At 39.5% G+C, this 144,179-nt stretch overlaps 3 protein-coding genes and 1 long non-coding RNA gene across 8 annotated transcripts; 2 read left to right on the forward strand and 2 right to left on the reverse strand.

Moving 5' to 3' along the window:
- Nucleotides 1–8,237: 8,237 nt before the first annotated feature.
- Nucleotides 8,238–69,622, reverse strand: CDC42SE2 (CDC42 small effector 2). Of its 4 annotated transcripts, XM_015849396.2 has the most exons (7): nucleotides 69,193–69,622; nucleotides 68,689–68,745; nucleotides 61,340–61,412; nucleotides 34,260–34,577; nucleotides 13,997–14,098; nucleotides 10,533–10,650; nucleotides 8,238–10,135 (listed from the first exon to the last, which is right to left on the reverse strand). In XM_015849396.2, the coding sequence occupies exons 4-6, from the start codon at nucleotides 34,311–34,313 to the stop codon at nucleotides 10,552–10,554; spliced, it is 255 nt and encodes an 84-aa protein (XP_015704882.1). In that variant the 5' UTR covers nucleotides 34,314–34,577; nucleotides 61,340–61,412; nucleotides 68,689–68,745; nucleotides 69,193–69,622; the 3' UTR covers nucleotides 8,238–10,135; nucleotides 10,533–10,551. The 4 variants fall into 4 exon arrangements, with proteins under 4 accessions (XP_015704882.1, XP_015704883.1, XP_015704884.1 ...); XM_015849397.2 differs by lacking the exon at nucleotides 61,340–61,412; XM_015849398.2 differs by lacking the exons at nucleotides 61,340–61,412; nucleotides 68,689–68,745; nucleotides 69,193–69,622 and adding an exon at nucleotides 58,113–58,258.
- A 24,336-nt stretch (nucleotides 69,623–93,958) lies between these two features.
- On the reverse strand, nucleotides 93,959–101,945 carry LYRM7 (LYR motif containing 7). The gene is made up of 5 exons (XM_015849405.2): nucleotides 101,851–101,945; nucleotides 99,795–99,867; nucleotides 98,720–98,790; nucleotides 96,936–97,017; nucleotides 93,959–94,564 (listed from the first exon to the last, which is right to left on the reverse strand). The coding sequence occupies exons 1-5, from the start codon at nucleotides 101,866–101,868 to the stop codon at nucleotides 94,488–94,490; spliced, it is 321 nt and encodes a 106-aa protein (XP_015704891.1). The 5' UTR covers nucleotides 101,869–101,945; the 3' UTR covers nucleotides 93,959–94,487.
- Nucleotides 101,946–103,042: 1,097 nt separating this feature from the next.
- HINT1 (histidine triad nucleotide binding protein 1) lies at nucleotides 103,043–105,934 on the forward strand. The gene is made up of 3 exons (XM_015849406.1): nucleotides 103,043–103,246; nucleotides 104,792–104,896; nucleotides 105,622–105,934. Exons 1-3 carry the CDS (start codon nucleotides 103,136–103,138, stop codon nucleotides 105,784–105,786), a joined length of 381 nt encoding a protein of 126 aa, XP_015704892.1. The 5' UTR covers nucleotides 103,043–103,135; the 3' UTR covers nucleotides 105,787–105,934.
- Nucleotides 105,935–115,162: 9,228 nt separating this feature from the next.
- On the forward strand, nucleotides 115,163–140,003 carry LOC107306321. Of its 2 annotated transcripts, XR_004305587.1 has the most exons (3): nucleotides 115,163–115,347; nucleotides 119,665–119,727; nucleotides 137,870–140,003. It is a non-coding gene; the product is annotated as an uncharacterized LOC107306321 (long non-coding RNA). The 2 variants fall into 2 exon arrangements; XR_001552076.2 differs by lacking the exon at nucleotides 119,665–119,727 and having other exon boundaries at nucleotides 115,165–115,347.
- The last annotated feature ends 4,176 nt before the right edge of the window (nucleotides 140,004–144,179 follow it).

Here is a 144,179-nt window from a genome sequence, read left to right on the forward strand (position 1 = left end):
GCTGGAGTGACTGAAATGTGCATGCTCCTGGAAAGGCATCTGTAAATACAGTCCAGGAGTCCCTCTGTCATCTGCCCCTCCCAGGGCAACTTTAGTCACCGTGACTAATATCATACCACATTCCATCACCTTGCTATGCCTCAGAACACAGTAATTCTTCCTAATTTTAGTGCCTTTTCCATTACACAGAAGTATTTTAATTGCATTTGCAAGCTATTAGGATGTTAATGTTAAGCCATTTTCTTTAAATATATCTTCCCCATTCCCTATGGGCTAACTTGCTTGTTTTTATCACTATGAAAGAGATAACAAAAATTGTTCAAGAGAATGAACACATCCATGTTGAGGCACACGGTTCTGCTTTCTGCTACCATGCTCTCCTACATAGCAAAACAGATTCTTTATTCAAGAAGTACAAAGAAGCAACTAAGTACTATATAGTGCCTGCAAAGACAAATTTTAAGTCAGATGCTTTCTATATCCTCATATTGCCCTGCTCAGGGCTACTCAAATAATTTGCTGTCAGAATTTATATCTCAGTTCTAGAAAGATGGTATATGCTGGATGACAAGAATGAATGAATCAGAATCACTGAATCCTTTGAGTTTAAAGACGCCTCCAAAGGCCAGCTGGTGCAACTACACCACAATGTACAGCATGTATCTCAAGCAGCTTTCTGGATTTTGGTAAAAAGCATATTTTGCACTAGTTTCTGAATTATACTTAATAAGACTTGGAAAAGTTATTATCATACCCATACAAACTTGCGTGCAGTCAAGAACATAGCTGAGAACACAGAGAAGCTTGTGTTTCAGCACCCTGCTCCATGTACATTCATAAAGCTTTTTTTTTTTTTTGGCGTGCTTGGGAACTGCCCAACTGCATCCAAGGGACTTGTTAAATGTACTGTGTCACAGCTTAGTCAGGCGTAGAGGTTCAAGCTTGCTCCATCCAGTGACGAACTTGCCTATTGTCTGGACAGTTGCGTTTACGTGTGTGATGAATAAACGAAACCTCTGCAAGTGAAAGCTTTCCTGCCTTTCTGATTAAAATCTCTATTATTCAAGTAAGGTCTACATGTGAAAATTTGCTAGCTCTTCTTCAGCCTCAGGACACAACTCATTACATGTCTCAGATATCCTCATCAGGTCTTCTTAGCAGAAATTTCTCACTGGTGCCATTTCTATGTGGATGGATATATCCAAGTTGGGCAAAACCCGGACAATTTTCCTTCCAACAGAGAGGTGTCAGAATGATCAAATTGCTTTGGTGCCTCTGACCAAAAGGAAAGTGACACCCTGGAACTCTTTGTATGGTAGGGAGTCACAGAATAGGAAGGTGAAGTAGGTCTGGTTTATTTACTATGAAGAAAGTCCAGTGCCACTGTGCAACAACATAAGGAAAATAAACATGAAGTAACAGTGCATAGAGTGAATGCATGAAACATCTTTTATAATCAAGTTCTACCAGATGCAAGCAGATGATACACTTCTGATTGTAGTGGCTATTTTAATTCAAGAAAGAATCCTGTCATGGAATTTCTCACCCAATTCCTGTTTGTTTTTTTTTTTTCAGTAGCTATCCTCTGATAAATATTTTTTTCTTCAAAGAAGTTCCATAAGAGCTATTTCCAGGAGGAATGACTAAGAAATCATTGTGGCTTTTAGTTAAACCAACTTTTTAATTACATCAGATGCCACCCACAACGTACTATGTCCCCTCTAGCTTACATTCATTTCATTACTGTAAGTTGGTTATTGGAAACAAAATACCCAAATCAACACCAGTTTAAAGCTTGGACTGGCATACCTCTGCTCTTGAAAAAAAAAACAATGATGCATTTAATTATCCAGTTGTTGTTTATTGTACGCCAGGTAGATTCTATGACAGACTGGAAAAAAAAGGATGAAGCGGAAAACACGACGTGTTCTTAGAACTGATGAAAGGAAATTACAAACTACTTCTGCAGAAGTAGCTCTCCATTTGGCCTATTGCTCCTGAAAAGGAGATTCAACCACAACCTGAATGCTTTCAAGATTTATTTTTTTTAATGAGAAAAAAAAGTGGCGTATGTTTGTGGTTTTGTTTCTATCTAACACCTAGAATTAATACTAGTAATATTTTATCATTGTTGATTCAGATTTCCCTTGGCAGCCTGTAGTGACTGTCTCTGACTGTGTAGAGCCTATCCACTGGATGGGGTCCTCAATCTCAGATGGAGTGCATTAGATATAATACAAAAAATAGTCCAAGGGGCCACATGAGTGATTTTGCAGACACCCTAAAATCCTTCTCTTCCACCGAGAGGCATTTTAAAGCACATTTCCTTAGCAAGAATGACATTATTGATGTGGTTTGAAGACTGCTGCAGATATATTTCTCTGTTCCGTGCGCTGACTGTCCCTCAGGTAATCCATTGTTTGTGCACACAGACAAGTCAGGACAGCAGCCTACTCTTCTGGCAGCATTTGAAAGCTCAGTTGGTTTAAGCAGTTAGGGAAGATTTACATAGGAGCTGAGCTTTCAGAAGCATACCAAACCCATTATGAGCTTTTGATACTAAGCTCTTGTATTTTGTCCCAGTTTTTAAAAGGAAAGGAAAAGTAACCAAGTCTCGTAAATGTGAGAATAGTCTGCCCTGGCTCAGAGTTGTGTGCAATTGGTCAGACAAACCCTCTGTTCCTCTCTCAGATTTCTCCTTCTCTTCTTCCTCCAGTCTCTGGAACCGTTAGCAAGAAGCAGATTCCAAGTTTCACTTCAAACTATCTGTCCCTTACCAGTTTCCTGTCATTTTGGAGCCAGCACTATAGTGATCATGCTTCCACACTGCAGTGATTCTCTTAATTCTGCAAGATGAATACAGATACTTGTCAGCACAAGAAAATGAAAGTGTAAGTAAAGAACAACCAAGGAAAGGAAAAAAAGAACAAACCCAAGATGACAGTCCTCTCGTGAGGTATTTTTCTGGCCCTGTGGCTCCTTGTTTGATACTGCTAAGGGTGTACATGTCGGTGAATTCGTGCTGTTCAGTCCGAGAAGTTCACAGACGCAATAGCTCTTCCAGAATTGTCTATTACTGGGATTATCTGGTATATGGTAATATTGGCAGCTCTCAGCCTCAGACTGTATGAGGATCATAGCACCACAAAATGGCTTGGGCTGGAAGGGATCTTAAAATCATCCAGTTCCAGCCCTTTGCCATGGGCAGGTCTGCCATCCACCAGTTCAGGCTGCCTAGGGCCCCATCCAGCCTGACCATTCCCAGAGATGGGGGCATCCACAGCTTCTCTGGGCACCCTGTCCCAGTGTCTTACCACCCTCAAGGTAAAGAACTTCCTCCTAACATTTTTATTTATGTGCTTTTCTTTTATTCTTTTGTTTAACAAGAATTGCATGCATCTGTTTTTTTCTGCATTCATTGCTGTGAGTCATGAAAAGAAATGAATGGGTGCTCCAGCATATTGTTCAAACTATAACATTCTAGTTCCGATTGGCAGTAATTGCTTGCTTGTATATACATATCACATGTAGCTTATTCTAACGTGTGAATACCTCAGCCCCAGAAGGTGTCCCAGATAGAACACCAAATGTTGTGGCTTAACCCAGCAGGCAGCAGAACACAATGTGGTTTTTTGCTCACTGCCCCACCTGCCAGTGGGATGGGTGGGAGAATCAGGATAAAGAACTCAAAGACTGAGAAGAAAGGGAAAAGAAAAATAATAATAGCAATGATTGATACATGTATATATTTACAAAACAAGTGATGCACAAAGCAATTGCTGACCATCCACCCACAGCCCAGACAGACCCAAGCAGTGGTATCCCCCTGGCAAATTCCCCTCAGTTTTATAGTTCTTTCACATGATGTCATATGGTATGGAATATCCCATTGGGCAGTTTAGGCTAGCTGTTCTGGTTCTGTTCCACTGGCAAATCCAAGCTGCAAGCTGCTTCCAGCTCCGATTTCCCCTTAGCTGTGATCAGGAGAAGTGTTTGATGCAACCCTGTGAGGACTGACTGCGTTGTGCCTTGTGTACTTCATGCGGTGTTCTGCTGCAGCACTGCTTCCACATCTCTACTGAAACTCTTACCTAAAGGGCCCAAACCACAAAAAGAAAAGAACTGATTGATTGCCATCTTTCTACCACTGCTGTCTGCAGGAGAATGCTTGAGGGAAAATAAAGGGTATTCTGCACAAATGCTCAAAGTGGTATCTCAAAGTGGTATATCTGCCAAACCCCGGAGGATATTACTGCTGATAGCTATGGTGTGAATCTGCACATGCAGGTAATCACACTTCAGGGGCCAGTCCTCGGTGATGGAGGGACATGGACTGATTTTATGGGTGCAGGAGGAGCATGGGAGTGAGTTTTATTTATTATATCCTATCTTTATTTTCCCTTTCATTCAGTGAGTAGAGGCCTCACCCCTGTGATAAATTAATGCTGTCTCATGTAATTTCTCTCACAGCAATTGAGAGCTGATTAACTTTTTCAGACGTAGCACCAGGAGCACAGGCTGAGAACTGGGCATGGGTGTGCACATGCTGTTTCATCTACACACAGTTGGACAGCATACACCAGTGACTATTCAGGGTCTAAGGGGATAAGCAGTGTTACATGCTTTTCTTTTTCGTGTATGATTTTTTTTTTTCTTTTTTCTTTTTTTCTTTTCACGGCTTTAGACTATCAAAGGACTGGCAGCCAAATAACTGGTGACAAATTAAGTTGTCTTAAATTTTACTTCTAAGATAACCCCCCTAAAGCCACAGTGCTCCGTAGTGGCAAGAAACCAAAGTCATGGGAGAATGAAAAAGCACAAAGTGTTGTTATTTTTGTCTAGATTCATGTGTTTCTGTTCTTCTTTTACTTGGAACAAGAAGCCTCCCCCCACATGCCAGCGTGATCACAGAATCACAGAATTATCAAGGTTGGAAAAGACCTAGAAGATCATCCAGTCCAACCATTACCAATACTTCCCAGCTAAATCATATCCCTCAACACAACATCCAAACGTTTCTTGAACACTGGCTTAACAAGGGGACCCCCAGCCCTGAAGCACACTCTTTTGTACACTTCCACCTACAGCGAGGCTGGTGTTTTGCCAGCAATAGGAGCTTGAGGCACAGAGCAGTGTCTGAAGGGTGGGCCCTGCAGTACAGAGCTATGTTGCAGCAGTGCTGGAGCTGCAGCCCCTGGGGAGCCCATGAAGGATCAGTGGATAAGGATGGCATCCCGTGGGAGGAACCCATGTGGAGCAAGGACTGAGCATGACCATGGTGGAGTGGCAGAAGTGAAATGTTATGGATTGTCAGAAGCTTGTGTTCCACATTCCCCTGTGCTGCTCAGGTGGAAGAGGCAGGAAAGGGCATATAAGGGGAAAGTGTTTTTAGTTTGCTTTTCGTTCTCACTGCTCTGGTATGTTATCAGAAACACTCAACACATCACACTAAACTCCTTATGCTGAGTCTGTTTTGCCCATAGAAGTAACTGATGAGCTATCTCCCTGTTTTTATCCCAACCCATCAGCCATTTTCACTGTATTTTCTCCTCCTCGTCTGTTGAAGAGGAGCAATGAGAAGTCAGTGCAGTGGAGCCACTCGCTGGTATGACACCAGCCCAGCCGCAAGGCCTGCAGTGTGTACACAAGGTACTGGGTTGTCCATCTCATGATCTGCGCTGTTGGTAGCAGCAGAAATATACAGGCTCGTTTCTGGCCTTCTCTACTCTTCCTCTGGAGGTGCTGTTCACAGGACCCACAAGAAGAACTATTATTTCCCTTGACTGGGCAAGGCCCTTGGTCTTTCTTCTTATGGTTTGGCATATCTTCTATCACGTTACTAACAGTGCCTGTCAGAATGCAGATTTCATTTCTGTGGTCTTTTTTAAAGTCAACATCCGTGCTAAAAGTGACTGAAGGCTGCATGTGAAGCAGGAGTTTAGAAGTGGAATGTTCTCTTTTCTCACTGGTTTCCTAAATACTCTTACTGACACAAATTAGCAATGTGAAAGCAACTTGCAAAGGGAGGTGACAACTGATGAGACAAGTTGTGCCCTACCCTGGTTTACTTATTGAAGTCTTTGCAAAAGCAGATTATTTCTTTCAAATTAATGAAGCTTTTTAACATCAGGGAGATGATCCTTTTTACTTGTCTCAGATCTTTTTTTTCTTATTTTGTGGTAATTGCTTGAAGGAATGGAGAACTCTCTTGTTACTCTGCTGACCCTGAGGCAGCCTTATCTTCCTGGGTACAGAACACTGGAAAGTGACAAGGCAATTAGTACATGAAAAGGATATTAGCTAGCTTAAAAATAAATAAATTGTTTTCTTATTTTTAAAGTGTTCTTGTGCTCCTCCCTAGCAGGCTCTGAAGTAGCCATTCAGTAAGTGCTAAGAGTGAGGTGAGGACATGTTCTGGGATGCCTATCACTTGATGTAATGCTGCAAAAGCATGAGGCTGCCCTGCTCCTGTCCTTCAGAGGATTTAAACTCTTGACCAAATATCAGAACACCGCAAATGCTACTTTAAGAGCCTTCTGTGAGACATTCAGGGGTAGTTTTCCTGTTTTCTTGTGTTCTTATTTCAAGCATTACTCGAATTCATTAGCTCCTTCTGCATATTCCTGATAACTCGTGAATCTGGCTATGGTGCCATTAGTATTGGGAGTGGAAATAGACTTCAGGGTATTTTTTAAGAGATGTGGAACTGCATGGCACCTGTTGTACCATCCTGCAATAATATTAGAATAATATTATATAATAATATAATCATACTGAGAAAAAGATTAATTTAATATGAACTCTGAAGCCTGCCAGAAATGTCCCAGCTCTGTTCATCATGCAGCCCTGCATCCTGGCCTGCTCCAACCCCTCTGCTATAATAGATCTTGCTAGGGCCAGCTGGAAACCAAAACGTCTGCTGTAGCTTGCAAAAAGAGTATCTGGCTTGACACTACTTAAACAGTAAAAAATGAAAAGCCTGGCTGCACTGGGCTCTGGTTTTGTGGTTGTTGCCAATAGCTCCTTCTTGAAAAGAGCACCACAGGGAAAGCAGTCTGAGTACAGTGCTTGGACATCTATCTATCCAAGTCCATCCCATTACCCACTCTTTATTCACCCACCTCCAGTATCGGCTCCCTCGTCTCCTCCATCAGTCCAACCCTGTAGTGTTGTTGGCTGTAATGTAGCTGTCAGTCCCCTAATTACACCTTCTGAAATATTTTTCTGCTTTATGAATGCGAGTAGAAATGTTGCACAATGTCGTAATGTTCCTATAGCCAAGCTTTCTCACTGCTGCTTAATGCATACACCATATACAGGAGATTGTTACTTCTCCAGGTTCAGTTGTGACGCGGCTACAGCTGGTGAGTGCCAAAATGTATGTTAGCATTAACCATCTGGGAAGTACACTCATCTCCTAGGATTATGATTCTTTGCAAGTCTTATTGCTGCCATACGTTTTATGGCTACTCTCCTAAGGAGAACAGTTTCAGAGTAGCCATCTCCCTAGTGCTGGCACACTGAATGAAATCTGAGGAACATCAAAGTCAATCTCAACACTCATCTCCCTCCTAGGTGCAATGTTCCAAGAACTGGCTGTGATAACAGCCTACCTAACGCATTCTGTGAGGGAATGTGCTGAGTGATTGACAGCTGGTGGAAAAGATAAGGAAGGCTGCTCACGCCATCAGTCCATCAACAGGAAAGACACGTTCAGGTGGGCATCTCACCTGGATGTACACCAGGTTTTTTCTCATATTTATGTGGAACCCCTTGTATTAAAGCTTGCACCCACTGCCCCTTGTCCTATCATTGGATGTCACTGAGAAGAGCCTCACTCCATCCTCATGACACCCACCCTTTACACATTTATAATTAATGAGATCACCTCTCAGCGTCCTCCAAGGACACCCAACTCCCTCAGCCTCTCCTCATAAGGGAGATGCTCCACTCCCTTAATCTGTACCTTACTGAAGAACCCCCTTTCCACGATCCTTGCAAAGTTATTTGGTGTACACACTAAGTAGGTGAAACAAAACTACTAATAAAGTAATGGATTAATCCACTTAACAACAGAACAGTCAAGAGACGTGGAAAAAAAAATGAACAGCCTTACCAACTGCTTATTACCCATATCAAGAAGTGACTTTCCTGAGAAATTTCACCACACATTTGCAATCTGAAGTTGCTTTTCTAATATAAATGTAACTCATGAAAAAAGGAAAAGGTAGGCCATCAACTGAAAGAAAACATTTATTGAGTCAAAGTCAATAATTTCCTCTTAGTATCTACAAGCCAACACTGAACTGACTTTTTTCAAGAATGAATGTGATGTACAAAAAAAGAGTATGTCTGTTATAAAAATATGTCAATTTCTTTTTTTTTTCTGGTGAGCTGAAAACATTTTGACAAGTGCAAGATCATTTTGGCAATGAAATTTAAGCTGCTGTTAATAACGTCAAAGTTCAGATCACTTTCTAATCATTGTGTATTTAAGACTCATTGATTACATGGCACTGGAAATGCTGATTCCTAAAACCACTGCACTGCCACGTGTTTATGCACCCAGAGGACTGAATGTCTTGATCTTCTGTCATCATGAATCAGTACCTTCATCAGTGAAGACTAAACAGCCTAATTGGAGCTATTCAACCAGATAACCAACATCTATCACAAAAATACCACCGAGGGGAAGCAAACCACCTCCACCCTGTACTTGGTGTGGTGTTTGTCAACTGAGAGAGGAGTAGGTAGGTTCATAACTTTTTAAATCAGTCTAAGAGTTGTTGCAATGTGAAATCAGGGAAAGCATGGAAAAAGAGTAAAGAATCACTCATGACAGCAGTCTGTATTTATGAGCACATGTGTGTTTATGCACAAAAATGGATCTGACTAGGCTCAGCAATGCCTTCTTGGAATAGTTTTGTTTTTTTTTTCACATAAAAAAATAACTCAAGCAGGACTAACATCACTGACTTTTTCCAAACCATCAGCAAGGAAGAAAAGAGACCATTTACAGAGATAATCAGAAAACAGTGCAATTAAAATACAAGTTTCACAACGTGTGAAAGAAACATGCTTTGGAACCTGAGCAAAAGGCTTTTTACCGACTTAGTAAAAAGTCACCCTGTATGTTGTTTTCACTGGCATCTGTTCTGCCAGATTAGTATGTTGCTCTTAGCAACTTCCATGGCCCCTAAATATTTAGTACACAGAAACTGCCAACTACTTAGAGAGGTCTACTAAAACTTTTTAGCTAATATTGCAGGCAGTCTGACATGCTGCTACTGGCAATGACCATACAGCCTAAAATTAAGAAAAATCATAAGAAGAAATTGAAGCAGTCAAACATAATGCTTTTTAAATAGACTGAAGTGCTTCCACAACACTTAGATACGGTACTACACTGGCTTACCAAACATTTACAACAAATGCCTTATGAATGCAAGCTTTCTCTTTATTATTTCAAGACCCGTTGGATTAAAATAAAGACATAACTCTGAAGCAGCCAAGTCACAAGTCCTCTTTCAGAAGCAGGCATGACTTGTGTCACAGCATAATTCTTCACCAGCAACAGTATCATCAGTCTGCGATACATAGTTTTATTTCTGGCACCAAACGGGCCACCATACAAAGCAACCTCACAAAGCATGCGGTCATCTACTCTGCTGATTTTGTAGGAAATAATCATTTGTGCTTTCAGGTCCCAGACCTTTCAGAAATTGATATGAACAGTGATGGATTAAAAACATTACTGGAAACTCAATCATTTCTAAGTTATGTGAGTGGAGAAAAAGCAACATAATGCTGTGCGTTAGTATTTGCGAGGGGTGAGGGAAGCTAAGGCTTCTTTTGATTTGCCTTAAAAAAAAAACAAAAAAAAAACCAACTAAAAACAACCCTGAAAATCTCTAAGTCCATGGTAGTGGTAGAGGCCAATGTGTGTATGCCACTGAAAGGCACGGTTGGACCAATCTGAAAAATGGCATCATCAGAGCAGAACAGCGACTTTTCACTGGAGTGATCACAAAGGGTGAACAATAAGCCATTACTTCTCTCTTGTCATGAACACAGAAAGCAGTCACCAAGGCAAAAGAGAGGACACAGGAAAGAAGATGTAGGAACTCACATAAACCTGGAACACAGAAAACATGTTAAACTTAAATTTTGAACGATTTGATTGACCGCTTTACCATAATGTTACTATTCAGTGATTTAACACCGCACATACTATGCTTAATTAAATTAATGAACCACTGTAAAAACGTTACCATAATCTAATTCCTCTTTGATATGTTACACAACTAACTTTACTTGCAAAGATCTGTAGACTTAAGGATACAGTCAGGACAGCCTCTTGTTCATTATATGAAAAAAAAAAAACCACGATTACACAATACTGCTTTTTTAAAACCAGAAATGCATTCTAAAGTTACACATCATATGGCACACAGTTATTTATGGGGAGCTAACTGTGCCATGTGGAAGAACGTTCCTCCTTACTACTCCAATAATGCCAAGAAAGTACTTACTGGAAATATATCCCCAAAGTTATCCAGCTTTTGTATCTACAAGTTGCATCTGAACATTTGCAGACAAGCCACCTCCATAGCCTCCCTTGGATTGCATTTGGTTCTGAATTGAGCTCACCTGGAGGAAAAGGGCAAAGAAAACAAGACAGTTAGAAGTGAACTGTGCTATCTTCTTGTATCCAGTTTTCTTTTTGGGTTGGTTTTCAAGTGTTCTTTTATATCATTAAAGCTACATTACTTTTTTTGTGAGGACATATGCAGTACAGGCTTGCTGGAATTTTCGGTTCTGCAGACAGCTCAGCAGGAGAGATAAAATAACTGGTTCTGATATAGAAGGTTTTCCTTGCTCACAAGGAAAACTGCATAATTCAGGTTTTCACTGAACCACTTGATTACTCAAGAAAATTTATCAAATCTTGTACAGGTATCCAGCCCCACTCCAGCTGACAAGCTGTAATATAGTTTGTTATATGAGAAACATTATTTGCCAAGTATGATAAACCTGTGAAGTTAGCACCACTACATTAAAAGTAGAATAGACAACTTATAACTTCTGGATGACACCTACAGTTTATAGGTAACTTCAGATAATAATAATAAAAACTGCTGTTAAAACCAAGCAAGAGCTCGTGGTGTTTAGAAAGTTTCTTATTCATTTATGTAAAAGCATGTCCCACTTAACATTATTCCTGTAACTGGCAAACCATTTAAATCATACTGAACCTACCTGTCTGGAAACAACTTATTTAAAGGTATGGTTTTCATTACTTTTATCAACATAAGAAGGAGAATCCATAGTTCTTTCCTGCTTTGAAAAAGGCAGACATCTCTCAACTGCAGGAAGACAACTTGAACCTTACAGTCCCTTTTCTGTGTGTACACCACAGCATATATAACAAATACACAATAAGTACAAGGTAACATATGCATTTAAGGCCATAGCCTCTGAAAATGAAGTTGCATCAAGGTACCCATGCCTGCAGGGTGCTACTTGCAATTATTTCATGCAAAGCTCCTTTGCAGAGACCTCAGAATAACACTGGAAAGACTTAGATTTGTCCAGCGTGGATTTAATACAGCTAAGTAGCATGCATGATATTTCTTCCATTCACAAAAGCACAAGTATATTCTTTTCCACAACAAATGCTTATGGAGTTGAAGCAGCTGCAGCAAAGCAATGTTATACTAAATTTCCTGCAGGGCTACACTGACACCAGTGTGTCAGTGAAAGAGAGCACAACAATATTCATATGGTGTTTGAAAAGTTCTGCATCTAACCAAGCTGATCATCTTCTTCATCTGGCATGTTCTATTTGTCACTGGAACAAAATTTGAATGTTATTTTCCCCAGAATATATCTGATCTATATGTCAGTGTATGCAGAACTTAAGGGCTGTATCCGTTTAATTCCTGAATCACTCTCCTTTTGAGGCAGCTGGAGCTACAAGAACATGCACAGTGAAATGTTTTTTTTCCCCCATCCTAAAAGGATGCCACTTAGATGACATAAAGCAATGGTGGTTTTTTTTTCTCTTCTTTCTTCCCTCTTTCATGTAATTAGGTATGTTAAGAATTTAAAGGTTTTGCAAGGAGAAGAGGATCACACCAATTAAATATCATCAAATCTGCTGTGCTGCTTTTCTATCTCATTATATTCTTTCTTCCTTTTTTCCCCATATGCCTACTTTCAGAATCAGGAAATAGCACAGATGGCCCTTGAGGAAAAAGGCAAGGAAAAATTACAAGAAGGAAGGAATATATGAAGTTAAGGGCTAAACGGAGGAATACAATGACAAAAAATAAAGTAGGAGACTTCACTGTGCAATATGAATATAAACAAAACAAAACAAAACAAAAACCAGCAGTAGGAGAGAGACATAAGAAAGTAAGAGTTTAAAAAATTTAAGGAAGATTAAGATTTTTTTTTCTTAAAATTTATGAAAAATGGATCACTGGCTTCATTATTTAAACTCACAGTGTATTTAATAAATCACATTAAATAGATTATTTATTTATTTATAACTAACTTAATTGAATTTTATCAAGTTGAAGCTATGTTTGCCCATTTACCTTTCTGATAATTCAGTACAGATAATTTCTGCTCCATTATCTTGTTTAAGGGAAAATTTAGCATACAGTTAGTTATGTCTTTTTTATGTCTTCTTTAGCTCTGCCTTTCCTTAACAGCTACAAAGTTAAAGTGCCTTTTTTTTTCTGATCACAGTAAGCTGCAAACTAGTTGAAACTGCCATTGACCTCATTTTGCTATATTTAAACTGACTTTTTTCATTCAACTCCTATATGGGAAACTGTTGATCACAGCATGAACCTCTGACTGACCACCTGAGGCAAGCAATGAGTCAGCTGCGGGAGCACAGGTGAAGTAGCTGTGCTACTGGAAGGGTGGAGCTTGGCTCCCAGATCTCATTTAAGGGCTGACTACCACTGAGGCAGGATCTCTTTCTCTGGAGATTGCTCCTTTGTGGAGTTCACTGCAAATCTTGAACACTGGTGAGCATTTTCAATTGATCCTAGATTATTTATTATAGATTATCTTTCTATTATGATAATCTTTCATATGAAACATCTGTTTAGCCTCTATTTACCTACTGTCTGTATAACTGCACAAACTCCACTTTCCATACTGATACCTCTGACAGCCATTCTTCCTCTTTCCTAAAATTCACCATCTCAAAAGTATTTTTCTTTTAGAAGAATTTCTTAGGTTGAGAAGTATTTTTATTCATTATCTAAGTATCACCCCTTTTTGTAATTATTGACCTTAAGAAATAGATATTTCACATAAAATATGTTTGCAAAGAAGAAATCTATCCTTGTAAGCTCATTTTCACTATCAATCTTAGCCTCTGTTTTTCACTTTAAGGGAGAAAAAGTATTAATTCCCTTAAGAATCTACATGAAGCCACAAAACCCTCTTTGTGAAATCACTACTTGCTCTGGAAATATTTCACATTACAAGTAGAATTACAAAACACAGACAACCTCAACAAAGAACACACAAAAATATGTGTACACCATAAAATATGGTGAACTGCAGTTTCGTGTATATTACATTTAAATTACTTTCAAACATTTAAGCCAGACATCTAACTTGAATTATGAGCTGTGTTTAGAAAGTTTACTTCTGAATAACTCTAGTACTGCTCAAAATATTTCTCCATATTAGTTTGCACATGGCATCAGAATGAATTTTTCAATGGCATTCTACACATAGCCTGCACAGAATATGCAACATTTGCTACATATTGTCAATAACTACTTGATTCCATAATCTAGAATGAAAGTGACTAAGGCTTAGAATTAAACACTAGTAGGTTATTCTTCAGTTTTACACAGAGCCTCTCTCACACAATTCAGTAGAGAATTATTCTTCATTGTTTTAGCCACTTACAGTGTTCCTGTACCCTGTCTAAGATGAAATATCTTCATCCACAGATGCTTACCGAATTCATTCCACTGAATAGGTCTCCTGATCCAACGTGAGCTGTGTGAACAAAGTTCGTAGGCTCCCCAATCATGTTTCGGTCTATGCGTCGTCGTCTTTTCTGAAAGGAAAGTAAAGAAACCATCTAGCTGAGATCCATTTAAAAGGCAGAACCAGTATGTGTCATAAACGTAAGCTATCCATAGGGTATTTCATACACCATAAGACATTTTCATAAAACAAAAAAGCAGTCTGAATTCCCAGGTTAATCTAAACATTGGTAATATGGTCCATTGTTTTCACTTAGGGGACCATTAGAAGACCATTAGACCAGCACTCAATTTGCTGTATGTTAAAATACAGTATAATAGCTAACAAATTACTTGAGCTCAATTAAAAGCTTCCCAATGACCTAAAGTCCACTAGGTTTCATTTCAGAGGGAATGTCCGCTCCTAATCTGTATGAAGATCATAAGACCACCCAGACTTAAGCCAGAAAAGTACATGCCTTATGTTATGAATGGGCTAACTGCTTTTGTAATGCTTCTACAGATTAAATCTTAATCAATCAGGTCCACACTATGAGAATACATCACAGGGTTAAGCCAGCAAGCACAAAACACTTTTAATCCTTATTAAAAAAAGCCTTAGGAGATTTCACTGTATCTCACTCCATAGTATTGTATTATTAAACCAAGAGGGGGTTGCAGGGGAAAGAAACACTTAACACATTCCAAGAGAAACAAAAATAAAAACCTGATCTATGCCAAATATGATGATGAATTCTCTACTTCCAGTGTACTGACAAAACTGACAAAATAAAATCAGCTACAATTTCATGTAGTTTAAGGGCTTTCAAGGAGATAGCGTTTATGGAAATGGAGATGTCTCAGCTACAGTATTATTATTATCATTAATATTATTTCATAGAGCCATGAGCAGTAGCAATAGGATCTATCAGCATGTATGATATATATGTATAAATGGCCAAACATGCATGTGCCCTAACTCTGGCAATGTAGCTGCAGTGACATGATATTTCTGTACTTCTGTGGATGGATGTTGTCTTGGGAAATCATATTATAATTAACTAACTTACTAAGTATCTGTTATCCTTTTGTTGAGTTTTGGTCAAATTACTGAAGGACTTTGTATCAAAAGACGAAGAAAATTTTATAACTGAATTTCTGTATTTGATTCTTGCCTTATCTGAAGTCATCTACTTCCCACTTTACTAAGGTGTTATGGCATGGCATGGATCACAAGAGAGGTGAGGTAAGAGAAAAAGACTTGTAGAAGGATCCTGAAAGTGGAGTATGAAAGTTCATAATTTAATAGCTTTAGTCAGTTTGTTCCCCTGAAAAAAATGTGCAGAATTTGCACTGCAAAGTACACACCTGCTAAGCTTTGCCCCACAAAAAGAATTATATCATACTTAGTAAGTAGAAGAGATGCAGGTTTTTGTGTTAAACGTTTGAGGGAAATGGGAACTGTCTGTAGGCCCACCACAGTGACTTTACTTTGAACATGTACACTACATGCGCTGTAATGAGATCACCTTTCAGCTACCATAGTAATGAAGTAAAAGAACTGATGTCTCTTCTAAAGCTGTGAGTGATGCTTTGCCCCCACACTATCTGTATGTGTGTATGTATATGATATATATAGGGCTTAAGTGACATTCAGATCTTTTCTGACCTAATCAAGACCCTGCACTACTTAGTCTGGATACCTTTTATGGTTTCATACACACAGGCACACACAAATATTTTGGAAACTATTATTCTTTGCACAGTTATGCATATCTCCCTACCCCTCATGACAGGCCTTCTCAAAAAAAGAACAGCCATCACCAAACAAACATACAAACAAAAAAAATAACACCACGGGTTGATAATTATATTCCTAGAAGTTGCTAAAAGTGAAAGTCACAAGTGAAGTCTAGCAGAATATCATTCAAAGAGAGTCCAATCACTGCACACAAAAGCTTAAGCTGATGTGACCTGCATAAGCCTCCATCGCAGTCCCTAGCAGGACCCACAGAGGTGGTACTGTGGGTACAGGTTTGCAATGTGAATTCTAAACGTACACAGCAGGAGCTGAAGAAATTAAAAGGAGATGCTAAGTTACTGCTGTGCTACAAACACGCAACATTCCTGCCAATATTCTGTTACACTTTGTTGCCATGTGATGGACTGCAGCTGAGGGGCAGTCTGACAAAACAGCATCTGATGTGGAAATGCAGATGAAGCAAAGATGTGTCACTGACTTCCTCCATGTGGAATAAATGGCTGTCACTGACATTCAGTGGTGCTGGCTGAACATCAGTGGAGACCAAAGAGTGGATGTGAGCACAGTGAGGGGTGGCTGGTGTGTTTCAGCAGTGGTGAGACAGTGTCACTTCTGCTGGTGCAGAGTGCTAAGAGGGCAACATGCAGGCTCTTGGTCATCACTGGCAAAAGTGCAGAGCTGATGGTGGTGACTACACTGAAAGAAAGTGTTTTGCAGCTGAGAATTTTTTAGTATTAGCACTATTAAGCAGTGTTATTGTGTTCTTTATATCTGTCATAGCTTCCACGGAAATTACTTTTGGAATGACTTACGTATAAACTTGTGTAACAAGACTCCAGCCAGATCTAAATTAACACAAAACGGCAAGTGATGCACTGTCATTTTTCTGACACGGTTCTTTGTTTCATTCTAATTATTAGCTGAAGAACAACTCTGGCTCAAATTCGTAATAATTTCTGCTTACTGCACAAGACTACCTCTATTGTTCTTCATGACAACCTGTTATTCTGGATTCTCTGTTAAGAAGTGACACTGTAGCACAAAGCCTGCACCTCACAGTCTCCTCTTCTGAATACACTGAGAAATGTCTATTAATTTTAACTTCAAAACAGCCTTGATATGTAATTGGGCAAAAGTAAAAATAATAAAAAACAAACAAATAAACAAAAAAAAACCCAACAAAATCAACAGTGAAACCCATCTTGCTTTGGTGCCTCATTTTATGCAAAGTAACAATATCATCTTCCTGAGATTCATTCTCCAGTGCTTTATCAGTCTCTACTCTGAATTTTGAAAAAATAATTCCTTAAAAGAAATGGAGGTTCTGGAAATCAAGGTGTTCATAACATTACACATTAAAGCAGATGCCAGTAACATTATTATCACGTCTCAGCGTCTGCAATGGCATCCTCTAGTACAGTAAGAAGCAAGTTAGTCTCCACTACAATTTTTTGCAAGCTTGGCTTTTAAGAAATGGGAGGGTAATTAGAACATATGGAATCATAATAATTCTAACCACGTTTAAATGTGTGCCATATTAGCAGATTTAGAAATAATGCATCTTGCCATACTAAAATAATCAAAATCTCAAACTCTACTAAAATAAAGTGAACTAAAATAAATCCCAGTACAGCCTCCACTACTGCCATTCTCATGCTATGTATGACAAACACAGCTCTCGATCTGTCTAGTGCATCATTTTTCTTGACTAAGATTTAGTCTGCACCTAAATCCTATACTGAATGGAGGGGCTACCAGGACAGCGACAAGGCAGGGGGTCAGGTCTATCATGCTTGGCCTTCTCCCACAAATAGCTCTCAAATGGTAATACCTTTTTTTGTTTGTTCATTTTTGTTTTGAGAACTTCTGTTACCATTCACTGAAGTGTTAATTTTAGCTAAACCAATGCAAAAAGCAAGCTCTTTCAATCTGCTTATTTGCTTTCTGGATTCTTCCACACCAATCTAGATATGCATTTCAAATATTCACCCTAAGGACAAAGTGATTTACTAAAGTTTTCAATGTCAAAATATTTTGAAGCAGCTGTTCACTGGCCTTGTAATCCAGAACTGCTAAAAGCAGTACTAGCCAAAGACAAAAACTGAGATATAAAACTAAGAAAAGGATTTAATCAAAGACAAGCAAGTCAATCATTTAAAGATGGGGAGTTTGGACTGTTAGAAGAGAAAGTGAAAGAGACACCATCCTTCATTTTCTGTTCCTTCTTTGACCTTTCTTGCACTGTACATCTGCTTTGAAGAGAACACCAACACCAAAAGCAAAAGTCCCTATACAGTGTCACTCAGCAGATCCTACACATACACATTCACAAGATGAGAAACTAGGTAATCTCTCAGAATAGTAAGTACTGTGAAGAGGTGTTTTTCTGTTCTCCCACATACACGCTGTTTTGCTCCCAAATAAAGTCTGATGTGTGCAGGACAGCTGCATCCACCAGTACAAACAACACAGCGCAACCTGACAAAACTAATAGGGTCACGCCTAAGAGCAGTATGGTGGCACTGCTTCTCAAAACAGGCTGTGGCCTGAGTGATGTGCCTGAGTTTCCAATATTGCTAAAATCGGCTATAAAGGTCTTTAAAGTATTTTTCATCAAATCCTATATAAAAAGGACTGCAGATGCATGGGTGTCCTTTGCATTTATTTATTTATTTATTGCACTATTCTTTAGGGTTCATTTGTCCATATTTTCTTAATCCATTATGAGGAAAACTAGAGATCAGTGCTTAAAAAAAACCAACAAATAACAAAACCACACACACACACAAAACTACACAGAACGAAAGCATTCAAAGCAGCAATGCTGATACAATCTCAGTTCTAGCAGCTGCATATACAGGAAAGTAGTCCCATGAAATTAACAGATGTGTAGTCATTATACAGCCAGCACATTATTTTTGAAGAAGTGAAGAATACACAGCTCCAAACATCCCTCAATTCCACAGCACTTTCCTTCTTTCTTTCAGCTTTTCAAACCCACAATCATACACAGCTAATTCCAATACTCCTTCAGCCTGTTACTAGTATACTTAGGCTGATGAAATTAAAGAGGCACTGTAAGCACCATAGCTGTTCCTATTACCAGCAGATTTTTCTCAGTCACTTTCACTGGCATTTTCTAGCAGACTGCTTCCACCTTGACTGCTTCCATATCTTACAAACTACATTTTTGATAGAATAGAAGCAAGAGGAAATCAGGACGGGTCTTCATGCAAGTTATTTATAAGCAGAGATGAGCAGCAGGCCTCCAGCACACTCAGCTTTCCTGCAGTTTTCCAAAAGGCCAGGATGCTGTCTGACTCCTCCAGCTATGAAACTGAGACAGAGGGTTGAAAAGAGAGAGGGTTTGAAATATCTTAAATAATTATAATCAGAACCTAAAAAATTAATATCAAGAGCACACTGCATCTAGGCAACATCATCTGGCATCTAACTGCCTCGAGAGACAAAAATCTAACAAATCTTACTTTGAGTAAGTGAATGAATTATCAGTTCTGTTTATATTTTGAATAAGACAGAAGTATGGGGCAAATTAAAACAGCAGAGTAGGTCAAATCTTCCAGCTTGATTTTATGTACAACTTTAAAGAAAAATTAAAGAACTAGTTCCATTCCAGAAGCTTAAACCAACTTTCAGTCATACAGAAGATCTGTATCTATGGAATAGTTAGCAATCACTTTTCTTTCCAGAATACCCACGAGCACAATTTTAAGATGATATATATTTCCCAGAATTTGGCCATCACATTTTACCACCAACTTCAATGTCTCTTTAATGTAATCAGTAAAAAGCTACAGTCATCTAATATTCTATTTCTAACATAGGAATCATTTTTCTACAAGATCTTCAGATAGACTGTGCTGTCTGATTGCAGAGTAGCAGGTCAATCACCAGCCCAATGAACAACAGGGCATAATGTAAGGAACAAATCTGTGATTCAGGCTCGTGGTTATCTCAATAAAATCAGATCTTAGCATTTAAAATACCTGCTTTGCATGCAGCTGCCAAACATTATAACTCGCCCTATTTCAGCTACTGCTTGGAATGTCTGCTTATTAGCAATCCACAGCTGGAAACAAATTTTAACACTGAAGCTTTTGGAATGAATCCAGAACTGCTGCATAGGGCACACAAAGAGAGACTAAAGAGTGCATTTGTTCAGCCTTCCAAAGAGGCACCTGCCTGTGACTTTACTGGTCTTCTACTACCTAAAAGACAGTAAGGGAAGAGAGGTCTGGAGGTACACAATAATACATTCAACAACCTTAAGCTGCAGCATACCAAATCCTGACTAAATTAGAAATGTCCACTTTTAGAGATCTCCAGAACCCAACCAGACCAGCCCTGAGAAAGCTGGTCTGGTTGACCCTGCATTGAGTGGAGGCTTGCACCAGGCAGCATTTCAGAGGTCTCTTCCCACCAAGTTTATTCTTCGAGTCTCTAAGTTCAGATGGGGATGAAGAGAAAAAAAAGAAAAAATACAGAACAGTAACATGGGCTGGAACTGACTTTGCTGAAACACAGATATGCTATTCTTCCCAGAGATCAAAATCAGAATGTTAAAAAGGAGAGGCATAGAGAGGATATAAATATTCATCACAATACAGGATTTCTGGGAATATTTAATAGCATCTTAAAAAAAATAAATCCTAGAGACACATAGATAACATAACACAGATAATAACATACTGAGATGTATAACAGGTTAAGCTCTTTCTTTTTACTTGCTGACCTTTTCCAAAAAGAACACAGGAAATACCTAAGAGGTGATCTGGCCTGATGAGAGCTACTGTTCTCTGGATGAAGAGGACTTGCTACATAAAGCCCCTCCTGTTCAGCCAAGTGAGTATCACCTTCATCAACAAACACAAATTCAAGTGTCCTTAAATATTCTGCACACTGAAATTCTTTTGTCAGTAAGTTAAATTTCATGCTTGCAAGTCCCCCAAGATTTAAAACTAGAGCTAGCTGACTAATTTAAGCAGACTTCTTATGTCCCCTATGATGCATTACACAAATTATACATAAGTTTTCAATACTCCCATGTACATTCCACTCTGATTCTCAAAATCAGAATTACGTGTATGTCCCAAACTCCACTACAGGAAAGCAAAAGAGCTAAGACAAACTAACATAAACAGATAACAGCCACTACCAGATACTGGATTTTCAGTCACATTCACATTGCAAAACCAAACACTGTCTAACACTAACTAGAACAGCTAGTTAGAACACCTGCATTTCTGAAGATAACAACTCTAAACAACGCTGCAGTTTATGCTACCAAGCAGCACTCGTTCACAGCACATTCTGATCTACCTTTAACTATTAACAACAAAATAGGATACATGATATTCTCAGAATGCTTCTGCACATGACTCCTGGTAATTCCATTATGAGAAGAAGTTGGATTTTCTGGTGTTACAGCACTGACGTTTTGTTTAGTAATAGGTCTTATGGGTGCTGAGGGAGCTGGTGGAAGTCACTGCTAGGCCACTTTCCATCATCTTTGGTAAGTCATGGGGAATGAGAGAGGTGCCTGAGGACTGGAGGAAAGCAAATGCCACCCCAGTCTTCAAAAAGGGCAAGAAGGAAGACCCTGGTGACCATAGATCAGTCAGCCTCACCTCCATCCCTGGAAAGATGGAACAGCTTATCCTTGGTGCCGTCACTAGGCATATCAAGGATAAGAGATTCATCAGAGGCAGTCAGCATGGCTTCACAAAAGAAATCATGCTTGACCAACCTGATAGCTTTTTATGAAGAAATAACCAGGTGGACAGATGATCCAACCGGTGAATGTGGTCTATCTTGATTTCAGTAAAGCATTTGACACCATCTCCCACAGCAGCCTTGCAGCTAAACCAAGGAACTGCAGTCTAGATGGGATAGTGGATAGTGAGGGTGGACTGTGAACTAGCTGGATGGAAGAAGACAGGGAGTTGTGGTCAATGGGTCGGAGAGTAGTTGGAGGCCTGTGTCTAGTGGAGTCCCTCAGGAATGGGTGCTATTCAATATATTCATCAATGACTCAGATGAGGGAACAGAGAACACAGTCAGCAAGTTTGCTCACTACACAAAACTGGGAGGAGTGGCTGACATGCCAGAAGGTTGTGTTGCTATCCAGAGAGATCTAGATAGGCTGGAGAGTTGAGTGGGGAGAAATGTAATGAAACACAACACAACAAGGGCAAGTGTACTTGCCCAGGTTGGGAATTGGCTTGTTGGAGAGTAGAATAGCAAAAGGGACCTTGGGGCCAGATGATATGCATCCCAGGGTTCTGAAACACATGTGGTTGCCAAGCCGTTCCCCATCATATTTGAAACATCATGGCTCTCCAATGAAATTCCTAGTGACAGGAAAAAGGGAAACATTACTCCCATTTTTAAGAAAGCGACAAAGGAAGACCCGAGGAACTACAGGCCGGTGAGCGCACCTCTGTGACTGGGAAAGATCATGGAGCAGATCATGGAGCTCCTGGTTATCATGTCAAGGCACATGCAAGACAAGGAGGTGATTCAAGACAGCCAGCATGGCTTCACCAAGGGCAGATCTTGCCTGACCAATCTGGTGGTCTTCTATGAAGAAGTGATGGCAACAGTGGACAGGGGAAGGACGATGGATGTCATCTACCTGGATTTTTGCAAAGCCTTTGACATGGTCCCTCACCATCCTTCTCTCTAAACTGCAGACACATGTAGCTGAAAGATGGTCTGTTCATGGGATTAAAAATTAGTTGGCTGGTTGCAGCCAAAGGGCTGTGATCACTGATTCAGTGTTTGGGTGGAGGATAGCCACAAGTGGTGCAGGATCCAAGGCTCAGCCTTGGGACCAGAGATCTCTAACATCTTTATCAATTACACAGAGGATGGAATAGAGTGCAGCCTCAGCAAGTTTGCAAATGACACCAAGTTGAGCTGTGCAGGTGACATACTGGAGGGAAGGGAAGCCATTCAGAGGGGTCTGGACAGACAGGAGAAGTGAGTCCATAAATACCTAATGAGGTTCAACAAGGCCAAGTGCAAGGTGCTGCACTTGGGCCAGGGCAATCCCAGGTATTTATACAGACTGGGGGAAGATTTCCACAAGAGCAGCCCTGTGGAGAAGGACTTGGGGGTCCTGGCAGATGAGAAGCTGGACATGAGATTACCATCTGAAAAAGCACATCCCACAACACATTAGAACATAGCCTGTCTTCAGTTGTTCTTATAAAGGCAGAGCAAAAAGGAGTTACAACTTACACAAAGCAGAAATAGCCTCGCACATTCTATCCATACAGTGAAAAATAGTTGTGCGTTTGAAAGCTGATCCCACTGATGCATGTGAAAATGATGGTATTAAACACAAAATAAAGGCAATAAAAAAGCATCCAAGGCAATTCAGCATAAAATGGTCTGGTAGGTATTTTAGGACTGCTTAGATGCTAAACCCACACACAAAACACTTTGCAAGACTACTGTGCCAGTAATTCTTATTAAGTATTTAAATCCACAGCTGCACTCAGATTTGAAACAGCGTTCTGTGCACCTTTCAACATGCAAAACAGTACCTGATACTGAACTGTAACATGAAAATTAGCACCCAAAGGTGCCTTCTCACTCAAAGAGTGCCAAAATTCCAAGGAAAATGAAAGGGTATTTGTTCAGTTGTTTGGGGATGTAATAACAGGAACAGCAGAATGGTGTGCCATGGCAGATCTGTGTGCCTGAAAGGGGGAGAATGAAGAAAAAAGCCTTTGTGAGGGAGTATTTCCAGTGTTTCTACCCACGTCACACAAATGACGTCCTTTCAACGAGTGTTCTTTCCCTAGCAAAGCTAAGGAGGTCTTGCTGCCTTGTCCAACTTCAAATCACAAGGAAAATACTAAGCATGTACAGGCACTTTTCTGTAGTCTAGATGAGGCAAACCACAATTCCACAGCTCTCGCAGTGTAAACAATCATTAAGTACTGTATGGGAAACTACTGATCACACCCCAAACCTCTGAATGACCACCTGAGATAAGCAATGTGTCAGCTGCGGAAGCACAAGTGAAGGTAATTCAGCTGTGCTACTGGAAGGGGTGGAGCTTGGCTCCAGCTCTCTCAGATTTCATTTAAGGGCTGACCACCACTAAGGCAGGATCTCTTTCTCTGGAGATTGCTCCTTTGTGGAGTTTACTGCAAACCTTCAACATTGGTGAGCATTTTCCATTTATCATAGATTATCTTTCTATCATGGTAGTCTTTCATATGAAACATCTGTTTAACCTGTTTACCTACTGACTGTATGACTGTACAAGTAGTTACATTTCACCAAGTTAGAAAGTGTTCCATATTACCAGCTTTCTTGTCAAATTCTACTCCTCCAAAAAAAATGTAAGTAATCAGAAGTAGCAGCAGTAGCTCCTTATTCCTCAAGAAGATGTGCAAAGTTTGTTAAGGACAGCCTTATCTACTTTCACTAGTCAGAATTTACTGCCAGACTCACTCTATTTGAGTGATTTTTATGTCTGTTCTGGTCCCCTAAAGACACCTGTAAACTTTATCATTGGACAGACATCCAGGTAGGAAATTCACCCAGGTGATGCTGGTAACTCTTACTGCAAAGAACAAATGTTTGACAAGTTACCTTTGTAAATGATCCCAAAGGCTGCATAAACTACAAGATGATGGAACAGTATTAAGAAATTGTCCCACTTACAGATTCTGGAAATTCCCTCACAGTCCTTAGTCCTAAATCATTTGTAAAAGACATGTTAAAATCCCTGCTGTAAAAAGGGAGCATATGTAGTTTTTCAGGAATTTAAAATGCTTATCTTTATAAAAACAATATATATCGTTAGTGTATGTGCAAGATGCTTTTATGCAAAACCAGAAATCATGGTCTCAAAAATTACCCTAGCTCTGTGACATAATTTTAGACAATTTTAAACAACCATGTCTTATTCTTTACGTGCCAATTTAACATATCACATGGGAAATCCAAGTAATTTTTAAAGTACTTGGAGTAAACACCTAAATGGTTATCCCACCTGAAATAATGAAAAAAAAAAAGTCAAAAAATGAAGAGACATGCATTATTTTCAAAGCTCTCAATATTCCTTCTTTGGAATCATTTAAGAAAAAAAACTGAAGAATCCAAACTTTTCTGCCTTTCCCAATTTTGTTTCTCAGGCTTCATCTTCAGACCACTATCCTGTATTCTGAGACTGTATAGTTACAGGACATGTTTACTTGTAATCCCTTAAGCAAACCTGCATAAGCACAAAATAAAACTTGGGTATGGCTGGGGAACAATTACAGCACAGAACTGCACCACATTTAGTGCATCCTGCAGCATTTCTAGTCTTACACACTGCAAACATAAATGTGCCAGCTGAGTTAGGTTATAAAAACAGTATCTGCCCTTGCAATGCCTGCAGGGCCAAAATAGCTAAGAGCCTAAGATGAATTCTATTCCTTCTTGGGCATGACCAAATTATTTACTAAATTCCAATGAGCTGAAGCAAAGGGATTACTTGCAGAAAACTTAACTGTGCCAGTGTGAGAAAAGTACTCAGACTGATTCAGAACTCTGACTGAGTTTCCAGACCTGGCAGCTGAAAGTTTTACCTATTTTCAAAAGTGTTTCTTTGTAAAATTTGATTACATGTGTATTTTATTAAGCAACAAGCCACTGTACAGTAAAAACAAGCTTTCGAGTTGTATTTCAGACTATGCTTGAAGGAGAAGCTTTTGTCTTCCATTAAAAAAACTACAAGGACACCAAAATCAAACCAACCCCCCTCATTCCATTTATCATTTTTCTTTCATTTTAACTGAGGAATAATGTGAACTGATGTATTTTGGAGCATAAAATTACATAAGTTATTATGCAACTGAAGGTAATAACTTAAACACTTTTACTATCATCCTAACGTAAGATAGTTCAGATCAAGCTATGACCTTCATTTTGAATTGACTAAATAGAAATACTTATTTACAGTGGAGTTAATTCAGAGTAAGATTTTAAAAAAATTACAGAATGTCATTTTGGTAAAATGAAACCTCATATAAATAGTATACCATTTCGTTGTCTTCAGAAGACAATACTCCTCACATTTGTATTTGTAAAATATTATGGCAAATGCTGCAAAGCAGTTCTTTCATATAAGCATTACATACTTCAGATACTATTTCAAATAAGCTCTTTAGATATGAAAAGTTGTCTGAAATGAACATCAAATGAAGTCAATAAAACAAGATTTATAATTAACATAATCCATTTTAAAATCTAGTGAGAATTAATGTTTGCCATAGCATTTAAGCTTTGCTACCTTTAAAGAGTCATGATGATCCTCAGACTCACTATTGATAACAGCCTAGCATTGGTTGTGTAATGTTTTACTTTAATTTCTAATTTACAGGAAATGTAATATCCACATGGCATAATGAGCTTAGATGCCTTCAAGAGATTTAAAATATGATGTTGAAAAGCAATAATCAGCACCCCAAAATCTTCTTTCTCATATAAGTTTCATTTCCTTATTTTCTTCTGTACATAGACTTCTTTTCCTTTGCATTACAAGTTCACAAGTTATTTCATTTTCAAAGCTTAATTCTGTTATTACAAAAAGAAAACATGCACCTGATACTTTCCCATGAAAAATTACTTTCCCATGAAGAATAAGTGGCACTGTTGCTTCCTTTATGTAGATCAGCACACATCTTATTGTTCTGGCATTAGAACAATAATTAGAACATTGTTCTGGTATCCTTTTCATAAACTCACCAAAGCCCAGCTAAGTACAACTATAACCATAAGCATGCTACATATATGTACACAAGTGCATGTAGTGGCATATTCTAATGGATTTATTCAGAATATATGTCTACTTGGGCTCACTGTCCCATTTTAAAACTAATCTACTATGTAATTGACACCCTAGTGCCTAGGCATTAGAGTATTTTTATGTTGCTGGCTTCCCACAAACTATTTTTAAAATATGTCCAAGCAGAGTTTAATAACATGCCCTTTATTAATCTTGCATTTAGTCATTTATATCTTTCAAGAAATTTACCTGGAATTGATTTGTCTTGGAAGCTCGCTAAGTTTACAGGAATGTTATGAACCATAAAAACTAACTTCTTTTTATAAATAACACACTCCACTGACATGCAACTGTGGTTCCCAGTTGAATTTCAACAAGTGTTCTTTCTGTAGGGAGTTTCATTTCTGAGAACATCAGCTTTTCAGTTCACAAAACTGATAAAGCACCCCAAAAGGCAAGATATATGCAAATATACATAATGAGGTAAAAATTAATAATTAGAGCTTATGTCACTCCAGGATTTTCAAAAAGATGATGTCTACAGCTGTAATAATTCTGATGTAATCTCCTGATTATCTACTTGCCAATCCTTTTGAAGTCTGTCCCTCCATTTTATTCTCTTCCAATTCATTTCTCTCTACTAACCTCCATGTCTTATGTTCCCTGACAGTTTTAGTCTTCTCTCCCCATTTAAGAGGAGAGAATTGGAAGCTACTGATTAACTACCATGCATACAGTTCCCCAAAGCAATTGGCCTTGTGCCTCCCCACTGAGTCAACCTCAGCTGCCAGAAAACAGTTTGAGATCAGAAATATCCTCCAGGCTCTCAGTGCTTAAAGCAGTCTGAGCCCGGGAGGGACCCTGATGCCAACTTCCAGAGCATTCACCTCAGCTCAGCTGCCATCACATTCATGGCTTGTTGGAAATGCTCTCAGAGTTTGAGCTGAGAGACTGATGAGACCACAGTATCTGAGATACTTCACAACTCCACCTCTTCTGCCCAACTTCCATTCTCACTCAGTGGCAGGATCTCAGTTCTGAACTATGCAAGTGAGCAGTTCAGAGCAACAAGCCAAGCAACCCTGATGTTGTAAGTGAGAAAAATCATTGCAAGTAGGTACGTGTTAAAGTCTCTGGCCTAAGGAGCACCTTATAAAACTCTGGGTACACATGAAGAACAGCTATAATACAATTAAGTGAGAACTTTGATACTGTGCATGGCTGATATAAACAAGAGTCATGACAGGAACTGCAGAAGGCTTCAGGAACAGTCTGCAAGGGGAAAACTTTCATGATTGTGGTAATGTTAGGAATTAAAAATGCAAGCTTACATGGAAATATTTATATTTTAAACAGCCAATAAAAATGCATTTTTTGTGAGTTATATTTCACGAGTTGCATATTGGTCTTAAGAATCAACTCTAATGAAGCACGTCAGGTCCATTGCAGGGAAGCTGCAGTAAAAATATGTTAAGGTACCAGCTGAAGCAATTTCTACTCTCTGTGCTCCCTTTCATATCATAAACAGTCAAAGGTAAAAGGCTGAACATTTAGTTGCAAGGCAACAACTGACCTCTCTGTTCATTAATACAAAGCATACTTCTATGTGGAGTCTGTGGAGGTATAAATATTTCAGGCTCTGAGCTAACGCTCACTGCTCCTAAAAATGTCACAGCTTTATTCATAATTAAGGACCATAAAATATTCAGTTAATTACAATGGCAGAATGATGCCTTTCCTTTTTGCTTTCTTTATATACATTTTTATACTCAAACAACATAACACATATTCCAAGACTGTGCAGAGGTTAATTTAAATTTAAAAGAAAAAAATCTAAAGCAGCCCAACCAGGCTAAAATCAGTACAAACATATCTGATTCAAGAAAAAAAAGCTAAGTATTTTGCTGCTTATTGGACTCTGACCCCTTTTAAAAGGTGTTCCTTCAGGCTAGCTCTACAACACCACTGAAGAGTAAAAAGAAGGAATCTCAAACATCTGAAACTGGTAGCTCAGTACATAATTCAACATGACAACTTTGAAAAGTGAGGTCTCTGTAGAGCTCTCACCTTTTACATTAGAAATATTCCACAGGCTTCCTGAATATGGGAAGCTGATCAGACTTTATGAATAGGGGATCCTAAACATTTTGGCAATTTTGACTCAGAATCTGAACTTGCAGAGCATGGCAGTACAAAACCTAGTGGTTCTCCAGCAGCAAACATCTGATTAATTCTGCATCTACTATGTGTACTGAAAGTTTAATTATACTTACTGTGCTCAAATTGGCGAGAATTATAATGGGATAGCTAGTTAGTCTATCTAGTTTTTTCTACCTCTTTTCAATCATGTTAACTTGCTCTACTTCTAATGATTTTTATTTTTTTTTTAACTTTATCACAATTGGGAGAAATAATAAAATTAAAAAATAATAAAAAAAAAAAATCACGGCTAGGTTTCCTGAACAGTGTACTTTTCAAAAATGTTAATGCAGGAACATCCAGAATGCCTTAATGGCCCAATTCAGCCTCCACAGAGGTACACAAAGTTTGAGGTGGGAAGGAACTGTTGGAGGTCAACAGGTTTAATCCCTGCTCAAGCAGGGACACCCACAGCAGGCTGCCCACAACAGTATCTAGGCAGTTTCCAACTGCTTCTAAGAAGGGAGACTCTACTGGAACAGGCTGTCCAGAGAGGCTGTGCAGATATCTCCTCCTCTGGAGATACTGAGAACCTGCCTGGATGCTCTCCTGCACAACTCACTCTAGGGAAACTGCTTTAGCAAGGGGGATTGGACTGAATGATCTCAGAAGATGCCTTCTAACCCATCCTTCTGTGATCCTACCGCTTCTCTGCACAACCTCTGCATGTGTTTGGTCACCCACACATCGCAGAAGTGCTTCCTGATGTTCATAGGGAACCTTTTACACTCCAGATGGTGTTCTTCCTGTTTTCCTATTTTTAGAGCCCCGAGCACCAAAAGTTAAATTCTTTTACAATCAAGTTTAAAATCATTTGCATAAAAACCCAGTTCTCACAGCTGCCCAACTTTCATTTTTGACCTCTAAACTGTAACTGTCATTCAACCAGAGATAACACAAGATAGATCGATGTGAAAACAAATTATTTTTTTCTTCTTTTATGTTATGTTGTGCTTCCTCACTGTAGGCTTGTCAATTCTGTTTCATATATAAAAAGAGACATTAAGGAAATGTCACTTTCTAAATTACTTTCAACATTTGTGGCACAGTGTGCAAAAAAACCCATAAAAATATTTAACAAAATGTGAAAATCTCTAAACAGGAGGCAAGCAACAAAGAAGGAACTAATTAACTGGAGAAGGAAGTTCAGAGCTAGACAGTTGAGCACAGTTTATTCCTTTATAACAGGGCAATAATTTCAATGCAAGGTCAAAAGAATATTAAGAGCTTAAACGTACTGAGTGGTAGCACAAACATGGAGAGAGGGCACCAGGTTGTGACCAAGGACTTCTCTGACTCTGCAAGATGAAAAAGGACAGGACAGAAACAAACCAGAGGAGGAAACTAACAGACTCCAGGTGTAGGCAATGAGCTCAGCCTAGGTAAGAAAACAGAAAAATGTTCTACAAAAATCTTCAAGACAGAAGGCTTACTAAGCGCCTAGCAAGCAGTGTAGCTGGTAGTGGAGATCTGGTAGAATTTAATGAAACACAGCAGTGGATGAAGTGATAGCCCATGTGATATTTGCAAAGAAGCACTTGTTAATGGAAAATGCAAGATCAGCTTACAAAACCTATAAAGTGCATTTATGGGAGTGTGAGAATGCTAATGCAATCAGAGAGTGCTACTTTTCTTAAGCCCCCCACCTGCACCCCCCCAAAAAAACAACAAAAAACCAACACACCCAAAAACCAACACACACACAAAAAAAAAACACCTCTAAAACTGCTGGTTAGAGCGCAAGAGATTAAATTTCAACTACGTATAGAATAGAGGAAAAAAAAAAGTGTCCATAGCTATTTCTTCAACAGATCAGCATCACCTCAGAGTCCTAAGCTGACTGGCTGATGTAGTTGCCAAGACACTCTCAATGGTACTTGAAAAGTCATGACAATCAGGTGAAATCCCCGGTGACTGGAAAAAAGGTAACATCATACCCATTGCTAAAAACAGTAAAAAGGATGCCCAGGGGAACTATTAACCTGTCAGTCTCACCTCTGTGCGGGGAAAGATCATGGGACAGATCACCCTGGAAGCTCTCCTAAGACACATGGAAGGCAAAAGGTCATATGGAAAAGTCAGTATGGCTTCACAAAGGGCAAATCCTGCTTGACTAATCCAGCGGCCTTCTACGATGTCACTGAAGGGTCTCCAGTGACAGAAGAAGGGAAAACAGTTTCAAGCTCAGAGAGGGTAGATTTAGGTTAGATATAAGTATTTTATGGTGAAGGTGGTGAGGCACTGGAACAAGTTGCCCAGTGATGTGATTGATGCCTCGTCCCTGGATACTTTCAAGGCAGAGATGGAGGAGACTCCACAACCTCCCTGAGCACCCTGCTCCAGTGCTCCATCACCCTCACCCTGAGGCAGTTCCTTCACGTATTGGTGAGGAACTTCCTATGCTCACGTTTATAGCTATTTACCACTGTCCTGTCCTCACAAACCACTGAAAAGTGGTTGGCCATGTCCCTTTGAGTCTCACACTTAAGATACTTAGAAACTTGCAAGAGAGAGATGTGCTTGTAAGAACCCATGCTCTTGTGCCTTTGTGACGGAGGAGGATGACTCTATGAAGGGGGAGGGGAGTAAAGCCAGGTCTTCTAGGGATAAGCCTGAGGAAGTGGTATTGGGATTAGGAGCAAGGCGAGGGGCTTGGCTGAAGTGCGCCTATACCAATGCACGCAGCATGGGCAACAAACAAGAAGAGCTGGAAGCCATTGTGCAGCAGGCAAACTATGACCTAGTTGCCATTACAGAAACATGGTGGGATTGCTCCCATGACTGGAGTGCTGCAATGGATGGCTACAAACTCTTCAGGAAGGATAGGCTTGGAAGGAGGGGTGGCGGCGTGGCTCTCTATGTCAGGGAATGCTTTCATGCTGCAGAGCTTACGACTGGGCATGATGTGGTTGATGGGTTATGCTATTAAAGGGATAATACCAGTGAAATTAGGTAAGTAACATGTTTTCCTAACCATAGTATTCGGATCTAATTGCAAAGGCATGGTTCAAAACCATGAAAAAACACTTGAAAGCACGAGTATGTAACTCTGGAAGGTCTGGAGAGCAATCAAAGTGACCTCGAAGATGTTCTAGTGAGCAGTCTGAACCAAACAGCTTTCTGCAAAACTGACTTATGTCTCAGTGCCTCTATGCAATTTTTCATTTTAAGTGCACTGCAGATGAAAAAAAACCAGAGATCTTGTACTGAAGATACCTGATATGATAAGCCACCATTTTGCTAGAATGAAGCAACAGTCTGTTCTTGCACCCTGACATTAAAGAGAGAAAGAAAACCCTGCAGTTCAGAGGAAGTCATGAATATCTCAGAAACACATACAGTTACTCAAATATGTTTTCTTTTCCCACCAGACAAGTGGCTTTAAACTTATGTTGATATCCACAAGATATCACAGATAGCAGCACCTGACAAAGATTATGAGAAAAAAAATCACATTTCAGAGAAGATAAATCTAAGAGCAAAAGGAACATTTTAAGCTTTGAGCAGTGAAAGTAGAAAATTAAGCAACATCCTGCTTTCAGGGTGTTTATTCTGAGATGCTGGTTGCTTTTAAAGTTTCTGCAAGATGAGACGAGGCCTTCCCGGAAGGAGCACACTTTATGGCTGAACATGAAAGTGAAAGCTGGAACATTGTTCATTGGGCTGTGAAAAAGCTGAGGTGTAGAAGGCACAATGAAAGAAGGTACATCAAAAAAACTGAATTGGCTACACAGTGCATTTCTCCTGAGAAACGGGACTGGATTACACTGACAGATACACAGTGGTGATGTACTGGAACAGGTTGTCCAAGGAGATTGTGGATGTGCCATCCCTGGAGGCATTCAGGGCCAATCTGGATGAGTCTCTGGATAGCCTGGTCTGGTGGTTGGCGACCCTGCCTACAGCAGAGGGGTTGAAACTAGATGACCCTCTTCAACCTTTTCAACCCAGGCCATTTTATGATTCTATGATGATTCTATGAACATCTGAAAGGCTGATTCCAAGCACAAGCTCAGCAAAGTGCCGTTTGTAATTTAGATAAAAAGGATGGCTTTAATTTTCTAAGCAAATGCACACCAGCCTAACAAAAATGTACAAAAATGGGTTCTTTCCCTTTTTTCCACTTTTAGAATACTTCTCCACCGTTTCCATGAGTAATGACCTACAGATCACTACATGCTGCATTAACATGCCATGTATTTTTCTGGGCAACAGCTTAACTGATTCAAAAAGCTTGAATCAAGATTTTAATAAGGAGCAAGGCAGGAGATTTTTGTAAGCACACAGAATATGCCATTTTACATCTCAGATTTTCAGAAGTTCTAATTTTTAATTGAAACATACAATCCAAAAACTATGCAAACAGCCTTCGCTACATATGGATGTGTTTCAAGGGACTTCCTGGCTGTGCTGGCATTTGAGATCTCATCTCCTACAATCCTACAGCACTAAGACTGTGATAATGTTGCATTCATTGGTTAGAAATGTTAATGGTCAAATTTCTAATATTTGCATTGGCACTTATGGACCAGCCTGGCACTCAAGCACTGAGAAATGCCAATTCCTACCCACTTTTTCTGAAGACATCAGATGTTAGATTTTTTTTAAAAATCCCTAAAGATTATCTGGGTGTATGAATGTGAGTTTGCTCCACTCACATTCCCTAGTACCGCTGTTATGCAGCTACAGTAGCTATATTTGCAAGATGGCTGTCCTTTCTATAAATTCATTTAACTTGACCTGGATGTCACAAAATGCAATGCTTTTTTCTTTAAGTACTAACCACAGTCTTGGTTAATTCCATCTTAGAGCAGGCAAACTTTCTCCAGCAGCACTAGACACAAGGTACATTCCAAAGAAACGCAAGAATATTTCTATCTTTCCCCCTTACATATACTTTTATAAATTCTAACAAATTGTTCATGATGTACCATTTCACAAAACAGTCATTTCAAATTCTTGAAAAAGCAACCTGCAGTATGAGTCCTTCACCCTTCAGAGATCTCATCTAAAAATTAACAAAGCAACTAAGGCTTAAATCCTGACTTCAGTTAATGTTTAAAAGGACTGGATTTCACCCTGCTTTTCCTAAGGAAACCTCTTTCACCATTGTCCAGCCACACCTCAAGACAGGCTGGGGACATTTAGTCTTGATGTCCAGATTTCCAGCAACTCTGTGGCAGTGACAGGTTAGGTTATCTACATGTTTCTCTCCCTTTTCCCCCTCTACTGAATTCAAAGATATACGAGCTTCCATTTCAAAGTCTTTGGACAAATCTGAGATTAAGGACAGGGAAAGTAAATGTGCAACATCCATCTAGAACAATCTTTCTTCTGTCCTCACTAAGCCAGTAGTTAACATTTCAACTCTCAATAAGCTTGGTTAAATTACATTAAGCTTAAAAATAGCATAACAAAACCACAAAATCTGCACAACAAAGTTGATTATACAGAAAGCAGTGCTAATATTCATACTTACAGGCTGAGGCTGTTCTGCAATACAGCAGTTGAAACACAACCAGAATTCACTCATTGTTTACGGTCTGAAGTGTGAGCACAGATGAGAACCAGGACTCAATCTTATAAAAGTATCCCCAGGTAGCAAGTTCTTTAAATATATTTATTTGTAATGGTTCTGATGCGAAAATTTTTCCTCTCTTGAGCTCTTCTCTCAAAACAGTCTCAGGACACACACGATGTTAGTTAAAAAGTTACTTTAGAATCTTCTCTCAACAGACTGGTCCCAGCACCATGGAAATGTGAGTTATGCTTCTTTGGTCCCTAGCGTTATATGAACCTGAAAACAGAAGAACATTATATTAGAAAGAAAAAGTATAACAAATTTCATACTCCCAGAGAGCCACCCATACCAGTGATTTTGTGGTAATATATTGACTACTGAATGAGGAGACGCTAGCAAGCAAGTCACATGCTAATTTCTTCAAAAACTTCACAAAATGTCATATATTAGAAATTCAAACGAGTCTTAGATGCTATTTTTTTAATATACAAATAATGAGGCAGTATAACATATTTATGTCCAATTTTTTGGCACTCACTGTTTGGTCTGTTTATAGCTTTCTAATGTCATTTTAGAAAATCACAGGTGACTATACATCCCTTTAAGTTAGGGAATTTAGCCTATTGGCGCTTAATTTGTTTTCATTGAAAATTTACCCGGTCCATTCAGTGAGCAAGGATGTAACACAGTTGTCAAGCAAAAAACAAGCAAAATCCAAACAAAAAAATCTGCAATAAGCACAAACTTGGTCAAAACAAGATTTTTTTTCTTTCTTTTTCTTCATTCTGTTTGTTCTACAGGTACATGTACAACTGACCTCAAAAACAGATGACTTGCAGAGCATTTCCTCACAGTGTGAAATAGTTTAGGACACCATAGGATTTACAAAGCGTATCTATGTGTATGTACATACACACAGTGAGGCAATTTTTAATGGACATGGATGAGTTGATTCTGTGGTACAACAGCCCCACTTAGCAGTTGTCTGTATCAGTTCTCTACATACAATACAAATAAATCACAAAGTCCCTAATTTACTGTACACAAGCCAAGGTTCTGTATTATGCTGCCACTATAAGAGAGGTACTTTCCAGTCTTGTTGGCTATCATGCACATGCAGAGAAGCAGCAGCACCTTTTCTGTACTAAGTCAAAAGCCTCCAGGTAGCCTTCCCACTTCTTACCATTTAAGAGACTAACGGAGGCTCTTCAAGAAATAAATAAATGTTGTGATTAAACCACCTAAATAAGAAAACACTAGCAAAATTATTTCTAGCTGTGAAAGAGATTCCCAGCAGTGTTTAAAACAAGTTTATATGTATTTGTTACCTAGTTGACAGAACAGAAAAAAGAAAGATATTTTACATGTTTCCTTAACATTAATACCATACAAAGCAAAGCAATATGAACAGTTAAAAAAAAAAAATCCTTTCACACAATCTTTATCTTGGCAATCTTACTTCAAAAAGAGGCCTTACTACAGTGCTAATTTGACCTATTTTCACTACTAAGATGATCTTCTCTACTTCCAAAATGACTATCTGAAAGCCCCAGGTGTCACAAAGCTGCAATAAAACATGGGAACAATCACCCAACAATATGATGTGTAATACTATAATACTTTAAGTAACTTTAAAAACTAAAGGTCTCTAAAGAAGTTTTAATGTCATAATTAGGTAAAGTCACATAATTTTCACAATTCTCCTAGTAACTAAAATTTTGTCTGACCTTAAATAGCAAGAGTGTAACATAAGGAGCAGGAAATAAGAAGAGGTTGGACATTCTCCCAGTTGAGCTTTTCAAAGTTACTACCAAAAAGGAATTAGAGAGAATTTACCTGAGCTGATCCAAACAGGGATACACTGCATACTGTGAAGAGTACAGTTGTAATAAAGCTACTTATTAATTATGTAGGTTAAGAACAGCCCACTGTTTTTACGAAACACCTATTAAGTTTCTTTTAAGGGTCAACCTTCTATATCCTCTTGCTGCATGCTGTTTGCTATAGCTTCAGACAGGAAGTGTGGTAACAAGGTTCTCACAATTACTTGAAGCAAATAAAACCACAGGAAGAGAAAGAAAATGAAGGCAGGTGTTAATGTCTGAATTTTAACTAACGCCCCAAAGCTCAGACTACCATTTAAGGAGAGGGGAAAAAAATACTGAAAAAAAAAAAGAAGTGAAGGGTACACCATGTTATGCCTAAGTATGCATACAGCCATGTAGGACTACATTTTTTCATGTAGTAGTTTATGAACTACTACATTGTTCATAAGAAAGAAATTTTAAATGTATACATACATATATATTTTCCTTTAGATGCTCCAAAAAGCCATTTTAGAGTGTTATTTTGTTTGTTTTTAAGACTTTTTTCATATTGTCCCATTAATCTCCATTATGGCTGTACCATTTCTTCTTTCTGCTTAGAGGATACATGCTCAAGTGGCAGCTAGGAATGAATGGGCAAGATGACATTAAGGTATGCCCAGACTAAGAAAGAGGTCAAGCTTGTGTACTGTTTCCATACTCCTTAAGCTGTAGCAACTGAGGGATGCGTTCCAGCTCACAAAGGAAGTTGGAAGTGTTTCCTTCCTAGCCAACCTGATTTTTAAACTACTTGTTGAAACAAAGCGATATGTAGGACAAGCAACACAAGCTTAAAAAAACCAACAACACTATCTGTTGACAAATTTGCACACATTTTATCAGTCTGCCTTGGCAGGGCAGGGCAGAGAGGCACCCTACCTCCTTTCCCCACAAACTAATAGCAATGGAGGCCTAATGAATGTGCTTTGCTTCCAATTGAAAAATTCCAGCGAATGTGGACTAAGATGAAGATTCACCTACAGCTTACCTGAAGGAGTTTTTTTTTGTTTGTTTTGTTTTTAAAATTCTTGTTATTGCTAATGCAACACTGTCAGTCTCGTATCGGCATGAAAATACCTCAAGTTTGTTTGTGTTCTCAGTTGGTAGGAAGCCAACAGTGATTTCCCTGCAACAAATGCACCCACTCAACAGAAGGGAAGGCAGCAAAAGATGCAGGAAGAGAGCTACAGCAAGTCAGTCTGGAGAAATACCTGGTATTTTTTACCAAGTCAATGACTTAAAAAAAAACACATTAAAATAGGTACAGGAAGGAAAGCATACTATGCAGTAAAAGAAAACAACTCACTTGGTACAAGCAGTAACACTGTGGATACTAGTAGGAAGCTTAAAGAATAGTGTCTTTAAGCATCTTTAAAACATACTGGTAACAGGAAGCTCAAACAATTGTTTTACCATTGTCTGATGTTTCACTCCCTGTAATCTACTCTCTAGTAACTACTAAATTTTGTTATGCACTTCAGTTAAGTGTACAAAATTAACAACTGAAATAAATTTGTTAGAAAAATTATAAAGGCAAATTCTAAGACACAGAAGACACATTCTGTCATTCTTAAGACCTTGTTTAGACATTATATGTTTTCTCCTACCTAAGACAATCTGTTAATAAAAAGTGAAAATCTTTAAGAATCTATGCTAAGCACATTGCTATGCACATAGGAAACCTAAGTTCAAGTTTCTTATCAATTTCCATTAACCAACAGGATTTTTTTTATCTAAATTTCCAGTTGATCAATAATATTATCTACTTAGCTGACAATTACTACTGAGGGTAACACACACACACAAAAAAAAACCCAACAACAACAACACACGAGTGAATGAAAAGAGACAAATTTGTTTATCTCAACAGGTAATACCAGTTAGAGGGAAAAACCAAGGAGTCAAACTAGTACTCTAAAGCAAGCTCTGAACAAGGCATGATTTCCACAATGAATGGAAACAGAGCATCTCTATGAGCACTCCCCCATTTTTACTTATAGATTGATTACAGGAATTGGTCAGCAATTGCGACCCTTGAGTTCACCATCAGAACAGAGTAGTTTTACAACAGTGGAACAACAGTCTACTGCAATAAATAAATAAATAAATAGATTTTTAAAAAATCCATGACAAATTTACTTTACAGGCCATATGAGATAACCAAGGGACACTTATCAAAGCCTGCCACCCTACCCAAAGATCTGGTAAGTCCTAGGAAACCACTGTTATCATGTCCTTGCCTCACACCTAAGAGCAAAGCAGTTCTGAGACCAACTACGTAGTCAAAGCAGAGTCAGGTTCTGTGGGATGGGACAGGAAAGTCTGTTTGGCAGTACAGCATGCCAGGAAAGCTTAATGTCACTGGTCTGAGGAGCCAGGTGCACAGACTCCATTCCCACCTTCCCTGGCACATGGTGTGAGAGGTCTCCCACAGGACCAAACTCATACAACTACCACACATACCTCAGTATAAATTAGGCCACTATAATGGAGCTAAAATGGATTTATTAGGACTTGACTGCCAAGGTAAGCATCCAGAGCTACACCAGTAGGCTAATGATGTAGCCTCAGCTGCACTAGCTGTGAGACATGAGCATATGAAAAACACCTGAAAAGCTGAATGACATTTTCCCTTCCTCCCATTAATACCTAGTGTCCTGCTAAGGCACCCAACATGAAACACGCAGCACAATGTAACACCCCGATGCCAGGGTCAGGTTTCATCTTTATAAAGAATTATATAGCAATAGCTGTCTCTCTTCTACCAGACATTTCTCGGCTCACTGGAGCAGAAAGAAAATATAAAAATAGCTGTAGAAATGAAGAGGTTGGGTCTGTGTAATGTAACCTGTATCTTCCATAATGCAGTGAAGTGTCCTAATTCTAGAATTCCTGAACAACTGACAAAACAAAACAGTAAACAATTTGTTCATGCTTTATGTTTACCTCACGATAAATTTAAACTAAACTACTAAGAAAGAAGCTCATGTGACTTAGTCAGTACAGGCAACCCCTCCTACCATTTTCTACACACCAAAATACTACGACAGCATGTGCTGTGTCTGTATGAAGCCACACACAAAACCTGTAATGCTGTAAATGTGATGGCCACAAAACACTTGATTCACTGGGCTAAGACCACCATATTACGTGCAGTAAATATGGCAATAGCCACAAAGCTAACAAACTCTTACCTCTGCAATCCTCAAACAGCTAACTTACATAAATGAGAATAATTACATACTGGAAAAAAGTTTCTGGGTCAGATGGTAAAGAAAATTCATCATGCAGCCAGTCTGAATTGAGGTTGTATAGGTCAACAGCACCTTTTCTTCTGCTGAAAGTAATGATCATGTTTCAAAACAGAGTGAGATTTAGGAAGGAGAGAAAGATGGAGAAAAAAGTTTTCAGGAGACAAATTTCTAACTCTAGAGAAATTTCAATACCAGAATTGATGACCTAGTTAAAAAACAAAAGCAGATTCAAAATGTTTCAGGAACATTATAACAAAGTATGTATTCTCAAGAGAACAACCACCCCTGTTCTGAAATCTGAAAGTACAGGAAGTTAAACTGTCTCCTCACAAATGACCTTCTTATCATGCCAAGAAACAGCAAACTGTATTCCCTACGTACCCACAAAAAGTTCAAGGCCACTGCAACCAAAGTGCTGATTTGGAAAATGCCCTGTGGGTCATATTTCAGCAGTGGTTAAGTCATCTCAAATTTTATTGCCAATGTAAAACCATCTGAAGCGATCTGTCTTTCCTTTCTCAACACAATGTATATAATGGAATTTGGCTTACCTGCGCTGGTAACAAACCGGTGAGCAGAAAAACTTGGATTAAAAGACTGTAAATTCTTCAGACTAGGAGTTGCTTCTCCAACTAGTTTTAATACAAGGTATACCTAACTGGAAATGCTCATCAAGGTCACTTAGGTTTTGTGATGTTAAAGTTGCTGACAAAACCATCAGCAATATGCAGCACTTGCCTGCTCAGTACTGAAGTAACTTTATGTATCTCAATTCCTAGTCAGTGTCTTGCTGTAGGGAAGTAAGCAGGCTATGTACTATGGTGCCAGTCTACTCTGACACCAGATAACCACAGAATGACATATTTGAACCCCAGCGTGAACTTTCTGCTACATTAATGTTGTTCTTATACAACAGTGAGAAGATGACACGTAGTTAGAATTTACATTATCATGTATACTCTTAAGAAATGGAGTATCACAAATAGGTTATATTAACAAATAGGTTACAGATTCTATAGGTTATAGGTTAAAGATGCAAACTCAGTCTGCCAACAATTTAAAGCATGTTTTGAATAAATTTTAATGATAATGTCACAAACTATTCTATTTTTTTCTAAGAAGACACCAATAGAACACATTTAAAAACACTTCACATAACTAAATGTTCTTGTACATTTTTAATTGTTTCTTTTGTTTGTTTCTTTTACTCTCTTTTTTTTTTTTTTAATGAAATGCTTGACTGTAATGAATTGTGATAAGCATAAGCATTTCTCAAACTGAGTAACTATCTGTTCCTCGTTATGCAAAGGAAATATTTTCTACATATTACATGAACATGCAAGAAGACTTGCCACTTCTTGCTGTGGTATGAATGGCTGCCTGGTATGAATAAGGTGTGCTGAATGGGACACCTGTGGTCATGCAGCCCTTCACAGCCTCTTGGCCCTGGGCACCACTGATGCTGTTGGCACCCACAGAGAGCAGCCAGAGCCACCCCACTGAATGCAGGAAACTGATCTGTATCTAAAAGCTAAAGGAGATAAGAGACAAACTCTCAGATTACTAAGGTTTTCTTTTTTTTTTCTTCACAGTAAAAACCTGATTTGCCTACAGCACATCTACCCATTTATTCTCACTGCACAATTGGTTCAGCCAGTTGGCTTCAATGTGCTGGTGCATCTGCTATTAATTCTTTTCCCCAAGAACACGTCTTTTTTCTTGCTCTCAAGCACATTCAGCACTAGTAACACCCTTCGTATTCTCTTCTTAATACATTCTAGAGTGAACTCATGTCACACAATAGAAGTTACAGTCACTACAGGAAGAATTACTACATGACATTTGTAAAACAGAGTCATGCTGGCTACTCAGTGTGACCTAGTTGAAAGTTAATCTAAACAATATTTCTTCCTTTTAAAAGCACAAGCCTGGAGGGGGGAGGGAAGAAGTACATCAGAGAATCATAAAACAGGAGACTGACTTTCATGCTCCAATCATAATCTAAAGAGTGGCTCTAACAGGGCAGGTACAGGTTGCTACATATCCTTCCAGCAACCCCAGGATTGTAGCTCTCAACGCAACCTCCATTACAACAAAAACTGCTTGACATCCAAGAACACTGCAGTGTGAAGAAATAAGCCACTTCAAAGCAAGAGGACACTCACTAGCTCTGTTTCTTCAAAGGAGAATTAAGAAAATCTAAACAGCATGACATTTTTCTCAATTTACTTTCACAGTCAATCATTTAATTGTTAACTTCCTTGTGAGTAGGAAATTTTTCTTGTACGCTAAACTGTAACCCCCAGAAGAACTACCTGCTTCTCAGATGTGATCTGAGAAACATATCTTCCACTATGCTACCAGGTGCTCAGAAACTGATGTTCCAAATCACACTCTCAATTGCAGACATTCAGGAGTCCTAACAAGGCTCTGGTTACATTGAAGAAGGATTATCACACCGTCCAGATCTTCCTTACAGTTGGTTCACGTGACTAAATGGGAAGTTCTGCTCTGGATTAAGAAGCATCTGCCATGACAGCATAAGACACTCCCCCCAAAAAATCCTAACTCCCTCAAGAATCTCCCCAAACCACACTACAGATCCTACCTATCCCTAAGCACAGGGCTGTAGGTGAGACAGATAGCTGCCACAGGCAGGCAGGCTGATTTCCAAACACCCCATGGGGTAGTCAGGAGGTGGCCCAAGCTCACCAGCTCACCAGCCTCAGAGCAGGACCCATCAAGCACCCACATGCCTTGCAAGCACTATGCCTCGTTTCTTGGCATGGGCAGCTGGTGTCAACAAGAGCTAGAGACACCACTGTTTTTGAGATACACTGCTGCATGTTGCTCTGTTTCACAATAGAACCAAAGCTGTATTGCATGAAAACCAAAATAACTATTCCCAGACTACCGCAACAACAAACAATTCTGCACTTAAAGGATCTGCTTTCTCCCTTTTCTACTGTGAGAGTTTCATGCATGAAGTACGCTTACAGTTACAGTGCTATTATAAAACATTTACTGCTTTCATTTTTATTTTTTTTAAACAGAGCTCAGAAACGCTCCTGCAATTTCAACATTCTTGTGTAACACTTTTGTTTCAGTTTCAAAGATGGGTTCTGTTGTGCTCAAAGGGGAAACAATGATGTCCATACATAATGCATATATGAATACCTTATTTAGTTGATGCTAACTAGAAAGTCCGCTGCATATTCAGAATTTTCAAACACCAGGAGCAACAAAGGAGAGTAACTAACACGTGAGTACAGATTTTTTTTTCACAGATGAATGAAGATCAAAATAAATTGCAAAGAATAAATCTTGCTTATTTATTGAATTCATCTCAAATACAATCTCCCTGTACAGGGATCATCCTAGGGTTTATACCTTTACACACATACATATATTGCAATTATTAATGATGTTTTCAAAAGTGTTTTCTTGTAAATAATCACATTTTTTCCCTTGTGTTACTCCCGAACAAATTCACCTGAACTTAGCTTACGTGGAAGTATTAATTCAGTGTGGAAGCAAATACTGCAGGGGCAATGTGATGGCAAAACATGATTTGCTTACAATGGGAAAAGAGCATTAGTTAAAACGAACAAACAAAAATTCGCATAATGGCAAAGAAATGAACAGATAAATGAACATTTCATTCTTAAACTATTCTGTGGGAAAGAAATCACAAGATCTCCAGTATAGAACAAAGCTGTATTAGCAAAAATTAAATAATGATTCAGTAATCATTGAAAGAGCTGATAAAAACTCTGAGAACCAATACCAAATAGGCAGAACTACAGCTCTGTTTTTGCAGCATTTTAACACAGGCATGTCTCTTGATCTTATCCCATGGTGGCTTTACAGAATTTCTGAAGTCAGGTTTTTGACTGGAGTGCCATAGCAAAGCCTGGTAATTGTTAAATTATTGAAAGAAATAATGTGTACAAACGACTGCATAATTGTTAATATCTTTGCTTATAATCCACCATCATGAATCATACTGCTAACTATTCAACAGGAGACTTATTGCTAAATATTTAACAGGAATTGGTTTAACATTTAAAAAACAAGACACAACTGTGAGGCAGGAAATACAGGTTCTATTCTTGGCTTTGCCATAAATACACTGACTTTGAGGAAGTCTCCTGACCTCTTCAACGTAGCATGTGTGTGGGAAACTAAGGCACAGTGATCATGTTATCTTATGAGTCAGCATAGCTAAGGACATTCTTAATTTTAAGTACAAGAGATTTCCACCAGTTCATTGATTTCAGTGTGTGCATTTTAGCTGAACATGGAACTTCATGATGATAACACAGCGAGGGCAATGCTTCCCCCAGCAAAGCAGGCCATAAGTAAACGTTAGTTTTAAGAATTCTGTACATTAACCACTGAACTATTAGAAGACACTGAAAGAGCAAGATAAATATATGGCAACCTTTCCTATTATGCAGGTATGTTTCTCTGAATTCTGCCTGAAGATCTATGAAGTTGCCAATAATAATCTGCTTTGAAAAACAAAAACAAAAAAGAAAACACCTGAATATACTGTGCTGGTAACTTAAAACAGTGATTTTTTATTTTTTTTTTTAAAGAAACCTTCACATCTGCCCTGATTTCTGCTTTATTTGTATTCTAGTAACACACCTATAAAGTCATGTACTCAGAATGTTTCCTGAGAAAATTGCATTACTTTTTCAAAATGAAATCCTGCCAGTTATTGGATTTTGTTGCTTGGAATTAATAAAATAAACAGGCTTTTGGAGGTAGGACAGCAATACAACATACTGCTTCTTAGCTAACACTACTGCGCTAAGACAGGTTTTAGTGCTTGTGCAGGTGGAAAAGATATAGAATGTAGTATCTATTACATATACATATATATGTAATAACTATATTAGACAGTGGCTGCAATATCCACTTATGCTACTTCTCTACCAATCTGAAATTCTAGTATCACATCAGTATTTGGCACCTGATATCCATCAAGTTTTATGGGCATTTACAAGTTTCCTTTCCTCCAAGACAATCCTTGCCTTCCATATTTACGTAAGCTTTGCTGTATGCTCACCAGCCCTTTGAGAACATAACAGTGCAAAACCTTCTTGATACACTAAGTCTTTTCTTAAGTTAATGTATTACTAAAACAGGTATGCAGTGTTTACACGTATTCAAGTTGACTTGTCAGGTATACCTCAACGAAAGATAATACTCCAAATAAGAAAAATAAAGAACATTTATCTTCTTTAGTACAATGAGTAAACAGCACAGGGCTACAATAATACCAGACAGCATTGCGCTTTTAAATGTATCAAATTCAATGTAGAGATTCGCAAAACCGAACAATTTTGTATTTTATTTATATATATTTTTCTAACACAGCCAGGACTTAAAAAGCCTAATCAGAATTCTTAAGATATTATAGTTTAGTTTAAACATGAGACTACAAACTAGAGGCAAATGCCATGCAGATGATAAATTATAGAGGAAAAAATAAGCTGAAGAAATGTAAATATGGCTTGGAAGGAATGCCGACCTACAGCAGTTACAACTTTAATGTTGTACAAGTTTAATGGAGGAAAAAAAGATATTTCATTTACTGGAGTATGAATTTGTCAGTATGTCACCAGGTCAGAAATCTGCATTTCTTTATTGTCTTTTGCAAAGCACTGCAAAACTACACTGTATTTTTAGTCAGTCAAAAAAAAACCACAATTAATAAAGTCGGTGATGTCAGTGGTTGACTTGTGACTAATCATATGCTTCACACATGTTTTGCATTCAATTTTTAGTTTTTGTTGTTATGTTTTTTTTTATATAACTGTAAGAGAATAAAAGGTCTTAAATATCAAAGTTGGCTGTGTGGACCAACACCAGCTAAGTCAATAAAGTACTGATTTAAACAAAAATAAGTTACATTAAGTGGGATGATATTTCTTCTAATCTGAAGAGATCTCTGTACTGTTGCTATCTTATATTCTACAGAAAAAGAAATTTAAGTCAGAACTGAATGAACAGTAAGAAATTCAACCTTTAGCCCGATCTGTGATTTTTAATTCATGTAGGCATTCAAATGTCATTAGAAGAAAATGAACTAACAGTAACCTATTATTTCCCATTTGAGAACTTCTTTGATGATTAATTACACTCAGTCTTAGCAGACTTTTAAGATCTTTATTTCAGTAACAGCTCAGAGTTAACAGGCCTCACACACAACCTTTTATTCTCTTTCTCAGACAACCTTTCCACAACCTTCTCATTGCTTCCAAAAGGCAAGATACAGCAGAAATGGCTCCTTTCCTCCTTATCATTCAGGAAAACACCTGTAAAGTGTGCATAACAGGTGACAGATCACACATTGCTTGCCTTTTATTATGTATGGCATTCTGAGTAAAGGGATTCAATGCGTTTTTTTAAAACAAGCTAATAAAGGCATAATAATTTTCTACATGGTGAAGATGACAAACAGTCTGACCTTCAAAGTGATTTCTTCAAGGTTATCTCTTGTTTGCGAATCCTTTCATTTTTGTATTCCTAGAAATTCTATTGAGGGAAGAGGCTCCTTTCTCCTGTCCTGTCCACATCTCCACACCAGACTGGCTCCATCCACATTGCTTCTACCTAATTTTACCCTTTCATCCTTTTATTCAAAAACCTCTCTGCCATGCACTTACAGCAAACTAAAAAGATCACCAAATATCACACTTTGTAATGGCCAACACAGAGCCTGCTTACAGCAGATAACAGCAGAATGAAAACTGTTATCACTGTATGCTAGCACAGCAACGAAGCTATGTTCCTTTTCCCACTATAAGCAAACCATGTTTTTCCATCACACTGCCCCTACAGTATTTGCTTCCACACTGAATTAATACTTCCACGTGAACTAAGTTCAGGTGAATTTGTTTGGGAGTAACAAAAGGGAAAAAATGTGATTATTTACAAGAAAACACTTTTGAAAACATCATTAATAATTGCAATATATGTGAGTAAAGGTATAAACCCTAGGGAGATTGTACAGGGTGGCTGTACAGGGGGCACCCTATACATATATTGAGGGGGTGGGGAGACCTCACTTCAATTCCATAGAAATTAAAGGGAGGAACCCTTACTTCAGAGACGGAGTTTGGGGGAGAAGGGTTTAGGCAGGACTTGGGGGAGTTTAGGCAGAGTTTGGGGAGGGGATTACTAGGAATAGGCAGGACTTGGGAGGAGTTTGGTAGAATGGGAGCAATGTGCTTATCAATAGCACATTGCAAAGGAAGAAGCTCCTGGAATTCCAGACCTGAAACCTTCAGATAAGAAACTGGACCAATCACCACAAAGGAAAACTTATTCAAACAGACTTGACTATACACTGCAAATGTCCAAGAAGTGAAAAACAAGGAAACATTCAAGGAATTAGTTAGCATAGTACAATCCACTGTATAGAATGAATTAGCAATACCTGCTTTGTGTAATTATGAGTGTGCATTTTGTGTGGTATAAATATGACTGCTTGAGAGACACTAGTTGCACAATTGGGGCGGTGCAAGCCCCCCAGTGTGCTGGTGTATGCACCTTAAATAAACTACCTTACATTCTGACTCTTCTGAGTCTGGGTGCTGTTCTGCAGGTCATACAGATCAAAGGCATACTATCTCCAAGCAAAATCTTTTGTACTATTTTGGCAGAATCTGTCTGCAAACAGGTAAAGAAGGGAAAGAAAAACCAAAACGTGAAAATATGGACGACTTCATTCCACCTTTTCAACCTTCTGACACAAACAAAAGCAGACAAAAACCCTAGGGAAGCCTGAAAAATAAACAGTACTTCTCATGCCAAGACAATCACTAGACATTCATCACTGCTGATAAACTTAGAAGGTCTTGAATAACTAATACACAAAATTTACACTTCCTTGCTATGAAAAGAATGTTGCTGCCAACCCAAATAAGATTCTCCACAAACAAGCATGAAAACTCAAGTGTTTCTCACATCAATCAGAACTGTTTGCACACTTGAAACAAGGAAATATTCAAGATCAGCTACAGATTTTTCCAGACAGCAACACAACAGGCAGACTTTTTGTAACACACATGACAAAGCCAGAAGGCAAACAGCAGCAGCAGACACTGTAGTTCTTTGTGTCAGGAAGAACTGCCAGGTTCCTCCAAGACCTCTTCTGTATGCTGCACTGATAAGACTACAGAACAAGACACATAAAATGACCAGAATTACAAGGTTTAGCTCATGATGGATTTACAGTCAGATGCTCCCAAATTTAAGCTTGAAAAATAAACAAACCAACAAACACTGCAAACACTAACGATTCCCTGCAGCCTGGTGTCTTACCTCTTCAGACTGGTAAATTTAGTTAACCAGTTATCTCTCTTGACAAATACTTAATTCCCTAGACCACAAGATTACCTACCTATTCAGAACAACCATCCTAGCTGCAAGTGCTGTTATGGAGAAACAGAACAGGTAATCAGAATTCCCTGTGTACAAAGCCATCACCTCTTCAGGTACTGCCAGGGCCAGGAAAGCCAATGGATACAGGCAGATGCTTCAAGTGAGATTGTGCTGTGTTTAAACACAGTTTCAACTTTAACATTTGCAGGGACTGTGACAATTTGGAAATACAAAACACTAAGTTGAACAACAGCTTCATTTTCTCTTAGAAACTGCTGTGGCAAATGACCAGGAAACAATAAGGAAACAGAAAAAGGGTTGGAAAATTCAAAAAAGTCCCAACTAGCAAACTAGCTTTAACAAAGGAGGTAAGAGTGCAGATTTTTGGATTGTGAGAGAAGATGCACTGTTTTCTATAGTCCTGTGGAAATTTCTGCCCCTTTTCACCGGTTACCTTGAATTCTTTTGCGATCACTTTATAAGAAGAGACTGTAATACCTTTGAAATACATACAGCTGGCAAATGCCTTCATACTGACCTTTACAATGTTTCTGGTGAGCATTATTTCTGCACACAACAGAACTGCTGGTAATCTCTATTACTACTACTAGAACCTTAAGCTGTAATATTCAGTACAATCCTCTCTACTAAAAAAAAACCAGATTCTTCCTGCATTCACATTTCTGGGTGGTGTTTTTTGTTTGGTTGTTTTTGGTTTTTTTTTAATTATGTAATAACATTATAATATTTCCTATGTGCAATCTCTCCCAATGGAAGATCTGGAACTGAGTCACTAAAATTATGCTGGAGGGCACAGTCAAATCTGTTTGTAGAAATAATTCAACTAAATACACTCAAATGAAAAGCAAGCAGCACCTAACTTGTCTGAATTGCCAAATTTCTGTAATTGTGATAATTCAGTTTGGCATGCAGAATTTCTCTATTCTAAATGCGATCTCATCTCCTCTACTGCCATACATCTGTGCATTTTTTTGTTTTCTCTGTCCGTGTGGGATGTGGTTATTCTCCTTGAAGCTGCTGACAAAGAAACCCTGTGTTTATCAGGAAACAAATAAACAGAACTACAAGCTAATTGCTTTGCCTGGCATAACAACCATTTATCTGAAAGCTGACATTAAGGTAAAAAAAAAAAGTATACATTTAGATTAAAATTACAGATGCTTTTCAGTGAGTTTTTTTCTGTTATGGTTAATCTTCCTCAAATATAGATGAGCTCTTTCAGAAATTTCTGTAGAGAACACAAAATGTAGTTGTTAAATTCTGCATTTAAATACAGCCTCAAATCCCATCCCAATCTAAAACTGTTCCTTTATTTTTCCTACCCCTCACAAAAATAATTTGAAACTCAAGGTATATCCAAGCATTATGCAAGTGCCAGCCTTTTCCCTTTGCACTTTAAGGCATGTCAACAAATAGACCTAACAAGGGAACATGCTCTTCCTAGCCTTCAGCCCTCTTTCACTTCATAGGCTGCATACAGAACTAGTAAAGGAAAAGACGAAAGGTAGATCAAAAGAGCCAACAATTGAGTATCCCATCACATTTACAAACAAATGCCAGTAAATCCTGCTCCAACAGTTTCCTGTTACAGCTTTCCACCCTGCTCCTGTGCAGAACACGATCATCTCTTTAGCAGAATCAGCAGATTGGAACATTTGCTTATGACTCTCAGGTCAGCAAATCAGACTCACCAGAGCTCACCCAGAAACCATCAGATCTGCTGCTCTGCTTGCTCTGGGCCCTGATGTATAGCCAGATTGTTGCACTGAAAACTGGATTTAGGCGGTAAGAAAGCAAAAAACAAAACCAACAAACAAACAAAAGTACCAATTCTACTGAAGTATATCAAAACACTGGAAAACAGTGTAAACCATGTAACTTTTCATGTTGCCTGTCTTCATTACAGTAAATAGTTAAGCATGAGACAATAAGAGCAGCACTGTAACAGTCGCTTCAAGACAACGTAAATGTGGATTTGATTTCCCCTGGTTTTCCCAAGAGAGATGGGGATGATGGCTCAGGTGCTAGGAAAACTAGACATGGCTGCTGCCGTTTCAAAGGCATCACCGGTCACTTCTCCAAAGCCCTCTTGCCACTCTGCCACAGATCATTTGGTTTAAGGTATGCACTGTACAGCTGTCCTTTCAAACAAGCTCTCCCTCTTCCCAAACATGCAGAGCCCTGTGATGATGGATACAGCTGGATAGTTAGTGAAGCTTATTTTGTTCACATTAGCAGCATTATCCCAATTAATTCAGGCCTCTTCATACAAACTGAATAGATTGATGCATCTTACAAATAAAAAAAAAAAAATTATTAATTTCTTTAAAAAACATCTGTTAGAATAAGTATAACCAATTGGTAAGAACTAATACAAATCTTACAAATAATTCTGTCAATATATATATACATATATATATATAGCAAATATATGTATATTTGCATCAATATATTTACAATATATAAATTTTGTATATAAATATAAACATATATAATTACAGTAAATTAGTCTCTTAAACCACTACCTCTTTGAAGATTTTATGCCTCTACACTAGAAAAATAAATTCTAACCAAGTGACTTCACGTTATTTAACTCGTGACAATGAACTGTGCACTATATACAGTAATTATTCAAGAAATACACTTATCTAATGTAGGTTTAAAGTCACACTCATGCACACATACACAACACTAAAGTTCCTTCTACTCTGTATGAGAACATACTTACAGTACTATGTTGAAAACCACAAATTCCGAAAGCTTAATATAGGTTGCAGTTAAAAGTAACAAACAATAAGAACAGTAGCATGTAATTGATTTATCTATATATTAAAAAACAAGAACGAGATTTCCATCTAAATATTAAAAAGTAACAAAGAGAAGCTAGAAGACTGACAGGCACACAGGTTCTTCAAACTGCTTCTTCTAACTGCAATGCCAGCAGCTTAATTTGATCATACTCAAATGTAGTTGTTCTCCTTTGGAAAGCTGCCCTAATTCTTTTCTCTAGTGCCTTGTTGCTAGGGCTGCAGCTGCATGGCCCATTCCTGTTGAAGCGCATGTCTTTGGAAGAGGACACAAAGATTTTCATTATCTTTTTCTCAGAGCACTGGACCATCAGAACTGAGCGCTCCCCCTTTCTCCCCCACCAGAGAGTACTCAGAGAGTCCCAGCCACCCAACCGAGACTACATATGGACAGCAGCACCAGGATTCTCCTGTCTTTACTAGATTTCATATGACAGTCCAATTCAGTAAACAAGGACTTCAAGCACTGTTAAATTACAGTCCATTTATCTTCACTATGATTTTATGAGAAGTTAGCAGTAAAGCACCGCTTCAGAACCAGTAAGGCACAATTGTCAAAACCATTAAGAACCACCTCCTTATTTGCTTCAATCCTTCAAATAACAGTTGCATTTAAAAATCCTGGCCATCTTCTGCACACACATACCTATGCCACCTAAGACACAGAACAGAAAGCACAACTACCAAACCAGTACATAGTGTCGTTCACTGACACTGAGCTTCCTTCTCAATGATTAATCTTTTATTAACATTCTATTAAAATGCTAATATGGTTGTGTCAGCTCTGAAGCAGAGAGGGACATGAGCAGTCTTTCCATTCAGAATATTTTGTAAAATTTTAAATAATAATAATAACAACAATAATAAAATCCCAAATTATTAAAAATAAATTGTGTCTTGGTAAGCTCTGGTACTGCTTTTCTTAGTCACATACAAAGAAGCTGTTTAGTATTTGTAGTGCCATCAGAAAGAAAATAGCCCCAAAAAATTGGTGTTCACTTGTGATTTCTCTTCCTCAAGGCAAAAACAAACAAACAAAAAAACCCACAAAAAACCAACTAACTACAGAATGGCAGAAAAAGATTAGGAAATTAGAATAAATTAATTCTTGAAAAGAAGTTGGACTGTAAACACACAGTTACTCTTAAAACAGCTTTGGCTTTTTAGATGTTACACAAAAATTAGTAGTTTACATTGAAAATGGAGAAGAAAGATTACATTTCATGGAAAGCAAACCAAAGTGATCATCAGTTTTACAGTAATAAGCATATTCAGAGAGTACACAGGGAATAAAAGTACTGTAACACAGAGTGCCAGACTATTACTCAGCAAGAGAGAGAATGGAAACTGTCTTTCTTCCAGGCCCATTCTTTTCAGGTCCTACAATAGCTTAGCTAAAACAACTTTTCAGTTCAGATTAGAAATTTCCTACCTCAAAGTCTGTCTCTCCAGCAACAGTGGAGAAAGCATTTGGGATTTATGCCAGCTTAAGGGAACTCAAGTCTCCAAAAAAGGCAGTAGGAACTGCAGTGCTGGCTGCCTATAAGATTAACAGAGTATTCTGGCAAGGCTATGCACTTACACACACTCAGCCAGATGATGACTTCCAGACAGAGTCCAATACCAGAAGAACGTTACCTGCTCCATATGCTGACACCTGTGATCTAATTCTGGAAAGACTGTAGACAGATGTGTAATATTTTAATCCTGTGCTGACATACGACATTTGCAAACTGTCTAATCTATTTTCTGCTAACCTTGTGAGAAACAGGTTAGATCACCCCTAAAGCACCTTCTTCTTGGTACTTCTGCTGAGATTTTAAGCCCGAGGTGATAACTTCTGAACAGTCTCAAAGAAAGGCAGTGACACACAAGTACAATTTCTGGAAGGAAACTGCTTTAAAAGATCATATTTAGGAAAACAAAATAAAGCAAGACATTCGTAGTTAACTATCTTGGGTTTTGTGCCATGCAACAACTTTGCAGAAAAAAAAAGAAGTTAGTAGGATAAATAAAGAGGTCCTGAACTATATAACTAGCAGTTTATTTTATCAGGACCTTGACTCAAATACTTCCAGTGCAGTAAGAACTTAATTATTCTTCTAACCCAGAATTTGTGATGTCTTTAATTGTGGTCTTTCATCCATAGGTTTACAAAATCAAAAAAGGTACATGTACCATGTTCACTTGTAACAGTTGATTTCACCTATTCTTGATTTCACTGGAATACTTGATGTCATCTACTCCTTTTCCTAGCCAAATTTCGCATCTATCTCTCCATTTCCTATTGCATAGCTCCATGGCTGGGATGGTAGAGCAACTGCTAGAAAGGATCTAAGCTTTTATGTTAAAAACATAACATAAAATTAACAGAAAAAAGGGGAGTGGGGAAGAGCCAGCAAACATATGTAGTTCACATTAGACAACACTCAACCACAACAAGTAACTCAAAGAACAGAGATGCTTAACAATCAGAAGTGTGGTGGAATTATACAGAGTGCATTAAAATAACACTAATTATTGGATATGTAGCACAGTGAATAATGTTGTCTGGTGTTTACCAAGAAAATGTGCATTTGCTTCTTATGTCACCATTACATCCATTTCTGAATGCCTGATATTAAGTCATATGTGCATATTTATTACATACTTAAAAATCAAGCATTTCTGTTCATCTATTGAGACGTGCAAAAAGCCATGAGCCTCCTCTTGAGGCTAAGTATTAAAAACAAATGCAGATTTAACTTAATTTATAATAATACAGAATGTTACAAAATTTAGACAGCACTAGTACTACCAGTAGTAACAGTCAGCATGTACTGGTCATCAACTCATTAATTCTATACTGATTCTGTCATGAAGAAAAAATAACCCAAATTTTGGGGATTTTTGAAGGAGTTCTGAACACAAATCATCGACAATATTTTGATGAATAATGTCATACTGAAAATGTAGCATCTCAAAAAAAGACAACAACAACAACAAAAAACCTTTCCAAAATGTACAAATACTACCAGAATGACAGTGCAATAGTGAAAAGCTTTACAGTTCTTCTGAGAACTGAGTTCTCATCAGAAGTGGCTGATATTCCTTCTTTTCAAAATTGCTTGTTCACACTGAAAACATGTCCTCCAAATATAACCAGTTTCTGAGACACAAGCTATTATTTCTGGACAACTATTAATTCTATCAACACTGTGAATGTATTTGAGTTTTCTAGCTCATCATGCCATTAAAGACTTCAGAACAATGTGCCTAACAGTCTGAGTCCCAGTACATTTATCAGCATAACCCCACAGAGAACAACCACTACAGCTACTTGAGACAGAAGCAGCTGAAAGAGACAGGAAGACAGAAAAGTAATGAGAAAGGTTATACCTGGATAAGAAAGGGTGAGAAGAAGCAGGGCAGAACAGAGTAAGAGACCATGCTCCTGAAACAGGCCTTATATTTAAACACAAACAGGTTGAGTGGGAGATTTGTTCTTGAACAAACAAATAAATGGGGTTTGGGGGTGGGGAAGGGAAGTAAAAGCATGTGTAATAATACCACAGTAGTAGATAAACAGATGTATTAAGAACCTTTGATGAAAAGTATCTAAATATCCAGAGGCAAAGATAGGAGAATCTGAGGAAGCAGACTCAGAGCAAGAGAAGAGGATAAAGAAATAAAGGAGAAATGGCATTTATGAGAATGCAATTGTTGACAAAATATCTTTCTAGGCATTTTTCCCATGGCAGTATTGTCAAAAAGATTAAACAATCTATTGCAAACGTATTCTCCCAACAACAGAAAAATCAAGTGGGAAGATCTGAGTACAAATTAGTCATGGGATGTGTACTTTAAGCTCACCAGGGATTACACAAACTCGGGTCACTGTGTGGCTTTTAGTTTATTTGCCCAGTCACAGACTGTTAAAAGGCAGAAAACATTCAATGTATTAGCATTCTAGCCAATTAGGGCATTTGGAGTAAGAAGACTTGTTAGAAGTTTCTCAAAACATAAATGAAAAGTTTGGCAGGTGGTTTGCAGCAATGCCAAGTGCCCAATAATTTCCACTTCACATCTGCCAGATTTGACAAGCAAGCACTCTCAACTACAGAATCATCTGGCTCTTTTACAAGTTAAATGGCAATTCCACTTCACACTCCTGCCCTCCCTCCTGCCCAGTCCCAATAATTAATCGCAATACTTTTCTACGCGCCCAACTCAGTGCACTCAATAAAGCTAGGAATATGTATCATCATCCATGCATTTATCTTTGAGAGAATGTATTTCAGATTTCCACCTTCACATAGAGAAACTACCTTTCCAAACAGTACTAACTTGAGAAGACTACACTTGAAATGGGAGCTTAACTGTCATTCCCATTTTCTAGTCCACTCATGTTGATTAAAAAGCAAACCAAATGAAGTCACAGCAACTCTCCCACTACTCTTTTTCTGCTCTAGTCAGTTCAAAAGCAGCATTTTTCTTTTTGCTGTTCTAAGGGATTCGAGTAAATTATGGTTCCAGGCCAATCTTCCAGTTCTTCAAACTCCTGCTGCAACGATACAATGTGCTCTAAATACTGTTCAGCATCTGAATTTAATTAGTCCTCAAGGCTAGTTGCCCCAACTTGACTGACAGAATAACTGTTGACAAATAATTGGAACAAAATCTAATAAATCAGCCTCAGAAGAACAGTTAGTCATACATAATCCAGACAGACAGGCAACAGCAGTAAAGGCAATTTTTGCCCGCTTACACTCCCTCCCCACTTGAATCTGAAAGATAACATTCCCAGTAGAATTAATAACTGTGAATCAAGAAAGACAAGAAGGGTTGAAGATGGCTATACATTTCAATAGAGAAGGAAAGACAGGCAGGCATGGCACTTCTTCAAATGCCCTCAATCAAATAAAGACATTGAATTCTTGAAAAACATTGTGTCTAGCTCGTGTCTAAGAAGGCGGGGACAATAAGAAAATACTTTGTTCCCCATATTAAGAGGTAAATTGCATTGCAGAATCTTGTCTTCTGAGAAAACTGTTATTTGAAGAAAGAATTTTAATAAACATTTCAGATAAGTCTCCCTTGAACACCTGGTGGCACCTAAGCTTCTGAACTGTGACAACTCTAGACATAAGTAAACATGCGAAAGAAAGCAAGACATCTGTGAAACACTGATGTCTGAAGTTGAATGTTTGTAACATTTTCAAGACAGTATTTTTAATGTGGTTGCCAAAGACCTGAGTAAGCAATTACTGGAACACATATGTCCTCCAAGTGCTTTCTCAATTAAGGGAGAACCCAGTAGCAAGCAGTACATCAGTTAAAAACGGAACTAGAAATTAAGCTGTTCAATGTCCTTCAATGTGCTCTAGCAAGTGTTGGGCCAAAAAAAGATGCCAAAGTGATATCAATGGCAGAGTATTTTCTGTGGGCAAAGAGGAACCTGAAATTAAATTATACCATTAGCAAACATCTGTCTATCATTTACTCTTTCTTTCTTTAGATCATTAATATAGAAGATAATATTATACTCTTCCTTTTCTTGAAGAAAACAGACACCAAAATATCTATAAATGGACACAGTCAGAAGTTGAACCTGTATTCAGGAACAAAATTTAGACAAGATAAAGGAAAGACATCTTCCCATAAGTTCTCTTTTGCAACCAGCCTGCTGCAAAGACCAGATTCTTAAATTTCATATGAGGTCCTCTGACCAACGGTCCTGCCTCTGACCAACCATCTTACACAATTTTAAGTATCTTGTTATTTCATAATCTAGCATTCCTTAACTATGTACATTCTGGTAGTACTACATGTTGGATGCTAACTAAAAAGCTGATGTAAAGAAGACAAATAGCAAGCACTAAATCCCCAACACGGGCTATTAACACTTCCCCCAGTCTCTCCAGGGAAATAAGACATCAGTGCTCAAGTAGTTTCAGGACATTCTTCTTCAGCATGCTAATTGCAGATGGCAGTCTGTCTTAAGCATTATGTTGTGTGGAGGCTTGGGGCATTCAGGACAAAAAACTGAAAATATAACTGCAAAGTACACTGTGCTTAAGAGGGCAGGAAGCACACACAGCCGTACTTCGTACTATATATACATGTATCCAATTTAAGATTACAGCATATGTCTGCACTTCTAAAAAGAAAGAAAAAAAAATCTTAGAGAATAGAACTCTCCCATCTGGTAGAAAAACTTTAAATCTCATTATAAAATATATTCTACAGCTAGTTAAAAGTCAAAATGTAAGACCTTGAAAATGAAAGATCTTTCGAAGTTTACATGCAACATTCCAAAGTGCAGTAACTCAACATTATGCAGGTGTGTTTCAGTTATACTTCCTGGTAGCATTTATTTTGAGGCCTCAGTCTTTCTGAGCTCTTCCTGTAGCCTCCCCATAAGGAGGGCTTACCCACAAAGAAGGACAAAGCAGTTTAAGTATTCAATTTAGATATCACCCAGTTTTCCTTCCACACTTTCTAATCCTAATTTCTGGTTAGCATTCTCCTCATAGAGACAGGTATAATGAAAGTTGGCTTCCATTGTAGCTATTTTCTTACTGGACTTTACTGACAACTTTTGTTTTATGTTTTCCATTTGGCAAAAAGCTTCAGTGACTTAACAGCATAGGTGTACTTTACTGTACTTCATATTACAAAGATATGCAGGCTTTCCTGTAGTGGTATCCAGACAAACACAAGCCATGAATAGTATGCTAGGGTTCTAGGTTAGTACTTCTGACAGCAAGAGCACTTCCCCACACCAGACTCTAGACTTTTAGTAGAGTAAGTGGTACGTGGCAATACTGGAATGCAAAAGGAAAATACTTTTTTTTTTTTTTTCTTTCCCCCCCCCCCCCCATGCATGATTCAGATCTGATGCATGAATTCAGAAGTGAATGATCCAGATCGTTTATTACAAGTTCTCACATCACTTATATACATTCACAAATTTTCTTTTTCTAGCTTTCCCATCAGCTCCCACAACTTTCCCATCCACCTTTACATGTCAATGGAGCATTCTACAAACACTCCTGAACTGTTTATGTGGGAGCTTATCCTATCAGAGCTCTGAGATATTACTTCTTCTACTACACATGTCCTTGGTTCTCATGCTATTCATCTTGCTCCACAGCTGCTGCTCTGTACAGTCCTTCTTGTATTACCACAAAGAAATTACAGGCTTCCCAGTAAAAAGGCTGAGAGAAATGGCCTTGGTGATGCAGCACTGTTCTGCACCTTCATCTCATGAACTGCCAGACTGAACAGCAAAACACTTAAAAATAAAGAAATACATTTGTTTGTTTGTTTGAAAGTTAGAATAGGACAGACTGCAAGATGTTTATGGAGATATACCCTTCCAGGGTAAATACAGAGCCCTACACCTGGGGAGGAATAACTGCATGCATCAGTACAGATAAGGGGATGATCTGCTGGAAAGGAACTCTGCAGAGACGGACTTACTGTGCTGGTGCACAACAGGTGAACCATGAGCCAATAGTGTGCCCTTACGGCCAAGAAGGCCAGTGATGTCCTGGGGTGCATTGAAAAGAGTGGCCAGCAGGATGAGAGAGGTGATCCTTCCCTCTTTTCTATCCTTGTGAGGCCACATCTGGGGTAATGTGTTTATTTCTGGACTTCTGAATTCAAGAAAGACAGTGAATTACTGGAGAGAGTCCAGTGGAGGACCACAAAAATGATGTCACAGCATCTCTATTATGAGGAAAGGCTGAGAGACCTTGGAACTGTTCAGTCTGGAGAAGATTGAAGGGGGCAGTCTTATGAATGCTTATGAATACCTAACAGGAGGTATTCAAGTGGGTAGGTCCAGACTCTTTCCAGCGGTAGGTAGCAGCAGGACAAGGAGTAGTGAGAACAAATTGGAACATAGAAGTTCTCAGGAACATAAGGAAAAAATCTTTACTTTGAGGGTGACAGAGCACTGGAACAAGCTGCCCAGAGAGCTTGCAGAGTTCTCCCCTCTGGAGATATTCAGAACCCGTTTAGACACTTTCCTATGCAACCTATTCTGGGGAGCTTGCTTTAGCAGAGGGTTGGACTAGATGATCTCCAGAGGTTTCTTCCAACATCTACAACTGTGATTCTGCAGTTCTCTTTGTCTCATGGCTCCCTCTTCTCCCCTCTATCACTGCTGACTGTCTCCAGTGCTTGAGTAGAAGTCCTTTCCCTTCCCCACTGATATGCTCCCACACCAGCTCTCACCCATGCACAAGCCCTCCTGATACACTCAGTACAGTCCCCATTCTCCTTAAGCATTCTACCTCCTTTCCTTGGTCTTCCTCTTCAATCACAAATCACCAACATCTTTCACCTGCTGTTATTATCCCTATGAACTGCCACCCAAATGCGTGTTGTCTCTTCTCTCACACCAATCTCTACAGGGTGTGTTTTTGTTTTATTACTTCATCTGAACACCATATTCTTCTCTATGCTCTACTCCCCAGACTCCTAACAGAATTTCCAGAATGGGTATTTCCCATCTCCACACACCATGCCAATTCCCCAGTGAAACATTTCTTACAGGGTGGCTATATATGTTTCCAGATCTGCTCCTAAGACATAACAGCATTGAAGCAGGCGACAGATGAAACAGCAAGGCAGGCCTGAAGGAAGCAGGTTGCAGCTCCTGTCCCTAATGTATGACATCACCTACCTTTCCAGCTTCAGATGCTGGTAATAGAAACTACCCCTTTATTACAGTTCTCTCTGGGATAAATACACGTGTGGACTCCTCCTTTCCCAGGCTCTCCAGCAGAATGCTTACAACTAATAGCAAAATCGTGGCTGAAAAAAGCAAGTATGCTCATACAAAGGAAGTGCTCTACATGAAAGATCAGCCCAAACATGTCTGGTATTATCACTCATACTCAAAACATTTCAGAGTTGTCAAACAAGCTCAGGATAAGGGAGAGAGAAAGACGAAAAGAGGGGGGGAAAAAAAAAAAAAGGTCATTTTAGCTTTTAACAAATATTTAAATTAAATACATCTAACTGATTGTTTTCAGGGGAAACCATCAAGTTTGACTGCTACTCAAATTACATATTTCATGAATGGTGCTCTGAAGCAGAAAGGATGATGTAAAATAGAAAAATCTTTATTTCTTAGTATTTGAATCATTAAATACTATTTTGTATGTTCTGCTCTTAGAACAGAATTCTGAAATATGTTCACAAGACACATCTCTTCCTGAGGAAGCAACACATGTAACTCTTTTTTGCACTAATTCCCTAACGTACTGTTATCTAACAGTCTGTCTTGAAAGTTCATATGGAATTTTTAGACAACAGAATCGAAAGGAAAACATTAAAGCATAATTTAAAACTTTCTGAATCCACTGAACTCACAGAATCACAGAATTATCAAGGTTGGAAAAGACCCAGAAGATCATCTAGTCCAACCATCACCAATACTTCCCAGCTAAAGCATATTCATCAACACAACATCCAACTCAATCCTACATAAATGTGCTGAAACAATATCAACTATTTAAGTTGATATTTAATAGATATATGCTGGAGTTTTGCTAAAGTTGAACTCAGCTCATTAGAAATGGTGGCCATTAATCAACATTACATAAGAGCACACCAAAGCATAACTACTTGATGGGAAGAATTAAGTATTACAGACAACCTGAATGGGTCTTTCAAAGCTCAGCAAACTACAATAAGCAGTAATATGCAGTATTAAATTTAAGTTAAATTCTTAGTGTCATGAAAGAAAACCAGAATTTAATCATCTTAGTGAAGAATTAGAAACAGCAAATAAATTTAAAAACTTAATTTGAACAATGAAGTAGGTATGTAAAATTGACATAAAATAACCAAAAAAGCCAAGAACAACACACTTCAGTACAATAATTAGGGAAAAAAATATAGATAAAATATGTGGAGCTGCACATACCAGGAGTACCTAAATCTGTTGGGGCATTAAGACTATTCAGTGCTAAAAAAGTAATTAATTAAATTAATTGAGGGTCACAAAGCACCTGGACTTCCTATTAAAGTAGGTTCGAATTAGGTACGAATATTAATCAGTGTTTTTATTACAAGCACAGAAGAAGTATGCTTATCGTAATTCTGCTGCATTTCTCATGAGAGACTCATAGAATCATAGAATGGCTTGGGTTGGAAGGGACCTCAAGGATCATCAAGCTCCAATCCCCCTGCCATAAATAGGGTCACCAACCTTCACATGTAATACTAGACCAGGCTGCCCAGGGCTCCATCCAACCTGGCTGCAGCCCCCTGATCATCTTCATGGCCCTCCTCTGCACCCTCTCCAACAGCTCTCTGTCTTTCTTGTGCTGGGGGCTCCAGACCTGCATGCAGTACTCCAGATGGGGTCTCACGAGGGCAGAGTAGAATGGGACAACCACCTCTCTGCCCCTGATGGCCACCCCTCATAGGTGGCATCCTGGAGCCCAGGATACCATTTGCTTTCCTAGCTGCAAGAGCACACAGCTGTCACTTTTCAGCCACCATCACAAGGGAGAAAAACAAAATGATTTTTAGAATTCATGAAAAGTGCCAAGAAATCAGATCCAATCTATTCAGGGTTAAAAGCTCTATAATGACGTGACAGTTGTGTCATCACAATGAATATGCATAGATTCATCATCCACATTTAGCTTAACATTTAAAATGAAAAATAAACTAGCTGTATTACCTACCTGTATTTCACAACTTCAGTTATTTCATTTGTTTCTGTAAGCAGCAAGTTATTTACTGAAAATATCCCCAATGCTAAAGAGGAAAAAAAAAACCAAACCAGTGTAAGTATCTGTTATAGTTGTCAGCACAGATTATCTATAGTATAGAACAATGTAACTTCATGTTATTATGAAGTAAATAGAAAAGATATCAAGAATCAGACCAGAATCAGAAGTTTCTTCATGTCTTCTTCCTTTGCAAAGCACCATAAATAACATAATTCACAAAAGCTTGAAAGCTCCTGGCATCAATGAATGAATTCAAGGAGAAGTGGCTTCCTTGTTTACTGCAGCGTTTAATGCAAGTACTGACTTGTGCACTTTTGGTGTTCTTTACTGATGTGTTTCCACAAACAAGAGTTGAGGAAATACACTTTTTTTAAAAAATATACATTTATGTGTTTTGTATACAGACAGGCACATAAATATACAATGTTTTTAACATACATATATATATAGTAATAGTTTGTAAAGTACCTGAGAAACATAAGTTCAAATGCATCATTTGCTCAGTTCTGGCTGTTTTCTTTGCTACAGTCAAATCTTAACATTACCAGGGGCTGGTGGAAAGGACCAGAACAGATGCATGTTCCAACCAATTTGGTGTGCAGTTTCAGCTAGACAATCCATCTCACTCATCATGCTTCAGACCAGAGGTAATGCCAGACTGTACAAGCCATTTATTTCCTGAACTATGTATGTAATAGAAATGCATAACTTTTCAGTTAAGACTTGCGGTATTTGTGAGCAAAGATGTTTGCCACTAACTATCATCCATGACATCTGCTAACAAACTCAGCAGTTCTCAGTAAGAGGAAGGATGGATTACAAGTACTGCAAGCAATAACAGAAAGGAAACAGATTCAGAAGAACAGTCGCCAATTAACAAGAATAAACACTGCACTAGAACCTCCTATTGAACTGTGGATTGTCAGTGGATTATTCACTGGTGCTAAACTTTTGTTACAAACAACAACAAAAACAATCTAAAATCCAAAACAATAACAACCAATCCTGTGTTCTGAGAGCATCCACTTGTAATGATAAACTGTCTTGATTGCACCTGCATGTCAGAAAGGGACTTCTAAACACACAGAAATTGTGAGGAAAGTAGATGACTCCAATCCAGTTCAAAATGCTAATGTAAATTATGGCAGAAGCTGTAGTAAATTAAATGTTATGAATCTCCTGTGTTAAACAGGGCAATATTTTGTGGATTTTAAAAATGTTTATTTAATTTTAAATCTCTTCTACACCTGGGTTTCTTAATGTTTTATCTGTCACACTATATTAAAAGAAATTTGCTCGCTGATTTTCAGTAGGGGCTTGTCATACTTCAGTCCTTCGTTGTTCACAACTGAATCTTCTGCTTTTTGTCAGGCTGACGTAAACCAGATTTAAAAAGTAAAACTGCAGAGTTTTTAAACTAACTTTCATTTTCTTTCTTGTTTTTTTAAAAAACAACCTTTACCCCATGCTCTCCTGAAAAAAAAAATAAATAAAAAGGGAAAATGTATAGATCAGAAACAGTTGAGACGGACAAAAGCAGGTCAAACAGACTGTATAAAAGAAGAAAAACGTTAAGAAAAAAGAATGCTGAGGAGGAAGGTAAGGAAGAGAGGAAATTCAACAGAACAGTATTATATGTCACAGACAGAAAACTGATAAATTTCTTATTAGCATAGAAATTCGGGAAATGGAGAAGAAACAATAACGTGTAGTCAGTTGCATAGTAGAACTTCACACCGAGGGAGCCTTCACAGGAAAGGAAATCCGAAGCAAAACTCTACAGAACAAAAGTCGGTGGTTAAGAGTGTGAGCAGTCCCTGGCATTCAGCAGCACTGACACAGTGTGGGCGGAGCCAGGGGTGACAGTGGACAAAATCTGGCACTGGGGAGCTGAGCGAACAGGACGTCCGGGCAAACAACGTGTAGAGTGTGAGAAGGGCTTGACGCGGCTGGTCGCGCAGGGCGGGATGGCGAGCAAGCAAGCCAGCAAGCGAGTACCCTGTGGGTTACGGAGATGGGTTCATTAGGTGATTATCACCTGCATAGTTCAGGGTCATCACACTCTGAAGTTCAGGATTATTACTGCAAGGACGGAGATAATCTTGGCATCCACCCGAAGTAGAGCTAGGGCGTCCACCTCTGTAAGGAAGGATGTTGCAACCCTGACTAAATTCGGTGGCAACTTTACACCTCCGGCTGTGTAGAGCACATGAGCCTCTCACTGTCTCTGCAGGGCAGCAGTCAAACAGCTGTGTGAGGTATGAGCAGGCAGGTGACCTACTCAGCCTCGAGGCCAAGCTACAGGATGCACAAGTGTCATTAGGAAGAAAAAGAGGGAGCAGGGAAACCACAGTTCATGCACGAACAGGTTATTTCAAAGGAAAAAACACAAACTCAAGGCAGCCTGTATCACATCAGGTTGAGGAAAAAACTTGCAAGGCTGGAGGCAAGAACAGAGCAGATGGAGGCAAGCTGAAACAAAACCAAAACCCTCCTTGTCTGCTCCACCCCTCCAGGTGCCTGTACAATAGGTATGAGGCCCTGGATGTGGAAGGCCTGTCTGTGGGTGGTAACAGCCCACTCAGTCTAGACATTCTAACAAAATCCAACCATTAAAAGCCTTCCCTCAACACTAAGACTACTTCACTGAAGAAGTGACAAGTATCAGTTGTAGGAGATTCCTCCCAACATAAAACTGAACATCCAATATTCTGAGCATGCTCTTCTTAGAGCAGTCTGCTGTCCTGGAGCTTGGGCAAGGGACATCCCCAGGAAACTACCCAGCATGGCTCAGCTGGTGGACCACAACCCCTTATTGTTTTTCCATACAGAAGGAGATGAAGCAGCTACATGTGGATCAAGGACTACCAAAAGGGACCTCAAGGCCTTGGAACAGGAAAGGAATTGAATGCACAGATCATCTTTTCTTCTCTGCCTCCCGCACTGCCTAAGGACGCAGAAACAAATCAAAGGATCTTATCTTTAAATACCTGGCTTTGTGGCTGGTGCCATACCAGAACTTTGGGTTTTTTTTGACAGCCAATTAACCTACATAGCACTAGGTTTATGGGCATCAGATGAGGTTTGTCTTTCTCAAAGGGAAAGAAGGGTCCATGGGGAAAAGCTATCCAGGCTCACTGGAAGGGATTTAAACAAGGTGTTTAGTGGGGGGATAGTGAGCCTTCCCATGATAACGTGTGGGGAGACATAACTATATTAGAGGGCCAGGGTGATGGCAGAAGCCTTGAAGGATCCACTGTCTTGACAGGTGCTAGCAACACTGCAGCACATACAGAACTCTATGATGATGAGGCAGTGACTGCTGGGGCAAACAGGAGAAGGCAATGGGGAAAACCAAGGGAAATACCTAAAAGGAATTGAGAAGTTACCTCTTAAGAAAGTAACAAGACCAGCTGCCCAGCTAAAGTGCCTCTGCACTGACATCTGCAGCTTGGGAAACAAACAGAAGAAGTTGGAAGCTGCTATGCTACTGGAAGACCATAATATAGTTGTCATTACTGAAACCTGGTGGGATGGTTGCCATGACTGGAATGTGGCAATTAATGACTACAGGCTGTGCAAAAGAGAGAGACGAGGAAGGAGGGAATTGGGTGTTGCTATCTACATCAGGAAAGGAAGAGAATGTGAAGATCTTTCACTAAACAACAGTCATGAGCAAGTTGGAAGCCTATGGATCATAGTTACAGAGGCAGCAAAGAGAGCCTTGTGATGGGTGTCTACTACAGGTCACCAGATCAGTTAGAGCCTGTTCATGAGGCCCTTACCTCCAGTTATAGGAGGCATCACAATCACAAGTGGTTGTCCTACATGGAGACTTCAACCACTCAGACACTTGCTGAAGAAGTAACACAGTAAGCTGTAGGCAATCCAGGAGGCTCCTGCAAAGCACTGACTTCCAGAGTCAAGGAACAGAATTGTCTCACTTGTGAGGGAGAAGGGGAAGGAGGGGGAAGGAACGCAATACTGGACCTGTTGCTCATCTTTAAATAAACTGATTGGTGACATCAGGATTGGAGGCTGTCTGGGCTATAGGAACCATGCTATTCTTGGAAACGTCCAGAGAATTTATCAGGACGGTTCCTGTGATAAAGCAGATTTTACTGGCAATTGCAGCGGCGGGCGTCCTGCAAGCAGGAGCACATGCAGAAAGCCTCATTACATCTTTTATGCCCTATTACTAGATGCTTATCTTTTCCTCCTCCCCTGGCTCCTTACTGGCTTAGTACTTCAGGTTTACAGATCTTCACAAATATGCTCAACTGAACATATGGATACCTGCTAAACATATATCATTGCTAACTAAACATGAATACTGCTAATTGTTTAACCTCTCCTCCTTAAGTTTTCTATCACTCAGGTCTCGTCTGTCCCGCACAAAAAAATAGTAGTCTTTCAACATAACAAGTCTATTGATATCCTTGTCACAGTGTTTAGGAGTGGAATGTCTAACTGTCTTTTACTCAAGACTCAGAGGTATTCCAGATGGCTGGACAGACAAGAGCTGCAGTCTTTGTACCTGTATATTACTCCATCTACCTAATCTCTGTGACTATAAATTACTTCACCTATCTGCTGAGCATGTAAAGACTATCAAAGACCCCAGATGAAGTAAAAAGACTAGGAAAAGACTATTAGTAATATATTACCTTGTTAGTCCTAATGCAAAAACAACATCCCACTCCTACACTATGGTTGAATTCACACTCCAGAGGAATATTTAGTTATTAGGAAAAATTTGTTCTCAGAAGGAGTGCTCAGGCATTGGAGTAGTCTGCTCAAGGGAGTTGGTGGAGTCACCATCTCTGGAGGTGTTCAAGAAATACATGGATCTGGAAGCAACTGATACAGTTTACTGGGCACAGTGAGGATGGGCTGGTGGCTGGACCAGACGATCTTAGCAACCATGATGATTCTATGGTTTTACAATTCCATATCATATGGCATTATGTGAAAAAAAAAAACAGAAAAATGAGAGCAGCTATAGATAGAACCCTACCTCCTAAAAACATGTGTAGAACTAATATACCTGATGTGAAATTTCTACTCACTTCTACACTTAAGTTCCCAAGTGTAGTCAAGAGCTGAAACTAAGAGACTGAAAACTAATTTGAACAGCCAGGGGATCACTCAAAGGTGGGTACAGTCAGTTGTATTTGGATTATAACCAAGTGCTCAGTGACACTGACCAGAACCCAGTGATATCTGCACTCAAAGTAGAGCTAAAGTGAGTCTTTACTGCATGTGTAAAGCAAACTGGCAAGAGATTTTCTTAGCCATGTAGTGCACCAGGCTTATGTACAATCAGCCATTTCACAAAAATCAAATTTCCACCCCTCAAAAAAAAAAGGGGGGGAGGGGGACTTGCAAGAAAGGACTTGCAAGAAAGGTACTTTCAGGAAGTAGTTTGTTATATCATTGAGTAATTTCAGCTCCAAGAAACTGCCACCTCAATTATACACTCCATAATGAAATATTCTCCTTGTAATTCATCTGTCAACAGTGTAAAAAGGTCATTTTTATTTACATAATAGTTTACTGCACTGCTAGCAGTAACTGAAAGTAACTTCGTCTTACTGCAAGAAAGAGACACCCTTCCAAACATGCACACTATCTTTGACGGTCAAATGGTCTGGCACCAACATCTAAAGGGTTTGGGCAAGCTCCAAAAGGCTTGTTCAGATTACCAGGTGCTAGACTACCCAGGAACTGCTGATTAACAAACTGCTTCACCACCATGAGCCACTACTCCTAGAAAAGCAGAAGTGTTGATTATACACCAGGGAAAAACGTTAAGTGTGAGCATTTAATATTTCTTGCTTACTGCAACGTTTCCATAGGACAGAATTCAATTTCTTGATACTCATTTAGGAGTAGTATTCTAATCACTGAATGCTCTGATGGCTAGGAAGAAAAGTAACAGTAAAAAGAAAAAACATTCAAAAAGTCACTTAAAACATAAACTGCATTTTTTTTTCTCAATTCCTAAAGCAGCCCAACTTTTTTTTTTTTTTTTTTTTTTGACAGCAGAAAACATGACAGTGTGTTTGAAACATTTTCATTTCTCGTTTTTCAATCATGAGAAGCCACCGCCTCCAGAGGCTTTCCCTTAGATGGCCACGCTGTGAGCCACCACAGAACTCCTGACATGTTTACAGGGTCAGAACTACCAGGATTCATCAAAGTAATCTGTGAGGTTGTGTGGGTAAATTGTCTGTATATGATTAGCTTTACAGCTTTAAATAAAAGATAGTATGTGATACAGCAGCAGCATTCCTCGACAACAAGTTGCACCTGCCAACAGTTTCAGTTTTCTTCATCTTGTGTATAAAATGGATTAGGATATTTCATAGACCGTACAATACAATTTCTCACCTAAACATCTTTGGTTTAGATACTCAGAACCTCCACAAGGAAGTGTCTTGAACACAGAATAATTGATCTATGAAAATGAGAGCCTCCTTTCCTCAAAGCAGAAACCGTGTTGAAAGCATTTCCTATATTAGCAAAATATTTTTAGGTATTCAGACAATGACATCTGAATTCTAGGGTGAAATTAAATTTAAAAGAGCAACAATGTATGTTGGTTAAAAAAAAGAAAAAAATCTATGTACATATTAGAATCTATATACAATATATGACTTCATTGCTTATTTGAGCTTCAACTTAGTTAATTAACGTTTGCAATAATTTGCTTGAAAATACTTTACGATTTCATTGAAACAGCCCCTTTTAACCTTAAGAAAAATAATAAAATCACTAAGTTATTTTGTCTTTCAAAATTGTGACTATATCACAAACGTGAAAGATATCTTTCAGATACTTCCCTGCACCAGTACTGAGCTATCATTCATGAGATTACCTAAACAAATGGCATTGACTAAACACTCCTTATAATGTGCTTATTCCTCATGCATAACCCCAATTGATTCATTTAAATATAAGTAAACCCGTCAGTGTTACTGCTACAAGGGCTCCCTGCATGTTTAACTGAGATCCAATGGCAGCCACTTGTCCTTTAGGATCAAACAAGACTCAGCATGAAACAAAACACAGAAAAACAGAACCTCAGGCTTTACAAAACACTACATCCGGGCTTTACAAACCACTTCAGTTTTGCATCCTGTTATCACAGTACTGTAAAGATGTACTGCAGTGGCTGCGAGAACTCTGCTTGAGGATTTCATTTAATTTGCATCTTAAGTTTTTTTGTAGCAGAAAAAGTGAGAGAGAAAATCATCCATCCATCCATCCACCCTTAAGAAGAGAATGAGTGAACTTACAGTTTAAATCATATCAGCTTCAAAGCGAAAAGTCCCAGGACCTTACGTTCTCTCAGCCTGTAACAGCAAGATTGTGGCAGAAGCACACGGTTAAAATGCGGTCAGGAGCAGTCCAACCCCCCCCATCTCCGCTGCCACACGGCCGCACCTCCGGGGACGCGCTATCGGGCTGCATCTGCGGCAAGCAGGCGGCCCTCAGGGCGCCCCACCCGCAGCACCACCCTGGGCTCACTCCACGCCCGCTGCCCCCGGCGGGCTGGGCCCAAGGCCCGCGCCCCGAGCACCCGCCGCGGCACCTGCCCGATACACAGCGCGACATAAAGCGGCGCGCTTCGCCCTGCCCGCAGCCCAGCATCGCCCCCGGGCCTGCTGCAGCGACACGGAGCGGTCCCTTCAAGACGCCAGGTGTCGGTACCCGCTCTCGGTCCGGCCCTGCCCTGCCAGGCGCTTCCCATGGCACCGGGGGCTCGAGCTCGGCGGACCCCCCCGATGTCACTCACTCACCGCGGCCCACGGCGGCGCCCGCTCCTTTGTCTTCCCGCTGCGCCTCGGAACCTCCGTAACCCCTCGCCGGGCGCCCAGCGCTGCGGGGAGACTGCAAGGAGGATGCGGATGCGATCGGCGGGGCGGCCGGCGCGGCCGGGCAGTCACATGCAGCGAGCACAGGCCCCCTCTCGCGCTCCCGGCCGAGCGCCCTCCCTGCGCGGTGCGGAGCGGCGTTGTGAGCCCGGCCGGGAGGCTCCGGGGCGGGGTGGATGGAGGTGAAGATGGCGACCTCGGCAGCGCTGCTGTGGCGAGGGGAGCGGATCCCCGAGCGGCCAGCTCCGCGCCGGTCTCGGCTCGGCGCTGGGAGGGAGGGGACAAAAGAGGCCGGGCGGTAGCAACGGCAGCTGCCGCCGCCCGCTCCCTCTCCGCTACCGCCGCCAGAGCGCTTTCAAACCGCCGCGAGCGCCGGCAGGGACCGTGCCCAGCCCCGCAGCGACCCCTGCCGGTCCGTGCCTCTGCTCCGAGCCTGGCGGGGCCTTGACTCAGCGGCGGCGGGCAGGGCGGGGCCGGGCCGGGCTCGGTCCTCTGTACGGTACAAGGGCAGCCGGCAGCCCGCTGTGGTCAGCGGGAAAGGTCCTGCCACAACCTGCAGTCTGCAGGCCCAGCTCCGGACCCCTCCCAGCGTGCCGCAGCGTTAGCATCACCTGCTGTGCAGATGTGAGGGGTTAGCGGCTTGCTTAGTCATCAGCGGCAGCGCGCTGTCCTTGCAGGGCCGTGGGAAAGCAGTTAGCGAGATATGATGCAGATCGGAGCTTCGGGAGAGGGGAGTGTAGGAGGTAGGAGTGTAGAGTGCTGCGGAAGGCTCTGGACTGGACCCCAGGCTGTTCACCCCTCATTTTGCTGACCCTCCCCATCTTAGCAACAGCAGAGTGGTGGTGAAGCAGTAACTGGTTTGCTGATCCCAAAAGGTGCTTGCAAAGCACTGCTGCAGCCATTGTTAGCATTGGTTTTAAACAGAGAAAGTACGACCATAACCATTTTCAAGATGAGAAATCGCTGCATAAAGAAACAGTATAATTCGCCTTAGGTAATATGGATAGTGCATGGTAAAACCAGAAACCAAATCACAGAATCATAGAACTGTAGAACTGAGTTGGAAGGGAGACCCAAAGGTCACCTAGTCCAACCTCCCTGCAATGAACAGGGACACCCACAGCTATGCCGGGTTGCTCAAAGCCTTGTCCAGCCTGGCCTTGGATGTCTCCAGGGACAGAGCATCTACCACCTCTCTGGGCAACCTGTTCCAGTGTTTCACCACTCTCACTTTAAAAACCTTTTTCATTATACCCAGTCTAAATCTCCCCTTTTTTAATTTGAAACCTTTTCCCCTTGTCCTGTCACAACAGACCCTGCTAAAGAATCTGTTCCCTTCTTTTCTACAGCTCCCCTTTAGATACTGAAAGGCTGCTCTCTAGTCACCTAGCAGAGGGACAAGATCAACTTCCTTGGCCTGCTGGCCACACTTCTTTTGATGCAGCCCGGGGTACACTTGGCTTGAGCATATCCAGCTTTCACATTCTAGTACCCTCAAGTCCTTTTCAGCAAGGCTATGCACAATCTTTCTTTCTCAGTCTGTATTGACAGCAGGGTTTGCTGCAACTCATTAGAAGACATTTCACCTGGATTTGTTGAACCTCGTGAAGTTCTCTGGGCCCACTGCTCCAGCCTGGTTTGGTCTCCTCTGGATGATGTCCCACCCCTCCTCATGTCAGCTGCACCACACAGCTTGATGTCATCCAGACTTGCTGTGGTTGCTCTTGGCCCCACTCTCATTGTCACCAGTGAAGATATTAAATAACGTCACTCCCTGTACTGATCCCTGAAGGATATCGCTTGTCACTGATCTCCATCCAGATACTGAGCCATTAGGACAATTCTGTGGGTACAGTCTTGCCAGCAGTTCCCAGTTTCTCAAAGAGTTCACCCCAAAAAATTCATATCTTTCCAATTTACAGAAAGGGATGTTATGGAAAAACATGTCAAAGGCATTACTGGAGTCCAGACAGATTACATCAGTGGTTCACTTCTTGTCTATTGATGCAGTTAATACCATCATAGAAGGCTGCTAGGTAGGTTAGGCAAACAATCCAGAATTTGGATGCAGACCCAGTCATTCTAGCCTCAAGTTCCTTTTCTTTTATTAGCTCAGTTTCTCAGTTCTTGACTCCTGAAAAATTACAGGTAGCATCAAAGAAATACTAAAGAAAAGATGCTGACATGTCTAAATAGAAATGTTGTGACTAGGCATATTTGTACAAAAAACCTTCTGCAGAACCTTGCCATGTTTTGGTAGTGTATATCCAGCAGGGGTAATGAATGCTGTGCAGTGTGTTGCTTCCACACAGTGCACTTGAGAAATAATTTAAGTGAGAACGTCCAGATCTTACTGGACAGACTTTGTGCTGAAGTGCATGAATCAGAAGGGACACTTCAGGATATTGGGCAAAACCTGCTTATACAAGAATTCTCCCTGTGGAGAACCACCCACACTGGGAGCACCACTGATGTATACATTCGTCATTCTCTGTGTTGGGCAGCTTCTGATAATGTTCATAGTCTTGGGATTCTTCCTTGCCATGAGCCCAGAGTGTCTTGCTGGTTCTGGTAGCACAAAGCAGTGAGCACCCAGTGTCTCCAAGCTGTGTCTGGCAGCACCATGGGAGGTCCATCTACACTGTGCCAAGAAGTTGTCAGGGGACAGTCATGTTGTACATGGGAACAAGCTGTGTACAGAGCCAGCCATGCCTGCAACAACCCTTCTATAGGTTGAAATGAGTTGGATAAATATGCTCTGATCAACAGTCTGATCACTCTGAGCTTCCCAAAGCACAGCCGTACAAACAATCTTCACTTTCCAAATACTTGTCTTGTGTCCTTCTGAGTAAAGAGTAACTGTTCTCTGCATTTCTTTCTTTTAAAAACCACTTCTTCCATATCTAAATTAGGAAGGAAGTTTATCTTTCAGAATCCTGCTTCCTCAGGGCCTCATGCTAAGGCATGAAATTTGTCAGGGCAGAAATAACTCAATATTTGAATGAACCTTTGATGATAAATGACATTCTTCCCACCCTGTGTGCCAGAGTGCTTGGCAGTTAGCATTCCAAACACAATAAAGAGAAATCTATCATTGCTTGCTTTGATCGTGTTTGTGAAAGAATGATTGCTTCTTAAAAGGAAAAAAAGAAAAAGAAAAAAGCTCGATAGTCCTAAATCTAGCAATGTGTTGTTCTCTGTTTTAAATGAACAATGAATTGAACATGTTAGGTGCGACCAAGTTACAGTGTGTGGGTGTAACACCCACAAACACACTGGTGTTCCTCTATTTCCGGCGTTGCCATGGGTGTCCTGGGAAGGTAACTCACCAATGCCGAGTACAGGGGCAGGATGACTTCCCTAGTCCTGCTCACCACACCATTCCTGATACACGCCAGGATGCCACTGGCCTTCTTGGCCAGCTGGGCACACTGCTGGCTCATATTCAGCTGACTGCCCATCAGTACACCAAGGTCCCTTTCCATCAGGCAGTTTTTTGGGATAAGACCATAGAAGATGTTCTGAACTGCAAACCAAGTGAACTTATCTCAGTACTGTTAATGTAACTGTCCCCACAGCAGAGAAATGTTCAGTTTTGCTGAGGAATAGTGTCAAGGTGGCAGCTCATCTCCTGGTAACAATATAAATAAATACCCACTTCTTTCTTTCCCTCCCTCCCCCCTTCTTCCCTTTCCTTCCTTTCCTGCCTTCCTTTTTCTGCTGAAGGAGCTGGCAGAGGAGATTGCTGAACCACTTTCTATCATCTTTGAGAGGTTTTGGAGAACAGGAGAGGTGCCTAAAAACTGGAGGATAGCCAGTGTCACCCCTTTGAAAAGGGCCAGAAGGACAATCTGGGGAACTACAGGCCAGTCAGCCTCACCTCTGTCCCTGGAAAGGTGATGGAGCAGCTTGTTCTGGATGCCATCTCCAAGCAATTGGAAGAAGGTCATCAGGAATAGTCATCATTGACTCACAAAGGGAAAACTGTGCTCTAGCAACCTGGTAGCCTTCTATGATGTTATTGCCAGCTGGGTAGATGGGGGGAGAGCAATGGATGTGGTCTACCTTGACTTCAGCAAAGCTTTCGATACTGTCTCCTATGGCATCCTGATAATGAAGCTGAAAAAGCATGGCACAGATGAGTGGACAGCAAGGTGGGTTGAGAAATGGCTGACTGGCCAAGCTCAGAGGGTGGTATTCAGCAGTGCAGAGTCTGGTTGGAGACCTGTGACTAATGGTGTTCCCATAGGTTCTGTGCTGGGTCTAGTCTTATTCAGCATCTTCAGCAATGACTTTGATGAGGGAGCAGTGTCCACCCTCAGCAATTATGCTGATAATACAAGGCTGGGAGGAGTGGCTGATATGCCAGAGGCTGTGCTGCTATTCAGCAAGACACGGACAGACTGGAGAGCTGGGCAGTAAGAAAGCAGATGAGTCAGGCCTCATGTGGAGTACTGTATCCAGTTCTTTGCTCCCTGGTTCAAAAAAAGGCAGGGATCTCCTGGAGAGAGTCCAGTGGAGGGCCAGAAAGATGATAAAGGGCCTGGAGCATCTCCTCTGTTAGGAAAGGTTGGCTGACCTGGGTCTATTCAGCCTAGAAAAAAGAAGACTGAGAGGTGATCTTATTAATGTCCCTAAGTATCTTAAGTGTGAGACACAAAGGGACATGGACAACCAGTTTTCAGTGGTTTGTGAGGACAGGACAAGGGTAAATAGCCATAAACATGAGCATAGGAAGTTCCTCACCAACATGTGAAGGAACTTCTTCATAGTGAGGATGATGGAGCACTGGAACAGGGTGCCCAGAGAGGTTGTGGAGGCTCCTCTGGAGATATTCAAGATGCACCTGGATGGCTACCTGTGCAGCCTGCCTTCAGTAAGACCTGGTTCTTACTTTGTGTTTGCATGTTTATAGCTTTGTAACACAGTATTTTGAGTGTCTGGGTCTTTTTCATCTTTTTTTTTTTTTTTTTCCCTCCCATTCAATATCAGGGAGGTTCATGCTCAGTTACACTTAAAAATTGCTGCTGGTTTTGTTATTCATTGCAGCTAGACATTTGAAAACAGAATCCTACTTGGCAGGTGGATGGGTGGTACTAAAAGCCTGCTTGCAGTGGTGGTTGGCTGAGCAGTTAGCCATTCCATTAAGACATACCTTTCCTCTTTTATGTAATGGGCAGCAAGTTATATCAACTCACATACATATTGCTGGTCTTTTTGATCTCTTTCCAACTTGCTGCATTAATTTGGAAAAACTCCAGTCTCAAGCCACCAGAGACTGACATTTGTTTTGAATAGGATATTCATGTTGACAAAAAAGGAAAAGCAACTGCCCTCAGCACGTGAACAGTAGTAACATCATGCCCTAAAGCATTATGATCTTTCTGCTTGCTACTGGGATCTCAAACAGTGCTGTCATTAAGTACAGGCATTTATTTTGTGTCCATAGCACTGGCCAAAAGAGTAGGGGTTTCATCACAGAACTGGATGATGTAGGGGAAAAACATTCTGAGCTTTCCTTAAAATAAGAATACTACTAATACAGCTGTGAGAATTTTAGGAAGCTCACAGATGAAGGCAGAGGCAGGATATATGTGATGAGCTATCGAAAAACTAAACTCAAACACCACCCACATGGTAGAAAAATGTGTGTGTGAGGTTATGCAGCTTTTTACCACTGTGCCATCAGTCTCACTGATTCCCACTTGGGTGAAGCATAGCTGTGGCTTTGCCTGCCCAACTGCACTGCAACAGTTTGCTATGGCAGGGCATGGATTCTATGTGGAGCAGGCCTGACCATGTCTTTTTTCCTGAGCTGAAGAGGACCACTGATGGAGCAAATGACACTGAGGGCAGAGTCCAAGTGAATGATGAGTGAACATCTCTGTAGAAGTGGAAAGTTCTTCATAGGTGCTGAGGGAATGAAAACAAAATGTTTATGGACATAGTGAATGACTGAAGTTATAGCTACATGCAATCAGAAATTCTGTATGTGTAATTAAATCAAGACATCAGTCTACATGGATGTTGCCCATAATATTTGGCAGGAAAATATCTTGTTTACATGAAAATGGATGACAACATGCAGTCTGAATTCTGTTCTCATTTGTGAAATGGAAAGTGAAATCTTGGTCTTTTGTAGTGACAGATCTACAAAAGGACAAAAGCATACTTGTATGTTGAAATGTGACTAAGATATACTAACAATAAAATATTAGTATCAAATTCCAGGTTTGCTAGGGTTAACAAATTCTAGTTTCTTAGGGTTTCTCTCTCTACAATCTGGTTCTGGCTGGTGAGATATTCACTAACCCTCTCCTGTATGGTTTCTCTGCAGTCTAGTAAAGGACAATGAAAACTTACAAGAACTTACAAATCTGAGACTTTGTCTTTTCATGATGAACACAGGTTTACAAAGCACTCAGCTTAAAGCAAGGTAAAAAAACCTTATTTGAATAGGAAATGAAAAAAAAAAAAGAGAGAGAGAGAGAGAGAGAGAAACTCGATCTGAAAAGAAAGATTGTAGAATAATGAAACTGCCTTAAATGAATCTCAGATTTTCACATTTATATGCATGGGAGAATTAGCTGTGAAAATGGGGCTATCCAATCAGCCAGTTCGCGTAATAGAAATCTCAGCTTCTGCAGGCAGTTAGGATAGAATTTTTCTAGTTTAATGCCCTAAGCAATATGTGGCAGCAAAAAGCTCTGCAAGATGATTGCACTGTAAATTCAAATATTCTCTGAAAGTATATTTCCTCTGGGTCTTGAGTGACTGCCTTTTCTCCTCTGTGGCACTGAACTGACAAAGGAGTATTTAGTCAACCATTCTCTTTCCCCTCCTGAGTCTATATTTGACCTTAATTTATTTTCTTTCCTCACAAAACCAAGGGAAACATGGGAAATTTCCTTTAGATTACATCTGTACCATCATTGCTGTCTAACTTATCAGAACACTGGGATATTTGACTTAAGTATGATCCTGCTATGTCCAAAGACAAAAGTAAACATTCTGCAATAAGGGGCTCTAAAACATTGGAAGTCATGCTGGGGAAAATAAAATAAAATAATATAAAATAATAAAATAAAATAAAAATATTCACTTGATTGTTAAGCTGTAAGATAAAAGGTTATCCAAATATGTCCTTCTGAGAAAACTCATAGGTATGGGCTCCCACTGGGTGCATCTTGCTCCTGTGCCTTCAGCACCTGCCTGGCAGTCAATAGCAGGAGCAGTGCAGGAGGCTGGGGCTGGTGTAGTGAGGCTAAGAAGGACAAGTTTCATTTCCACTACAACGGCCTCCTTCTAGTGAGGTCAAGCCACAGAGAGTCTGCTTTTTTACTACGGTAGCCAACACCTTGGGGCTGAAATGAATTGTAAGTAAGGCTTAGTGTTCTGTATTGTAGTTCATACATTCTGGAAACCCCCTTTTTTGAGGCAGGCATAGTAGCACAATAGGAAATGTCTGTAGTGCAGAACACTATCTCCCTTTGCAATCATTCAGAGAAATCCTGTGAGTTTTAGTATTCACCATTTTCAGGCAAGTCTCACCGCCATAATATCATGGAAATGTTTATAGAAAATATTTGAGGGGAAAGCAGTAAAGCTCCCAGACTAATCTATACAAGTTCCTCTGAAAAAAATAAAGGAATGCGCACTGATTTTCACCCATACATAGATGTATTTAGTTGCTGCTAAGGGGCATAATCATGTCCTGGATTGGAGTTCAGTGTCTTCTGAGCAATTGCAAATTAAAAAATAGGCACCATGTGACAACGCTGGTGGGCAAACTTAAAGATAATCGAGGCATATTAAATGCAATTGGTGCATATTAAATGTAATTCAGGTTCCAAACTGGGACATCTTGGAGATTCTTCAGATATTATAGTTAAAGCAACTCCACCAATCTCTCAAAAGACAGTCAGTTTTTTATTGCTCCTGGGTATATTTCATCTATTTGTTCCAGAACAGTTATTTCTAGAAACAAAATACACGAGCACAGATCCTGCTCATGAGCAAAGCACATACACTACCTGAACAAGTTCAAGAGTTTGTCAGGCAAACCCCTGCTAGTTCATTTAACTTACTTTTCCAACATTCCAAATATAGTCAAGCAAAATGTTGATGAATTTCTTTCCACTTTAAAGATCCCTGACAGAGAGACTGATTACAGTGTGCAGAAATCAGAAAAAAAAAACCACAAAAACCCACACAGTGAAAATGTGTAGAGCAGCAGGGAGCTACCAAATAAAATGTACTACCCATTTACATATCTAGGAAAATGTTCCAAGGATTTGTGTGCTGAATTATCTCATAGAAACTCTCTTTTCCTCAAACAATCCACAGCTGAGCAGTAAATGGCAATGATATATAAATAGAGATAAATAGAGCTGCGCCCTCGAGAATATAAGGATGTGTAATTTTGGAAACTCAGTATGTACTTTAATGTTTTATGTCCGCCATGTGATTGCTTCCTTTTTGGTTTCTGTATTTTTAGTCCTATTGGTCCCAATGTGTGTTTGGAAACAGATCAAGCAACACATATTTTGTTGGCACCACAGGCAACCTACTGGCAGAATAAAGCCATATTGACCTGAGGTGGCTCAGCTGTTGGTGCACAACCTTGTTCTACCCACTGAGCTGGGAATTCAGAGCAGGGAGCAACGTCAGCATACCACACTGCCTGCTGCTACTGCCTGTATTTTGATTGTTTTATTGGAAAGAAGAGGGGCTGCAGAGCATTTAAAGCAAGCAGATTTCCTTAGTGTGCAGAGGACTAGGAATTACATGCTGCTCCCTGAATGCTTAGTGTTTTGTCACCATCGAGTTATACATAGCCAGTTCTATTCTGAGGCTTGTCCCTAAGGCATCTGAAGCAGGAGGAGCTTAAGCCAAAATCTTCCTGGAAAGCTGTTAGCATAATTTACTCATACAGTGTGGGAACACAATTAAAAAACACTTACATCCAAAAGCTTAATACATTAAGCTTTTCTTTGAAGGTATTTCTTAACCTACGCTTTGCCAGTGCTAGGACAGCTTCACTAATGTTTAGGACGAGTTGGAGTGAGAGCAAAGATGCACTGCTGGCAACCAGTGTTTCACATAGCTATGTTGCACTGGATGATTCTCACCATTTTCAGGAATGACTGGGGCTCTGACAAATATCTCAGGTAGTTGCTACTGGAAGTTTACAGATTGGTATTGCAAGATACTTCATTTGTGAGATATTTATAGCAGCAATCTGGGCTTTGCATGTGGGCATATACTTGCAGGAGTTTAAACAAAAAAAAAAAAGTTCTTTTGGGCTATTTTTCCATTTTTTTCTTTAACTCATTTTAGATTTGAAATATACTGAGGGATTTCATGGAAGTGAAATATTTTTACCTGTCTCCCATGCCACTCCCTTAAAAATGAAAGACATATTTGTAATGGCCTAATCTGACAAGAAATAAGTAAATAAATAATCACAGTATCCCAGTAAAAACAATTAAGAATTTCCCACTAAATTCCGTGGAAGCTGGATTAAATCCCAAGAGTTGCATTAGTTTTAGAGAAAATATAAAAGGGAAATAGATGTCTTCCTTTGGCAAGAAGAGAATGAGGGACTTTGTGAGGGTATCAAATTAGAGACAGGCTCATGTTCCTCTTATCATGCACAGAGAATATAGTGTGGGAACTGAACAATTTGAACAGTTTCTGTGTTTCCTTGGAAATTTCCTCATACTGTCTCCTTTGGATAAGACATGAACACACATACACACAAAACCAACCTCTCTCTACCTGGAGTTATAACATTCCTCCCTCCCCAAACCGTTCACTTTATTATTATTAATGGATTTGTTTATAGTCTTACAGTATTTCAGTCTAAGAATACACACAGGCAGTTCTATGTTCAGACCAGCCTAGGGAGCACACTGATACCTGTTGTTTGCACTGTGCCTTGCCTGTAAGACAGCACTAGCCAGAATTAGCAGCCTGCTGAGCGTGAACAATGTGGTACAGCAGGTCTTCTGCTGGGGGACCTTTTAGAATAAATGTTAGGGGCAAGCTTCAGGGAGAAATTCTTTCCTCAAATGGTGGTGAGGCTACAGGCACAGTCTGCCCAGAGAAGCTGTGGATGCCCCATCTCTGGAGGTGTTCAAGGCAAAGTTGGATGGGAACCCAAGCAGCCAGATACAGTGGGTGGCAGCCCTACCCACAGCAAGGATCTGGAACTAGGTGCTCTTCAAGGTTCCCTCCAGCCTAAACCTATGTTTGATTCTATGATTTGGTGATTCTAAGATTCTACAATATACCACAAGGTGCATTCAGATCACAGTGGAGACACAGCATCTTGGTCTCTACTAATGCTGGAAAATCTCACAACTGTCAAATTTCTTCTCAAATTTTGAAACTACTTATTTGTATGTTCTGAACAAGACACCCGTTTTCTTTGGCCTATTTGAACATTAGGAATTCACTCTTACATGACCACTACCTACACAATTTCCTCAAGCACAACAAAAATTTAGTCAACTGAAACAAGAAATGAGTTTGTATTCATTCTTCTTCCAGGGTGGTCAACGGCAATGAAAAACCAGGAGCAAGTAGAAAATACAATGAAATCTTGTGATATTAAACATAGCTACTGGCTTTTTTTTGTTTGTTTGTTTTTTTCTGTTTACTGTATGCCTTGTGTCAGCATCCAAAAGTCCCATTATGGCCTATTTAGCCAAAAAAATTAAGTTCTTATATATGTAGAAAGAGAACCTGCTTGAAGAGCTCACAGTCAAAACAAAGAGCAAGAAGGAGCAAGCTGAACTTAAAAATAATTGAAGTGAGGTGAGGGTGGTTCCATGGCCAGTTAGATGGCTCCCAGCCTCCCACTGAAAGGCAAATCTTTTACGGTTGCTTTCTTGTTGTTTTCTATCAAAATGATCTGTTTCAACCCAATCTGACATTGGAAAATATCTTTGATACTGCTCAGTCTATGCAGAACTACAATAAAAAATAAAAAACAAACAAACAAACAAAGTCTGGTTGCAGCACGTTTGCTGATAAATTTTTTTTGACTTTATCATTTTTTGCTTCTGCTCATTCTGCCTCTAAATCACTTAGTTCATGTTTACAGTAGTCTTTCAGAGCCTCCAATGTACTGCAGTCATTAGTCCTCAACACTGAGTATTTTGTTCTGCTGTTCTGCTGCAGATGCACTGTGCTGCTTGTTCAAGTAGAAACTATTCTTCTAAACTATTTCAGGTCTCTGATACTCTCTAGCTCTCTGTAAGTTAACACATCCTACACCAGACTTCAGCAACCCGTGTACAAAACTTGGCTGGAGGGTGTGAGGCTTTCTGTCTCTTAAGCAGCCCTGGATTGCCTAAGTGCAGATTTATACATGTGGGTATATCACCAAATTTTGCAAGTGACTTCTAGCTTTGGCTTAGAATTCAGGTCTATTTTCCTCCCAGCCTATACTGAGAGTGCTTACTATCCTGCCTTGTATGCAGAGTTTTTATTTCATTTCTCAGACTGCTCAATTCTCAGCTGACAGTAAGAGAAAAGCATTTGTATATACTTCTTTGAATGTCAGATGAACTTACTGTGACTCAAAATGTAGAAGTGCCCTTAAAATTATTAGGACATCTCAATTCATGGATGTACAACAGCAGATGTAATTTGAACATCCCTCTGTACTGTTAAAAAATTAGATTGTTGGACTGTGGTCTTCAAGTTCTGGTTGATTATTGTATTGTCTACTGAGCTGACAAAGATTAACATCAAATCTTTGTGCATACATGCACATGTAAAAGAGAACTTGTTTCGTGAGGCTTGGAAAACCACAGACTCCTATTATGGCATCACATACACAATCCCTGGCGTATAATATCATTATTCTTCTTTATATCCTTTTGCAGTAGTGATTCTGCTGCAATTTCTTTAGTCATTGTCAACAGTGCTATCCAGAAAGAGACATCTGAAGCCAGTGTAGAGATTACTGTCTTGATATGGCCCCAAGATGCTAGTACTGCAAGGCCATCAATGCTGCAAGCTGACTTTCATTTTATGCTTCTACTTCCCAAGAGGAAATAAATACTGCAGTAAATGTGTCTGTAGCTCCAGGATTTCTCCTTAGGCTAGTGACAAACTGTAGCAGAAAACTGCACTGCTGTTCCTTCCTCCACATCTTTTCCAGTTGTCTCTTCTTTCTGCTGTCGGCTTAGAAATTACCAACAGTTACAGACCTACTGCAACACTGCAGCAGTGAGCAGAGGAGAGCTACTGACATGGCTAAGTGACACCACTCTAATGTCCTCGTCATGTGCTTCTCTCTGGACTAAACAAAACAAACACCCATTCTTTGATGATGTGAAGAGTGTCTTTGTATCATGAAGGGACTAAAAACCAGATGCACTGACTTGCTGAGAGGCATGTAGTGCCAGGCAGACAACTTGCACTCCAAAACTTTGCCAGTGATTCAGGCCTAAAATACCCTTAGGAAGATGGTATACAAAGTTCCTGATGTTCAGAGTTCTCCATCTTGGAGAGCTCTGTAGGATCTATCTTTCCTTTCCCCCCACCCTGAAAATGCCACATTAAGTAGGGCCTTTGTCTTAGACTCACCCATATAAAAACCTTTCTGCATCTGCTCCTCCAACTGCAAAATGAGAACAACAATGCTTCCCAAGCTCACTGATGGACATTATGCAAAGTGTCTTTGCTGCCACAGAGGGCAAACTGTTTTCCTGCAAGTGTCAGGTTTTTTTTATACAACTTGAAAATGAAAGTTATTTTTAGGGTACATGCATTTTGGCTATCTATGTGAAGATTGTTTTGACTCCCAAAACACACTGAGGTTTTGAGGAATGCTGATGATTAAAAGTGGGCACTGATGCTAAGAAGAGATTCTTGTCCCTCTGAGAGTCTCAAATGACTCAACTTGTTACTTTTCCTTCCCTTTCCTTCCTGAACCTCTTTCCCAAGAGCCATCCTCTACTGATCTTTCTGCTCCTGTGTTTCTGCTTAAGTACTACCGGTCTTTTCTACACAAAACTTTCTACATGAAGTTTTCTACACAAAGAATGAGTTTCCGTGCTGCTTCATACCACAGTGCTGTAACAGTAGTTGATAACATCTGGCTGAACAAATAGGTACTTTTCAATGTGGCTAATTTTTTAAATAAAAAAGAATGTTGATCTGCATTAGGAGTGTTTTATTAAAAAAGGGCCAGGAAAGTATCAAGGCATTCTCCACCAAGAATGTCAACAGTTCACAGGCTGGTTTGTCCCAGTTCTGTGACTAGTGGGGTAGAGGGACCCATGGATCCATGTCCCATGTATACAAGTATAATTCGAATTGAATATAATGAGTGTCTGAAAGCCTTACTCTGATGTTGTGACAAGATGGCACCCACAACAGAGATGAGCCAATCGACCAAAAGGGCCACCAAGTGACCCACAAAGGCCTTTTTTCTCCCATAGCAGAAATGATAACAGAACAGCAGACAGTCCCCTGGGGGATACAGTAGTTCTTCTCTTCTGGGACAGGTACCCAGACCTGGAGCATTAACTCTTTAACTCCCAGTGCATGACATGATGTTATAATGTAGAATACTGATAACCAAACATCATAAAATCTTAACAGAAAGCCAGATAGTTTCTTAGAAGCCCGATAAAAAACTGAAAACCACCACCTAAAAGGAGCAGGCAAGTACTGGAACTTGTTTTTTCCTGTTTCTTGCTTACATAGCTCCATAACAAGTTTCAGGCATGAAGACAGACTAAGCATGTAGAACTCAGTTTGTGAACAACTCCTCTAAGTATTGTCTGATGGCTCGGGGGATTCAAGATTTGCTCATGAATGAACTATACCTTTCTGATCTTCTGCTAGACCAAGCTAAATGCACATATGCTGTGGTTTTGATCTTTGTGCTGTAAAAGTGTACAACATCAGAAGCATATATAACAATTGTTAAAGTGGCTTATAATCTTCCAGCACGATATTTTTTCACAAAATCATTGCTCTGTGTTTCTGATCATAAAACTCCCCCCCAGATTTATTCTAGACAGTGCATGTCTGCTGAATGTTTATCATTCAGTTAGTGTTTTCCATGTAAAGTGCTCATTTTCCAGCACAGTGATGGTATAGGTGATTCAGCAGAAAATTGACATACTGCTCCATATCACACTGAATCAGTTTTAATTAGTTATTTCTAAAACATACCTGCTGAGTATCAGAAAAAATTAGAGCAGTATTGGATCCCCATAGGTGTATGCTTCAGCACTCATATTTGCTATTCCAAGTAAAAAATGCTGCCATTTTACTATTAAAAGAAGTTATTGAAAACCATTCCCATTGTCCTTTAACTATCTACCTCTGTAAAAAGTTGATTTCCCTCACATTTATAAACTCCCTTTAAATATTGGAAGGCCACAGTGAGGTCTTCTCATAGCCTTCTCCCCTCCGGGCTGAACAAGCGCAGTTCCTTCAGTCTGCCTTCATTACTGCAGGTGCTCCAGCCCTTGACCATCTTCATGGCCCTTCTCTGGACCGTCTCCAAGAACTTCATATCTTTCCTATGCTGTGGGACCCAAACTTGGAAGCAGTACTCCAGAATGGGCCTCAAGGGCAGAGTAGAGGGGGATAATCACCTGCCCCTCCCTGCTGGCCACCATTCTTCTGACTGAACCCAGGATACCATTGGCCTTCTGAGCTGCAAGAGCATGCTGCTGGCTCATGTTAAGTTTTTCATCTACTGGGACCCCTCAGTTCTCAGCAGGGCTACTCTCAAGGAGTAATTCATCCAGTCTTTATACCAGTCTGGGATTACTCTGACCGAAGTGCAGAACCTTGTGCTTTGCTTTTTTGAACTTCATTAAGTTCATAACGGCCCAACCTTCAAGTTTATCAAGGTCCCTCTGGATAGCATTTCTTCCTTCTGCTGTATCAAGTGCACTTGTCAGTGTAGTGTGATCAGCAAACTTGCTGAGAGTGCACCCAATCCCATCATCTATGTCACTGGTAAAGATGTTATGGTTATTTACTAGTTCCTCCTTATTTAAGTGATGAGGATACTAAAAATGAGAATTATAAGAGAGGAATAAAGTAGGATACAGTTCTTTGTACAAAATGAGTTAGACCAGAAAACAAAACTATACAAAACAAAACAGGAACACACTGATTCCCTAACAATGTTATTACATCCATCTTAGACTCACACAGCAAAAAGCATCTGACCTCAACATTACTCCAAGGACCAGACCCTTACCTTTTCTGCAGACCTTTATCCTGGATCTCAAATCTGTTTGTCGGAGATGGCGGGAGAAAAGCAAACGACCATACCTGTCATTGACATATGATCAGCTAATCTTGTTTATTGCTTGGGCTACGTGTACATTTATAGTGCACATAATTAGCTCATACATAGTGAAAAAGCAGAGCTCATCATTGGTTCCCAATTACATACCACCCCAACTATCTTTGTAACTCGCAGTTATCATCCTGATAGCTACTCCCTTGCTGAGTTCCCAAAACAGTGGCCAACTTCTCATTATCACACATCCTGCTGTTCTCGTTGTCCTTGCAGGTGGCATGGCTGCTTGGTCAGCTGCACAGGGTCTTTCTGACCCTTCTCAGCTAGCCAGTTGTCAATAAGACTCTCCACATCCGTTGACTTGTCAGAGGAAGTGTCATATAACCTATAGACCAGATCCTACAACTACTTTCCAGGGCTACCAACTTGCTCAGCCCTCTTCATTGCTTCCAAGCTGGCTGCTCTCCACAGATTCTGCATAGGCTTTGCCATTATCTGCACATGGTGTATATTTTCTTTCAGTGTTCTCTTCCCGTGTCTGCTCTTAGTTTCTTCCGAATTATATGTTATTGTTGTGTTTTGGGTTTTGTTTTTGTTCGGTTTTGTTTTTCCTTCAAGAAAACATCCTGTGTTTTCATTTCTTTTTAATATCTTATTAACAAAATATACATACACATTGAAAAATAAAACCTTGTTGTTAGATGGAGCAACAAGGTCAAGTTCATAAAGCTCCATTTATGCCTCTGCTGCATTACATTTTCAACTAACTAATCATCTCTTGAATGAAGGAATCATGTACTTATTTGCATTTTAAGGCCTCTTTTCCCTGGCATTTGCTTTCTTGTTGTAAAAAATGGTAAACAATTTAATTACCATTAATTCCTTCACTTTGGAAAGCATAGCCTGTGCAACTGAATTAATGTTTTCAGCAATTGCAAGGAAGTAGCAAAAAATCACTAAACAATTGAATTTACCAGACTACAAATTCTGAGACCTTACCCATCACGCTGTTTTAATTTCTTTGTGTATTTAATACTTATGGCTCTGCCCTTGACACCTGGGCAACTAACTAAGGCTGGGATAAAATTCCTCCCTGAAGCACCTGGTGTAACTGGTCTTTCAGTGGTGGCATACATAAAGATGAACAGACACACACTTTTGTTGCATTTCATTCAAAGCAGAACACCGTCAAACCCAGTTGCCTCAAGAATAAAAGATAATGAAAATGAAAGATGGGTCAAGTCTTCTTCCTTAGAGTAGCCTTGGCCTGGAGAGGTGTTGTTATCAGGAAGGAACCATGAAGAAATCTTCAGGGTAATGATTGCATCTGGCCCTCACCCTGCATGCAGTATTCGGAAGGCACTGCAATTCACAGTGTTTGCAATCTACAAGTAGTACTTGCCAATATCTAATACAACAGCAGGGGCAAGCATAGGCTTTGTGAGGTGTGTGCAGCTTGCAGGCAGTTCAGTTATGGTCTACATCTGCCTGTGAACTGTGCAACAAGGGGATCCACAGAGGTCCAGTGGATGCTGGATTGCTCCAAGTTCCTTGTCTGAGAGAGAAAAGAAACAGGCGGGAGTTTCTATGGTCAGTATCATCACATAAACATCTGTTCCTGACCCATCCTCCAGTTGCTGTACTCACCTCTGCTAACCCAAAGCCCAAGCTAATCCAAGCAGAAAACCCCTATGCCATTGACGCATGTTACAAACCTATTTTGGTGTCTCCATAGGCCCGATGAAGCATTCCTATCTGTTCAGAAATCCTCTACAGCATCTGTCTTGTCTGCCCTGGCTCCAGCCACCAGATGCTAGGAAATGTTGGGCCTGTTGGAGCCCATGACTGGGACACTGAAATCCTGATTCATACAGGGGCTGAGGGTTGCTGTGCAAGGGAGCTTGAGAAATGCAACTGCAACACTGTCAGTTCCTGCTCAGTGCTCTTCTAGATGCCATAAATGCAGCTGTGGGCTGAGGTCAGATATGCATACTCGTCTACAACAAAGTTACCCTACTGCACAGAAAGCAAACAAACATACAAAAAACACCTACACATTAGTGTCCCTGTGTGTTCATATTCACCCTGAGGGTGTGCAAGTATACCAATTGGAAGAAAATTGGAATATTTTGTCAATTTTAATTTTTCTTAAAAAAAAAAAAAAAAAAAAGCAGCATTGTTCAAATTAATCTTTAAGTCAGGCAATATCTGTAAAATCATTAATATTAACATACTTTAAGTTAAGGCATAAAAATGGACATAGCAAACTAAGGAAGTTAGGAGAATTGAAGCAGCATGTAACTTTGCTTTTGAAGCAGCATGCTTACAGGAGCATGCTTATGTAAGCATTCCATAGTGTGCAGCTTTGTTGTATTTCTTTGACTTTCTTGTTGCTTCAAACCAAAAGGTTACATGCAAATACGGGATAGAAAGCCTGAAGGCTCTGCTAGTGCTCCATGCAGCTGTTCTAGTGACTATGTCCTGTTGGACTGTTAGACTCCAACATTAATCCAGTTAACATACAACATGTGCTACTTTGATAAAAGCTATCTTGTCAGTAGAGATAGAAAACATGAGATATGACCTACAAAGCTGTTCTCTTTGGAAAGAAACCAATGGTCATTTTGAGGATCTATACAGATCTTCTCCAGAGGGAGAATTTAAAATGGCTCCAGATATTAAATGACTCAGTGTCTACTGACTTCTTTATTGCTTCTAACCTACTACTTACCCATGTAAGTACCCATGATGCATACATGAGCTTGGCACGCTGGGAAGATTGTGCTACATTTTATTTACCTTACACACAAATTCAATGAGACCAATTCTGTGCACAAGGCAGGAAGGGACTGTGTCCAGGTGTGGAGCCCTCAGTACAAGAAAGACAGAGAGCTGTTGGAGAGGGTCCAGAGGAGGGCCACAAAGATGGTCAGGGGACTGGAGCACCTGCTCGATGAAGACAGGCTGAGGGAGCTGGTCTTGTTCAGCCTGGAGAAAAGAAGGCTGCAGGGTAACCTCTTTGCAGCCTTTCAATACCTGAAGAGAACCTATAATTAGGAGGGGTGTAAATTCTTTGAAAGGGCCAATAATAGCAGGAGAAGGAGAAATGGTTTTAAGTAGAAAGAGGGAAGATTTAGGTTGGATGTTAGGGGGAAGTTCTTCACTAGGAGAGTGGTTAGGCCCTGGAACAGGCTGCCCAGGGAGGTTGTGGATGCCCCATCCCTGGAGGTGTTCAAGGCCAGGCTGGACAGGGCCCTGGGCAACCTGATCTAGTAAACATGGAAGTTTGGTGGCCCTGCCAGGCAGGGGGGTTGGAGCTTCATGATCCTTGAGGTCCCTTCCAACCCAAATCATCCTGTGATTCTGTGATCTGAATTCCCTTGGCCAATTAGTTGGGTAACCTTGTCATAAAAGGAAATTAAGTTAGTTAAACAGGACTTTCCTCTCATGAACCCATGTTGACTATGACCAATGACCGCATTTTCCTTCAGGTGTTTTTTGGTAACTCCCACATCATAATTTTCTCCGTAATTTTACCAGGCACCGAAGCAAGACCGACAAGCTTGTAACGACCAGAGTCTTCCTTCTTGCCCTCCTCTCTGCCTTCCCTGATGTCACCTTCCTCCCGCTGTGATGCAGGCAGGCAACTCACAATCACACAACTCCCACAACAATCACAACACACCCTGCAGTGAGCCAGTCCTAGATTTTTTATGGCCTCTGGTTTAGCATCAAGGTACAAGGATCCTTGTGCTGTTGTCATTGACACAGGGATGGGCCATACTAGGAGTGGGCTTGCTGGGGATGAGAAGCCATGATCAGTGGCACCCAGCCAGGGCAAGGATGGCTCCATTCTTACTCGTGGTGTGGTCACTGACTGGGACAAGCTGGAAGAGCTGTGGCACCACATATTCTACAATGAGCTGGCTGTGTGCCCTGAGGAGCTGGCTGTACTGGCCACCAATGCCCCGCTGTCCCCTATAATGAACTGTGAGAAGGTGGCTGAGCTCCTCTTCAAGCGCTTTGGTGTGCCAGCCATGCTTCTGATGCCAGTGATAACTATGACTGCGTCAAAATATAATTAAGTGTAAATTAAACAAATTATTTGCCTTTACTATTTCTCTATTCATTTGCTGAATCCCTTCAGTCCAGGTATAACATCTTCCTTTTACCTTCAGTCTGCACCCCATACTAGAATTAAAAAATGAAAATGGGACAATTTATAGTGCTAAATTGCTTTAAGAACCACTTAGTATATCAGCATCTTTGTTTCAGTAGTGCAAAGGCTGTCCTTGGTATTCTTTCATTCCATTTGCTCATCCTTCTATGAATTTTAATTCTCTTATCCTTGTTGACACGCTCATTCAATTTGTATTTCATTTACTGCTTTGACAGGAGCCAGCCCTTCCCCCATCCTGTTATGTGCAGCTCAGCAGGGTACATAGAGACCATCTGTCTGCTTTTATTTCCACAGTTAAGACCCATGTTCAGAGAATATTTATTGAGAAAGCTACACACCTAATTAAATGCCATTGACCAGGAAAAAAAAAAATAGGCAATTTTTTCACATTGCAGGCAATTTCTTTTCCCAAAGAATTTCTTCTTTGCCCCTTTCTCAGTACTATGCTTTAATGCAGGAAATTCCTTCCCTGATGTTCCATTATAGTATGATGTCCAAACCATGGCAGAAAGCTCACTATTCGTGTTGCCTTTGAAATTACACCCAAAGGAATGGATGTTAACCCAAAGAAATGTACACCTTCTCAAAAATCACCTGCTTTTCCACAGTCTCAGCTGATGCTGAATCAACCTTAGCATAAAACTGCTGACGTCAGAGAAATGGGCTGCAACTGCTATAGTAGCAGATGTAACAGTAGAACTGTTTCCATTTTAATGGTTCAGTGTAGAGAATGACATCTTCCCTCCCAGCTCCTATGAACATTAGTTTCACAGACTGGTTACTTAATCTTGACTGGTCCTGGGCTCAAACTTTAGTCTTTTGGGTTAGATGGTGTTTGTACTGTGAGAAAAATGAAAGTGTAAAATGGAACTAGATGCTGTTGTATGACACAAACCAGATTATTAAAATGCCAACTAAATAGAAATATTTGGTTAAAAAGATAAATTAAACTTACTAATATTTATCAAAGCATGAAGATGTGTCCTTCCTCTCTTTTCCTCCCTCCAGATTTACTTGTAAGCTGGGGGTCGGCCTCTTCTCTTATGTAACTGGTGATAGGACTAGAAAGAATGGCTTCAAGCTGCACCATGGAAAATTTAGGCTGGATGTCAGGAAATACTACTTTCACAGAGTGATCAGGCAGTGGAATGGACTGCTCCAGGAAGTGGTGGAGTCACCAACCCTGGAGGTGTTCAAGGAACATTTCAGTGCTGAGTTGAGGGACATGGTTTAGTGAGAACTATTGGTGAGTGATGGATGGTTGGACTGGATCATCTTGTAGGTCTTTTCCATCCTCGGTGATTCTATGTTGCTGATGAAGGTATATCTTACATAGTATGACTGATTCACATTACTGGGAGCCCATCAAATTACACTTTATCCTGACTAGAATTGATCCTCCAAGCCAACAAGTAATGTTTTTAAGCCAAATTTCAGTTAATGTTTAATTCTCAAGGAAACAAAAAATATACACAAGCACGAAGCCAATAGTAAGTATTGGAAACAGAATCATACTTACAGTGAAAGCAAATAGTAATGGAAGCTGGAGGAGAGGACTGGGTACTGGAACATGAATCAATATAGGTGAGTAAAGATTCAGAGGAGGAGAAAACAGCTGCTCACAAAGCAGGTTGATGAGAGTCTTTTCAGGCTGATGGATAAATTAGTAGAAAGGAAATATCTGCTGCACCAAATAGTGAGTGTAACTTTTAAGTACTTTCAGGCTCAATTCTTTACCCTGTATGTGGATCTCACCAGATTCCAATTTTGAAAACAAGGAAACAAGAACAACTAATAGTCCTCTCAGTCTTTTACTTTAGTAGCATTTTGTCTAACAATTTGATTTTCCTCACCTCAGCACTTGAAAGCTCTTCCTCTCTGCTGCCCAGGAATGCACAAGGGCAGCAGAAACATGGAATGTTAGTGTGCACAACCATAGGCATACTGTACAGGATTGTAAGGACTGTTCCTGCAACCACTGAACTCTATTAACTATTCCAAAGACATCCTTTATTTCTCAGCAGTTCTATATGTTATTCCAGTAATTAACCCTGTATTTTTATTGAGTATTCAAGATGCATGCAAAATTAAACACACAGCTGGCTGTCAAATTCCTAGTTTGTAAGTTTGCATTTCTATTCATATGTAAGACAGAAAGTTAATAAACACATAGCAGCACAACAACACTAAATCTAGTCACATGCAAATAGTTTATCCTCTTGCAGGTTCTTCAAACACTGTCCCAAAACAGTGCCATCTACTGTTAAGCATCCTTCAGTTTTTCAGTATGTATTATGCACAGTAACAGACAACACAGTTTTACATAATCACTGAAAGAGTAAAGACTTCTTGAGCCTCACGGATTTATGAAATCAATTTAAATATCACTAATACGCTATTCCTAGAGCCAAAAGCCACAACTACAGAGGAGATGAATTCACTCCTAATTCCACTATGCCAGGTGACCAACAACTTAAAGGTTGTGCAATCTGTCACTCTTGCCAGACCACTACCAAGCAATTTCTGCTAAAAATTAGTCACTTTGCATAAGGTCATATTCTGTTATGTTTTCTCTTTATAGATTCAACTACCTCTTGCTCTCTCACCCTGACCTACCTCTCTCTTAAGTTCTTTAAGAAAAAAAGACACGGTGCAAAACAAATGGAAAATCAGAAGCATTCATCTTTGGGAATCAAATGACACAAAATGCTTAGAACAATGCATCTGCTCCAGTCCAAGACATTTGTTTTGTAGTAGAGCATACAGGCCACAACAAAACAGCAAGAACTGCAAGCATTTCGTTCTGTCTCCAGTCACTTGGCTGTCAGGTGAGGTCCCGGATGATTGGAGGAAGGGTCACGTCACTCCCATTTACGTTACTCCCATTTACAAGAAGGGGAGCAGGGACGACCCGGGTAACTACAGGCCGGTGAGTCTCACCTCTGTGCCTGGGAAGATTATGGAACAGATCCTCCTGGACAACATGCTTGATCACATAACAGAACGAGCATTGATCGACAGCCAGCTATGCTTCACCAGGGAAGGTCATGCTAATAATCTTGTGGCCTGCGATGATGGAGTCGGCGTTGGTGATGAGGGAAGGCTGACGGGGCATGTCACTTTACCTGCGACGCTAGCAAGCCTTTACATGTCCCCATCACATCCTCACTCAAATTGGAGAGGTGGATTTGATGGGTGGGCAACTAGATGTAGCAATTGGGTTGAAAGCGCAGACGAGAGGTGGTGGTCATGCTCTCATTCAGTGGAGGCCGGCTAACGAGCGGTCCGCTCAAGGGTCGTCTTGGGGACGGTGCTCTTTAAACATCTTTATTATGACATCGATAGGGAAATGAGCACCCTCAGCAAGTTTGCTGGATGACACAAACTGAGTGTGCAGCGATAGTGAGGGAACATGCCATTCAGAGGACCTTGAAGGCGGAAAGCTGGTCTCGGTGACCTAATGAGGTCAAACACGCAAAGTGCTAAGGTTTTGCCACTTGGCCGGAAGAACCCCAGGCACTTGTACAGGCTGGAGGAAGTTGTTCCTTGAGGCGCTCGGTCTGAAAAGACCTAGGCGTCCTGATAGATGAAACTTTAAATGAGCCAGCAGTGCGCTCTTCTGGCAGCGGAAAGAAATGGGTCCTAGGCTCTCAGGAGAGGGTGGATCACAGGGTGGGAGGTGGATCGTACCTCTCTCTCTGCTCTTGTGAAGCCACAATCTGAAGTCACTGTGTCCACGGTGTGAGCTTCAGTACAAAAAGATATGAGATTATTGGAAAGGTCCAGAGGAGGTTCACAAGATGAATCAGGGGCTGGAGCACCTCCCCTATAGAAGCTGAGGAGTTGGTTTGTTCCCTGGAGAAGAGAAGTTGCGGGGTGACCTATGCCTTTCAATAACTGAGGGAAACTTACTCCCAAGGAGTAACTCTCGAAAGCTGTTAATAGCAGGACTAGGGAAATTGGTTTTAAGTTAGAAGAGGAGATTTAGTTGGAATGTAGGGGAAAGTTCTGTTATCAGAGAGTGTAAGGTCCGCTACAGAGCTGCCCAGTGAGGTTCGTGGATGCCCCCGTCCTTGGAGGTTTCAGACCAGTTTGGACAGCCCTGGGCAACCTGATCTAGTAAAGGAGATGTTTGGTGGCCCTGCTAGGCAGGGGGTTGGACTAATGATCCTGATCCTTCAAACCGGTATACTGTGATTCTGTGACTTGCTTGCGAATTTCTAGCTGCGTCCGTAGGAAATGTCACTGAAACAGAAATAGAGTTACTGAATGCAGCCTGATGGAAATTGTAACAATGACAGCAGAACAGCAAGATCCCAGGCTATGGGCCAGCAAAGATTCATTCAAATGTAATAGCAGTGGGCACAGAAGAATGGGAAAGAAGCTGCTTACTTTCAGAAAACCTCAGGTATGCAGGGATCTCTAGAGAGTCACCCTCACCTCCACTGCCAACACTTAAATGAGGTCTGGGAAGGGGTGGCTCCTGGCTCCAGCCCTTCTAGTCAATCAGATGCACTGCATGCACCCTTAGGTTGGCCCTGCCTTCCCACCAGGTGCTCAATCACTATTTCAAGCCAAGACTTAGCATTTCTGCTACAAAGACAATGTATTTACTGCTGGCTACTCTGATTGTGGCAGCTGAAGGCAACAGTTTTAAAATTTGCCCAGTGTCTCAACCCGTGAGAAGAAGACTGGACTCAAGCGCTAGTTTTTTGTTTTGCACAGTCACAACTAATGTCAGACAACGCATGAGGCACAAACATTTTTAGTGCTTAATAAAAATAGTTCGGATCTAAAAGGGAATCCTTCCTCCATGGTACTACACGCTTAGATTCTAGCATGGTGCCTGGTACTGAGTTATCAAAAAATTCTGTGTACGTATCACTGCAGTTAGGCTCCAATTAAAACAGAAGTGAACCAAATGGTGTGATAAATTCAGTGAGAAGGAAGTGGTAACGGCTTAGTAAAACTCACCATAAACTCAACCTCAGGAAATGAGAACCACTGCAACTAAGAAACAAGTCTCTTTTCTTTGGAAAATGCCTTCACATAGTCACAAGCTTAAAAATAATAAACATAACAAAATACATAAACCCTGTGATCTAAAACAATTTACAATATCCTCCAGCTTTCTTGTTTCATTGCCATTCATGAACTCAAACCCTGTCAATCTTGCTCCACTCAAAGGTGTGAGAAGGCAAACACTGCACACACTTGGCTTTCTGTAACACCTGAATAATTTATTCAGACAAGCCTAAAGAACTTTCTCAAACATTACAATAGTTTAGTGTAGAGTTAATGATAACTTAATAATTCAAGCCTTTTGATGTGAAACATAAATTTAATGGTAAGTTTTACAGCATGGTTTTCAGTTATTTCAAAATAGTATATAACATTATCAGGATTAAAAGCTGCAATTCACTTGCATTTAGTTCCTCAGAATTCTAGACTGCTAGGAAACAATCTGTATCTGATACTTCTCTCTGAAGTAACATAAACTCAGCAGTACATAAATGTACACACTTTCTTTTTCAAGGAAATTGCGTCCCTTGAATTTCTGTGGAAACAGCACCATCTTCCTCAAAAGAAGCCCACAGAGATATCATAACAAACAAAACTGCTTTCAGTTCACATTTTCTTGGCATTAAAATTTAAATTTGGAAAACAATTAAGACAGGTACCTACTACTGTTTTTCAGAGTTCTCATTACCAGGTTTTATCATAATGGGGGAGAAGAGCATAGTCTTCTCAGGATTCATGCTTTTTTATTGGTTTATCAAAGTAAGGAATATTGTCTTGTAGCAGATCCTTCCTGGGTATGAGTACTGTAAAAGAAAAAAAAAATTATTAAGAATTTCATCCTATGTCAAATGCCACTAAAATGATAAAATTGTTTTACATTTAAAAACAAAAACTCAGGTCAGTCAAACAAAAATCTAAACTTATGGTAAGCAAATAAGCAGCATCATGTTAACAATGCAATACATTATATTGATTTTATTATTATACCTTCTGTTGGAAGAACATTTTTGACCTTTTTGCTTTTAAGAACACTGAAAATATTTTAATGGTATTAGTAATTCATTAAAAAATGGCAAAGAATTGCAATAACTTTTAGCACAAGAGAGAACAATAATTTTAATGCTCCTGAGTCAGATTATGTTTACTTCAACAGTTCCCAAAATTTAGTATTAAATTTGGTATTCCACTCCAACCTCCTGAAATCTCATCTGTATAACATTCATCTTTTTACATGCTTTAGATGCCAACCGAAACAGAAAGCATCAATTGAAAATTATTACCACTATGTCCTCATAGAACAGCATTATATTGGGTCTGCCTAATTATGTGTCACTTTAACCTGTTCCTTACTAAACTCTTGCATCTAGCTCTTCAGAAATCAACCTGTCCCTTCCTCACTAGCGGAAAGGGCAGTGTCATGTCAGATTTGCTCAGGCAGAACAAACTAAAGCACAAACAGTTGGACCAAGTCAGACAGCTGCTAAAATTATATCAAACCTACAAAAATGCATGTGTATGCATTGTAAGTGTATACATGCAAGTGTAAAAACAAACATTTGGTCCAGAGTACACTGATATTCCACAGACTACAAGAAAGAAAACTGATTTCCCTGAGGTTATGTTACTTCTGCCCCTGTCTACTCAAGAGGCAGGACTGCAGACAAGTAATAGCAGATGTAGCTAAATCATACACTGTCAGATAAAATAGATAAAATGTACTAAAAAGATTCTAACAGCAACTCATTTCAAGACAAATCTGCAGCAATAAGCCTCTGTAACATTTTGCTTAGCTTTTCCTTTTTCTCTCCTCTTTCATGCAGAACAATGAATTGCTTTAATTACTATGATTATCTAAATGATTTTAAGGAATGCAAGGTAAGTTTGTAAAAATAAATACATGTATGCACACAGCAGCCAAAACCTCCTGTTTTGCCCATAGTCTGATGACTCCACCTAGCTCTGATGCCCTCATATAAAGAGACACATAGTAGAACTGGAAAGATCATGGAAAAAAATCAACAGAATGTTCACAGACATTCAGCTGCTGTTTCAGAGAGAAGCTTTACCATAGGTGAAGAAAGCAAAATAGAGGCAACAAAAGTCTTAAAAACTCAAGAGCAGCTTGGCAAAAATGGATAGTGATTGATAATTAAGAACACAGCAAATTATTCTTTTATAAATCATACTAAATTCTTTGTCAAGTACCTGAATGCAAGAAATTTGAGTGGATGATGGGAGGAAACACAAAGAAATTGAGGATAACTAAAATAGAAACTACCCCTGCCTCAGGAAGTGTTGCCAAGTGTAAACAGATGGAAGATAGCAAAGCACATTTCCTCTGTTCCTACTCTTCTACTACCATCTCCTAGAATCTCTATACAATAGAGCCAATACAGTCTAGACAAATCTCTAGCCTCAATCATTATGGCTATTCTGATGTTAAATGCTTTACCAAACCCAAACCTGAAAGTATATATTAAGATTTACAGACTCCACTAACCAGAAGTGAAAGAAAACAATGTATGCAGCTGAAGATTTCTTCTATATACTACTACTAGGTTGCAAGATGAATTTATATTTCTCTACCTACAAGAAAATTTCCAAACCAGGAGCTAAGATTTCAGAATCTGACAGGCTCTGCATCAAAGTTGTCATCCTGTGGCAAATATTCCAAGGCACCACCTTGAACTTCAACAGTCAAAACAAGGTTTTGGATGGAAAACAGCACTTCAAAGAAAAAGCAGTTGGACAGGCAGCATACACACTGCATTTGTTAATTCTTCTCAGACAACTTCTACCTATACGGTATAGCAAGAGCCTGCAGATACTGTGGCTAATTCATTAATACACAGACTGGTTAGCCAGTACATGCAAGCTAATGGTTAGGGTACCAAGTATAACTTCTTTTTTACACTGAGGGCATTGAAGCTAGTTTGAGCTTCTCTTCTAATAGCTCCCACTATACAAAAGGAAGAAAGAAAAAAAAAAAAAAAGGAAAAAAGAATATAAAATGTGTATGTTTGAAACTGCTATACGAGTAAATTAGAGGTATAGGCAGAAAAACGAACAACAGGCAGAGCTGTGCCCTCTCTATTCTGCTTAGTTTTCAAGTTTTCTATTCATTTACTGAAACGCAACATTTAAAAATGTCCTTAAGCATGCAGCTCTACTCACATATTTTGTCGGAATCTGTGTGAACTGCCTGAATAACAGAAGTTCTGAGAATCACTTCAACATCTGAAGCTATTTTCAGAAGCTAATAAAGAGAAACAAACAAACAGTAGTTGAAATAGCACTTTAAAAAAAAAATAAAAAATGCAAAAAAAAATGCAAATAAAAAAATAAATAAAAATAAAAAAAAAAATAAAAAATGCAAAAAAAAATGCAAATAAAAAAATAAAAAAAATAAAAAATGCAAAAAAAAAATGCAATAAAAAATGCAAAAAAAAAAAAAATCCCCTTTTTTTTTTTTCCCACATTTGAGAGGTATTGAATGATGAAAGGCAGTCAGGTCTATTATTCAGTAAGCTATTTACTATCTCTACATAGCTTTAATTTTGGAGGTCATGGTTGATAAAACAGCTACAGAATATCAAGCCTTTTGCTGAAAAGAATATAGCAGCATAAAATCTATGCATCTGATTAAAACAGCAAAGGAACATGGTAGAAAGCAATTACCAAAACAAGTAACTATATATACCACAGCAAACTTACTGAGGGTACACTCAATCCCACCATCTATGTCACTGATAAAGATGTTGAAAAGCACTAGTTCCAAGACAGATCTTTGGGGGACGCCACTTGTGACTGGCCTTCACCTCATCATACAGCCACTGACAACGACCCTCTGGCTACAGCCATCCAACCAATTATTATCGACCTAACAGTGAAGCCATGGTGAAGCCATGCTGGCTGTCTCAGATCACATTCAGAAGGATCTGCTCCATGATCTTCCCAGGCACAGACGTGAAGCTCACGGGTCTTCAGCTTCCTTTCTCCCTTCCCTGAATATGGGAGAGACGGTTCCCCTTTTCCATTCACTGGGAACTTCATGTGACAGCTTCACGGGCCATTTCAGTGGTAGCATACATCAGTGAATGAAAGGGCAAGCTATTGAATTTAACATTCCTGCTTTTGAAATAAAGTGGAAAAAAATAGGGGCCAAAAATGACAAGAATACTGAGGTTTATCAAAGGAGGTAGAGGAACAGATAATATCTAAAGATTAGCATAGCATAATTAGCAAAAGGCCCACAATTCCCTTCCTCATTAAGAGGATAAACAGAGTAACCCTTGCATATTTTGCTAAGTAATTACCAGAAGCCTCATACTTGTTTGCATGATATCTTTCTCGAAAATAAGTTAATTTGCACAAATGAGACACCCTGCCTGCACCAGGAAGCAGTGCATATCAGCAGGAGAGGATTTTTGCAATGTAAGAGTTGGAGCTGAGGATTTGGGCACAAAAAATTTCTCTGTACCCTTCCTCTTTCAAATGGGAAATATCCAGAACACCCATTAGCAGCTAGACTGCATACACAATGCCAATTAATAATAATCTGAAGATTATTTAAAACTTTCATAACTTTGTTATCCAATAAACTAAACAGATAAGTTCAAATGAAAAAAAGCTCAAATATAAATTATGGGCAGAACAGGAACACAAAATTCCTTAAAAAAATAGCAGAACAGCTTTTTCTGCCAAGAATATACGCTTCAAAATTATCACAATGAACTACTAGAAGAAGCCTCCTTAAGTATTTTTCTTATGTGCAAAATTCTATGACAGGCTATTAACATCAATATATTTATAAACACAGATCCATGAGAAAGTCTTTCCAGAACCACTTCTTATAATGATTCAGTAAGTATCTGTGGGGATTTTTTAAGTAAAAGGCATTCTTTATACTCAAAGAAAAAAAACGAATAAAACTTAAATATAATGAAAACAAGAAATACCTCATTTATTTTCTCTTCAGATGTCTCACTTTGGTTTTTTCTGAATTCTTCATTTATCTTTTGTCTTGCAGCTAAATAAAGTAAGCAAAGTAAATAAAATGTGAACAAAACATTAGTATCTTGTCATTGTGATTGCAACAAAGCTCATGACGATAAGGCTGTAATATCTACTTCAGGTCTGCTTCTTAACTTGGCTTATGTCTATGCTCCTTTGTCTATGTATCTACCTTATACATACATACATACATACATACATACATACACATATATATATATATATATATATATCAACCCCTTCTTGGCACGCTCATTCTAAAAAATACAAGATTTCGAGAGTATTCCGGTGATGTCAAAGTTTGAGTTTACTGGTACAAAACAAGATACAGTGCCAGATCTGTCCACCTAGCCTTCTCAGCTTTACAAATATCTAACATACAGAAAGCACTGCAAAAATTTCAGGACAAGGGAGAACGGACTTAAACTAGAAGAGGGGAGGCTTAGGTTAGATGTTAAGAAAAAATACTTGAGAGAGTAGTGAGGCACTGTCCAGAGAAGCCATGGATGCTTCCTCCCTGGAGGTGTTCAGAGTCAGGCTTGATGGGTTGCAGGGCAGCCCAATCTAGCAGCTGGCAACCCTACCCACAGCAGTGGGGAACCAGATGATCTTCAAGGTCCCTTCTCATCCATGCCATTCTACGATTGATTCTACATATTCAGTTAGCTATTTCCCATGAAAAAAATTGGATGAGACAGCATGATCGCTATTGAAATTACTGTGAGCCCATCTCCTTACCTTGCATTTTGACTCTTGCATCACATACCTTATCATTTTTATGGAAGCATTAGAACAGTTAAATACAAACTAGAGCTGCAGAACTGACACCACCTTCTCTGGAAAAGGTAGAATTTTTAGATCTCTTCACCACTTCCACATTCTTAACAAAAAGACAGCATTGGTACAACTCCCTCCCCATAACATTAAGAAGTAGCTCTAATGAACACAGCAATGACACCACTAAGAATTAATCTTATTTTGGCATGTAACATGCACCCATCACACAAAAGCCTATCTTACCTTCAAGGGCTCTTGCATCATTCTTAAAAACTTGTTGCCGAGTTCTGTGTAACAATTTAAAAAGCCTCAAAGCCTGTAAATACAAGATGAATAGAACCAGTGTGCTTGCAAGGAAGATTCTTAGTTAAAACAACTATGCTCTTATTAAAAGCGTTTTAGATGATCTTTCACAGCACTTCTGTTTAGTACAACACTTGGTATGAAATCAGTATCAGAGGTACTATACCTCAGTTCCTGATCAGTTAGCTTGTAGCCACAGCAGATTTAAGAAAAAATCCTAAACAGTTCTAGATACTTCAGATCAACCTGAAATACTGGAGAGGACCAGCAGTACACTTCTAAATAATCATCTGACATAATGAGGATATAATCTGAAAAATACTTTCATGCAAGCAAATCTATTATGCCAATATAAGTCAGAAACAACAGAACCTGAGTAACTGTGCAAATATGTCACCTAAAGGGACTACTATGATCATATTTGTGTATATTCTGCAATTCAAAACAAACAAACAAATAAAATAAAGCAAAGAAATCTAAATGGTTAAATTACTCTTACAAGCCACTGTATGGAAGCTGAAAATTGAATTCCAAATGGATTTTGAAATTGTACAGTAACTAGTTAGAACACATACTTTTAATGTCCCTCTGTAATACCTAGCTAATATCTTCTACAGGTGATTTGGCAAATCCAAAACAAAGTCTTTCCCCTAAATACAAATGCCAGACCAGCTAGAAAACCAGGAATTACGAAGTAACAATGACAGATCTGTCTATGGATATACAGTAAAAATACTGAGAATCACAGCTTACAGTCATAAAGTTTTGACTGCTTATTCACATATAATATCACGAATCAATGCAATCTCCAGGAAATCCTGACTTCAGATCCAGAAGGATTATTAAGGGGATATCATCTGGAGTTATTTCTAGTACTTTCTAGTATGTTTAGGCTCTTCAGAAAGGTGCAGCCCTCAGTACTTCACGATGACCTTGAACTGTGCTCTCACAATTACTATTCAACAAATTTCTCAGAAGGAAAAAGAGGAGAGACACACTTATAAATGAGAAATACTTATCTTCTTCACTAGTGCTATTAAGGGACAACTTACAAACACCAACAAATTGCATTCTCATTTCACTGCAGTGAATAGACACTAACTCACTATCAAGTATCCTGCTGTTGAGGATATATTGCTGCAGTATAGATCTTTGTGCCACAAGGTAGACCAATACACTACCCACAACTTAAAAGTCAGTGGTATGCTTATGCTAAAACCTTTTCTTTTACAAGGCTTGGTACAGGAGTTGACAGTGAGTTAAACCACGTGTGCAGCCATATGGAAGAGGTGGACTCTGCTAACTCCCACTCACTTTCCACGTCCTCAATAATTCACAGCCAGCATAGACCTGTGCTGCTCATGAACCATTCCCCAGGTGCTTGAAACTGTGGGAAACAGACCGACAAATGACATTAGCAGCCGGCAAGCAATTTCTTGTCCTATAAATCTATTTCAGTAGATCTGCCTACACCATTTCAATAGCATTGTTTAAAATATATGGTATATATGTATACCATCCTCACAAACTGCACTATCAACATTACTAACAGCTTTGAATCAGAGACTCACTGATCGACATTTCTCATGTAACTTCCAATGAAATACCAGCAAAAACATGGTAAGTACATTGCGTGCCGTTACTCTTTACACTTCCATAACCGACCAACGGAGCCACAGCAGCTGGCACGGCGCACAGCACGGCGCACAGCCCCCACAGCATCTCCCCTCTCCTCGACGTCTCCCCCCTCCCGGAGGCTCAGGCGGGTACGGGCCGATCGGGGAAGGGACGGCGACGACCCCGACTGCACGACCCCGCGCGGGCCGCCTTCGTCCTTTCCCCGTTGGGCCCAGGCTCCAGTTGACTCGAGGCAGCCCCCGAGGACCAGAGAAACCCGACATGTTGGGCCTGAATCCGGCCAGGCCTTCACCCAGCGCCACCAGCCAGCCTAGATCGTAGAAGCCCCCTCCCCACCACGCATGCGCACTGCTCTCACCCTCCCGCGGCTCGCCATGGCGACCGATATGCGGGAGGCGGAAGGACATGCTCGGAGTTTCCGGTTCCGCCCCCCGCACGGCGCAAATGGGTGCACCCTCTAAAGCCGCCCGGCCGAGTTCAACGAGCCACCTCTCTGGTGCCGGGCAGCGTTCGTTCTGCTTCAGCTCAGAGATCGAGCAGAGGCCGCGCCCCCTGGGCCTATTTTAGCCAAAGGGAGCATGAGGATTTAAAATGCAATCAGCTTTTTACTGTTGTTTATTTATTTATTTATTTTAACCGCAAAGCCTTCCAATACCTGAAGGGAACTTACTCCCAGGAGGGGAGTAAACTCTTGGAAAGGGCTGACAATAGAAGGACACGGGGAAATGGTTTTAAGTTAAAAGAGGGAAGATTTAGGTTGGATGTTAGGGGGAAGTTCTTCACTAGGAGAGTGGTTAGGTCCTGGAACAGGCTGCCCAGGGAGGTTGTGGATGCCCCGTCCTTGGAGGTGTTCAAGGCCAGGTTGGACGGGGCCATGGGCAACCTGATCTATGGGGTCTCTATGGGGATCTATGGGGTCTCCTGGGCAACCTGATCTAGTAAAGGTGTATGTTTGGTGGCCCTGCCAGGCAGGGGGGTTGGAACTACATGATCCTTGAGATCCCTTCCAACCCGGGTCATTCTGTGATTCTGTGAAAAGGTTTTATTGTTTTCAAAACAATATGTGATATACCTGGTGAGACAAAAACGTTGAAGTCAAATGCTTGGAAAAAAAAAAAAAAAAAAAAAAAGAAATTCTGCCCAATCACAAAAATATAGTCAGACACTATATATGCAATATATATATAAGCATATATATGCAATATATATATAAGCATATATATGGAATATATAAGCAATATATGTGGAACCTGGGGAAAATATTCTTGTGCATTCTGAGGTGAAAGATAAAAGCATTCTATTGTCACACTAGTACTTCTCGTGAGGCAAAAGCATGAGGCAGAAGATAAAAGTATTCTATAGTGCCTCCAGGGATAGAGGAAGAACACAACTCGTCACTCACTACAGCCAAAATGGGAAGTTTTAGAACTGCCGCTTATGGATTCATTTGGCTAAACTGATGTATTGGTCCTTAAACTAAAGCTAAATACACCGAGCCAAAAAGGCAGGCGACTCAGCCAATAGGGCGAATAAAGGAAGGGAGGCGGTGCTCAGCCGGGTTAATGAGCTCGGCGAGGGGCGGAGCTGAGGTGGAAGGAAAGCAGGGCGGCGTGGTGTCTGCGGGTGCCTGATGGTGAGTCGCCATGTCTGACGAGATCAGTAAGGCGCAGGCTGCGCGCCCCGGCGGGGACACCATCTTCGGGAAGATCATTCGCAAGGAGATTCCTGCCAACATCATCTACGAGGACGAGCAGGTGAGGGCAGGGCACCCTCTGCTTCTAACCACCCCGGGCTTTGGGGCGGGAGGGACGAAGCCTCCAGACGTCATGGCTCGTGTGGGGCTCTGCCTCTTAGGCCCTGCTATTAAAGTAGGGAATTAAGGAGCGTTTTAGCTGCTGGTTCTGTTGGTAGAAGTCTGGAAGCAGCCATTCTATGATGGGGGGGATCTGCTGCCGCTGGTGCATTGCGGTGTGGAGGAACTCAGCTGGTTTGGATGTGAATAGGCAATACATCTCCGTGCCTTATCTGTGTACTTCACAATGATGGGTATCCTGATACTCTGAAACAATGTTTTAACACATCGTAGTCATGTTGCAGCTTCTGTTTACTTTCAAGGGAAGTTTCCCTGGTTTCAGAGTATCAGGATAATGTGCTTTCGTGTCAGAGTGTGTGTGTATTTCCCCCTCCCCCCAAGCTGTTCTGGCAACAGCCTTAGGATTGCTTAACTGAGAATAATGCTGTTGGCTGCCTTATTAGTCTTGAGAGTAGATAGACAGCTCTGACAGCCAGTAATATTGAGTATTCTTTGGAAGAGCAATTAGCTGCACTGTCTTGGTTGATTTTACCCAAAACTGTGCTTTTAGAGCTTAGTTTTTTTATAGAGAGTAATCTTTAATTCATTTTATTAACCCTACTTAAGATCTGTTTAGAGATTTAAAGTGAGGCAAAACTGATATAGGGAAGACTTTGCGTTGTGAAAAGACGTGGAAAAAAACTACTTCTGGAGGTAAATGCTGAGGCATATTTGATCTCTCTAAGGAGGTACTGCATGCAGTTTCAGAACAGATATTAATACTTGTGTAAAATAAGGTAGGAGTAAACTACTTACCATGCATAGCTGTTCATATTTCAAAGGTGATCCCTTTTCCCTTTTCTCAGTCTGAAAACATCTGAAATACACTATTTGGAAATAGTCTTTCTCTGAAATACTTGGTGTTACGGAGAACAGGAAATATAGTATGGCTTCAACTGCATAGCTGCTGCATTGCTGTCATGGTATTGTAGGATTTGGAAGGAACTTCTGGGGACTGTCCAGTTTGATTTCTTCACTAAAGCAGGTTCCCTATTTCTGACCAAGGGAATACTTAGACATTTTTGTGTTATGGCTGGCAACTGTTTGCTCTTTTCTTATTGAACAGAGCAAAATAAGAGGAAAAATGAGAGTAATTGTACTTTCTATAGATACATATATCATCAGCTCTCTTAGCTGTTATAGTTGGAGAGGAAAAATTGTGAAGTCAGTTGTTTGTTAACTTGCTGGGAAGGCTACAGCTCTTAAAAAACATTAAAAAAATAAAAGAAAAATCATTATTTGTTCACACCAGTAGGTTTTGTTAAGTATGTGCTTTGTGTGTAGAAATAATAAATCCTAGGCATATATCAATGAAGAAAAAAACACCTCTGGTTATGTTTAGAGTATCTGATAATCTGCCTAAGTGTCATGGAGCTTTACTGATTTCCTTAAATTCTTATCTTTCTCTGAAGTAAGTTTACTTTTTACCCATTTGTTCTTCCTCCAGTGCCTTGCGTTCCATGATATCTCACCTCAAGCTCCAACGCATTTTCTAGTGATTCCTAAGAAGCCAATTGTCAGGTTATCTGAAGCAGAAGATTCTGATGAATCTGTAAGTATTATAGAAGTATTCTGTACACTAAACTACTTATAAATACTTATACTTTTATCTCCTTTTATTTCTAGACATTATGAAGAAATAAAGTAGTTTTTTGATACTGTAATTATTTGGTTCTAGTTTAGAATGGGAATTGAACTCAGCTTTCACAGTAAAGATAGTGGTATAAAGCTAAACAAATCTCTGGGTATGTATTTGCAGTGCAGAATGCATTGTTGTTCTGGAGTACTGTCTGATGCATGTCTAAACTCTAGTTTATGGTAAGTAGTACTTCATATAGAGAATATACAGAGTAGCACTTCTAATGTGGAGAACAGAGGTTGGGTCTTTTGATAGATTCGAGCTGAAGAAGGGGAGATTCAGCTGTGAATTCCTGAACTGTTCCATTTTTAGCTAAAACCATTTAAGGCCTGCAAGTTTCTTTTTAATAATTAATATTGCCTGTTGAAGTTACCAGGCCTTTAACTGCAATAGAAGTATAGCTTCTCTGAAACTTTGTAGTTTGTTACTGTCTAGCTTGAAAAAATTCCATAGCTTGCTCCTTCTCCTTATATTATGCACAGTCAGCCTTTGTAGCTTTGCTTGGAAAATACCAGCTGCGGACAGAAAGCAATTTGAAGAGCTGTGGCTGAATTTCTTAGAATTAACTAACTGACCTCTGAGTAGTTCTTTGCTCTCATTCTTCCCTTCTTGCCCTCTCCCCTCTTTTTCTCCTCCAGCTTCTTGGGCATTTAATGATTGTTGGCAAGAAGTGTGCTGCTAACCTGGGCCTGACCAATGGATTCCGGATGGTTTTGAATGAAGGGCCTGAGGGTGGGCAGTCTGTCTATCATGTACATCTCCATATTCTGGGAGGTCGTCAGTTGGGCTGGCCTCCTGGCTAAGATTTTTACACCACAAGACATGCTGCATGCGTACAAATCACTAGCAAATAGATCTGTTTCCAGTCAAATTAGCCACTGTTAATGTAAATTGTTCTTGGATATGTGTCTTTGAACAGTACTTGCACAATAAAGATACAGCATGTGGGAATTATCTGTCTCGTGTGTCTTACTGATGGAATTGGTTCTGTAAGCTAAAATATTGTGTCTGGGATGTTTTGGCTCTACTACTAACAATGTTCTATGGATGTGATTTGTCATTTGAAACCTGAGGATGCAACTTGTATAGCAGTCTTTCATGCCTTTTTGGAAAAAAAAAAAACAAAAACAACAAAACTTAAGCTTTTTGAAAGCTGCTGATACAACTTACAAAGCTGTTGTTGTTTTTTGTTTGTTTGTTTTAATGTGAAATTACCAAGACACCATGCAGGGCATGTTTCAAGCGAAGTACATTGTCTTAGAAACCTACAACTCTAGTTCAAGCACTCCATCAGTATCTGCTCAATAAAGCATCCTTTCCTGTGAGAAAAGATTAACCAGTAGTCTAAAGGTATTATGAAACTATACCATAGCTGACATTGTATTTATAGCTACATTGTGATTTTGGTAGAATTGAGAACTTGAAAATGTTAAACTATTCATGTAGGGCCTCTTAAGATGCTCAGGTTGTTTTGTATAAGTGTGCATTTTAGAGATTTATTTGGGCACGGTTTGTATGGCACTCTTTGTCAGTGTTGCCTTGAACAGTACTGTTATCAAATCTGCAAGGCAGTTATTCTGGAATTAGGCTCATTGAAGTATCTGCCAGTGTAAATATAAAACAACTGTCCTTGATGTTAAAATTGATAAGGCCTAGCTAACCAGTTTTTAGTGCTTTTTACTGTGGGAATTCTTTAAGCAGATGCCATAAGAAAATTGTATTTGTGATCACTGCTTCTTTAGAGTACAGATTTAACACATTAGAGACATTAGAGAAAGAAAGGCATGTGTGTAGAGAACATACAGATAAAAGCTGTGAGTTATGTTAATTCAGCTGAAAAGTTGTGTTTGGCAAAAGCTTATGAAATCACTTAACTTGGAAAGCATTCTGTTAGTTCTCTGGTAGTTCTGAGCACCAGAACTCTTCACCTAAGGGGTTACTTCAACTGGAAGACTATCTAGTGCTTCTGATAGCCACAGCATTTAGGATTAAAATAGGAGATGTTTCCAGTGTGGTAGCCTGTTCTCCTGCGTGTCCTGTGTGGAAGTGTTAGGAAAGCTCATCCCATAGAGGTACAGTATTACACCTGAATCTCAAGACTGAGGTATGACCAGTAGACACTGTGAAGCTAAAGAAAACTTGAAAATAGCTGAAAATCTTTCTTGTTTGTTCTTGAAAAGTGCTCAGCGGTATGAGGTGAAGCATGAGGAATTAGATGGTCTTAGGGGCATCAGGAGATTAACTGTAGGCAGCCATATGCAGAAATAGATATGTGAAATATGCACTACTTTTACTCGTCTGATTTCTATTTTGTGTGTTTGCTTTATACCAGTGTTGCCATTTGTGAGTTCATACCTGTCAGGCAGCTAAGCAATATACCACAGAGCTGTTCACCTACTTTCTTCCCTCTCAGAGGGAAAAGGGAAGAAGCTGGGGGGGGGGGGGGGGAAGAACTCATGGATTAAGAGAAAGACTTTGTACAGGAATGAATGAGAATGAGAAAAATAATAGTAATGATAGTAACAGGTCACTCTGAAAGTAATGCCTTTTATTTCTGTGGAAACTACAAACGTACACAGAGCACAACATTCAATAGAGCAGATTCTCAGTTACAAAATGATATTTTTTTCAGCAGAGTCAGAATCACTTAATAGTTTCACCTGCGATGGATAAGAGTTTCCAGGCTGTGCTTGTAAAAATCTGCACTAGCAGAGGTGACCCCCACAGTCACTACCGCTGAAATGCTCAACCCACCACCTCACTGTGCTCACATCTGCCATTTGGTTTCTGTAAATGTTCAGCAATTGTCTGAAATAGGATTTTTATTTTTTATTTTTTCCTGCATGAAGGAATTCAATTACACACCTTTGCCTCATATGCACTGCTGCATCAGTTTTGTCAGACTGCTTCTCTCCTGTGATTTGTCTCATGGCAACAAGAGAACAGTGGATTTCTGGTGGGAAGGTTCATGCCCTACTGCTATACCACTATCATTTGCCTCTGACATTTTGGACAAACATAATAAAAGAGGAGGTGGTATTTTCACAGCAGCCCTTTTATGTATTTACAAAACAAGTAGTGCACAATAAAATTGTTCATTCCAGCAACCAGTGCCCAGCCAGTCCCTGAACAGTGGATATTTCCCTTCCCTCCCCCAACCTTCACCAGTTTAGGTCAGCAGTTCTGCTTCTTTTCCCTCCCAGCTCTTTGTACTCCTTCAGCCCCCTGCTGTTGGCAGGGCAGTATGAGAAGCTGAAAAACTGGAATGTCCTAGCTCTCTGCAGTGCTGCTAATCAACAGTTAAAACACACGTGTTAACAACATTGTTGATATCACAGCCTCATACCATTATACAATCCCAGCCAAAACCAGGTCAACCAACCAACACTCAGAAACATTTTTGAATGGAAAATTTGATTTCTCTGATCTAATAGTACAGACCACTGTATCTTTACACAGTGGAAGAATTAGTGAGTAGTTGCCATGTCAAGCACTTAGGATCACCTATTTTTTGTTAATGAGCTTTGAAAAGGAAAGCTCTTATCATCGAGGCCATTCACATCCTTCTGCTTGAGTTGCACCTTTACCTTTGTTGCAAGGTACGGCTGCTCTGTGTTCTGATTTATAAAGACAGTGACAAGTAACATATATGACCTGCAGCAAAGGGATGTGGCAAATTTCACCCTGGTAGATAATTAAAAAAAGAGGAGTTGGGAAAGTAACATGTTTATACTGCTGAGGGTTCTGAGCCACTCAATGGAAGATGTTCTGTTCTCTTCTGTTTCCCCAAGTTATAAAATGTGTCTTATCAACAGCATGTAAGCAACTGTGGATCTTAAATTTAATTGATCTTCTGGGCAGAAGATGGAAATGATCTACCTGAAGTAGACAGAAGCTGAAATATGGTTTGAAGTTGTGCTGTTGAGGTGTTTGCATCCACCTGACTAAATGACTGAGCTAAGCATTATGTACTGGAATGTCTCAATAAGCTCCTTGAGAAATCTGGTAGGTGGAGTTGGGGTTGGGTTGGGATTCTTTTGGTAAGCAGTGAGGATTCTGAAGAGGCTGGGCAGGACTTAGAGATTCAGAGCAATTAGGTTATTGCTATAGATTTCATAAGTCTGTGGTTTCTGGTGGGATTTACGTCTCACTGTGCAAATAATTCCATTGGTAGACTGTTGAAAATGAGATATCAAAAAGGTTTTAACCAGGGATCCACAGAAAAAAACTCAGCATGGAAGGTTACTGGTACAGAAAACTGATGGATCATTTTTTTTTTAATTTTTTTTTCCCCCTTCAGATTTTAAGGGTTTAAAATGACATCAGAGATATGTTTTAGTTTGGATCAAAACTGTTCTTACATAGTGAATATGGTTGTATTTTGGTTTTTATTATTGGAGCAGGCTTGGACTCTGTGGGTTTGACTGACTTTGGAATAAATGGAACAGACTAGACATATCCCAGCAAAAAATGGGTAGAAGGGTGCTATAGACAAAAGAGAATTTGTCAAAAGAACAAAAGACATTATACTGAAATTTGTATTGTGTGGGTGCTAAATCCTTATGTTGACTTGACAGACTCATCCTTCCTGTAGTAGCCTTAGTCACAGTCACAGTGATATCCATGAATGTGAAGATGGCAGGTGTGAAGAAGGCAGAACTTACACAAAAATGATCATTAAGGTCTCTTTCAATGCAAGCCATTCTATGATGCTATGAAAAAGCCTGGTATGAAACAGGAGATCTTGGACTGGAGAGGAGTAGGATTCAGGTTTTATGAGCGTATCACATAGGGACTAAATTTGGTTTGAAAATATTTCATCGTCAGAAAAGCTGAGGAATATAGAGAATAAACTTGGACCTGTTCAAATGAGGCATCTTCAACCTACAGAGCAACCTAGAATACTTGTGCGCTCAAGAGTGAAATATTTGGTCAAGTTTATTGTTTTTATCCAGCTTCAAGTAATGGAACAAGTAATGAACAAGAGAATGTGGAACAGCTATGTTCCAAACCTCTGTAAAATGCCTGTTTGTGTTTAGGTTTGTTTGTATTTCCTGTGTGTTTCTTAAGAATTAAGCTAGATTAAAACGTTGCTACCTTCTAGAATGAGTGATAAGGATGTGTCTGAAAGAACCATTGTAGATTTTGTATGGTCTTTGCTAGCTTCTGGTTGCTGTGGAGCTACAAGGGAGTTTTGTTTTTTTACCCCAGTGACTGTGATTAGTTCTGGTTCTGGGACATAAAAGCATAGAGACTCAATTAGCTGCTGGGTTCATAGGAGAGATTTAAACCACATGTGGCTTTTATGTCTTTTATTAAAATGTTATTTGATGACTTTCCATACCTTGGAGATGTTGGTTCAGTTTTGCATTCTTTCAAATATTGAGCTGCCCACTTTCTTCAGACAAGCTGACCATATGTGCACGTATGGTTCTTGAATCTTCCATGGCGGATTCCATACCAGTTTTGAACAAGTCCTCCTGACTTTGGCTGGTGTCACCTTGCTTTCTCCATTGTTCTTTTTTTTTTTTAATTTAAATTATTATTATTACTAGTAGTAGTAGTAGTAGGATCAGAACTCGTTATTGTGGACTGTGGTAACTCAGTGCTCATAATAAAAACTCTTGACTAGAGCTGTATTTGTAGTGGATTTAAATGCAAGTTCTCTTCATCCTTTCTGGGTCTTCACCAGTTACCAGGAAAAAACAGCCATGGTGATTTACCTCTAATAAATGTGGCAGAATGTAATCTAGTCTTATTGTTATTTCCAGTTACAAATTTCTGTCCTTCAAATAAACAAACAAACAAATAAATAAATAAATGATCTCATTCTCAATACTGTGCTCCAGCCAGTTCATAGCTGAAATTGAAGAAATTGGGAAGAAGTTTGAAATGTGGGTTAGTATTACTGGGCAGAGCTGTTTGCCACCACTGGCCACCAGGTAAGCAACCTTTAATAGTCATGAAGAAGTTGAAAAGGAGATATGGTGTTATTGTGCTGTGACGTTTTACAGCCTGACACCTAGGCTTCTACAGGACTGCTAATAGGAAAGAACCTCCATCTAAGCCTAATTCAGATTATTCCATGTAGAAGTTAAGGGAGGCTGAGTGGTTTAAAAAGAGGTCCCTGCTTTAGTAATCAGGGTACTAACATAACTATTTGAGGACAAGAAAGCTGGGATATACTGGGGGATTTCTCTCCTCTAAGGAAGAAGCTTCAAGGAAATGAACAGTTTTTCTGAGTAGCTGTCAATGGTTTGGGGCCTGGTTTGTCCTGGTTCTGTGACTAATGAGGTGGAGGGATCCATGGACCCACACCTGGGGAAAGGAGGAAGGAGGGTAGGGAAAAGGTAGAGGGATGGACCTAAAAATGAAACAGTGTGAGTGAGCTAAAGGAGAAAACTAGTTTAGTAATTATGATATTGGAATGTGAGATAATATACTACTTATAATTGGAATTGAAACTAATAAAGTGAGTGGGAGAATGTCCAAAACTGAAGGTCTTGCTCTAATGCTGAAGATGAGATGGCTGGGGAGTGCACACCGCAGAGACAAGTAAGGAAAGAAGGTCTGGTCTCATGACTCCTGAGAAGATTCATCTTTCCCTCTGAATGGAAAATAGAAATGTAACAGTGAGGGCTTCTGGGAGATGTAGTTCTTTCCTTCTGCGAACAAGATACCGGCAAATACCAACAACCCATGGAACAGGAGCATTAGCTCTTTAACTCTCAGTGCACTACATGATGTTATGATGGGAAATACTGATAACAGAAATCATAAAAACAGGTCAGTAACAGAAAGTTCCTGAGAGAAAAAACATCTAGGTGTCCCACAAGAAAGATATTACCTCTTAATAAGTCTTTGCAAAAGTGTAAAGAACATGCATGCAAAGGAAAAAAAAAAAATAAAATGTAAGTATTAGCCTGCTGGATGGCTTTATGTTTTGGAAACCTGTAAATTAATCAGGTAAATGTGAGCCTGACTAACTTAGTCTTCCTAGACTTGGTCAAAACACAACCTGCAAAGTAAAATGACTTGAGAATGTGAAGGGTAAAGGTGCAAGAAGTGAGGCTGCAACTGTATTTCCTGATCCCTTTTTCAGGAACATTTAGGACTGTGTTGTAGGTCTTCAATAAAGGAAACTTTAGTAGCAGAGAAAGAATCACAGCTGAGAATAACTCTACTCCAGAACAATGAGATATTTTGTTCTGATAGCTGTGCTTCTGTCAAATTGTGTCAATAAAAACTTGTGTTCTTGCAGAGAAGACTGTCTAGAAAATTCCTAAAATGTTGTGATATTGCATGTTTGCTAGAATATGGCTTATATAAAAAGCTGTTCTGGGCCTTGAAAATATAACCAATCTCTAAATACTCTTTTGTGTATTCAAAGAGGTATGGTTAGCATTTGAGATCACAGTGCCTAGCAATTCCTGGCTATAACTTTTCCATGTGTCTATAACATTTTCTGTTCTAATGCACAGTTGGGAGGTTCTAGTAAGCCGTGTTGACAAACCTAGTATTATGGTGCTTATATAGGCATCTTCCTTTCTCTGGTCTACTTACTGAAATGCATTGATTAGATTGCAAATGGCTGCACTTCCTATAGCTAGTACTTCTTTATTTTTTCTTCTATTTACTCCAACTCCTGCACACAGATTTAACTTGGTGTAATTTTTAGCCAAAAATCATTACCTCATAAATTGCTTCTGGATTTCAATTCAGTGAGAACACTTAGTTTTCTGCTTCACAGAATTAATCAGCTGACTGTAGCCTTTTCTTATAGCTAGAGGAACTTTGTTTTCTTCATAATATTGTGGCTTTTGTTTCATTAAGAACTCATCAGTGCCCACAAAATTGCTTCCATTTTTGTTCACAGTAGAGCAAACAACTTGCTTTTGCTTTTCCAGCTGTGACATTGGAATATGTAAGTTTTGAAAAAAAAGATGTGAAATATGTAGAGGACTTGCTGTAGTTCACTTTTTACTCCAAGACATCTCTCTGGGTTGAATCCCTGTCTCCCTGCAGTCTGGCATTATCATTAAGTCATTTTTATCTCCATTATAATTAAGGCTCTCTGCTGTTACTTCTGCACAAACAATAGAATTTTGTCCTTGTGGCCAAATAAGTTGAATCATGACTGTAGTCCAGTAGTTATTTATATCCAGTGAATCTTAGCTGAGATAATTGTGGAAAACACTACTTTCCTGGTCCCAGAAGAGATGCTGAACATCAGCATGAGGGCCAGGCTGTTCTGCAGATAAATCTGTGAACAAGAAGAGGATATAATTATGCTCTTGTCTTTCAGACTCATATCCTTTGCCTTACAGTAAAAGCATATGAGATATGATATGCTTACTACTTTAAATGCAGGATACAAAGTGTGAGGGTTTACATTTTGTAGTAACTAAGTTTTTCCCTCAGATAACTTTACATAGCTAAATGAAAAAAAAAGAGAGAATTCTGAATTAAAATAACTAAATAATTATGCTTGTCACAGTGGTGTCTGCATGTAAGTTATACTGTACGCAGGCTTACCGTATTCACCCTCTTTCAAAGCATAGATAAGCATAAAGCTTTCTGGAGATGACCAGAAAACCTGCGTGTAAAACAGCTGGGTTCTGTGTGCATTTATATGGAACAAAGCTTTTGTTCTTTCTTAGTATTTCTGAAATGGATGAGTTACTTACTTGAGTCATCGTTACCGTTGAAGTTGATTGAGAAGCAGAGTGTGTTACAGTAATCACTTGTATAATTAGAAGAATAGATTAATATTATCTATTGCAGAGAAATTTTTAAAAAAGGATGTTTATGAAACTTAGAACTTTGTACATAGATACATTTACTTTTATTTTGTTCAATGTGTGTTTGTGATTAATAGTGGTGCTTCTTCATCAGTAAGGAAGATGATTTTCTTAGTTCATTCCATGTGTTACTGAGGGAAAACAGTATTGTGGAAGAACGATGGGCCCTTTTTTTTCCAGAAGAATATACTTTGGCTTCTTAGATGACATCCCATTAGAGGCAGCAGTGGGGAATAAAAAGGCCTAAGAGAGTTTTTTGGTTGTCAATACAGCTTCAGGCACAGATCAGAATGTTTTGAAGTTTATGAGCTAAAGGATATGGCAGGAGATCCCTGTGACTAAAAGGGGACCTCAGACTGAGCTCAGCTGTAGAATAATCTTGTACATAGGTGTAAGTGGGGACAGGGTACATAGATATAAATAGACATGGTATAAATAGACATGGAATAGACATAGAATAAATATAGAATACATAGAATACATAGAATAAATAGACATGGAATAGGTGTAAATAGACATGGCTATAATGGAGCAGAAGAGCCGGCAACTTCTGACCTGGGTCTGAAATTTGTAGTGGATAAGAAAGACAATAGGAAGAGCTTCTTCATAAGCATCAAGAGAGAACTAAGGAATGTGTGGACCAGCTAAAGAATAGTATGGTGGGCCTAGGAAGTAGAGTTACTCAAGAGCTTTTTTTGTACTGATAAGGTTCCCTAAATCTGTATGCCTGGAGGCCAAGTCTGGACCATAGTAAAGGAAGACTGAAAGTGGGACCCCTCAAGCAATCTTAACATATGCAGAAGGTAGAAATTATTAATCAGAATATGGAACACACTTCTGACTTTGAAAGTAAAAGAAATAGAGCAAAATAAAATCAGAACTGTTACAAACAGTCTGAATTTGCTTTGAAAAATGCATGATTTTTGCCTTAGAAGACATAAATGATAAGACATTAATGGATAGTTTGCCTTCATCTCCTTTCCATCCCTTGAGGGACTACAACTGTCCTGGGATGTCTGTCAGACACTGTTAATCCCCTCATGTGAACTTTGACAATTGAGCATTTTTCAACCTTGTTACCTGAAAAACAGCTGTTTAATTATTCAGCTGGTAGGTGTGATAATGTTCAGATAGTTAAGGTTAGAAAAGGTTCAGATAGTTAGGGGTGGTAACTGAGAAACTGAAAATAAAACAAAAACAGACAAGTAACAAAACCCCAAACTAAAAGGATGTAGATTGAAGTCTACTTAAAATTTTCATTTTGTAGAAGATTTCAAGCTGGTGCTCATCTCAGATGCCTGATTGGACTGAAATATATGTGCGCAATGTACAAATGTTACTTGGTTTAAAAAGCAAAGCTGAATTAAATGTGTATGATTTCTTGTTTGCATTTTATACAGAAATGCCTGAATCTCTGACTGCTGCACAGTAATCCAGCTGACTGCTGTTTGGATAGTAAGAGGCTGGTTCTGCATTGCCTGTCAGATTGTTCATGTTGAGGAGAGCCTCAACAACACTTCTGTAGCCAAGTCGGTTCAACATTTCTGTCTGAAAAGAGAAGCAGTAAGTAAACATGTTCGTGTTTCACTATACTGCCTGGTGTTCTCTTTGTCAGCCTCTGATGTTTTATATAACTGCATAGATTTCAGTACCAGGACTTCTCAAAATCGTGAATTTTAATTCGAAGGATGCTGGCTGGATGGCTCCATGTGATTAAAATAATAGATCCTTACATTACATTACATCACATTACATTACATTACATTACATTACATCTGTAAAATGCATGATGGAAATGTCACCATCTATGCTTAATTATGACTCTTAAAAATATGAAGCAGGTTAGTTGGATGTTCTGTTAATGGAAGGATATCTGAGTCTGCCCAAAGCCAAACAAAAATGTATGTGAAACTCTGAATCCCAGATATCAGATTGGACCTTATAACAGTCGCAAATATAATAATCGTTTGGTGTAACAAAAAGGAGGAAGGTGAATTTCAGGACCTTCCTGATAGGGGTGAATAAATTAGTACGGCTTACTGACTCGATTTCCTGCCCAGTTGTTATGGTGTTGCAGTTAAGTGTATTTTTAATCTACATTTTATTAAAGTAGTTTTTCAAATGCTCTGAACACACTTTTGCCTGTGAAAATTGCACTGTTTTCCATGGGAACTACACTCAACTTTTCCCTGATCACTTCTAAAAATTCCTTGTGTCTTGTTTGACAACACTGGGTCATATTAAAATGTAAAAAATGCATGGAAGTAAAAGACATTTTGGCACTTAGGGACCATTTGATTCTAATATTTGCTATAATTTTAAGGTGTACTTTGTGGATTGGGTAAAGTAAAAAGTACCACACCCAAGTATACATAGTGACATATTCTAGTCTTCGTTACAAAGCATGCTGTCTTTTCAGTGACAAAATCATTCCTTAAAATGGGGCATTATTCTGAATGTACTTCCTAGAACAGAACACATGAGGGTAGCATGGGGTTTGTAGAATTCAGTTTCTTACGGTGGCAGAGCCCTTCGTTGTCTTTGATTGTTTTGCCTGGCTTTTTGCTTCATTGTAATAGAATGTGAATGCTAATATAAAAACTAATAAAAATTACTGATTCAGCTTTTTAAAATGGATCAGACTGTGAAACACAGCAGTTTTTTATTAATAGAATGGCATTTCTCTGTTCAGTGTGGTTGCTGTGGTTTGATAACGCTTTTCAGTGCTTTAGATTTTAATTTGCCTGATACATCCTTCAGAGCTGCTCTTCAGTAGTTTAGTAATATTGTTAGAGTTCTTATGTGTCATTCATTAGTTATTCTGGAAGATGTGACATATGCATTTGTGCTTATATGAATATTATTTTCTGGATCTTCCCCTCCAAGAATTAGCAGTGCATGTGCTAGAAAAATTAATCTTAGTTTGAAGTTTTTACACAAACCATCCTAAAATATATCTTTAAATCTTATAAATTGTCATTGCAGAGAAACAAAGCATTGCTGTCATACATAGTACTTACCTATAGAAAGCCTGCTATTGTTGTCTTGTTATTCATACAGCTCCTGGATTATGACAGAGTTTTATCACATTTCTGGTATTGTATTCAGATCATTAAGAGGAAAAGGATCATAAAAGTCTATGAATAATAACCAGAAGCAGACCAACAATCACTTAATTGCAGTTTTCTTCTTAATTATAATAATATATCAACATACTTCTCCTTTCAGAAACATACTTTATTCATAGAATCAGAATCACCAAGGTTAGAAAAGACCTCCAAGATCATCCAGTCCAACCATCCACCTATCACCAATGTTTTTCACTAAACTATGTCCCTCAGTACAACATCTAAATGTTTCTTGAACACCTCCAGAGTTGGTGACTCCACCACCAACCTGAGCAGCCCATTCCAGCACCTGACCACTCTTTTGGAGAAGTATTTCCTGAAGTCCAACCTGAATCTCCCCTGGCGCAACTTGAGGCCATTCCCTCTTATCTTTAGTTACATGGGGGAAGAGGCTGATCTCTCACCTCACCATAACCTCCCTTGAGGTAGCTGTAGAGAGCAGTAAGGTCACCTCTGAGCCTTCTCTTCTCCATACTGAATAATCGCAGTTCCATCTTCTGCTCCTCATAAGGCTTGTGCTCCAGAACCCTCACCAGCTTTGTTGTCCTTTTCTGGAGATGCTCCAGGGCCTCAGTATCTTTCTCATAGGGAGAAGACCAAAACTGAACACAGTACTCGAGGTATGACCTCACCGGTGCTGAATACAGAAGGATGACCACTTCCCTGCTCCTGCTGGTGATAGTATTTCTGATACAAACCAGGATGCCGTTGGCCTTCTTGACCATCTGGGCTGGCTTATGTTCAGCTGGTCACCAACAAGTAGCCCCAGGTCCATTTCCTCTACATGGTCTTTCAGCCACTCTGCCCCAAGCCTGTAGCACTGCCTGGAGTTGTTCTGGACAAAGAACAGGACCCAGCATTTGGTCTTATTGAACTTCACCCCTCTGGGCTCAGCCCAGCTATCCAGCCTGCCCAGATCCCTCTGTAGGGCCTCACTACCCCCAGGCAGATCCACACTTCCAGCCAACTTGCTGTCATCTGCAGACTTACAGAGGATACACACAATGCCATCAATCCAGGCTATCAACAAAGACACTTAACAGGACAGGCCCCCAAACTGACCCCTGGGTTGCTGCTCATGAACAGTGGCCAGCTGGATTTAGCTCCAGCACCACTACTCTTTGGGACCAGCCAGCCAGTTCTTTACCCAGCAAAGAAGCTGCGAGCTTTTCCAGGAGAATACTATGGGAGACAATACTGAAGGCTTTGCTGAAGTCTAGGTAGACTGTGTCAACAGTTCTTCCCTCATCCACCAAGAGGATCGCTTTTATCATGGAAGGAGATCAACTTGATCAAGAAGGACCTGTCTTTCATGAACCTGTGCTGGCTGTTCCTGAACCCCTGGTTGCCTCACACATGCCATGTGATCTCCTTCAAGACAATCTGCTCCAAGACTTTTCCTGGCAGTGAACTCAGGCTGACAGGCTTGTAGTTCCCAGGTTCCTCCTTATGACACTTCTTGTAGATAGGAGTCATGTTGGCAAGCCTCTGGTCATCTGGGTGCTCTCCGGTTGACCAGGAAAGCTGATAGATGATGGAAAACAGCTTAGCTATTACCTCTGGCAGCTCACACAGCTCCCTTGGATGGACCCCATCTGGACCCATGGACTTGTGGCAGTTTAGGTGGAGTAGCAGGTCTCTAACTGTTTCTACCTGAATTGTGGGGGGTTTATTCTGCTCCCCATTCAAGACTTCTAGGTCAGGGAGTAGAATACCTCAAGAACAACTGGTCTGACTTTTAAAGGCAGATGTAAAGAAGACACTGAGAAGCTCAGCCTTTTCCTTACCCTCAGTGGTCATGTTCCACACTGCATCCAGCAGAGGATGGAAATTATCCTTGGGCTTCCTCTTACTTTTAATATGTTTGTATTTTACACCTGTTGCCAGGTTGAGTCAAGTTGCAGTTGGGCTTTTGCCTTTCTAATTTTCTCCCTGCATATCCTAACAAATGCTTTGCACTTTCTCTGAGTTGCCCTTCTCTTTCTTTTAGAAGAAGTAGGTTCTCTTTCTTCTCCTGGAATCTCAGGAAAAGCTTCCTGTTCATCCACTCTAGTCTTCTTCTAACTTGGTTCATCTTGTGGTGCAGGGGGATAGCCTACTCCTGCACCTTTAGGACTTCCTTCTTGAGGACCTATCATCCTTTCTGGATCCCTTTACCCTTTAGGACTGAATTCTAAGGGACTCTACCAGTGTCCTGAATAGTTTGATGCCTTCTTCCCTCCAGAAGTCCAAGGCAGCAGTTTTGTTGCCCCTACTCCTCACATCACCAAGAATTGAGTTCTCTATCTTTCATGGTCACTTTGTCCAAGACAGCTCCCAGCTTCCACATCTCCCACCAGTCCTTCTCTGTTTGTGAACAGCAGGTCTAGTGGGGCACCTGCCCTGGTAGGCTCTCTTACCAGCTGTATATGGAAGTTATCTTCCATACACTCTATAGACAATAATATATTTATATTCTAAAAAGAAAGGAACTAACTATGGAATAATGCTGTCAGTCCCTTAACAACACTGTTATGTTTCATGCCTCTGTGCGCTTTCAATACAAACACAGATCTGTTAAATAAATGACACTAGATAGAGGGTTGCAATTTAATCAAGACACTCATTAAAGTATCCATAAGAGAATGAATGTCATGTTATTAATTCTCTGCATCTCATTGCCACTTTGAATTTTGCTCTTCTTTCTGTATTCTCCCCCTACTCAAAAGAGTTCTCATATCTGACTCACTCCTTCCCCATGATTTGTTTTAAGGTGCTCCATCCTGACAGTGCCACATGTGCTTCAGAACCTGACTGGAAAATGAACCCAACCTGGGTATGCATCACGATTCACTGTGGCTTTAGAAGTCTGCTACGTGAAAAGTTTTGATTTTGAGGGAAAATTACAAGCGAAGGCAAATGATTTAATCTAGATCAAAGTTAGAAATATGAATATAGAATCAAAAGAGAGTTAAGTTTGGTTGGAGTGCTGCGATTTTTGCCTCATTACTGAGATACAGTAACTCTCAAATAAGCAGAGACTGGGTCCCACTGTCATGGGGAACTGTGGCTGAGAGCAAAATGAGACAATATTTTGTTTCTTTTCTTGGGAAGTTTCACTACAGCCAACTATTTTTCTACAATCCACATGGTTAAAAAAAATATTTGATTAACTCTGTGGTATATGGACAAAGCCTTAGCTTTTGAAAATGGGAACATCTGCATCTACCTGTCAGGACAGAATCTTCCTTGTGACTATTAGTGATGACCATTGCTATGCACCTGCCAGTCTCCGGATGCTGAGGAGTTTTTATTCTCATAAGCCCTCTTCAAGTTTGATATGAGAGCTTGAGAAGGCCTGTGCAAATGTGCTGTATTCTGCAATTACTTGCATGTTATTTGCTGGGAACATTTTCAGTTTTCTAATGTAGTTTGTGATTGGCTATTGGAAAATATACGGTATTGGCCACCCTTTTTCTGTCTGGAACTTACAAGCTGGTGATTTATAAATTAGAACAGTTTTTGCACAGGTAAAGATAGATGCTTGCTTGAAGTGATCTTGTCTATACAGCAAAGGTCTGCTTTATATGAATGTTTATGGGAGCAAAGCTTAATCTTTGCATTAATATGTGTGAATAGCAATCATGATAAAACAAAACATGAGTCAGAATTAGCAAGTGTTTTATCAGTTTCATATTCTCACTTTTCTGCTCAGTCCACCAGTTCCAAGTGGGAGGGACAGTATAAATTCTGAGGCTTTCTCAGTTTTGTAATAGGACTAGCAGGAAGTGAATGTATTTTGGGTGATGTCTGTGGCCATGAATAAAGAATGTATTTGGTAATAAGATGTTTAATGAACTGCAAATATGGAGTGGTTGCATTTTCTTTTTTAGATTTCTAAAATGGTTACTTAAATGACTGTCACTGTTGCAGAACAGAAAACACCAACAGTCTAGATTTATTATGCTTTTGACAATTATAACAGTGAAAATTAGTCTTCAACTACTGCTAGTTTTCTTTTTATGTTTTCCCAGGGAGGAGATAATAGATTAGACATGGAATATGAAAAAGGAATTTGGGAATAGTCACTTTTCAATTAATCCAAAGCCTCTAAGTGAATCACAAATGTACCAGACCTGTAGTACAGTCTAACCCTGAGATTCTTGGCTGTCCAGGAAGAGAAGAGCACTGAGAAGCAATACATCTGTGTGATGAGCTGAAAAAGGATTTCTCAAACATCTAGCTTCTTTTTCATGAAAAATTAAGTCAAAATGCCACAACTTCTATCTCACATCTTTATGGAATGTGCAGATTTTCTTTCCTTCCCTTCTCTTCCCTTAGTGATGTGGACTTGAGCCAGACTGTTGCCAATGCTTATTGCTCTTCTAGGTATGGTCTGAATCAAACAGAAGCCTGAACTGTTTTAAATCTCACTCTGCTGTAGGAAAGGCATTTAGGAGTTGCCCATCTGAATATAATTTTTTCACAGCAAAAGTGCTTTGTATGCTGCTGTTGCTGGTTGAGAAGTTCAGGAAACATTTTTTCTCTAGACAGTCTTTGGAGAGTCTTTGCATTCAGTTTGTCTTTTAAACTATGAAATATTTTTTCTTATCCTCTCTTGAGATACTTTTGAGAACAACCTGTTACCTAATTCATGGTTTCTTTTCTCAGATGCAGCAGAGTGCCTGTGCAGGAAAACAGCCTTAATTCCTCCCCGTCATGGTTTTGTCATTTTTGTTATTGGTATTCCACATCTTAACATCACATAGAGCACCAGGAGTTAAAGAGTTAATGCTCCAGTTCCATGGACTGCCAATTTTTCTGGGGAGAGAAGAGAAGAACGGCATATCTCAGTTAACTTTTACTGTTCCATTTCTGTTTTCCATTTAGAGGGAAAGTTAAACCTGTTCTCACGTCACAAGTTGTCCCCTTCTTTTGCTGCTCATCACTGTAGTGTGTGGTCCCTAGCTATTTTACCCTTGCCACTAGAGTAAGGCCTTCAGATTTGGAAACTCTCACATTTATTTGATCTATTATCCTCAATTCCAATTATATTGTATTATATTGTGTTATCTTGCATTCTGACATCATATTTAGTAAATTAGTTTTTTTCTCCCTTTGATCATTGCCTCTGTTTTGTTTTTAGGCCCATCCCTCCCTACCTTTTTTATCCCTTCCCCCCTTCTTCTTCTTCTCCTGGGGCATGGATCCATGGGTCCCTCTGCCCCAGGTATTCCCAAAACTGGTCTGAACTGGCCCATAAGCCATTGACATCTTTCATATCTTGTTGCCAGCTTTCATTAGACTCTATGTGTGTTAAAAAAGATGTGCACTTTAAAAGAACATATGTAAAAAGAGGCTTGAGTTTAAAAGAATTCTTAGTAAGCTGGCTAGGACTCTGCTCTGCTAATAAGCAAAAATAACATCACATTAAGGCCAAGTGTGGGAAAATGAAAAGAACAGTACTTCAGATCAGACAGGAGGCAGACGATTGCTTTACTAAGAGCTTTTTCCTCTTTATGAGTGGAAGCTAGAGTACTTGCAGTAAAGAAATTGTTAACAGGGTCAAGAGCGCTTTGTATAGTAGGGCTATTTCTCTTTTTTTCCAGAACATACGAGGTATCTATTGTAAACATGACAGACACATGAAAACAGCTGATTATTTTCTACTAATTACTTATCTACTTCATTTTTGCTTATTTTGTTGTTTTGGATCACCACATCGTGACAATCATTTTAAATTATTTGAAACCCCCTAAAATTCATCAGTTCAGGTTAAGGGCTGACCTACTGCAAAGGAGCACTGCTAAAAAGGACCTAGGCATTCTAGTGGACTACAGGTTGGCCATAAGCCAGCAGTGTGCCCTTGTGGCCCTCTTGGTATCCTGTGGAGCATTAAAAAGAGTATGGCCAGCAGTGTCAGGGAGGTGATCCTCATCTGCTACTCTGCCTTGGTGAGGCCACATCTGGAGCATTTCTGGGCTCCTTCATTCAGAAAAGTCTGGGAACTTCTAAAGTGAGTCCAGCAGAGGGCCAGGAGCATCTCCCATGTGAGAAAAATCAGAGACCTGGGGCTGTTTAGCCTGGTAAAATCCCAAGAAGGGATTTTATCAGTGCTTATGTAATATCTAACAGGAGGTAATCAAGTGGGGACAGGCTCCTTTTTTGTGGCATGCAGCTACAGGACAAGGGCTAATGGTCACAAATTGGAACATATGAAGTACCATATGAACATAAGTAAAAAATTCTCTACTTTGAGTGTGACAGAGCAGTGGAAAAAGCTGCCCAGAGAGATTTTTAGTCTCCTTCTCTGGAGATATTCAGAACCCACTTGGATGCTTTCCTGTGCAACCTGTTCTGGGGAATCTGCTTTAGCTGGGGGTTGGGCTCCAGAGGTCCCTTCCAGACCCTATAATTCTGTGACAGTGTAATTCCATGAGATGGGTATAAGCAATTCAGTTCTAAATGTGTTTAGAATTTTATTTAATATTCTTTTTTATAAAGTGTTTTAACTTCTTTCAATTTTAGAGAATTTTGAAATATTTAATATAAAAATACTTCTTCCCCCCCCCCCCCCCCCAAAAAAAAAAAAAAAAAAAAAGTAGAAGGGTTCAGGGTTCACTTCTGGAGGTAAATTATCAAGTTAGCTGAAGTCTGTCTGGTTCAAAAACAGGAAATAGTCTTTAAAAAAATGGAATGTATTGCAATATGTCCAACCTGAGTCCTTTTTTTAAATACTTTGAAAAAACAATAATTCTGCAAAAAGATTTCCCTCCAAACAATGTTAATAAGCTGTATGTCTTTATTATATTTAAAATAGTCCAATTAAGAAATACAAAATGTTAATGAGAATTTTTTAGCAAGAGAATCATGCACAGAATTAAGGAACATTGAATTATTTTGTTGAGAGGTTTTTTTTTTGTTTGTTTGTTTGTTTTTAATTCCTTCTGGTCCCACCGAAATTCATGTGATTTTATGTTACATCTTTAATCCCCAGCTGCTTTTTCATACACCAAGAGCTCAGAACACAGCCATATTTGGAATGACTTCTTATGTTACTCCTCCACACTGATTACAGGTGCCCACCTCTGCTCTCTGGTACTGCAGTCAAATGTATGTGGAGATGAATTATCTTTGAGATGCATCACCCTGAAATGTGATGTATTCAGGCAAGGACTGCTGTTAATACTCACTCCGACAAATTGTTGCGACACAGAAAATGTCATAGTAAGGTCAGTCTCCTGCAGCATATGGGTAGCTGAAGAAGAATAGGTCTTTCTCTGCTTGTTTTCAGATTTTCCTTACTGGAGGCCAAAAATGCTTTTATTCTAGCTTTATTCAGGAGTTGACTTATTCTGTTGAAGGAAATGAATCTATAGGTAATGTTTTAAATACTCCCATAGGCAAATGTTCTTTAAATGAGAGCTAAACCAGTGTACATTCAAATCTCCTATCAAAGTTCAACGAAGTTTTTGGGCATCTTTGCTTAATGGATGAGATATATGGGAAACTCAACTGAATATGCCTAAGAATTCAGTTTATACTGTAGTTATTCAAATCATTCTGTTTGCTTTCAGTCCCGTAGTCACGTGTATTTCTTCGAGGTGTTTTCCATGTCATCAGTGTTAGCTTTCTGTTAACTCTTATTGCATAAAAACAAAAGAAAACAAAAAGAGAGATGTAATGGGCTACTGTTGAGGTGCTGAGATACTGTGTGCTCTGATTTGGGCTCAGAAATGTTTTGTTGCTTTGGGCAAATAACAGAACTGGTAGTGGTGTGGCTATAGGGGTGGTTGGCCCAAACTAACAGTTATGTTCATATGTGGGTTGCAGTGTTTCTCATTGTCCTCTCTTTTTGTCTTATGATTCTTTCTCTAGTATCCACACGGGCTCCATTGCAAGATGAAGTGGGAGATTAGTCTAAGCATTTGTATTCTTGCCATAAATGATATGTTTATTTTTTTCCATGTCTGCTCCCTACGGGGCCAGTGCAGAACCTGGGCCAGAAAGGATGTGCTGCTGTTCCTAAGTCAATAAAATAATAATGCTTTTCTTACAAAGCTATGTAATTTCCATAAAATGTGGAGATGTCTAAATAAGATACAAATTTTAATATCCACATTGCTACATAAACCGCATGTAAGTGAAAAGTGTCTTAGTTGCATTAGTAAAGTCTGATAGGAAAGAGAAGTGTTAAACTGTCATTTGACTCTTTTACCTTTATAGTTCATAGGGGCTAGTCTCTGAATGAAGACAAGTCTTTTCTAAGATATATTACATAAAAGTATAATTCTAATTATCATTTGACAAATGGGGCAATTTTAGAATTAGCTTTTGTGACCTCAGCTGTTTGAAATGAGCATGGACAAGGTTGGAAAGCAATAGCAGCGGAGGGTGATTCCCTGACTTCTGATTAAGAAGGCAAATTTCTACCTTCTAGAAGCAGCATCCTTTTGTTTTTGTTTCAAATATGTTAACGAAAGCATAAAGAATAAGATTTGTTTTTAGGGTTTTATTTTTAGTAGTGATAATGATAATTTTATTTGCACTTGTAAAAAAAAGGTAGAACAATATTTGTGTTATGTGTAAATGGAGAAATACACCGACACAACTTGCGGTGAAGCAAGCAGTGCTTTTTCATTTACATTATGGCTGCATTTGTGGATGAATGGTCAGCAACAAATTTTAAATGCAATTTTTCTATTTCTAATGATGTACTACATTGTTACTGTTCTTGACATCCAACTGTAAAATATAAGGCTGTAAAAGTCAGGGTAGTTTGCAGAGCTCTGTAAGGTGTCCCTGGTATTACATAGTATCCTTTATAATTGATCTATGAAGATATAAATCCAACTTATTGCTCTGTAGCTTCTTTTGGGACCAGATCAATAGGAGAAAAGGAATACATCAGTGGTCTGTCTCTCACAGAGGGAATTGTGAAGGTGAGGAACAGCAGTAGAATTGCCTACATGCAGCCAATGCAGTTCTTATTCACTAATGAATAATGTAATTCATGACTCTTTCATCTTGACAGAAATGCAAAATGGAGTAGATTGAGATACATGTTATGTTTTCTCTTTACCTCTTTAGAACAGGCAAGAATTTTTGTTGTCAGGTACAAAGGAAACATTTGGTGGGAGATAAATGATCTAGGCCTGCTTTGCAGGAGCACTGGCTTGCACCTGGCTGTCACCTCATCTGCACTGTGGCTATATTAGTATGTTGCTGTAGTGGCTCGTCTGTAGTCAACAGGTTTCATCAAAATACTTTGGTTCAAGTAAGAAATAAAGTTTGAGTCTTACATCCTGGTTGTAGGCCTTTTATTCAGAAATCTGAGGCACATGGAATTATCACAAGCCTATCATTAACATGTTATGGTGTTAATTGAAATTATTACATTTCTTAGAGCTGACAAGGCCTGTTCAAAATGCTACTCATTGCTGTGAAACTTATAGTTTGTTGCCCATAGCTAGCTAATAAGACCAAACCTCAGCAGGTGATGCAACAATTAAGTGTGAATGATGCTCAGACCAACTAATAGTCTTGCAGAATACTGAATCAACTTTTATAGGAATCCTGTGGACCACTCTATGTATACCTTGCCTTGTTCTCAAATTAAAACATTGTTTATCTTATTGACAGCTCTCTGCTTCTCACTCCTGTAAGTTTTCTCTTTGAACATGTTAACAACTCTTCAGAGTACCTTCAATCCAACTATCCCCCCCCCAGCTCTTTTGTAAACTACATTAAATAAAATTTTCTAAGCAAGCTTCCGGGGTACTGTGAGTGAGTCTAAGAACATAGTGTGTAAGATCATCTTTCTTCTACTTCAGAGTTTTCTTATGTACTTTATTCAGTAAAACTTTTCAAGATATGCTTACATTCTCAAGTATTGAATTAGGCTGTTTTCCAGCCGCATCTGTATTCTGCCCCTGAAAGTGGACAGTGCTTAAGAAAAGCTGAGAAAGACAGGGAAGAAATCAGAGATACCTTCTCAGTGTGCTTTTCCAGCTCTCTGAGGCTGAATGAAGTTCTGGCTCCTATATACTATGGTTTGTGCTTTTCCCCCTCTTTCTTTATTTAAACATTTAATTTTCCAATATATTTGCACAGTTTCTTTTTGGATTTTATTACAACTCCATGACCTACAGCATTTCTCAGCAGAGAATTCTACAGAATACAGTAAGCCTACTAGGCTGGTAGTAAATGCACTCTAACAATTAAAAACCCATTTAAAACCTATTTGTAGTTTACTGTGATGTCCATAGGTTTCTGTACTATGTGGAATAGGGAATATTTTTATTTTATTTTATTTTGGCCTATACCCATTATTTGGTAATGTTTGATTATACTGGTCTCTCTGCTGTCCCACTAGCTTTTTAATTTCTTCTGATTCTTTCATCATTGTTGTGTTTTGTTTTTTTTTGTTGTTGTTGTTTGTCAAATATATATATATTTGACAAATATATATATATTATATATATATATATATATCATGAACTGTGTGCAAAATTTGTGATGGGGTCTCATGATGTTATTATACATGGACAGTATTTTTTGTTGAATAGAAATAAGAAATAAGAAATACACACATATATACATTTAATGGTCTGGATGAGGGAATCAAGTACACCCTCAGTAAATTCCTGGGTGGTTCCATGTTAAGTGGAAGTATATATACTCTCAAGACTTGGAAAGTTTTGCAGAGGGATGTGGATAGATTGGATCAGTGGGTCACTTTCAGTTGTATGGCATTTAACAAGGATAAGTGTTTTGTTATTTGCTTGGGTCACAGCAGCTCTATGCTGTGGTATAGGCCTGGGGAAGAGTGGCTGAAAAGGGCCTGTGAGTGTTGGTTGACAGGCAGCTGAATGTGAGCCAGCTGTGTGCCCCAGTGGCCAAGTAGGCCAATGGTGCCCCGGTGTTTTTTCAGAAATAATGTAGTCAGTGGGATTAGGGAAATGATTTTTTACTGAGCTGCTGGAACTTGAATATTATGTTCAGTTTGGGGACCCTCACAACAAGAAGGATATTGAGTTACGCCAGCTTGTGCAGAGCAGAGCAATAAATTGGTTAAAGTAAATAAAGTTATGAGAAACTGCTGAGGAAAATCGGGTTGTTTTGTCTAGAGAAAGGGATGCTGAGGGGAAATTTGTTGTCTACAAAGAGCAAGGAGAGCTCTTTTGTCTCTTTTCTCAGATAACAAGTGACAGGATGCAAGGAAATGTTTTCATGTTGTGCCAGGGGAGATTCAAATTGGACATGAGGAAGAATTCCTACATACAGGGAGTGGTCAGTTATTGGAATAGGCTGCCCAGGGAAGTTATGGGATACTCGTTCCAGAAGTATTAAGAGAAATGTGCTTGTGGCTTGTGATGATGAGACTTTGTAGGTCAGGTTATACTTAAATGTTAAGTTAAATAATATCTTCATGTAATCTTGAAATTAAAAAAAAGGAAAGATATTTTAAATATTGGCTGAAATCTCACATTTTCAATAGTTTGAACTCTATTGGCTGGCTAACCAAGGAAATTTTCTTACACTTCTGTATTCTTCCTCTGCAACTTGTTCACAGCAGAATTTTAATGCAAAATGCTTCTGAAATTCAGTACTCTCCTTTTCTCTCCCCGACAAAGCATCCCTGTATTTACTGATAACATCTATCCCAGAGCCTGGAAATGCAGAGAGTCTGATATGCATTCATGTGAGTAGAGTATATATGAGGTGAAGCTGAATCTACCTCTGTGCTAAATGTGAAAAGAGGCCACTACCTGACACCTGAAACCACACACTTAATAGGATTTGGAAGGCAGACTCGAATCCCTCTCTCACTGTTTTTCAGGTGAGATTCACAGCTTTGATGTTAGAGACTCTCAAAGCTGGAAACGAACTTAAAACTTAACAGTTTCCTCACTGACCCTCATGCAGAATGTTTCTCATTTAAACTTTCTTTTAAATGTGCTTTTATATGGAATATTTTCACATAATTCCAAAGCAGATGCTAAAGTGCTTTAGTAGTGTTAACTGGGGAAATGCAGCTGAAAATATCTAGGGGTTTGAATGTCTGAAATAGCATTGGCCCAAGAAAGAGAAGATGTTCATACTTGTAGATAATAACAATGCATCAGTTGAGGCAGTAGGATTTCTGCTGTGATTGGAAATTCACTGACTCCTTGAAATGCTGCCCAAAAATTTCTTTGAATTCATTGCAAAATGCTGTTTTTGTGCATGGTTCAGCATGAAAAACATCTCTGGCACTCTCTGGTTGGACTCTTGATAGGTGATGGAGCTGCACTTCTTGAACTTGTTCGGGTAGTGATACAGGTGTGAAATGTGATCAGTATGATATGTAAGTGAGGATAAATCACCTTTGCAGTATTGCTGGCAAGTAGCTGAGTTAGCCAGCAGGCGTTGGTTTTTGACTGACATAAAAAGCAGAGCTGTCTCAGAGATATCTCTTCAATGTACATCCCTCACAGAGTAAAAGGAAATGTACTTTATTGTTACAAATAGCCATAAATCAGCATCAGTTTCTCGTATACTCTGCCTAACTGATGTTTTTTTTTTTTAGAAAGGGACTTCAGAAAGACTAGAAAGTGTGAGATTTTGAAGTCAGCATACAAAAAATTCAGACAACAGGATGAAGGGCTGCAGAGGTTGGAGAAAGAACTCTGCAAGAGAACAGGAAAAGTCACTGACTGACACAGTAGAGGTCCCAGACAGTAGAGAGAAATGATGTGTTATTGTATACAGCAGTTGTGAGAGTGCTCTTGCAAAGCCAATGGCTTTTTATATGCTGGGTGAAGCAACATAAGCTTTCAAGAAGATACTGTAAGGGATGAACCTTCAGAAAGAGAGCTCTACTTTTCAAATTGCTACCAATGGATGATATACCTACAGTGTGTTTATGAAGCTGAAATACCTACTTCCCCATACTATTGCTAATATAAAACTTTTGTTCAAACTTTGCTGTTTTTACACAGGTTAAAACAGAATGGAATATACCTTTTTCAAATTACTGCTGCATTTTTTTTTCCTTCTCTTAGATCTCTAATACTGGATATAAAAAGAGCATTCACTCCTTCCTCTTACATGCAGCAGCCAATATTAGTAAACCGAAGCTGTAATGTATATAATCAATCTATATGAACAATATTGATAACTTATAAAAACTTTCAATTGAAAAACAGAATTTTACAGAACTGTTTAGGAAGAAATTAGTTGGAAATGTGGATGAAATTACAGGAAGCCTGCACCTTAACTCAGAGAGCAGGATCTCTCAGGCACTGGTTACAAGTGTAATGAATGCAATTAGAATGATCAGTTGCTAACACTGTTCTCAGACTATTATTAAGGAGCTTGGCTGTTCTGGAGCGCTTGTCTGAGCGCTAAATGCGATTCAAACAGTTTAAAAGAAATACATCAAAGACTGAACGCTTTCATACTCCTTGAACAGCTGCCACTTGAGTAGGCTTGTAATTCGCAAAGAAGCCTGCAGATGGCTCTTGGAGCAGGCTGGAGCAATTTGAAGATGCCAGCTACTGCCTGATGGGATCTACTGATAGTAAGTTAAGCTGTGTAGAGGTATTGTAAAGCGGCTGTGACAGAGCCTGCCGACTTGTGCAGCTCAGTACTGTGAGAGGAGGTGAAGGCATTAAATTTGAGTATGTACTTATCCAGAGCTATAGGCAAGGCGACACCATTACTCTGATCCCATGAAGAGAAGAATCAGTTTAGCACCACCAGATGGTAGACCAATGGAGTTTACAGACTTTACTATGTCCAGAATTCCCATTTACTTATTTACTTATTTGCAGAAGTTGTATTAATGTCCACAGAGATGTAAAACACAAGCATATTTTTTTTTAACTTTTTTTTTTTTTAAATTTTCTTCCTAATTTTTGCCAGCTTTCATTTATTTCCATTTCTGCATTTGCCTAGAAATATTTCTGAGATACATTCTATTTTCCTTGGGAATTGACTGGATTGATCTGTTATAGTGTTTTGGAATTGAAGGGTGTATTACAATAGCCTAAGATAGTAATGTAATGATAATAGCAAGTTGGAGAAGAACTGGATAAGAATGAGAGGCTTTTCCTTTCTTATGCTAAAGGCGTTGCAGTATCTGAGCATATTCTTTAAAAAGAACACTCAGGTAATGAAAGCCCTAACTGTAATATCTGCCCATGTGCATTCCTGCTGGTGCAATTCTCCTGACAGTCACCATGTACAAGTTTTGCACAGCCTGTAATTACCTCTACAGTTAAAATAGCCTTGTGCTGGGCTGAGTGTTGTTTTTACAGTTGTTTAGATCTGTCAGCCAGAATTTTCCTTTCAGCTTTATGAATAAAGTGGCCATGAATATGCTAGCAAAAGGAATGAGGTATTCTTTTATTTCACTGGGAGTAGATTATACTGTCAAAACAAAATGATGTTAGAAGATGTGAGTTTTGTTTGGCAAAGGGAAAGTAGCTTTTCAGGCTTTGCAAAAAATACTGTAAATCTATACACACTTTAGGTACACATGTTTTCAGTACAGAAGCACTTAAAATATATTCAGACTATTGTGTGAAAACGTGGAAGTGTTGACACTATCTAACTGTCTCCTACAGATTTTATTTTTCTCTAGGTCCTGCAGACACATGCTGCAGCATCACTGCAAGAAATTTCATACCAATCTTACTTTAGTTTTCGTTTGACAGACAGTCATATGGTTACACACCTGAATGCCTTGTTTGACTTGGTAGGCACTTTGCTCACATGGATTAACTTTGTCCTCATTAAGTTTTCTGTGCTAGACACTTCCTGCTGAATGCAGATAAAACTAATATCTGAGCAACCTGGCAGATGATTAGGAAAAAAAATGTAGACATTAAATGGCAGGATATCAAATAAAATCAAAAGCTATCTTACAACAAATATCTGGGACAAATGGCTAGCTGAGAGCTTAGAAGATGGGCTTCTTTCTTCCATTGCTAAAGGGGAGAATGTAAAAGGTAGCTCCTGCTGTTGAGAGAGACTGTGCTGTTACCTATCTTGATCATCCTCATGAATGTAGAACCAGAAACAGCTGCAATAACCAAGCCCTCTGTATTTAGCTTTATAAGTGGATCATGCTGGATAAAATAATAATCTAGCTAGCTGAAGTAAGGAATTCAATTATTACTTCTTACAGAGGTGCACTGAAGCATTTTTAATGATTTTATTTGCCTGTGCCTAAACATATCTTGTGTTTCTGCTACAGCTTAGCAAATACTGAAGTGTAGGCTCTCTCAAAATATTGTCATCTTTTACAAATTCCTGAAGTGTTTCTGCACTTAGTAACAGATAAGATTTTTTTGTAACTCCAGTGTCTGGGAGCCTGTGAAGGACTTTTGAAAGTTAATACAGCATTGATGATGTTCTGCATAATAAAATAATAAGATAAGGTGAATGGTGTGTGAAGCCAGTAGTTCCAAATGCTACAGCTGTGAGGCAGAGGCCTGTACATTGGCAGAGCTGGAAGAGACTGCATCAAAATGAATTCTTAACATTGCAATGTACATTCCTTGTTTGAACATATGTTTAACCATCATATTATGGGGCAGCATCCAGTAGTCCAGCTTACAGGAGGCAGACTCAACTGGTGGGTAATGAGTGTGGATCAAAAACATCCTCTCCTTCACCCTAGAGAGGCAGACTATGTTCCTTGTCATTCATAGCAGGATTGTATTTTAAGAAGACCCAATTGCTGTGATCATATGAGGAGAGGAATACTTCCTTGTCTCTCTTTAAATAACCACTAAAAGGAAACAGCATATAGAAAGTAGTAGATACTGCCAGGCCATCCTAGTGAAAGAAAACTGTCAAGAATTTCTAATGCACACAACTGTCTGTTTGTATGTAATCCAGATAACCTTTGAAGTAGTTTTCCTCAGTGAGAAAATTAGTACTCTTTTCTTGAGTGAATCATCATCGTGACTTAAAGATTTGAAGTTCACAGTTGGTCTTAAGTCCACATTGTGTTTCTTCAACCCCAAAGTAAGTATGATTGTAAATGACTTGTATTTAATTACATAATAGAGAAAAAAAACAAGCATGTCTAACATTCTGGGTTGAATCTGTTTTCCACTTTATCCATCCATATGCATGTCATTTCATTTCAAGTTCTGCATTTCTTTATTAGATGTATCCAGCTCTGTAATTACTGTTTACTAGCTATCTGTATTTGTATTTTCTGATCTCTCAGCCAGCTGGTGAAGTAGACCCCTCTCATGCTTCCTAAAAATGTTATTGAAGCATCTGTGTGCACATAAAATATTTGTTTTTCAGAATTTTTTAGAATGTTGATGTGTATACGCTGATGATGCTGTAGTGTTTTTATATGTATCTGCATGTGTGCTTGTGACTCCTTGGCACCGTCAGGAGTCATAACAATTTGAATCATTGTTATAGATTCAAAGAAATCAGTTTGGTTGCACTGCATCAAGCCACACTGTGTTTGCATGCAGCCAGGATCATATTAGCTATGGGCTTCACTTCATTCCTCTGACCACCTCCAGGAGAAAAATGGGTGAATGACACTTGAGTCAGCTCAGGGCCCCATCCCACCCCCTCTTGAACACCTCCAGGGACGTAGCATCCACAGAACTCTCTGGGCAGCCTGTTCCTGCATCTTACCACTCTATCTGTGAAGAACTTCTTCCTGACATCTAATCTAAACCTTTTCTCCTTGAGCTTAAAACCATTCCTCCTTGTCTTATCACTTTCTACTCTTGTTAAAAGTTGATTCCCTTCCTGCTTATAATCCCCTCTTCAATACTGGAAGGCTGCAATGAGCTCTTAGCCTGTCTGCATAGGAGAGGTACTCTGGATCCTGTCCAAAAGCTCCACACCTTTCCTGTACTGGGGTCCCAAACCTCAATGCAGTATTCCAGATGGGACCATATGAGGGCAGAGTAGGGGTCCCTGCTGGCCACCCCATTTTTGATGATGTCCAGGATACTGTTGGCCTTCTGAGCTGCAAGAACACACTTCTGGTCATGTTCAGTTTTTCATCCACCAGGACCACCACGTCCTTCTTTGCAGGGCAGAACTCTCAAGGAGTTCTCCTATTCTGTATACATATCTGGGATTACCCTGACTGAAGTGCAAAACCTTGTGCTTTATTTTGTTGAATCTCATTAGATACACATGGGCCCACCTTTTGAGTTTGCTGAGGTCATAAAATCAATGATGACATGATTTATCATCATCTGTAATAATGCAATGGCAGTTACTGTCACTGGCTTTCAGTGCCCGTGTTAGATGTTTCATCACTCAGCTGGCTTTTCTCATAATCATTTTGTCTGACCTAAATGATGACAGTGTCCCTAAGAGTCAAGTCTTGCAATTATAGCACTATAGCAAATGTTAAAGTTGAATTGCTCCAGTCTTCATTTTAATCAGTTGTTCACATGTGGATAGTGTCTTAAAGATGAAATAACAAATCTGTGTGTAAATCTATCAATAGGAAATGTCTCACAGTTCGGTCTCTGTTGCCAGGCTCAGTCAAAGAATGAAAAAGGGATCAATTGTGCTTCTCTTTGGCCTTTGGGAATAAAGCAGAAGGGGTGAGGGTGTCCATGCCATTATCTTAATTTCCCCGGTATGGTCAGCATCTATAACTCCAGGTAAAACAAAAAGTCCCATCCTTGTAACAGAAGAACGTCCTAACAAGAGGGCGCTACGCCCGTCCCCAAGGGGACCCATTACCCCTGTTGGAATGAGAGTCACGGTGCTGTCAGTCAGCAGCACTGACTGAGTGGTGGCCAAAGTGGGGGCACACGAGTTCTCTCTTTGAATTACTCCAAACCAAAAATGGGAGCGACCCAGTTGGCCTCAGTGGGACATTGACTGCCTGAATTGAATCCAGACTGGGCAGGAGCTGTTTTTCGTACCAAGAAGCAGCAGCTAAGCAAGGATTACAGGGAGGGCAATAGGGAACAGTCAGAAGAAATTCTTCCTTGTTGAATTTGTTTAAGCCTGTCCATTATTTAGTGCCAAACAGACAAAAGTTTAGCAGCTGTTCTGTCTTCAGCAATAGAAGCTTCCCCAGATTTTGTCCAAAAGCTCCCCATCAAAAGAGAAGCCAGTTTTTGGAAATTCATAGACATTTTTACTGCGCCCTAGAAATAAATCCCTAAGGGGTCAAACAACTTTATGAAGCTGCATGTCAGATAGAACCAATATTAATGGGCAAATGTGCCAGAACATGTTGGTGCTGGATGCGACTGGGAGTGCCAGCAGAGCATCTCCTGCTTTAAAGCGCACTTTACCTTTCTCACCCATCACAGATTCTCTCCTGCTTTTATTCCTCTCAGAGTCTAAAGTGTATTTTCCATACACCATATCCGCATGGCCAGTGCGTGATACAGAGCCCAAGTGGAACACCTGCTTGGAAAACAGAATAAGCTATCAAGGTTAGCTCTCTTAGCATGCACCTTTGTCTCAAGTGATGCATGGTCATATTTTAAAAATCCTGATTAGTGGGATGAAAGAGAGGTAATCATTCTATAATACAGGGTCATCCCCTTCGCCTCTCCAGGTGTGTATTTCTCTCCAGGTTTCATCTTTACAAATTAAGAAAAAGATAATGGATAGGCTAATAGCATCATAACCGAGCAGTACTAATACAACAAAAGAACCATTCCCATAGATTCCAGCATTAGTAATGCAGGAAATTCTCCCACTATGTCACGCCAATACAAGCATTATTTGCAATATAACAAGTTACAAAGCAATAGCAGTAAGAAAGAAGCACACAATCCCAGTCATTGTGAAAGCTGGATATTAGTTTCTGCCTTGATATGAGGCCGAACATATCGTACCTTAGCTTTCAGCTCCATAGCACAAGTGGAACACTGTTGCTGACTTCAGAAAAGCCTTTAGAAAGAGCTTTTCTGTTGGCCTTTTTTACTCCAGATCCCTTGCCCAGTGTGGTCTTACCTTCTCCTTTCACTGGAAATTTAATCCCTCCCCTCCTCCCCTACCCCCCCAACACACAGGCACATTTTCTTAGATGTGGCAGTATACCCATAAATTACACAGTTATTTTCTGGAGGAAATATTTCCTCCTTCCAGAGCTATATTCCTATGGGTCTGTTCTAAAACAGGGTCTGGAGAACAGTTTCCTGTGCTGGTAGTTGTAGTCTTCTAAATATATGACTTCATGCCTCAGTACATACGGTTTATGTCTGCACTTTTTTCTCTTTTTCCTAAAAGCCACTGCTCTCTGTCAAGTAAAGCTTATTTCCTGTGGGAAAAATAGAGATGTTATGCTTCCTACTGGAAATGCCTTACTTATTTATTTTTAGTTTTTATAAACAACGAAGACTTAAACTGAGTATACCAAAGTGCAGTTTCTGTGCCTGATATATTACTGTTCAGGCTGATGAAGTACATTTCATACCCATAATCCTCCATCATCTGACACATCAATTCCCTCTTCCATCTTGAAATCCTGGCATTGCTGTAATAACTGGTGAAGCACTTATTTCAGGGATCAGCACTGAGGTCCTAGCTTCTTCACTTCCTCTGTTTAATTAAGAAGATGACTTATATTTGTCTACCCAGCATAACAAGAAAGTGTCTCGTGTGCTCTGTTTCAGTTGTCTTTGAAGCCTTTGGCCAAAGGCCGGTGACCTTTTGGAAGCAATGGCTTCTTGTGTCAGGTGTTCTCCCACTAGAACATCATGCAGATGATAATAACCGTCTCCTTCTGTCAGAGCAGTGAAAAAGCAGTAGGTGCCACATTCTGACACTTTTATGACTCATTTCATCTCTGGGCTGGCAGAGCTACACAGACTAATAAGCATTCCCTTTATAGATTTCACATTGTAATCAGAAAGTCTATTTTTGGCCTTCTTATTTTCTAAAAAAGGAAAAGTCAAGATCAAGGAAATTTAATGTGCTTTTCAAGTAACATTCTGTGAAGAGGCTGGGGATTTTATTTGGCTACTGTGTCTTCTCGCTTTATATTTCAGAGCAGCCTGAGGATGCAAAATCAAGTAATGAACATTTCTGGGGACTTGAATAATTTTTGCCCTCCTTCCCCCAGAGATGTTCTTTATGCCAGGAGAGACTAGGAAAGGGAGTGCAAGGAGCTGCAGAGGGATAAAAACCGCAGAAGCAGCTGGGTACCAGGGCAATGCATGGGTGAGACTTCAGGGGGCAGAGGAAGGCTACCAAGGAGTTAGTACTCTCACGGTGGAAAGCCCGGAGTGCCTTGCTAGCAGAGAATTATGTATCTGTGTGTGAGCTAGAGGGCAGCATTGCCAATTCACTCAGCAGCATAGCTGTCCTGCCAAAGGTGTCAAAGAATAACCCAGGATGGAAGGTTATGGTGTAGGGATAATACTGAATTACCAATCTTCAATTTCAATATCCTTCTGAACCCTGGACTCTCTATAGCCTTGTACACATTAGTAACTTGACTGCTTTGCTTACAGGTGCTCAGAAATTGCATGGGAAGCATATTTAGGGAGCAGCCTCACTGTTCTCCTTGAAGGGGTCATGAATTTCTTCAGGGCATATTTTTAAGTTTATATATATATATATATATATATATATATATAAAATAAACAACAAACCAAAACCCACAACCATTTTGCCTGGAAAGCAAGCTGTAATATGATGTACTTTTGTTACTGTATTCGCTTTAAACACCTCACTGCAGTTACCTTTGTATGATCAAGATAGTCAAGCTGTTCAACTTGACCATTTTTAGACTATATTTTGAGATACAGACTTGGATATATTATCAGATAAGGAGTAGGAGTTTTATGACTAAAAGATTGTATAAGTAGCCTCAGAAATGAATTTTCGAACTAGCTGGTACATCCCAGACACAGCTGTCTGTTAGCAGCTACATCAGGAAGTGAAACCAAGGCTAAGAGAACTGCTGTATTGAAAATTATTTGTTTTTTATCTAAAAGGAATTTTGTTTTTTTTTCTTTTAGGAGAGAAGATGTGAGACAATCAGCTAACAACACAAAGGACTGAACAACTGCATATACTGTCAGTATTTACCATACATTTAAAATGACCAAAATATGACAAAAATATGAAACTTATAAAAATAATTATAACTTTTCTTAATCAGCTGTCTTTCCACAGTTGTACACCCTGCTTCTATGCACAAGAGTGATAATTCTTTGTAAAATTCACCACTAGAGGTGGTGAAATTCACCACTAAAGGAAACTTTATACAGAACTATCATCATTGTTAAATCCTGAATCCATGTTTATTTAATATCCTGGTTTGTATGTGCACATGTATTAGTTTGTGAAGAACTATGTGTTTTCCCTCCCTCATCCATTCAGACTGAGAACATTATTGAGGTAAACAAAAAGCAACAATCAAACAACAACAACAAAAACATATTTCAGGTACTTCAGAATGTAGTAATTACACTTTATTTCACTTTTGGATTTTAACATTTTTGGATTTCAATTCAAAAGAAAAATCAGTGTCAAGATGAAGGCTTGACATAAGCTTTCTAAGAAGTGATTCTTTGCAACAACAGCAGTGAATGAACACTATTCTAAGTCAGAAAAAAAGAATAAAGTGAGGATCATACCAAAGAAGTATTCCAATAGGAATTATGTAAAATCGTATAAAACCATTTTCTTTTATTCAAACAAATAGCTCATTCAGGTGTGATGAAAGTGTGCTCTTAAAAAATAAGGCTGAAGGTAAATTGTGAGGTAGGAAAATGTTGAGTTTAGTTAGCTCAACATTTACTTTGTAGGCTGAAGACTTTAAAAGTCAACAGATTTCTTGCTTCTCTCTGGAGAGATTTAGATTTCCCTAGTTCTCTCCATCCTTCAAATTCTACTTTGAAGCAGATGTATACTTTTTATTTTGGCTGCCAGCCATAGTAAAACTTGAAATAGATATCTAACTTATGTGATTCTTTCAATGAATCTGTTTCTTTTATTATTAGTAAACATTCCACATTAACCCAGGCTTTAGGTGTAGGAAGTGGGAAATAAATTTTGTATAGGAGATTACTGGGTTTTGTCCTTTGATGGTAAAGAACAATTTTCAGACTGGAAAGCAAGGTAGGCTTGTGCCTTTGAGCTAATGGGGATAGAGCTTTACCAAAATATTTTTCTCACTTTTAATCTCATTAATCATGCTTTAAATCTTATCTGTGCTCCATCATAAGTGGGCTGAATGTTCTGCCATTAGCACACTTTCTACTGACTTCTAAGCAGTCAGTTGTACAAGTCCACATCAATCATGCTGTCTGCTAATAGTGGTAGTCTTGCTAACTCTGTTTTCTGGGTTGTAACTAGAGAGGAATTCAGTAGAAACAACAAGGAACAAGGTGAACTGATTTGTTACTTTTTCTTTTAGATAGGTTTTTGTTTGCTTATATAAGAAGGCCTTGTTAAAAAGAGAAAATGTTTGGACATTGCTCTATACTGTAAACAGTCAATCACTTGCCACGTGATCTTATGGGAAAGTACCTCCTTGAACACTGAGAGCTTTCTTTTAGTTGCTAAAAGTCGTAACAGAAATGCAGGTAGGATTATATATATATATAGCCTCACATCGGTTCAGAAACCATACCCACAAACCATGCCTCACAACTAATTGAAAAGGAGAAGGATCTGGGAACATTATTTTATGGGAGTGGAGAGAAGCTGAGGAGGATGACGGACAAATATCATTATGGGGTGAAATCTCAAAGGAAAGGAACCACCAGCAATAGCTGTCTAAGATCTTTCCTCAAGTCCTGTGCAAATGGTGATAAATGGATTAACATTTAATGTCCAGTGAAATTTAATTAATTATAGTCTCTTTCATAGCTGAGTGATTATAAAACATTTTGTCAGTTGTTTGTTCCGCCATTAGATCTCACCTTAAAACACCATGTACATAGATAAAATAATTCTAAGAGCTTCATTTTACTCTTCTGCCCTGTAAGTAGAAATGGTGTCACACTACAAAGCAGATGACCCCTGTACAATTGCAATTGTAATGGCCTTCAAAAAATTGCCTGAATTACTGAAACCTTTGCCAGAGCTTTTCAGGAGAATGTGATGAGAATAAAATAAACGAAAAACTGATTAGATGTTTGCAAATATTGTGGGAATGAAAGGTCAGCTCTGTCTTTCCAAACAGTTAATAATAGAACACCACATGGCTGTGTACTTGGGCTGATATTTATTGTGGCTATAGGTGATATTAGTAACCACAGCAGTTACGAAGATCACAGCAGGGGAGCTAGTGTGGCATTACCTCCCTGTGCATAAACCAGCATACAGTACAAGTGAAGCAGTGAACAGATGTGAGCAGATCTGTGCAAATGCTGTAGATTCAGAAGATGAAAACCGTAAATTAGACTGTGTTGCAAAGACTGGGGCAGGAAAAGAAAAATCAAGAACAAGGTCATGGGCATGAAGAACTGGGCTACCTGTTCGGATTTTTATACTAAAAGAAATGAGAGTATTCAGTGATGGATAAGAGATACTAGATACACTTCTGTCCAAAGCTTCATTACTGCTTTTGCAAAGATACTATACAGACTTTGTTAATGAGCAGTCAAATTCTCAGTACATTATGTATTACTGAATCTATGAATCTTCTTTCTCATGTCATAGAACCATAAAATCACTGAGGTTGAAAGACAACTTCAAGATCATTCAGTCCAACTGTTCACCTATTACCAGTGTCTCCCCACTAAACCATGTCCTTTAGTACAGCATCAACACATTTCTTGAACACATTCAGGAACAGTGACTCAACCACTTCATTGGACATCCTGTTCCAGTGCCTGATCACTCATTCAGAGAATAAATTTTACATAATATACAACCTTGTCAAAGGCCTATAGGGCAGTTTGGCCCAATTCCATGACTAAATGTGATGGGGGGACACGTAGACCCATGCCCTGGGAACAAGGTAGGGAGATGTGCCTAAAAATAGATCAGTGGCAACAAGTTAAGGGAGAAAAGCTAATTTACTAGATATGATATCAGAATGTGAGATAACACTATATAACATAATTGGAATTAAGGCTAATAAATCAAATAAAATGAGAGAGACAGTGTCCAAAGCCAAAAGCTGTACTCTAATGTTGAAGGAGAGATGGCTAGGGAGCACAAACTGCAGAAATGAGCAGTAGAAGGTGCATCTCACATTATCTTTCCCTCTGAACGGAAAACAGAAAAAGAACAGTGAAGTCTCCTGGGATGTGTAGTTCTACTCAGAGAAACAGCTCACCAGAAATACTGACAGTCCCCAAAACTGGAGCATTAACCCTTTAACTCCCAGTGCTCTCCATGATGTTATTATGTGGAATACCAATAACAAAAATCATAAAACTGTGACCATGAACCTCCCCAGCACAGCTTAAGGCCATCATCTTTGTTTGCGCAGACACAAGGATTTATTTTAGTGCTTGCATATTGTTAGTCAGAAATTCTGTGACTCGTTAAAAGCCCTCTTGTCTTCCTCAATCTCTATTCCCTATAACACCATCTTGCCCACTTTAGTCTTCGTGACAGTACAAAGAAGTTGCTAAAAGTTACTAGGGTATGCAGGGAGAAAATTAGAAAGGTGAAAGCCCAACTTCAGTTCAACTTGGCCACTGGTGTAAAAGAGAACAAAAACCGTTTTTACAAGTATATTAACAGTAAGGGGAGGGCTAAGGAGAATCTCCATCCTTTACTGGATGCGGTATGAAATGTGACCACTGAGGACTAGAATAAGGCTGAGCTTCTCAAAGCCACATTTACATCTGCCTTCAATAGTCAGACCAATGACCTCAGGGTACTATACCTGGAAGACTGGGATGGGAAGCAGGAAACAAACGGCATGATTCAAGAGGAGACCTGCTGCTTCACCTGAACTACCATAAGTCCATGGGGCCAGATAAGATCAACTTGGACAGGGTGCAGAGGGAGCTGACAGGGGTGAAAGCCACGGCACTTTCCACCATTTGTCTGTGCTCCTGGTCAACTGGAGAGGTCCTAGAGGATTGAAGGCTTGACAGTGTTACCCCATTACAGTTACAGGAAGGGAGGTAAGGAGGATGGAGGATCTAGGCTTGTCAGCCTGACAGCCTACTTTCTTTTTCATTAAACTTAGAGGAAAACTTATGGGAAATAACCATACTAGGGTGAAGAAATGGAAAAAATCTGACTAAAATAAGGGGGAACTCTTAGAAAGACAGTGGTGCTTGCCCTAGGGCCAGACTCAGGAAGTTTGTACAGGATTCAACATTTTGTTTTAGAGTGTAAAGGTAAGATGAGAATTTGGATTGGACATAACAAATTTCAGTAACTACTGCTGGTGTTTTATAGCTCTTTTCCATCAATGTTTTAGTTTTGTAGGATTCTGAACTGTAAAGGGAAAAGTCAAAAATATAACAAAGAAAAAAGAAACAAATGTGCACTGACTGAATGCTATATGTTTAGGGCATTTCTTAATTCAATAGTATATATCATTTCAAGATTAAAACAACAACAAAACAACACAAAACCAAACCTAGAATAATAAGCAAATGATAATAGGCTGTTGGGTAGCAGAGGGACCAGAATATAAAATAACTGGAGCAGCGAAGTAGGGTATGAAATTTCACAACACAGTTTCCCTCTCCAGGGGGTAGACATAAAATTTGCTTGTGATTATTATTGTTGTTACCAGAGAGAGTTCAAATATTTGAGTGTTCCTTTTTTCTTGTTCCTCTACAGTAAAAGAATAAAGCTGTGGGAAACACAAGAAGGAAAAGAAAAACATACTTTTCAATCTGTTCTTCAGATTTATTTTCCCTTTTTACTTATTCTCATTGTCTTTGCAGAGCCTAGCTTGGTCCTCACTCTGCAGGAAATAGTCTGTACAAATAACATGAATTAAGGCCCTGGTCTTCCCTGCAGCCACACTTATCTTCACTGATGACCTATTTCCCATTCAGAAAAGTAGTGAACAACATGCCTAACTTTACCCATATAAGTAATTAATTCTGTTTCGGTGTACTTCAGATAGGATGTATTTATCAGCTAGACATGGCCTAGGAGGGTTTATCCAGAACAAAATCCAAAAGCCATTTAAAAATAATGTTCATTCAAAATAATGAGATTGATGTGCAGTTTTCATGCTAGTGGACCTCTTAATTCAGGATTAAACAGAAGGCAGCAAGAGGCACTCAGCTGATTCTTTGACTGCTGGCAAGTATTTTGCTGTGAAGAAATGCACATCACATTCAGTTTTATTGGTGACTCTTAGGGTGAAATAGCAAATGAAGTAAATCTCAGTCTCTGGCAGGAAAATGAAGAATATACTGCCCAACCCACACAATATAGAATATTAAAGACTCATTTTTCAGTGTTTTGGACAAAGATTTCAAAGTTATTCTGTTCAGAAATGATTCTGCTAACCTGTTATATTCATAGTATTTCTGTTCTCCCCATCTTTACTGAAACACATTTTCATGTAAAGTAAAGCATTTTTCATCAGCTTCTCAGGTTTATGTCAACAGCCTGTGGAAGAGAAGAATGTGAAGGACAAGAGTCATAAGAAACAGTTTTTCCCAAACCATTACTTTTGCCTCACTCTATTTTACCACCCCAATTTTGTTTCTCACTTGGCTCCTTTTGCTTTTCCTCTCAGCAATGATTTTCTTTCTAGTAAAAATGATCCCCGCTTTTTGTTTTATTTGCAATCTATGAATTTCCTTCTTCATTAAATCAAATAAATAAGCTATCTGAAAAAGAAACACACACTTAAATCCAGCTAAAGAATATTCTCAGAAATCTGAGGCTGTATCTTTGGCTGTACTTTACCTATGTAGTTTCAAGAGGAAAATCTTCAAAGCCACAGACTGCGCTCTAGAATGCAGAGATAAGCAGGTACACAACTGTATCAATTAAGTGTTTTCTTTTCTGTGTTATTTATTTCTGTAAATATTATAAAAACTGAACTTTGCCAGGGAGGGTGTTGTGTTTGTAAAAGTGAGATTTTGCCAAAACACAACAAAAATAATGAAAATCTTGCTCAAACCTGGAAAAAGATGGAGTAAGTATATTTCAGGAGATAACTGTTAAAAAATGAAGAAGAAGAAAGACACACAAGGAGTTTTGATTCCTCTCATGCCTTGGTTTCTTCCTGCTGTGCTGAATACTTTACTGTATAGAAAACAATAAATATGTAAATTTATGAACAGTAAAAAAAGAATATATATATATATATCTTCTTTTTATATATATATATATATATATATATATATATATATATATATATCTTCTTTATATATATAT

This window comes from Coturnix japonica, chromosome Z, assembly GCF_001577835.2.
Source record: "Coturnix japonica isolate 7356 chromosome Z, Coturnix japonica 2.1, whole genome shotgun sequence".
NCBI lineage: Eukaryota > Metazoa > Chordata > Aves > Galliformes > Phasianidae > Coturnix > Coturnix japonica.

Bases quoted from the DNA above. Each gene is read 5' to 3' on its own strand.
- CDC42SE2 (XM_015849397.2), bottom strand. From the start codon at position 34,313: ATGAGTGAATTCTGGTTGTGTTTCAACTGCTGTATTGCAGAACAGCCT. The intron at 14,099-34,259 runs GTAAGTATGAAT...CTTTCCTTTCAG, and splicing joins TTGCAGAACAGCCTCAGCCT to AAAAGACGACGACGCATAGA. The intron at 10,651-13,996 runs GTAAGCATCTGT...CTTTTCCTCCAG, and splicing joins TATTCAGTGGAATGAATTCG to GTGAGCTCAATTCAGAACCA.
- LYRM7 (XM_015849405.2), bottom strand. The intron at 98,791-99,794 runs GTAAGATAGGCT...TACTTTATTTAG, and splicing joins TGATGCAAGAGCCCTTGAAG to CTGCAAGACAAAAGATAAAT. The intron at 94,565-96,935 runs GTGAGTAGAGCT...TTTCTTTTACAG, and splicing joins CACAGATTCCGACAAAATAT to TACTCATACCCAGGAAGGAT.
- HINT1 (XM_015849406.1), top strand. From the start codon at position 103,136: ATGTCTGACGAGATCAGTAAGGCGCAGGCTGCGCGCCCCGGCGGGGAC. The intron at 103,247-104,791 runs GTGAGGGCAGGG...TTCTTCCTCCAG, and splicing joins TCATCTACGAGGACGAGCAG to TGCCTTGCGTTCCATGATAT. The intron at 104,897-105,621 runs GTAAGTATTATA...TTTCTCCTCCAG, and splicing joins CAGAAGATTCTGATGAATCT to CTTCTTGGGCATTTAATGAT.